Source organism: Jaculus jaculus, chromosome 13, assembly GCF_020740685.1.
Source record: "Jaculus jaculus isolate mJacJac1 chromosome 13, mJacJac1.mat.Y.cur, whole genome shotgun sequence".
Lineage (NCBI taxonomy): Eukaryota > Metazoa > Chordata > Mammalia > Rodentia > Dipodidae > Jaculus > Jaculus jaculus.
The window spans coordinates 17,867,464-17,988,464 of NC_059114.1; the positions used below are offsets into that span (position 1 = coordinate 17,867,464).

The window sequence follows — 121,001 nt, forward strand, 5'->3', positions numbered from 1 at the left end:
CCTCCCTTCCTTCCTTCCTTCTTTCCTTCTTCCCTTCCTTTCTTCCTTCCTTCCTTCCTTCCCTCGTTCCTCCCTCTCTTCTCCCTCCCTCCCTCAGTTCCTTCTTCCTTCCCTCCATCCCTCACTCCCTTCCTTCCTTCCTTTTTTTCCTCTGAGGCAGGGTCTTACTTCAGTCCATGCTGATCCTCTGATTCACTCTGTAGCTCCAGGCTGGCCTCACACTGATCCTCCTACCTCAGCCTCCCCTCCAAAGTGCTGGGACTAAAGACATGAGCCACGATGACCAACTTGGTTTTCTTCTTCAAAGAATAAACCCAGCTGAGTTGGTGCTTGCTCCTGGAGGTACCAGTGTGCAGGCCCCAGGCCCCTCCAGAGGAACACAGGCAGGGATTTTGACATGCACGTTTTTGTTCTGACACAGAGGTGTGTACAACAGAGTTGTTCCTGCTCAGGCTGGTCCCCACTGGCCTCCTTTGAAGCCATCAGGGGAATGCCTCTAGGCTGAAGGAAACACAAGTTGTTGCTAAGCCATCATTCAGAGTTACCTCTAGGGACCAGAGGAGACACAGGGAAGAAATAATCCACACAAAGATGGTTTGTCTTCAAAGACCCAGGCTGCAGAACCACCCAGTGCACAGTGTCCCAATCAATTCCTTCCTCCCAGAGGAACCAAACGGACACAAGGCTACAGGGGTGGCTCAGAGGCAGAGCCCTTCCCCAGCACGCACAAGGTTCTGGCTTCTATTGATGGGATAGTCCCCTCTCCCCCAAAGATAAAAAAAGATGTTGCAGGGCTGGGGAAATGGCTTAGTGGTTCAGACATTTGCCTGCAAAGCCTAAGGACCCTGGTTCGATTCCCCAGGACCCATGTAAGCCAGATGCACAAAGCGGCGCACGCGTCTGGAGTTCTTTGCAGTGGCTGGAGGCCCTGATGTGCCCATTCTCTTTTTCTCTCTATCTGCCTGCCTCTCTCTCTCTCAAATAAATAAATTAATTAAATATTTTAAAAGATGCTGCAGGCAGAGGTCTGGGCCAAATCCTGCCCCTCCCACTTCCTTTCCTCTGAGTCTCTAGGAACCAGTTGGAAAGTAAGAACCAAAGTGCCTACTGTTCAGGTGTGCAGAGGACCGAATAAATGGTTGCACACAGAGCACAGCCCAGCGGCGAAAGAGCAAAGCAAAATAAAACCAGCCACATGAGAAATGGCTTAGCGGTTAAGGCAGTCGCCTGCGAAGCCTAAGGACCCATGTTCGATTCCTCAGTGCCCACATGAGCTGGACATACAAGGTGGCAGATGTATCTGCAGTTCATTTGCAGTGGCCGAAATGCCTGGTGCCCCCATTCTCTTTCTCTCTCACTTTTTCTCTCTCTCTGTGTCAAGTAAATAAATTAAATTAAAAAAAAAAAAAACTTAAACTGGGCATGGTGGTGTATGCCTTTAATCCTGGCAATAGGAAGGCAGAAGTAGGAGGATCACTGTGAGTTCAAGGTCATCATGAGACTACAGAGTGAATTCCACGTCAGCCTGGGTTAGGGCGAGACCCTACCTTGAAAAACAAAACAAGAAAACATTTAAAACCAACCACAAGTAGCTGCCTGGAGTTGTGTGTGCTCCCTTGTTTATACATAGTTGTGGGATTTAGGAATCCTGACTGAGAGACATCTCAAGTGACAGATCCTACAGTGACTCTTAAATCTGCAAAGATCTGTGTTGATTCTTTTTGGATAAGTCAAGATACTTTATTTGTGTACAGTCCCAAAAGGGGGTCTCCTGTTTTTGTTGTTGTTTTTCGAGGTAGAGTCTTGCTCTCTAGCTAAGGCTGACCTGGAATTCACTATGTAGTATCAGGCTGGCCTCAAATTCACAGTGATCCTCCTACCTCTGCCTTCCGAATGCTGGGATCAAAGGTGTGTGTCACCACACTGGGCTTTTTCCTGTTTTGATGCCCATACCTTGCTAGGGACTCCATAGTGAGTCCCTAACTCCCTGGGCAATCTTCTGGCACTTTCTATTGCCCAGATTGGATATCAGGTCAAGGTCTTGCCTAGCCCCACCCTGGACCCAACCAGACGAGGTGACTGTTTCCTCCCTGTGACATCCAAAGCATCCACACCCACGTCCTTTTGACCTGTGGAGAAGAGACAGAATTGGAACTTAATTGGTGCACGCCTTTTAATCCCAGCACTGGGTAGGCACAGGTAGAAGGATCGCCATGAATTTGAGGCCACCCTGAGACCACATAGTGAATTCCAGGTTCGCCTGGACTAGAGTGAGACCCTACCTCGGAAAACAAACAAACAAAAACAAGAACTGGAACTTAGTTGTACGGTGCCTGGGTCAGATCACTGAAGTCTAGTCCTGGTTTTATCATCAACCAGCTGTGTAGCTGGGTAGTGTGACCTCTGGGGAATTGCAGATTACACCTTGTAAAATGAGTTTGAATGGTATCTTAGGTCCAAGGGTTGCAGGAAGTGCCCAGTGAGAGTAGAAGTCAAAGAATGAGTCAGCAATTGTGACCGAGGCTTGCTTGGGTCAGTTCCCCGGGTATTGTGTGACAGAGCATGCCAGACCTTCAGACGAAACCTGGCCTCTTGATGTTGTTATTGACGGATTGATGACTTCAGGGAAGACTGCTCTCAAGAAACCCTGGGTCACCATATCAAAACTCATTAATTTTGGGCTGGTGAAATGGTTTAGTGGTTAAGGCACTTGCCTGTGAAACTTGAGGACCCAGGTTTGGTTCTGCATGACCCACATAAGCCAGATGCACAAAACGACTCATGCATCCAGAGTTCACTTACAGTGACTGGAGGCCCTGGCTTACCCATACTCTCTCCCTCCCTCCTTCCCTCTCAAATAAAGTGAGTAAAAAACATTTAAATAAACCAGATGTGATGGTGCATGCTTTTAATCCCAGCACTTGGGAGGCAGTAGGAAGATCACCTTGAGTTTGAAGCCACCCTGAGACCATAAAGTAAATTCTAGGGCTGGAGAGATGGCTTAGCAGTTAAGAGGTTTGCTGCGAAGCCAAAGGACCCAAGTTTGATTCCCCAGGACCCACATAAGCCAGCTGCACAAAGGGCACATGCGTCTGGAGTTTGCAGTGGCTGGAGACCCTTGCATGCCCATTCTCTCTCTATCTGTCTCTGTCTCTGTCTCTGTCTCTCTGCTTGCAAATAAAACTAAAAAAAAAAAAAAAAAAAAAAAATTAAAGTGAATTCCAGGTCAGTCTGGGCTAGAACAAGACCCTCCCTCGAAAAAAACCAACAAAACAAAACATATTTAAATAAACAAAATAAATAAATACTTTTTTAAAAAAACTATGGCTGGAGAAATGCTTAGCGGTTAAGGCACTTGCCTGCAGTCAAAGGACCCAGGTTCTATTCCCCAGGACCCATATAAGCCAGATTCACAAGGTGGCACATGCATCTGGAGTTAGTTTGCAGCAGCTGAAGGTCCCGGTCCACCTATTCTCTCTCTCAAATCACTAAATAAATAAAAAGTGTGGGGAGGAGGCTAATTAATTTAACGAGGTCCTCTCCCTCCCACCTCTTGCATTTGGGAGACTGAAGCAGGAGGATTGCCACATATTTGAGGGCAGCCTGGCTACAGGTGAATTCCAGGACAGCTTGGGCTACTGTGAGATCTTGTCTCAACAAAATGACAGCAACAAAAACTCACTTGGCTGGAGAGATGGCTTAATGGTTAAGTCACTTGCCCAAGGACCCAGGTTCAATCCCCCAGTACCCACATAAGCCAGATGCGCAAGGTGGCACACGCATCTGTAGTTCGTTTGCAGCGGCTGGAGGCCCTTGTGTGTGCTTATTCTATCTTCCTCTTTCTCTCAAATAAATACAATATTTGAAAAAAAACCCTCGATACTAATGTATATCCATTTATTTAACTAATATATATAGGTGCTGGGGCACAGGGTAGCATACTGGAAGCTGGCCAGGTTAGGATAGATTAGGATAGAAATGTCTCTTCCATCACAAAGTAAAATACTAAACAGGTCAACCTTGAAGGAAGAGGTAACATGGCTGTGCAAATTTGAAGACACGGTAGTTGAGAAACACACTTTTTCTGATTTGTTTTGTTTTGGGTTCGAGGTCAGGATCACACTCCAGCCCACGCTGACCTAGAACGCATTCTAGCTGCAGGCTGGCCTTGAACTCACAGCAATCCTCCTACATCAGCCTCCCAAGTGCTGGGAATAAAGGCATGTGCCACTACACAGCACCACTTTTATTTTTTATTTGTATTATTTTGGTTTGCAAGGTAGGGTCTCACTCTAGCCCAGGCTGACCTGGAATTCACTATGGAGTCTCAGGGTGGCCTCAAACTCACTGCGATCCTCTCACCTCTGCCTCCCAAGTGCTGGGACTAAAGGCATGCGCCACCACACCCAGCCACAGCACCACTTTTTGTTTTAGGGGTGCCAAGCCTGATTTTCCATGGAAGAAGTATTCAGTACAAGGTTTTGGCACAACAGAACAAATGATTTTTACACCAATTTTTGTGTTTCCCTAATATTTCATTATTATTTATATTGTGGTGTTGTGGATGGAACCCAGGGGCCTTGTTCAGGTCTTCAGCCTTCCCGATGTTTGTTTGTCTGAGGGAGTGTCTTGCTCTAGCCCAGGCTGACTTGGAATTCACTCTGTAGTCCCAGGCTGGCCTCGAACTCACAGCGATTTTTCTCGCTCAGCCTCCCAAGTGCTGTGATTTAAAGGCGCGTACCACCAAGCCCTGCCGATATGTAGCTCAGGTTGGCCCTAGAACTCCCAATCCTCCTGCCTCCCACCTCTCCAAGCAACTTCCTACCCGTGTATGCCACCACAACCGGCCCGCCCAATGTATTATCTGAAACGTTTCCAAACAGACAAGAAAAATTCAAAGAATGAACTGCCCCATGCCTGCCTCCTGGAGCTTAAAATGAATGTCCTACTGCGCTGAATCCAAGTTTTGTTTTAAACAGGAAGTTTCTCCCAGGGTTGTTTGAAGCATAGCTCTTCCCAGGGACCCAGTAGCTAGCTGGTGATGGATGGGGGAACGACTTGCGGGAGGAGTTCAGCCCGGAAATGCAGAGCTCCAAGAATCTGCCTGGTCGGGAGTACAGGATAGTAAAATTAAAAATAAGAAAGTAAGCCGGGGGCTGGAGAGATGGCTTAGCGGTTAAGCGCTTGCCTGTGAAGCCTAAGGACCCTGGTTCGAGGCTCGGTTCCCCAGGTCCCACGTTAGCCAGATGCGCAAGGGGGCGCACACGTCTGGAGTTCGTTTGTAGAGGCTGGAAGCCCTGGCGCGCCCATTCTCTCTCTCTCCCTCTACCTGTCTTTCTCTCTGTGTCTGTCGCTCTCAAATTAAAAAAAAAAAAAAGAGAGAGAGAGAGAGCCACTTTTAAAGTGGATCCTCCAGGAAAAAAAAAAAAAAAAAAGTAAGCCGGGCCCACGTGGTGGTGCAAACCTTTAATCCCAGCACAGGCAGAGGTAGGAGGATCGCCATGAGTTCGAGGCCACCCTGAGACTACATAGTGAATTCCAGGTCAGTCAGGAAAAAAAAACAAAAGATATAAATAAATAAATAATAATATTTTTTTTCAAAAAGCAAATCCATATGTGGGTGGAGCACGTCTTTAATCCCAGCACTCGTGGAGGCAGAGGTAGGAAGGCAGGCAGTGAGTTCGAGGCCAGCCTGAGACTACCCAGTGAATTTCAGGTCAGCCTGAACTGACCCTATCCCCCCCCCTCCCCGCCCCCAAGTTAAATAATAATAACAACAACAATAAACCAAATGTCTTGCAAAAACAAGCCCAGGCGAGTGCAGGGGCCCTCACTCTTCCTGCGCGGTTCCCAGCCAGGTCATTCGAGAACCCGGGTCTCTTGGAACAGACAGTCCCGGGGGGTGGCGGGGGGAGTGGCGGGGATCCTCTTTCTCTGGCTCAGTCCCGCCAAGCGTGGCCGACCGGTGGCGATGGCGGCGCTGCGGCCGGCCCAGCGCACCGGAGGACGGACGCCCCGGGAGCGGCGGGGCCGGGCACGGCTCGGTGTCCTGCGGCTCCGCAGCCCGGGGCGGGGTTGGGGGGGCCGGGCAGCGGACAGTCCCGGCGGGGAAGGACGCCGGCGGCCGGCCGGGGAGGGAGTGTGCGTCCCGCGGCCGCGCGCAGGGCTGGGGGACAACCAGAGACGACCGGGACGGAGGGGGAAACCTCCCTAGCCCGGTGGGACCGGGGATCGGCGCGCCCTTGGCACAAAGTTCCCCCCACCCCACCCCCGGCCTCCTCCTCTTCCCGGCGGGCCGAGGTGGAGGAAGTTGGGCTCCCGCCTGGATGGGAGGCGGGAGGCGCCTGTTGTTTTCCGCCAGGGGCGGGGAGCGCCTCCCCGGGGCCGTGCGCTCCCAGCGCCGCCCGTCTGCGCGGCGGCTTCGCTCCAGCATCCTTCCCGGGGGTCCCTCCGCCTCTGCTCCTGCATCCTTCGCGAGATAGGTGTGTGTGTGTGTGTGTGTGTGTGTGTGTGTGTGTGTGTGTGTGTGTGTGTGTTTGTGTTTGGGGAGGTGTCCCTCCCGCTCCTCTTCTGCATCCTTTCGGCGGGGGGGTGTCCTCCGCCTGTACTCCGGTAATTTTTGCCGGGATTTGGCTGGGAGGGGGGTGCAAGTCCCTCTGGCTTCTCTCCTGCATCCTTTTTTTTTTTTTTTTTTGGAGGTGGGGGGGTCTCTGCGCTCCAGCATCTTTCCCAAGTGTCCCCGCCCGCTCTGTTTGCAGCATCCTTCCCCGAGGGTCCCTCCGGTTCCGCCTTGGCACCCTTCCCTATTCCCCTCACCCGCGTCACCCCGAGAGGACCGCAGCCCAGCCAAGCCCGAGCCTGCGCGTCCAGGACGCGGATCTGGGACGAGATGGCCGCAGGCGGCCGCCGCCGGGTGTCCGAGCCCCGCGTCCTCCTGTGCCTCGGGGCGCTGCTGGCCCGCTGGGTCTCCGCAGGTAAGGGGTGGGGGCTGGAGGGGGGGGGGGCTCGCGATCGCCCCGTCCCAAGTTGAGTCCGTCCTGGCAGCGGACGGCGACCGAGCGAATGCCCTCCGATCGCGTCCCGGTGTCCCCGAGAGAGAGTGCCTGAGATCTCCTGCTCGCTGCTCGGAGGAATTTTTCCCCCTGGCACTCGGCGGAGCGTGAGATACCCTCGGCCTCCAGGCTCCCGGGGCTGGGCAGCAGCCAGGCCTGCCGAGAGGTGAAAGGGAGAACCCAGAAGAGGCACGTGGAAGGGGGAAAAGTGACTCCCCCCCACACACCTGCACTTTCCCTTTCTAATTTTTTTGGTTTGTCTTCAATTTAAGCATCGAGTGTGAACGCGTTCTGGTTTTACCTGGTGCATGCATACCGACGACTCCCACTTTTATTTTTCTCCCCTCCCTCAGCTCAAGGTTGAACGGGCCTTACACCTGTAACTTGTGGATTTATTTCCCCACACACCCCAGCATGCTTACCTGTGTGGACTTGACTGCTCCGTGCATCCACAGCGTTCCTTTCACTTTCTTTTCTGCCGTCTCATTTTGAACTAATCACGGGCTTACCACGATTCCCCACACTGTAGACGTAACTGATGTGTCTTAAGTAATTCATTTACATTGATTTATTATGAAGAGGAGTAGAAGTCTGCTTATAAACAGTATGTAGAATAAATAAATAAATAAATAAATAAATAAATAAATAAATAAATAAATAAAAGATGGGGTTGGAGAGGTGGTTCAGCGGTTAAGGTGCTTGCCTGCAAAGCCTGATGATCTGGGTTCAGTTTCCCCAGTACCCACGTAAAGCCACTTACACAAAGTGGCATATGTATCTGGAGTGTGTATGGTGTGGCTACAGCCCCTGGAGCGTCCATTCTCTCTCTGCTTATGAATAAATAAGTAAAAATATAAAGCTGTACGTGGTGGCGCACGCCTTTAATCCCAACACTTGGGAAGCAAGAGGCCAGAGGGTTGTTCCAGGCCAGCCTGACTTCATAGAGAATTTCAGGGCAGTCTGGGCTAGAATGAGATCCTACCTTGAAAAATCAAATAAACAAATTATGTATATTACAAGAATGCTTGGGTTTAACTCACCAGTTAATGACCAGTCTATTGTGTGCAGTGAAATATTTCAAGCAGAGAGGAGACAGGGCTGGGGGAAAAGGACGGTGATGCCAGGAGGTGGGTAGTTTTCTAAGAAGTACACGGATGCTGTTTTCGGTGTGTTCCTGGTCCAGCTCCTCCAGCTGCTGTCCTCTTGCAGATGTCTGGAGGTAAGCCAAGTAGTACCTGCCTAGCAGCAAGTGGCAAAGGCTCCTAATTGTTAGGCTTTTTACAAATTTTTTATTTGTATTTTTGTTGTTGTTGTTTTTAACAGTCATAATAAAAACAGCAAAATTTAGCCGGGCATGGTGGTGCATGCCTTTAATCCCAGCACTTGGGAGGCAGAGGTAGGAGGATTGCCATGAGTTCAAAGCCACCCTGAGACGACAGAGTTAATTCCAGGTCAGCCTGGACCAGAGTGAGACCTGCCCTCGAAAAACAAAACAAAATTTGCGGGGTGTGGTGGTGGCACATGCCTTTGGTCCTAGCACTTGGGAGGCAGAGGTAGGAGGATGGCTGTGAGTTCAAGGCCAGCCTGGGACAACTGAGGTAGTTCCTGGACAGCCTGGGTAGGAGTGAGACCCTGTCTCAGAAAAAACAAGGGGACGGGGATGGCTTAGAGGTTAAGGCGCTTATCTGTAAAGCCTAAGGACCTAGTTTCAATTCCCCAGTACCTCTGTGAGCCAGATGCACAAGGTAGAGCATGTGTCTGGAGTTTGTTTGCTATAGCTAGAGGCCCTGGCCTGCCCATTCTCTCTCTCTCAATCTCTCTCTGCCTTTTTTGTTTGTTTGTTTGTTTTTGTTTTTCAAGGTAGGGTCTCACTCTAGCCCAGGCTGAACTGGAATTCACTATGTAATCTCAGGGTGGCCTCGAACTCATGGCGATCCTCCTACCTCTGCCTCCCAAGTACTGGCATTAAAGGTGTGCGCCACCATGCTTGGCTGAGAATATTTTTTAAATATTTTATTTTTTAATTAATTATTATTATCATTTTGTTTTGTTTTGTTTTGTTTTTCAAGGTAAGATCTCACCCTGGCCCAGGCTGACCTGGAATGCACTATGGAATCTCAGGTGGCCTCAAACTCACAGCAATCCTCCTACCTCTGCCTCCCAAATGCTGGGATTAAAGGTGTGCGCCACTATGCCTGGATAAATATTTTATTTTTATTTATTTATGAGTGAGAGAAAAAGAGAGAGTGGTCGCACCAGGGTCTCTAGCCACTGCAAACACACTCCAGATGCATGTTGTGACCTTGGGCATCTGGCTTACGTGAATTCCAGGGGTTTGAACCTAGGTCCTTAAACTTCTCAGGCAAGCGCCTTAGCCTCTAAGCCTTCTTTCCAGCCCTGAGAATGATTTTTCTGTTTGAGCCAGACCCTCTCTAAGTAGTGTCAATTGTCCTCACACTGCCATCCCTTTTGCCTTTCCATCCCCCACCCCCGCCCCCACGAGGGCTGTACTTACAGGCATGCGCAGTCATGTCTGGCTTCATGCCCTGTAATTTATGCCCAGGCCCCCAGGTTCGCTTTAGCTGTCTATGCGAGTGCCCAGGGGCGGGGCTTCTTCATGTGTTGTGTGTGCCTGAGTTCTTTTTTTGTTCTGGTTTTTTGAGGTAGGGTCTCACTCTAGCCCAGAAATTCACTGTGTAGTCTCAGGGTTGCCTTGAACCCATGGCAGTCACACCTTAGCTTCCTGAGTGTTGAGATTAAAGGTGTACATCAGCACACATGGCCTTTTCCTTCTCTCTCTCTCTCTGTCTGTCTCTCTCTCTCTCTCTCTGTGTCTCCGTCTTTCTCTCTCTTTCTTTCTTTGAGGTAGGGTCTCACTCTGGCCCAGGTTGACCTGGAATTGGCTATGTAGTCTCAGGGTGGCCTCAAATTCACGGCGATCCTCCTACCTCTGCCTCCCGAGTGCTGGGATTAAAGGCGTGCGCCACCACGCCCGGCCAGCCTGTGGGCTTTTGAACAAACTGTTCGCTCTGCCTGGGACCCTGGTTCTCTCCCTTGCCCATGTGACGCCACTTGTCTGTCAGATTCTGCTTTGTTTCCTGAAGGTAGTCTTCCCTGGCACATGCCCCAGGTGTACCTAGATACCCTTCCTGTGAGACCTTATCCGTCTATTTGTCATGCGGTATCCTAACTGCGGTTTCTTGTCCATTCTCTCTACTAGCTGGGGATCTAGAGGAATCTCTTGTCAGGATCAGGTCCTCAGAGCCCAGAGAAGAGCTCTTCTCAAGTGGCTTCAGGGTCATTACTCTCAGCGCATTCTTGCATGGAGCTGTCTCGCATGTGCTTTAAAATCATTAGAAAAAAATTTTTGCATGCTTTTGTCTGTGTGTTATGTATGCATGTTCATATGTATGTATGTGAGTGCACATATGTGTGTATGTGGGTGCACATGCATGTGGAGGTCAGAGGTCAATGTCAGGTGTCCTCTTGTCACGCTACACTTTTTTTTTAAAAAAAAATATTTTTATTGCCGGGCGTGGTGACGCACGCCTTTAATCCCAGCACTCAGGAGGCAGAGGTAGGAGGATCGCTATGAGTTCGAGGTTACCCTGAGACTCCATAGTGAATTCCAGGTCAGCCTGGGCTACAGTGAGACCCTACCTCGAAAAAACTTCTTTTTATTTACTTATGTGCAAGCAGAGAGAGGCGGAGAGGTGAGAGAGTGATGATGCTCCAGGGCCTTCAGCTGCTGCAACAAGACTCCAGCCACATTTGCCATTGTGCATCTGGCTTTACGTGGGTAATGGGGAATCAAACCAGGGTCATTGGGCATTGCAGGCAAGTGCCTTAACTGCTGAACCATCTCTCCAGCCCTCTGCTTTTTTTTTTTTTTTTTAAGAGCGAGACAGAGAGAATGACTTGGCATGCCAGGGCCTCTGGCCACTACAATAGAAATCCAGACGTGTGTGACAGCTTGTGCACATGTGCGACCTTGCACATGCATCATCTTGTGTGTCTGGCTAATGTAGGATCTGGGGAGTAGAACATGGGTCCATAGGCTTTGCAGGCAAGCGCCTTGACCACTAAGACATCTCTTCAGCCCAAACCTTTTTTTTTTTTTTTTTAGGTAGGGTCTCACTCTAGCCCAGTCTGGCCTGGAATTCCTTCTGTAATTTCAGGCTAGCCTTGAACTCATAGCAATCCTCCTACCTTTGTCTCCTGAGTGCGAGGATTAAAGATAAGCACCACCATGCCCAGCTCTGCCTTTAAGTTTTTGAGACAGGATCTCTCACTGAACCTGGAGCTCACCCACTCAGCTAGACTCGCTAGCCAGCAAGCTTTAGGCTCCTTCTGTCTGCGCTGTTGGTGCTGGGATTACAGTAACGAGCTTTTGCATGGGTTCTGGGGCTTGAACTCCATGGCAAACACTTAACCCAAGCCAACTCTCCAGCCCTTGAGCAGAGTTCAACAGCCGCGGGGTCATTTGGACCTGAGATGGCCAGGGAAGAGATCAGCAGCGTGGCAACCTTAAAGCCCAAGCCTGCTTTCCACTCCATCTGGATTTCGAGGCAAACGGAGCCATTTGGGCTCTGTGTTGGCTACTGAATGCTGCAGTCAGGCCACCACAAAAGACAGTGTCACGGTACAATGGCGTCGCTTATCTCCCGGTGGTTGGATAAGCGGCTCGGCTGGTCTTGCCTGGGCATCCGCATGACTAAGATGAGCTGGTCGAAGGCTGATCTGGAGCAGAACCTTGGCTCTCTGTCCCCCGTGGATTCATTCGGAAGTGGATTGTAGGTCCAATGATGTAAAGCACCTTTTCCCAACGTAGCGGTTAATCTTTTCATTGCTGGGGCAAGACATGAGCCCAGAAGCAGCTTTTGGAAGGAAAGGGTTTCTTTGAGGCTTACAGCTTTAGCATGGCTGGGGGAAGCATGGCAGAGCACACGAAGCAGGAAGGAAGTCCTCTTCTTCATCTCATCGCCCCCTTCACACATCAACAGCAGGGCAAGAGCCACCAGAGAGCGCTGGCTCATGCTGCACAAAGTGGCGCATGTATCTGCGGTTTGCCTGCAGTGGTTAGAGGTCCTGGTACACCTATTCTCTCTCTCTCTCTCTCTCTCTCCTTGCAAATAAATTAATAATTTTTTAAAAAAAGGGGGCTGGGGAGGTGGCTTAGTGGTTAAGGCATGTGCCTGCAAAGCCTAAGGATCTAGGCTCGACTCTCCAGGACCCACATAAGCCAGATGCACAAGGTAGTGCATGCGTCTGTTTGCAATGGCTAGAGGCCCTGGGGCACCCATTCTCTCTCTCTTTTGATAAATAAATAAATTAAATTAAAAACAAATGCCGGGCGTGGAGACGCACGCCTTTAATCCCAGCACTCAGGAGGCAGAGATAGGAGGGTCGCTGCGAGTTCGAGGCCACCCTGAGACTACAGAGTGAATTCCAGTTCAGCCTGGGCCTGAGTGAGACCCTACCTTGAAAAACCAAACATAAATAAATAAATAAATAGTGGGCAGGCTCTGAACATGCACTGGGCAGGACTGATACTCCTCAAGCACAGACACACCTCCTCCAGCAAGGCCTTACCAGCTGGGAACTAAGTAGGAAACTTAATCAAACCGCTTGAGGCTGTGGGGGGACGTTTTCCATTCAAGACCCCACACTCTATTTGAAAATGTTTGGTAAAGCACACATGTGTCCAGTATTCTATTGTTGCTGTGAACAACTACCTGACCAGAAGCAACTTAAGGGAGGGAAGGAGTTTGTTTCAAGTTACAGCTCCAGAGGGCGGAGCCCGTCCCGGCAGGAAAAGCATGGCAGAAGCGGTTGCTGAGCTGGTCACATTTTCAGGCAGGAAGCAGCAAGAGAACAAGAAGTGGGGCAGGACTATAAAAAAGCCACAAGTTCCCCCCCACACTTTGACCCACTTCCTCCAGCAAAGCTGTGCCTCCTAAAAGGTCCACAACCTTCCCAAAGAGCACCATCGCATAGGGGCAGATTGTTCAAACACATGTGAGCTCATGAAGGGGCACTGTGCATTCAAACCACCATCACATACAGCATGAAATTATTCCCTTGAAGCATTCATCTTTAAAAAATACTTTTTATTAAACCGGGCGTGCGCCTGTAATCCCAGCACTCAGGAGGCAGAGGTAGGAGGATCTGCATGAGTTCAAGGCCACCCTAAGAATACAGAATAAATTCCAGGTCAGTCTGAGCTAGAGTGAAACCCTACCTCTAAAAACTTAAAAAAAAAAAAAAGTACTTATTTGAGAAAGAGTGGCAGATAGAGAATGGCCACTGCAAACTCTGGATGTATGTGCCATCTTGTGCATCCAGCTTTACAAAGGTACTGGGGAATCGAACCTAGGTCCTTTGGCTTTTCAGGTAAGTGCCTTAACAGCTATGCCATCTCTCCAGTCCTATTTCTTTCTTCTTAAAAATATTTTAATTTATTTGCAAGCAGCGAGAGACAGAGATAGAGAGAAGAGAGACAGACACAGAGAAAATGGGCGCACAGGGGCCTCCAGCCACTGCAAATGAACTCCAGATGCATGCGCCCCCTTGTGCATGTGGCTTACGTGGGCTCTGGGGAATCGAACCTGGGTCCTTTGCTTCACAGGCAAGTACCTTAACTGCTAAGCCATCTCTCCAGCCCCCTTTCATTTAATTAATTTATTTTTTAACTTATATTGCAAGGGTAGAGAGAGAGAGAATGGGTCCAATAGGGCTTCTAGCCAATGCAAAATGAACTCCAGATGTATGCACCACTTTGTGCATCTGGCTTTACATGGCTACTGGGGAATGGAGCCCCAGCTGGCAGGCTTGGTAAGCAAGTTCCTTTAACTGTATGGTATGTTGTCTCTTGGCCAAGAAAGGTGTAACCAGCTTCGCCTTCCCTTGTACAGGTTTGGAGGCTGTGGTCATCGGTGAAGTTCACGAGAGCATTACTCTGTACTGTGGCAACGTCTCAGGCCCCAGGGGCCTGGTGACTTGGTACCGGACCGGCTCAGAGGAGCAGGTCTTCCTGCTGTCCTCCAACTCCAGCCTGCCACCAGCTGCATCGCGCTTCTCTCTCGTGGATGCCAGTGCCCTGCACGTGGATGCCCTGAGCCTGCAGGATGAGGGCAACTACACCTGTGAGGAGGTGCTGAACGGGACGCGCTACTTCCCCGTGTGGCTACGTGTGGCCAGTAAGTGGGGCTGGCGGGGACTGGGGTTGGTGAGGCAGCCGGAGCCTGGCACAGGAGGTCGTGGTTAGGAGCATGGGCTTTGGTGACAGAAGATGTTGGTTTCCATCTGGGCTTTGCCACTTGCAAATGACTTTCCTCTTCTGTATTTCCTCACTGTAAAAAAGCATTCCTGTCTGACAGGATCACGTGACAAACAGATTCTTGTTTATAAAGTGCTTTAAAGGGCTCATGGGGGTATCAGTTAGCTTTTATTTTATTTTAAACTATTGCTGGGGTTGGAGAGATTGTCCAGTGGTTAAGGCTCTTGCCTGCAAAACCGAATGATCCAGATTTGATTACCCAGTGCCCATGTGAAGCCAAATGAACAAAGTGGTGTTTGCATCTGGAGTTTGTTTGCAGTGGTTGGACACCCTGCCATGTCCATTCTCTCTGTTTACAAATAAATAAAAATAGTTTTTAAAACTATTGCTAACATAACAGACATTGTTCATAGCAGTTAGCAATATGATGTCATCAGGACTGAGGAGATGGCTCAGTGGTTGGAAAGCACGTGCTTGCAAAACCTGCTGGCCTGGGTTCAAGTCCCCAGCACCAACATAAAGCAAGATGCACAAAGTACAAATTATTTTTGTTTTTCAAGGTAGAGTCTGTAGCCAGGCCGACCTGGCATTCACTGTGTAGTCTCAGGGTGGCCTTGAACTCACAGCGATCCTCCTACCTCTACCTCCTGAGTTCTGGGATTAACGGTGTGTGCCACCACGCCTGGCCATGATAGACAAATTTGTCTGGAGTTTGTTTGTACTGGCAAGAGGTCCTGGCACTCTTCCCTAATATGAATAAATAAAATGTAGATTTTATTTATTTATTTATGAAAGAAAAAGGCAGATAAAGAGAATGGGCACACCAGGGCCTCTAGCCACTGCAAACAAACTCTAGATGCATGCTCCACCTTGCGTGTCTGGCTTTATGTGGGTACTTGGGACTTGAACCCGGGTCCTTAGGCTTTGTAGGAAAGTGCCTTAACTGCTGAGCCTTCTCTCCAGCCCCAAAATATTTTTAACAATATGATGTTAGGGGCTGGAGGGATGGCCTGCAAAGCCAAAGGACCCAGGTTTGATTCCCCAGGACCCACGTTAGCCAGATACACAAGGGGGAACATGTGTCTGGAGTTTGTCTGAATTGGTTGGAGGCCCTGGAGTGCCCATTCTCTCTCTCCCTCTTTCTCTCTGTCAAATCAATAAAATATATATATATATGATGTTGGGCTGGAGAGATGGCTTAGTAGTTAAAGCGCTTGCCTGCAAAGCCAAAGGACCCCGGTTTGATTCCCCAGGACCCACGTAAGCCAGATGGCACAAGGTGGCGCATGCATCTGGAGTTTATTTGAAGTGGCTGGAAGCCTTGGTGCGCCCATTCTCTCTCTCTTATCTCTCACTTTCCCTCTCTTAAATCAATAACTAAATAAAATAGGATGTAATCGGGCAGACTGCCTAACCTGGGATCTGGCCGCTGCTGCTCAGGTCGGCGTCACCTTGCGTAAGTAGCATATTGTCTGTGAGCTCTGCTTTTCCTCACTCGTTAATTGGGGATAGCACATTCGTGCTCGGTGAGGTGGAGCGAGGAGGGCTTATAGGCTACAGAACAAGATACTCAGCTTGATAGCGGCTGCTTTTTGTTTTTTTTTAATTTATTTATTTGAGAGCGACAGACACAGAGAGAAAGACAGATAGAGGGAGAGAGAGAGAATGGGCGCGCCAGGGCTTCCAGCCTCTGCAAACGAACTCCAGACGCGTGCGCCCCCTTGTGCATCTGGCTAACGTGGGACCTGGGGAACCGAGCCTCGAACCGGGGTCCTTAGGCTTCACAGGCAAGCGCTTAACCGCTAAGCTATCTCTCCAGCCCAATAGCGGCTGCTTTTGTGGCTCTTCCCTAAAAGCAGTCTGTCCTCCCTGAGAGGTACAGCTCTGAATTCAGAGTGGGAGTTTGTCAGGTGCAGCCTGCCGGCCACATCTGGCCAGTCGCCCGTGGTGCACAAGGGCTTGGAGGTGGCCCGCAAGATATGGGGCGTCTTGCATACTTTTATAGTGCTCGAGAACTTGTCTGGGGCCGTAGCTCAGTTTGTAGAGCCCTGGTCTAGCATGCATGAGGTCCTGGGTTCTATCCTCAGTGCTGTATAAATCAGATATGGTAACGCATGCCTGTTTGTGATCCCAGCACTCAGAAGGTACAACCGGGAGGACCAGGAGTTCAAAGATAACCTTGGCTATGTAGCGAGTTCAAGGCCAGCCTGGGCAATATGAGAACTTTATCCCAAACAAAAGCAGCTGCAACAACAAAAAGGGAAATCGGGGCTGGGGAGATGGTTTAGCAGTTAAAGGTTCTTGCTTGCAAAGCCTGCTGGCCCAGGTTCGATTCCCCAATGTCCATATAAAACCAGATTCACAAAGTGGCACATGTATATGGAGTTTGTTTGCAGTGGCAGAAACCTCTGGTGTGCCTACTCTTTCTCCTTATTTTTCCTGATCTCTTTTTCTTCCTTCTGCCCTCCCTTCCTTCCTTCCTCCCCCCTCCCTTCCTCCCTCCCTCCCTCCCTTCCTTCCTTCTTTCCTCCCTTCTTTCTTTCTTTCTTCTTTGAGGTAGGGTCTTTTTAGCACAAGCTGACTGGGAATTCACTCTGTAGTCTCAGGCTGGCCTCAAACTCACATTGCTACTAGCCCTCCCAATTGCCAGGATTAAAGGCATGTGCCACCACACCTGGCCTCATTCTCTCTCTCACTCTCTTTTAATATATTTTATTTATTTATTTGGTTTTGTGAGGTAGGGTCTCACTCTAGCTCAGGCTGACCTGAAATTCAATATGTAGTCTCTCAGGCTGGCCTCGAACTTATGGCAATCCCTCTACTCTGCCTCCTGAGTGCTGGGATTAAAGGCATGCACCACCACACCCAGTTTATTTATTTACTTATTTGTTTACTTATGAGAGGGAGAGAGAAAATGGGTGTACCAGGGCATCCAGCCATTGCAAATGAACTCTAGATGCGTGCACCACCTTGTGCATTTGGCTTTATGTGGATACTGGAGAATCGAACCTGATTGCTTAGGTTTTGCAGACAAGTGCCTTAATAACTGAGCCATCACTCCAGTGCCCCCTCTCTTTTGTTTGTTTGTTTTCGTAAATTAGGGTCTCGCTCTAGCCCAGACTGACCTGGAATTCACTATGTAGTCTCAGGGTGGCCTTGAACTCACAGTGATCCTCCTACCTCTGCCTCCTAAGTGCTGGGATTTTGTGTGCCACCATGCCTGGCTTTCTCTCTCTCTTTAAAAAATATATATATATATTTTTTTTATTTGAGAGAGGAGGAGAGAGAAAGAGGCACCCCCCCCCATTTTTTTAAAGCTAAGTCAAAATAACACAAAAGCTTACTTTTTGTTTGTTTGTTTTTTGTTTTTTCAAGTTAGGGTCTCACTCTAGCCCAGGCTCTCCTTGAACTCACAGCAATCCTCCTACCTCTGTCTCCCAAGTACTGGGATTAAAGGCATGCACCGCCATGCCTGACAAAACTTACATTTTATTTTTACTTTATTTATTTGAAGGAGAGAGAGGGGGTAGGCAGAGAGAGAGTGTGGTGTGCTAGGGCCTTCAGCACCTGCAAACAAACTTGAGACATATGTACCACCTTGTGCATCTGGCTTATATAGGTGCTGAAGAATCAAACGTAGGTCCTTTGGCTTTGCAGGCAAGCACTTTAACTGCTACGCCATCTCTCCAGCCCCAAAAGCTTACTTTTTTAACCACAGCAAGGTAACATTAGTAAGGTAAGGTGATATTAGGGTACACGGCAACTCAGTCTGACATTGACTTATGAATCATTGGCTAAGTTTATTGGAGGATGGACTTTAACTGTCCTATTAAGACATAAATGTGGTTGGGCAGCACTTGGGAGGCGGAGGTAGGAGGATCACCATGAGTTCAAGGCCACCCTGAGACCACAGAATGAATTCCAGGTCAGCCTGAGCTAGAGTGAGACCCTACCTTGAAAAGCAAACACGAAACAAGACAAGACATACATGCAAGGGCTTATGACTAAGAAGTGAAATTCACTGTTAAAAAGGTGACTGGGGCCAGAATGTGGTGGCACACACCTTTAATCCCAACACTCGGGAGGCAGAGGTAGGAGGATCACCGTGAGTTCGAGGCCACCCTGAGATTGCATAGTGAATTCCAGATCAGACTGGGCTAGTGTGAAACCCTACCTCAAAAAAAAAAAAAAAAAAAAAAAAAAAGGTGACTGGGGGGCTAGAGAGATGGCTTAGTGGTTAAAGGCACTTGCAAAGCCTACTAGGCTGGGTTCAATTCCCCAGTACCCAGATAGAGCCAGACAAAGTGGTGCATGCATCTAGAGTTTGTTTGCAGTGGCGAAGAGACCCTGGCACGCCATGCTTTCTTTTTCTCTCTCAACCAAATAAATAAATAAAAATATTAAAAGAAAAATGGGGAATTAAGTCACTTGCCTGTAAAATCTAACGACCCTGGTTCGATTACCCCAGTACCCATGTAAAGCCAGATGCACAAAGTGGCTCACATATTTAGAATTCATTTACAGGGGCTAGAGGCTCTGCCATATGCCCATTCTTGCCTCTCTCTGCTTGCAAATAAATTTTAAACAATGAGAATGTGACCGGATTCCAGCAGCTCTGTGCACCCCCATGTACATCTGCATTGCGCAATGTGGTGATTGAAACCGTGGGGCTCCTGTGGGACAGTGCTTGTCTGTGAAAACTGGACATGGATGTCCTTTGGATCCCCTGTGCCCGAGCCCCCTGGGATCTTGCTCCTCGTTCCCCTTCTAGGAGGAGGGGGTCCTAAGCAGCACACCAGACCCCACCAGGTGTCGGGAGCCCGTGCCTGCTCCTCAGGCGATGGCCAGTGTAGGACTTAGCCTCTCCAGTGAGAACTTGGCCCTCATTCTTGCATGGCCTTGGGAATGTGGGCTTGGGTTGATTACTCTCTGTTTCTGGGTATTGCTGAGGCTGATAACTTTTCCTCTGAGGTTCAGCTTCCTGGGTTCCAAACTAAGTCCACCATGTGACCTTGGCCATGTTCCTGGGATCCTAATTGGGTGACTAAATTCCTATGGGAAATTCACCTTGAGCTCCCATAATCAGTGGACATCTAGGCCTTGTATTTGATTTATTTTTTATTTATTTATTTTTTTTGTGGCAGGACCTCACTGTAACCTGGGCTGGCCTTGAACTCACAGCAGTTCTCCTATCTCTGCTGGGATTAAAGGTGTGTGCAACCTCACCCAGCTTGCATTTTATTTTATTTGAGACAGGGTCTCGCTACTGTAACCCAGGCTTGTCCCAAACTTGCAACAATTGATCTAGCATGTCACTCAGTGGTAGAAGGTCTTGGGTTACACCCCTCATCTTGAAAGAAAGAAATAAAGAGAGAGAGAGAGAGAGAGAGAGAGAGAGAGAGAAGGATGGAAGGAAGGAGAAGGGGAAGGGAGGGGAGGAGAGGGAAGGGAAAGAAAGAAAGAAAGAAAGAAAGAAAGAAAGGAAGGAAGGAAGGAAGGAAGGAAGGAAGGAAGGAAGGAAGGAAGGAAGGAAGGAAAGAAGAAAGGAAGAAAGAAAGAGGGAAAGGAGGGAGGGAGGGAGAAAAGGAAGGAAGGGAAGAGAGAAAGGCACATGCCTTTAATCTCAGCACTCAGGCAGAAATAGGAGGATCATTGTGAGTTCGAGGCCCATCTGAGACTATATAGTGACTTTCAGGTCAGCCTGAGCTACAGTAAAACCCTACTTCCAAAACCAAAAACAAAAACAAAAAACGAAAAGAAATTACCTCTTCACTTTGTTGATGTGTGGGGGTGCAGACCTATAATCCCAGCGCTCTGCAGGTGGAGGCAGGAGGTTCAGGAGTTCAAGGTCATCCATCATTGTTAGGTACATAGCAAGATCCAGAAACTAGTCTGAAAGCTACGTGAGTCCTTGGCTCAAGAGAGAGAGAGAGAAAAAAAAAAAAAAAAGAACGAACTCACAGACTCACAACAATCCTCCTGCCTCTGCCTCTTAAGATTGCTGGGATTACCGGCACCCATCACCACACCCAATTTACACGTGAGCCTTTGGGAGAGGACTTCAGTCTCTGCATCCCTATCTTTTCACTCACATGGTCACATCTTCCTCTTACTGAGGAGAAAAGTTTTGAAAACTCTCTCACGTGGCCTTGGAAGCTGGGGCAAGTTCCCAAGATGTGACAAGTTGTAACTGTAAGCGACCTTGGTTGAGTGGCTGCCCAGAGATGTCACGGGGGCACAAGCTGGTTCGCGTGACTGCTGGATGGTCTCTCCCTCCAGGTCTCCTGCACCCCAGTGGCGTTAGGTCGGCTAGGGAAGGCTTCTATAGGCAAAAGAATTGTAGTGTTTTATGATCTCCTAAGGGTGAGGGGAAGGGGTGTACCTAGCTCAGTTGGTAGCGTGCTTACCTAGTACGCAAGAAAAAGTCCTGGGTCCGACCCCAGCATGTCAGACCCAGGTATGGTGCTAAGCACATGTAATCCTAGCACTCCGAACTTGGAGGCAGGAGAATCAGGAGTTCCAAGTTCACCTACGTAGTTTGAGAGCAGTCTGAACTAGAGACCCGATCTCAGACAGTAGCGGGGAGGGGTGCTGGAGAGATGGCTTAGCGGATAAGGTGCTTGCATGCGAATCTTAAGGACCTAAGTTCGGTTCCCCAGGACCCACGTAAAGCCAGATGCACAAGGGGGCGCATGCATTTGGAGTTCATTTGCAGTGGCTAGAGGCCCTGGCGTGCCCATTCTCTCTTTCTATCTGACGCTTTCTCTATGCTTCTAATAAATAAACAAACAAATGAAAAAATTATAAACAATGGCCTGGAGAGATGAATTAGTGGGTGGCTAAGGTGCTTGCTGCAAAGCCTAAGGACTCATGTTCAACTCTCCATGTACCACATAAGCCAGACACAGAGTGACTTAAGTGCACAAGGTTACACATGCACACAACGGGTCGCATGCATCTGGAGTTCAGTTGCAGTGGCTGAAGGCTCTGGTGTGCCAATTCTTTCTCTCATTAAAAAAAAAAAAAAAAAGGCCAGGCATGGGGACACACGCCTTTAATCCCAGCAGTCAGGAGGCAGAGGTAGAAGGATCACTGAAAGTTCAAGGCCAGCCTGGGACTATCTAGTGAATTCCAGGTCAGCCTAGGCTAGAGTGAGACCCTACATTGGAAAAAAAAAACAAAAAGGAGAAAAAGAAATCAGATTGAACCCAAGAGGTTGGTGCCCGAGCTGTAACGTTGGGACACTGAACAATTTATGTGGTCCTTCAGAGTCTCTCATTTGATTTCTCTTTTCTCTTTCTTTTTTAAAAAATCCTTTATATATATAAATATATATGTAGTTCTTTTTTTTTTTTTTTTTTGAGGTAGGGTTTTTTGAGGTAGGGGCTCACTCTGGTCCAGGCTGAACTGGAATTAACTCTGTAGTCTCAGGGTGGCCTTGAACTCACGGTGATCCTCCTACCTCTGCCTCCCGAGTGCTGGGATTAAAAGCGTGCGCCACCACGCCCGGCCTATAGCTCATTTTTATTTATTGATTTGAGAGCAATAGAGGGAGAAAGAGGCAGAGAGAGAGAGAGAGAGAATGGGCGCACCAGGCCCTCTAGCTACTGCAAACGAACCTCAGACGTGTGCACCCCCTTGTGCATCTGGCCAACGTGGGTCCTGGGGAAATGAGCCTCGAACTGGGGTCCTTAGGCTTCATAGGCAAGCGCTTAACTGCTAAGCCATCACTCCAGCCCTCTTTTCTCTTTCTTTTGTGTGTGTCTTCATATTCGTATGAGGGTGGGTGCACATGTTTTTGCTGGCATGTAGAGGTCCACCTCTCTGATGCTGTCCACCTTTTTAAAATTTTTACTTATGTATTTATTTAAGGGAGGGAGGGGGCAGATAGAGAAAGAATGGGTGTGCCAGGACCTCTAGCTACTGCAAACAAACTCCAGACTCCTGTGCCACCATGTGTATCCGGCTTACGTGGGTTCTGGGAAATGGAACGTGGGTCCTTAGGCTATGCAGGCATGTGCCTTAACCACTAAGTCATCACTCCAGCCCTTTAAAACTTGTTTTTGTTTGTTTGGTTGGTTTTTCAAGGTAGGGTCTCCCTCTAGCCAGGCTGACCTGGGATTCACTTTTGTAATCTCAGGGTGACCTTGAATTTACAGAAATCCTACCTGTACCTCCCAAGTGCTGGAATTACAGGAACATGCCACCATGCTTAACAGTTTTATGTGGTACTGAACTCAGGTTCTCATGCTTGTGAAGCCCATGTTACCCACTGAGCCATCTCACAGCCTGATTTATGTTTATTTTTTAGTTTATGTATTTATTTGAGAGAAAGAGGCAGAGAGAGAGAGAGAGAGAGAGAGAGAGAGAGAGAGGGAAGAATGGGTCTGCAAGGGCTTCTAGCCACTGCAAATGAACTCTAGACACCTTGTGCATCTATCTTATGTGGGTCCTGGAGAATCGTCCTTTGGCTTTACAGGCAAGCGCCTTAACCACTGAGCCATCTTTCCAGCCCACAATTTATGTTTTCACTGTGGTCATTCTACCTGGTTCTTTCTCAGTGACTCTGTGCACCCAACGTCATCACTGGGGGAGAACTGGACTGGCCTAAAGCCTCTCCCAGCTGATTTCAGGAGGTCCACTTTGTCTAGCCCAGGCCACTAGGGCCTAAAAGACCAGGCATGCCTGCTCTGAGTCACATTGCCTTTGCCCATCCATGCGCTGGCCGCCTGCACCTTAGAGGTGTCTTGACGCTGAGCTGGTTACACGCCCACCCACTGCAGGCACGCCCCAGGACCCGCTGGGCCACATACCTAACCACCTAGCCAGCAGCGGTGAATAGGGTTTTCAAGCACCTCCCAAGCCACCGTCTAATTCTCCCCAGATTCTGTGGCGGGTGACGTGGTTCTGGTAGATGCCTGGATTGTCGGGCCGGCTCCTGCTTGACAAGTATATTGTCACCTAGCAAGGTGTGGTGGAACATGCCAGCTAGGATTGCCCAGCTCTTGGGAGGCTGAGGCAGAGTATGAGGCCAGCCTGGGCTACATAGGAAGACCCAGTCTCAAAAAATAAAAATCACAAACTATAGCGAGATGGCTTGGAGGTTAAGAATCTTGTCCGCAAAGTGCAAAGACCCAGGTTCGATTCCCCAGTACCCTCATAAGCCATATGCACAAGTTCATTTGCAGTGGCTAGAGGCCCTGGCACACCCATTCTCTCTCTCTCTCTCTCTCTCTCTGTGTGTGTGTGTGTGTGTGTGTGTGTGTGTGTTTGAGGTAGGGTCTTTCTCTAGCCCAGGCTGACCTGAATTCACCATGTACCATGTAGCCTCAGGGTGATCCTCCCACTTCTGCCTCCTGAGTGCTGGAATTAAAGGCGTGCGCCACCATGCCCAGTTTCTCGCTCTATATCTGCCTCTTTCTCTCAAATAAATAAAATAAAATAAGTCACAAACAACAAAGGCCACTAATAAAACAAGAATGTTATTCTTAGAAATCCACATTTCCTGTTGCCACAGGGAGGAGGATGTTAGTGAAGTGGGCCCTTATATTGAGGGGTTCTGTGTATAAAATTCTTTTTTTTTTTAATTTAATTTTTATTTTTATTAACATTTTCCATGATTATAAAATAAGTCCCATGGTAATTCCCTCCCTCCCCACCCCCACACTTTCCCATTTGAAATTCCATTCTCCATCATATTACTTCCCCATTACATTCATTGTAATTACATATATACAATATCAACCTATTAAGTATCCTCCTCCCTTCCTTTCTCTACCCTTTATGTAAAATTCTTTGTATCCAACATGTGGTCTTTTTTCTTTCTTTCTCTTCCCCCCCTCCCCCCCGCTACCCACCCTCAAGGTAGGGTTTCACTCTAGCCTAGGCTGACCTGAAATTCACTATGTCATCTCAGGGTGGCCTTGAACTCACGGTGATCCTCCTACTTCTGCCTCCCAAATGCTGGGATTAATTGCATGCACCACCACACCCAATCCTTCCTTTTCTTTTTCTTTCTTTTTTTTGGCGGGGGGGTTTCGAGGTAGGGTCTCACTCTAGCTCAGGCTGACCTGGAATTCACTCTGTAGTCTCAGGGTGGCCTTTAACTCACTGTGATCCTCCTAACTCTGCCTCTCGAGTGCTGGGATTAAAGGCATGCACCACTATGCCTGGCTAACATTTTTTTATTTTTATTTATTTATTGTTTTATAATTTTTTATAAGAGAGAATTGACATGCTTGGGCCTCCAGTCACTGCAGTCAAACTCCAGACACATGTGTCACGTTGTGTGCATGTGCGACTCTGTGCACTTTTATCACCTTGTGTGTCTGGCTTACATGGGACCTGGAAAGTTGTACATGGGTCCTTAGGCTTTGCAGGTAAATGCCTTAACCTCTAAGCCAACTCAGCCCTTTATTTTTATTTATTTTTAAATATTTTGGGGCTGGAGAGATGGCTTAGCAGTTAAGCGCTTGCCTGTGAAGCCTAAGGACCCCATTTCGAGGCTCGATTCCCCAGGACCCATGTTAGCCAGATGGACAAGGGGGCGCACACATCTGGAGTTCATTTGCAGTGGCTGGAGGCCCTGGCATGCCCATTCTCTCTATTTCTCTATCTGCTTCTTTCCCTCTGTCTGCAGCTCTCAAAAAATATATATATATATTTAGCCAGGCATGGTGGCTCATGCCTTTAATCCTAGCACTTGGGAGGATGATCACTGTGAGTTCCAGGTCACCCTGAGACTACAGAGTGAGTCCCAGGTCAGCCTGGGTTACAGTGAAACCCCACCTCATAAAACCAGGAAAAAAAATATTTTATTTATTTATTGGAAAGGGGGGTAGATAGAGAGAATAGGCATGCCAGGGCCTCCAGCCTCTGCAACTGAACTCCAGACGCAAGTGCCACCTTGTGCACCTGGCTTATATGGGTCCTGGGGAATTGAACGTGGGTCCTTGGTTTTTTGGGTTTTTTTGGTTTTTCGAGGTAGGGTCTCACTCTAGCCCAGGCTGACCTGGAATTTACTATGGAGTCTCAGGGTGTCCTTGAACTCACAGCACTCCTCCTACCTCTGCCTCCTGATTGCTGGGATTAAAGGCGTGTGCCACCATGCCCGGCTCAGTCCTTGGGTTTTGCAGGCAAGTGCCTTACCACTGAGTCATCTCTCTAGCCCTTGTTAACATTTTTTAACTGATCATTAACTACGGGGGAGATAAATTCTTTTGTGTGTAGTACTGGGCATTGAACCCAGAACCTTGTTCTTGCTAAGTATGCACTATAGCATTGAGTGGCATCCCCAGCTGGGAGATAGATTCTTGTTATCCAAGGCGATTAGGCATATTGGATGCTTAAGGACATTTTGAGAGATAAGAAAGTTCAACTTAATTCCAGCAGTCGGGAGGCAGAGGTAGGATCGCCATGAGTTTGCGGCCACCCTGAGACTCCATAGGGATTTCCAGTTCAGCCTGGGCTAGAGTGACATCTTGACACCTTACCTCGGAAAACCAAAACCAAAAACAAACAAAAAAAGACAAAGGGCTGGAGGGGGCGTGTGTCGAGGGAAGGTAGGGGACCAGAGGAGATAAACCACCCCTCACACTTCAGCCAAGCCCCGGCTGACTGACTCCGCAGAGGAATGGGGGAGACAAGCAAGAGCGCTGCTTCCTTAATGTTCCTGATAACCAGCGCCAGGGTGCAGGAGACACACCCCGAGGACCGTCAACACCTACCAAAGCCGAGCTCCAGAGGCTCCTAAGAGCTCATCACTGAAGTAGACTTAAAACTCACCCACCACGGCTCAGGGAATTTTGTGGAAGAGGGGGCGGAAAGATTGTAAGAGCTCCAAGTTGAGACATCATGCCCAGAGGCATCTCCTCCCCCCCAAAAAAATAACTGCTGCTCCCACAATGCATAAACCACAACCCCATAGGGAATACCTGCAACCCCAGTGAGGAGTGTCCCCAGTGGAATGGGGGCAGGGGCGAGGGTACCAACATATGATATATGATCTCATATACATATGAAATACGTTGTTACTACTACTAATAATAATCATAAACATTAAAAAAGTTCACCAGTTTTCCAAAATTCATAAGAATACAAAATGTTGTAAAACAAGGGAGGTATGTTTCAGTTAAAGGGGAAAAAACAATTCTTTTGTGGCTTGTACATGTAAAATATAAAAATGAAATTGGAATTCTAAAGCAATATCTTGAGGGAAGAAACGGGTCTAAAACTTCTGATGACAGCAGAAAATGGAATCCTTTTTTAAATTCCAAAAGGTGGTCCTTGTGTCCAGGAATCTCAGCCGAAAGAAAGGTCAGCGAGGCGTTTATAGAGTGGCTCACAGGTTTTAGTGACATCATGACAGGAGTACACATTTCAAGATAGTTTTAGGGCTGGAGAGATGGCTTAGCGGTTAAGGCCCTTGCCTACGAAGCCTAAGGACCCAGGTTCGAGTCTCCAGATCCCACGTAAGCCAGATGCACATGGTGGGGCATGCATCTGGAGTTCGTTTGCAGTGGCTAGAGGCACTGGCATACCCATTCTCAATCTCTCTAATAAAGATACTAATCTCAACAAAAAGGATATTTTTAGATATGGCATAGCATATGAAAAAGGCTGATTAATTACAGATTCTCTGGATAAATTTGACATGTTGTAAACAAATCTTATATAACAGAAAAAAAGGAAAGGAAAGAAAGTTTAAGGTTAGGGTGTCACTCAGTGGCTGAGTGCCGGTGTAGCATATACAGAGCTCTAAGTTCTATTTTATTTATTTATTAGAGAGAGAGAGAGGCAGATACAGAGAGAGAATGGGCACGCCAGGGCCTCTACCCACTGCAAATAAACTCCAGACGCATGTGCCTCCTTGTGCATCTGGTTTAATGTGGGTGCTGGGGAATTGAACCTGGGTGCTTTAGCTTCTCAGGCAAGTGCCTTAACTACTAAACCATCCCTTTAGCCCTGTTTGGCGTTTTGAAACAACGTCTCACTCTGTAGCCTAGGCTGGCCTGGAACTCTCGCCGTGTAGCCCAGGCTGACCTGAAGTAACAGTCCTGCTGTCTCCGCTTCCCCAATGCTGAGCTTACGGCGCCGCCCCGCTTCTGCAGCGTGGTGGGCTTGGCAGGGCGCACCTGGACTCCCAGCACTTGGGAGGCGGAGGCAGGAGGATTAGGAGTTCGAGGTCATTCATCGCGAGTCTGAGGACACCTTGGGCGACCCGAGACCCTGTCATTTGAATGTCTGTGAGGACTGGTAAGAAACTCAGTTGAGGGCTGGAGAGATGGCTTAGCGGTTAAGCGCTTGCCTGTGAAGCCTAAGGACCCCGGTTCGAGGCTCGGTTCCCCAGGTCCCACGTTAGCCAGATGCACAAGGGGGCGCACGCGTCTGGAGTTCGTTTGCAGTGGCTGGAAGCCCTGGCGCGCCCATTCTCTCTCTCTCTCTCTCTCTCTCTATCGGTCTTTCTCTCTGTGTCTGTCGCTCTCAAACAAATAAAAAAAAATAAATAAAAATTAAAAAAAAAGAAACTCAGATGAACATTTATGTGGCTGACACGGTCCCCGTCCCCTGCGGTTCCCAGGTGGCCCCTACTACGTTGCCGTGAACATCTCCTCCACCGGCTCCCTCGCCAACGGCACCCGGTACGCCGCCAAGGGGTCCCAGGTGGACTTCAGCTGCAGCAGCGCTGCCCGGCCCCCGCCCCTGCTGGAATGGCGCTTCCAGGCCCCTTCCAGCTCCGAGCCCTTTGGCAACAACCTGACGGTCAACTCCTTCTCGCTGCTGCTCATGTCGCACAACCTCCAGGGCAACTACACCTGTTCCGCCACGAACGTGCTCAGTGGGAGACAGCGAAAGGTGACCACCGAGCTCCTGGTCTACTGTGCGTAAGCAGCGTGGCCCTGCCCCACTTCTGCCCCCTAACCCTCCACGCACTGTGTGCTTGTGTATCTTTCTTGTATCTTTCTTTCCTCTTCTTTTATTTTATTTTATTTTTTTCCCCTAGAGGTAGGGTCTCGCTGTAGCCCAGGCTGACCTGGAATTCACTGTGTAGTCTCAGACTGGCCTCGAACTCACAGCGATCCTACCCTCTACCTCCCGAGTGCTGGGATCAAAGGTGTGCGCCACCACGCCCGGCCTCTTTCTTTCCTCTTTAGAGGCACACCTTTCACTTCACGTAATACGGTCATGGTTCCTCCACGCCCGGGATTGCACGATGTCTCGGTGTCATTCTCTTTGATGGCTGCATCATAGCATACAATTGCTTGTCCATGCGCAGGGCCTAACGTGCTTCAGTTATGCATGCACACATTGGGGCTCCTGCCCATCAGATTGGGAGGGTCAACCCCTTCTAGAAGCTTCCTACTGGGATGCCAAAGAGTCTTCTGGGCCATAGAGGGAAAGTAATGCCTTTATTTGTAAGGAGAGAGAGGACGGGCATGCCAGAGACCTCTTGCCAGTACAAACAAACTCTACATGCAGGTACCACTTTGTGCATCTGGCTTTACATGGGCACTGGGGAACCCATGCCATCAGGCTTTGCCAGCAAGCGCCTTAACTGCTGAGCCATTCATTTTTTTTTTTTTTTTTTTTTAAGATAGGGTCTCGCTCTAGCCCAGGCTGACCTGGAATTCACTCCATAGTCTTAGGGTGGCCTTGAACTCACAGAGATCCTCCTACCTCAGCCTCCCAAATGCTGGGATTAAAAGTGTGCACCATACCCAGCTTCCATTCCTTTTAAAAAAATATGTTGTGATGACAACTTCCATAAATCTAGACAATATACCATGATTATTATCCCATTTTACCACCCTCCTTTTTCCCCCTCCTGTGTTCCCCCTCCATGAATCTCATCTTCTTTCCAACTAACATTCCTTTTGTTTGTTTGTTTTGCTTTGTTTTTGAGGTAGGGTTTTATTCTAGTCCAGGCTGACCTGGAATTCATTATGTTGTCTCAGGGTGTCCTCAAAGTCCTGGTGATCCTTCTGCCTCTGCCTCCCGAATGCTGGAATTAAAGGCACCACACCCAGCTCCTTTTTTTTTTTTTTCTAATAAAGGTGAAAATATGTAACATTTTAAAATGTACAAGTCAAGCCAGGTATGTTGTCTCACACCTGTAATCCCAACATTTAAGAAGCTGAGGAAGAGAGATGAACAAGAGTTTGAGGTCAGCCGGGGCTACAGAGTGAGATTCTGTCTCAAAATAAAAACAAAATCAAAGCACAATTTGAGGATGTTTAGTACACTCACAGTGTTGTGCACCCATCGCCTCTATTTACTTCTGCCAGTCAGCTTTCAGTTACTGTAATAAATATCCCAACATCATCAACTTACTAAGAGAAAGGGCTCGTTTTGGCTAATGGCTGTAGAGGTTCCAGTCCATGGCTGATTGACCTTGGTGTTGTGGGCCTGTGGTCACACAGTACTTTTTTTTTTTTTCTTTTTTTTTTGGTTTTTCCAGGTAGGGTCTCACTCTAGCCCAGGCTGACCTGGAATTCACTCTGTATTCTCAGGATGGCCTCGAACTCATGGTGATCCTCCTACCTCTGCCTCCCGAGTGGTGGGATTAAAGGCGTGTGCCACCACGCCCGGCTCCTTTTTTTTTTTTTTTAAACAACTTCCACACAGTACATTTTTTTTTTTTGGCAAGAGCACATGGCAGAGGATGGGGTTCTTCATGACTGGGTGCAGAAGAGAGAAGCCTGAGGAGGAAGGGGCTGGGGTCCCACACTCCCCTTCACACATTCCTATAATGACCCCCAAAACTTCCCACTTAAGAGTTTCTACCACCGGCAGTAGTGCCATGGTGGGGACTAACCCTTTCACACACGGCCCTCTGGGGGGATATACTGGAAACTTGAACGAACTCCAAACCATTTTCCTCACTGCAAAGGAACTTGTCAAATCTGTTAATCAGTCATGCCCTTCCCCTCCTACGCAGCCACCACAAGCTGATCTGTCCTGATAACGGGTTCATGTCCCCGCCCTGGATGTTCCACGGGAATGGCTGTATCACATGTGTCTCGCTGTGCCCGTTTCTTTCACATTGTGGCCGCATCAGCATGCTTCCCTCCCGTCAGTGGCCGAACAGTAATGCATTGTGGGGCAATACCACCATTCCCAACTCATCTGTCTGTATCCAGGCTTTCTCTAAACTCAGGGGTGTTTCAGCCACTCCACTGCTGTTCCCAACCAGCACTCTTTTGGTGGGGGGTGGGGTGTATTTGTCTCTTGTGTGAAACCCTTAGCAAAACTGCTGGGCGTCCTTAAAAAAAATCTATGTGAATAGCCAGGTGTGGTGGTGCATGCCTTTAATCCCAGCACTCGGGAGGCAGAGGTAGGAGGATTGCCATGAGTTCAAGGCCACCCTGAGAGTACATAGTGAATTCCAGGTCAGCCTGGACCAGAGTGAGACCCTATCTCGAAAAACAAAAACAAACAAACAAACAAACAAAAATCTATGTGAATGAAGCAAGGACAGCCAAGTGAACAAGGGAGCGGACAGGAAAATGACATCCCTTAACTCATACGTTACTTTGTGTTTTATATTGCAAATGATATTTAAAAAAAATTATTTATATTTATTCATTTGAGAGAAAGAGATAGAGCAAAAGAAGCAGATAGAGAGAAGACCCGGGCATGGTGACACACGCCTTTAATCCCAGCACTCAGGAGGCAGAGATAGGAGGGTCGCCGTGGGTTCGAGGCCACCCTGAGACTCCATGGTGAATTCCAGAGACTCCATAGTGAATTCCAGGTCAGCCTGGGCTAGAGTGAGACCTTACCTCGAAAATTCAAAAGAAGAAGAAGAAAGAAAGAAGAGAATGGGCATGGCAGGGCCTCCAACCACTGCAAACAAACTGCAGACTCATGCGACACCTGTGCATTTGCCTTACATGGTTCCTGGAGACTCGAACCTGGGTCCTTAGACTTAGCAGGCAGGTGCCTTAACCACTAAGCTATCTTTCCAGCCCACAAGTGATATTTATAATGTGTGAAGTTATTGCGCTTATAAGAATTACAGGTGAAGTCAGGCATGGTGGCGCACACCTTTAATCCCGGCACTTGAGAGGCAGAGGTCAGATTAGGAGTTTGATGCCAGCCTGAGACTACATAGTGAATTCCAGATCAGCCTGGGCTAGAGGGAGACCCTACCTCAGAAAAAAAAAAAAAAAAAATCATAAGAAGAAGAACATCCTAAGGATTATTTTGACACATTTGCAGACATTTTTCTTGTAGGTGTTACATAGCCACTTTTTTCATATAAGATCCAAATTTATTTCTATTTATATGTATAACATAACATGTACAAAAATGTATAACATATATATATATATATATATATATATATATATATATGTATGTATATATAAAATACTGGATATTTTGGGGCTGGAGGTGAATGATCTCTACTGGCAACACCATGACCTTCATTTGCCCTTGGCCAGAGGTGACTTGTTAGAGGTAGGGTGTTGCTCCAGCCCGAGTTGACCTGGAACTTAGTCTGTAGTTCCAAGCTGACTTCCAACTCACAGAGATCCTCCTACCTCTGCCTCCCGAGTGCCAGGATTAAAGGTGCCTGCCTTTCCTCCTCTCTAACAAATAAATAAAATATTGTTTAAAGTGTTTAAACAAAGAACTTTGTATGGTGCCTGGACTGCTCTGTCCCATTGGTCTGATACTGTGACCATTCATGTCACGTGTCTGTTCTGAGCACTTGGAATTGTAGGAAAATTTTTAAATTATTTATTTATTTATTTATTTATTTATTTATTTGTAAGCAGAGAGACAGAGACAGACAGAATGGATGTGCCAGGGCCTCCAGCTCCTACAAACTAACTCCAGACACCTATAGCCCTATGTGCATCTGCCTACACATGGGTTATGGGGAATAGAACCTGGGTACTTAGCTTTTTTTGTTTTGTTTTGTTTTGTTTTAAGGTTTTGTAGGCAGGCGTCTTAACTGCCAAGCCATTCCTCCAGCCCAGGATGGAGAAATTAAATTGCTAATTCCATGCAAATTTATATTACCACACTTGGTTAGAAAGAAGTGCGAAATCAAGACCCCATCCTTAATCAGTACTGCAGAGCAGACTGGAGTCTTGTCAGCTGTCAGGTGTGCCAGGGGCTGCTACGAGGCGCACGAGCTGGCATTGGCGTTTCTCCAAGACCCTGCTTCCGTGACCCCTCGTGCCAGCCCCAGCACGGTGGCTGACCCAGAGTCCACGATGAAGCCCCCCATTCTCCTCTTTTGTTCTGCAGGGTCCCCTCCGGCAGCTCCTCGGTGCTCAGTGGAGGCATCATCGGGACCATCCACTCTGCAGGTCGCCTGTCGCTGGGATGGGGGATACCCAGACCCGGACTTCCTGTGGACGGAAGAGCCAGGAGGGTTGATCATGGGGAATTCAAAGCTGGGGGTGCAAACGCTAAACCAGTCACAGCTGATGGATGGCAAGACGTTCAAGTGCGTTGGGAGCCACATAGTGGGTCCCCAGTCAGGAGCCAGCTGCGTGGTTCAACTCAGTGAGTCTGGCCTGCTTTTTGTCCTGGGGTTGGGGGTTACCTGCCTTCCTTTCTTCTCAAAGAACTGTTTGATAGTAGTTCTGGGAAAGACAGGTCTGTGTGTTAGTGTGCCCGGAATTCCCTCCCTCCTCCCCCCTGCCCGCTTTCCTCTCTTCCTTACGTCTTCTCTTTCTTACTTCAAAGTTTAAAGATGCTTTAAAGTTTAAAGTGAATATTCTTAGTTCTAGGTAAAGCTATTTTTTAAAAATAAGATGGTATATATATATATATATACACATATATACATATATATATGTATATATATATATATTTGTAAGCAGAGATAAAGAGAATGGGCACATCAGGTCCACTAGCCACTGCAAAGAGACTCCAGATGCATGCACCCATTTATGCATCCAGCTATACGTGGGTACTGGGTAACAGAACCCGGGTTGTCAGGCTCTGCAGGCAAGCGCCTTAACTGCTGAGCCATCTCTCCAGCTCCCAAAGCTATTTGTGTTTTGGTTTTTTTTTTTCGAGGTAGGGTTTCACTCTAGCCCAGGCTGTCCTGAAATTCACTATGTAGTCTCAGGGTGACCTCAAACTCACGGCGATCCTCCTACCTCTCTGCCTCCCAAGTGCTGGGATTAAAGGTGTGCGCCACCACGACCGACCCAAAGCTACTTTTTTTAAATTTTATTTATTTGAGAGCGAGTGAGAGAGAGAGAGAGAATGGGCATGCCAGGGTCTCCAGCCACTGCCAGTGAACTCCAGATGCATGCACCATCTCGTGCATCTGGTTTACACGGGTACTGGTCAATTGAACCTGGGTCCTTAGGCGTTGCAGGCAAGTGCCTTAACTGCAAAGCCATAGCTCCACCCCTACAAAGCTGTTTTTCAATTAACAAATATATCACCATGTGCCAGCTGGCTGCTAAGTGCTCGGTGTGGAATCCTGAGCAAGATACACACTCAGTTCATCCACGCCTCCTCTCCTCTTATGTAACAAATAACCCACCACCACCAACCCCCAAGCAATAGGCACGTGCTATCTCTGGATTTCGGGCACAGTGGGCAGGGTTCTGTCTTTTCCAGGATGTGGTGGGAAAGGAGCTCAGCTGGCAGACTGGAAAAGTCGAGAGCTGAAACCACAAGATAGACCTCGAAGGTCTTTATCCATGGGCCTGGGCTGCCTCCCCTCTCTCTACCTGGGACCGACTGCCAGCTTCCCCCAGAGCTGGTGATGCCTGAGAGAACGAGCCGGGGCAGAGACCATCCTGGACTACATAGTGAGGTTAATGACCAAGGCACATGGCAACTCAGAGTTCAAGGCCAGCATTGGCTACGTATCAAGTTTGAGGCCAGCCGGGGCGATATGAGATTCTGTCTTTGAAAAGAAGCAAGGCTGGCTGGGCGGGGTGGCGCACGCCTTTAATTCCAGCACTCGGCAGGCAGTGGTAGGAAGCTTGCCGGGAGTTTGAGGCCATCCTGAGACTCCATAGTGAGTTTCAGGTCAGCCTGAGCTAGTTTTTGGAACCCTACCTTGAAAAAAGAAAAAAAAAAACAGGGCTGGAGAGATTGTTCAGTACTTAAAGGCACTTGCTTGCACAGCCTGCTGGCCTGGGTTTGATTCCCGAGTACCCATGTAAAGCCAAATTTTAAAGTGGCACATGCATCTGGAGTTCATTTGCAGTGACAGGAGGCCCTTGGCACATCCATACTCTCTCTCTCTCTGCCTCTTTCTTCCACTCAAATAAATAAGTAAATAAATAAATAAGTAAATCATTAAAAAAACAGCAAAACAGAGCAGAGCTGGGGTGGTAACACATGCCTTTAATCACAGCACTTGGGAGGCACGCAGTGAATTCCAGGTCAGTGTGGACTAGAGTGAGGCCCTACCCTGAAGAACCAAAACAAAACAAAAAAAAAACAGGGCTGGAGAGATGCTTAGCCATTAAGGCACTTGCCTACGAAGCCCAGGGACTCATGTTTGACTCTCCAGGTCCCACATAAGCCAGACACACAGTGACACAAGTGTGCAGTGTCGTACATGCGCACATGGGGGCGCAAGCATCTGGAGTTTGACTGCAGTGGCTAGAAGCCCTGGTGTGCCAGTTCTCTCTAACACACACTTTTGCTCTCTCACCCCTCTCGCTCACTCTCGCATTAAAGAAAGGCAGTCTGTTGGGCTTGCTTCAAAAACAAAACAACAACAGCAAAACAAACTGAAAAGACAAGGAAAGGGGATGGACAGATGGCTCAGTGGTTAAGGCACTTACTTGTCTATAGAGCCTGATGACCTGGGTTCAGTTCCCCTGTACCCACTTAAAGCCAGATGCACAAAGTGGTGCATGTATCTGGAATTCATTTGCAGTGGCTGGAGGCTCTGGTTCACCCATTCTCATTCTCTTTCTCTCTCTCTTCTGTGTGTGTCTCTGTGTTCGAAAATAAATAAATAAATAAATATTTTTTTAAAAGACAAGGAAGGGGGCTGGAGAGATGGCTTAATGGTTAAGCGCTTGCCTGTGAAGCCTAAGGACCCCGGTTCAAGGCTCGGTTCCCCAGGTCCCACATTAGCCAGATGCACAAGGGGGCGCACACGTCTGGAGTTCGTTTGCAGAGGCTGGAAGCCCTGGCGCACCCATTCTCTCTCTCTCCCTCTACCTGTCTTTCTCTCTGTGTCTGTCGCTCTCAAATAAATAAATAAAAAAAATAAAAAAAAAAAAAAGACAAGGAAGGGCTGAAGAAATGACTTAGTGGTTAAGACACTTGCCTGCAAAGCCAAAGGACCTTGGTTCGATTCCCCAGAACCTGCATAAGCCAGATGCACAATGTGGCGCACGCATCTGGAGTTCGTTTGCAGTGGCTGGAGGCCCTGGCACCCATTATCTCCCTCCCTGTGTCTTTCTCTTTCTCAAATAAATAAAATAAAAAACACAAGGAAAATACAGGTGTGGTGGTGCACCCCTTTAATCCCAGCACTCAGGTGGCAGAGGTAGGAGGATTTTGAGGCCACCCTAAGACTAAAGAGTGAATTTCAGGTCAACCGGGCTAGAGTGAAACCCTACCTCAAAAAAACAAACAGAAAAGGGGCATGGGCTAGAGAGATGGTTTAGTAACTAAGACACTCTCCAGCAAAGCCTAACAACCCGCATTTGATTCCCCAGAACCCACGTAAGACAGATCACGATATGGACAGAGAGCGGGGGGAGGGGGGAGAGAATGGACATGCCAGATCCTCTAGCCACTGTAAGTGAACTCCAGACAAATGTGCCACCTTTGTGCATCTGGTTTACATGGGTATTAAGGAATTAAAACTGGGTCCTTAGGCCTTGCAGGCAAGCACGTTTTTCTTTTTTCCTTTGGTTTTTCAAAGTAGGGTCTCATTCTGGCTCAGGCTGACCTGGAATTCACTATGTAGTCTCAGGGTGGACTCGAACTCATGGTGATCCTCCTACCTTTGCCTCCTGAGTGCTGGGATTAAAGGCGTGTGCCACCACTCCTGGCACTTTTGTATATTTTTATTTATTTATTTGCAAGGAGAGAGTGAGAGAGAGGAGAATGGGCATGCCAGGGCCTCCTCCCACTGCAAATGAATTCCAGATGTATGCGACATTTTATGCATCTGGCTTTACATGGGTACTGGGGAATCAAGCTCAGAATGTCAGTCTTTGCAAGCAAGTTCCTTTAATGCTGACCCATCTCTCCAGTCCTGGTTCTAGTTGTGTGACTTCCAGCAGGATGCTTTGTGTCTTGAGTTTCCTGCTGTGAAATAGGAGGATGATAAGAGTTATTGTGAGAATTAATTGGGATTTGTGTGTGTGTGTGTGTGTGTGTGTGTGTGTGTAGCAGTGCTTCATGCACAATACGTGTTCAATAAATGTTAGGTTTTAGGGGCTAAAGAGATGACCCAGCAGTTAAAGACTCTTGCTTGCAAAGCCTGACAGTCTAGGTTCGCTTCCCCAGTGCCCATGTAAATCCAGGTGCACAAAGTGGCACATACATCTGGAGTTCACTTACGGGAGCAGGAGACCTTGGTGTATCCATGCTTTCACACACACTCTGTCAGATAAATAAATATAAATATATTTTCAAATGTTAGGTTTTATTATTCCATGAGACCAGGTGTGGTACAGAAATTCCCGGAGCTAGTTGTTTTTTTTTTTTTTTTCCAGGAAGGAAATGATTTTCTGGAAGATCACAGGCACATGGCTTAAATCTCCTTAAACATTCACTGTTGTTTGTTTATCTTCTGGCCATCAGGGAGCCCCTCGCTTCTCACTGAGCCCATGAAAACTTGCTTTGTGGGGGGCAATGTGACACTCACCTGCCAAGTATCTGGAGCCTACCCCTCTGCCAAGATCGAGTGGCTGAGAGACTTCACCCATCCCAAGTCAGTCATCCAGTCCAGCAGCCACCATCTCATTGGCCAGAACGGTCCCAACTCCACCCTCACCATCCTCAACTGCTCCCAGGACCTGGATGAGGGCTACTATGTCTGCCGGGCTGAGAATGCCGTGGGCATGCGGGAAGTGGACATCTGGCTGAGTGTGAAAGGTATGTGAGGCGAGTGGCCCCAAAGGGTTAAGCACTTCAGAGCACTTGGCACCAGCCTCGTGCCTCCCTACACCAAGGCCACAGACCACTGAAGATGGCATACTTGATCGCCTGTGGCTTGACGGGGTGACTGGGAGCAATTACCGTCCAGTCCTAAAACACTGACATTTGTATAGGAAGCAGAAAAGTTAAGGGCTGGAGAGGTTGCTTAGTGGTTAGGGCACTTACCTGTGAAGTTTAAGGACCAAAGTTTGATTCCCCCAGCACCCACATAAGCCAGATGCACAAGGTGGCGCATGAGTCTGGAGTTCATCTGTAGTGGCTAAAGTCCCTGGCACACCTATTCTCTCTATCTCAAATAAATTAATTGAGGTAGGGTCTCACTCTAGCTCAGGCCGACCTGGAATTTACTGTGTAGTCTCTTGGTGGCCTCAAACTCACGGTGATCCTCCTACCTCTGCCTCCCAAATGCTAGGGTTAAACGCGTGCCCACAAAGCAAGTTTTCATGGGCTCAATGAGAAGTGGGGGGCTTCCTGATGGCCAGAAGATAAATAAAGAACAGTGAATATTTTAGGAGATTTAAGCCGTGTCCTATGATCTTCCAGAAAATTACTTCCTTCCTGACAAAACAACTAACTCTAGGAATTAATTTTAAAAAATTATGTAATACTTGATACACCAAAGAAAACACACACACACACACACACACATACACACACACAATGAAGTATAAAAATAATGTCCAAGAAACTCTTGTCCTACTTTAAGGTAAAGCAGTGTCAGGATGGGTGAGTTCCCAGCAGGAGTTGAGGCAAGATTAAAAAAAAAAAAAAAAACCACATGGGGGCTAGAGAGATGGTTCAGCAATTAAGCACTTGCATGCAAAGCCTAAGGACCCAAGTTTAAATCCTCAGTATCCACGTAACAACAGAGGTACAAGGTGGCACATGTGTCTGGAGTTTATTTGCAGTTGGCTAAAAGCTCTGGCGCACCCATTCTCTCTCTTTTTATCTGCCTCATTCTCTCAAATAAATAAATAACATATATATAAAAAAAGGAACAAAACATACTTAGAGTTGAATCTCAGAAAAGCAAAGAATATTGTGAAGCCAGATCCTGCATTATTTGTTATTTATCTGAAATCCAGATCCTACTGAGCATTTGATTTCCCACTTGGATGGATTGAGAAATTCCTAGGCAATTTGTACTGCATACCTCTGGCTGTGCCTGGAAGGGTGTTCCAGTGACAGTTCGTGTGTGGGGGCAGGGGGATTGTTAGAAATGAGAGGGCTGGAGAGATGGCTTAGCGGTTAAGGGCATTTGCCTGCAAAGTCTAAGGACCTATGTTCAATCTCCAGATCCCACAAAAGCCAAACACACAAAGGTGAGGCAAACGCAAAGTCATACATGCCCAATATGTGGCGCAAGTGCCTGGAGTTCACCCTGGTGCATCACTTCTGTCTCTCAAAAAAAATTAGAAATTAGAAATCTTACCCAAGGATTAATGGATATGAAATTTGACTATGTGCAAGTTGTGGAACTGTGGAAGATAGAGCCTGGAGGAAGTAAGTCCTAGAGAGCATAGCATGCCTTTGGGGCTGTTTCCTGCCCTAGCCTTGTTATTTCTGATCCACTGGGCTTCTTATTCATTTTTTTTTTGTGGGGGGTAGGGTCTCCTAGGTAGGCTGACCTGGAATTCACTATGTAGTCTCGAGGTGGCCTTGAACTCACAGCAATCCTTCTACCTCGGCCTCCCGCATGCTGGGATTAAAGGCACGCACCACTATGCCCAGCCTCCGCCAGGCTTCTTTACTGCCTTGATGTGCTCTGCTTCACTGAAGTCTCCCCCCCGGCCCTGCTTGTATGGATGGAAACCTGTGAAACTGTGAGCAAAAGAAGTCTCTCCTGCCTTGAGCTGTTTCTGCCAGGAATTTGGTTACTGCAACACAAGTGACATAGAGGAATCCTGTCATGTTTTTTTTTTTGGTTTTTCAAGGTAGGTTCTCACTCTGGTCCAGGCTGACCTGGAATTAACTCTGTAGTCTCAGGGTGGCCTCGAACTCATGGCGATCCTCCTACCTCTGCCTCCCGAGTGCTGGGATTAAAGGCGTGCGCCACCACGCCCAGCTCTGTCATGTTTTTTTTTCCCCCTTTTATTTATTTATTTGACAGAGAAAGAGGCAGATAGAGTGAGTATGGGCATGCCAGGGCCTCCTGCCTCAGCAAATGAACTCCAGACACATGTGCTACTTTGTGCACCTAGTTTTTTTTTTTAATTTTTATTAACATTTTCCATGATTATAAAATATATCCCATGGTAATTCCCTCCCTCCCCACCCCCACACTTTCCCATTTGAAATTCCATTCTCCATCATATTACCTCCCCATTACAATCATTGTAATTACATATATACAACATCAACCTATTAAGTATCCTCCTCCCTTCCTTTCTCCACCCTTTATGTCTCCTTTTCAACTTACTGGCCTCTGCTACTAAGTATTTTCATTCTCACGCAGAAGCCCAGTCATCTGTAGCTAGGATCCACATATGAGAGAGAACATGTGGCGCTTGGCTTTCTGGGCCTGGGTTACCTGACTTAGTATAATACTTTCCAGGTCCATCCATTTTTCTGCAAATTTCATAACTTCATTTTTCTTTACCGCTGAGTAGAACTCTAGTGAATAAATGTGCCACATCTTCATTATCCACTCATCTGTTGAGGGACATCTAGGCTGGTTCCATTTCCCAGCTATTATAAATTGAGCAGCAATAAACACGGTTGAGCATGTACTTCTAAGGAAATGAGATGATTCCTTCGGATATATGCCTAGAAGTGCTATAGCTGAGTCATATGGTAGATCAATCTCTAGCTGTTTTAGGAACCTCCACACTGTTTTCCACAATGGCTGGACCAGATTGCATTCCCACCAGCATTGTGCACCTAGTTTTGCAAGGGTACAGGGGAATCGAACTCAGGCCATCAGGCTTTACAGGCAAGTGCCTTTAACCACTGAGCCATCTTTCCAGCATCCTATTCTTTGTCACCCTACTTGGAGGTTTTTCCCAGTTTTATTCTAATATTTTTGTGGAAGGTAAGAATTTCTTGTTTTATTTAAAAAAAAAAAAAAAGACAAGACTGAGCCAGGCATGGTGGCACATGCCTTTAATCCCAGCACTTGGGAGGCAGAGATAGGAGGATCGCTATGAGTTCGAGGCCACCCTGAGACTACACAGTGAATTCCAGGTCAGCCTGGGCTAGAGTGAGACCCTACCTCAAAAAAAATTATTTGTGTGTGTATGGTGGGGGTGCATGTGGAGGTCAGAGGTCAACTTCACCACGAAGCCATCTCTCCAGCCCCTCAAACAGCAGTATTTTAAATCAAACATTCTAATATGCCATCCACAAATTCACCAGTTTCATATTTGCTGAAGATGGTAGGAAATGAAGTCTTTGCTTTCCATCATTGAACCATTATGTTTGTATAAGATCAGAAAATGTTGCAAGCACAGTTAAAAACACTGCAGTTTCTAGCATAGTCTTTTCTTAAAAAAATATTTTTTTAAACTTTATTTTTATATGTTTATTTGAGAGAGAAAGAGGCAGAGAGAGGGAGAGAGAGAATCGGCATGCCAGGGCCTCCAGCCAGTGCAAAGAAACTCCAGACGCATGCACTCCCTTGTGCATCTGGCTTATGTGGGTCCTGGAGGGTTGAATTGGGATCCTTTGGCTTTGCAGACAAGTGCCTTAACTGTTAAGCCATCTCTCCAGCCCCATGAGTAGACTTTAAAGTAGGGTTTCACTGTAGCCCATGCTGACCTGGAATTCACTAGGTAATCTCAGGGTGGCCTCGAACTCACAGTGATCCTCCTACCTCTGCCTCCCAAGTGCTGGGACTAAAGGCGTGCGCCACCAAACCCGGCTGACGGTCTTGAGCCGGAGTTGAGGTGTTTCAGGTGGCTCATGGTATTGTGTGGCATGCTGCCGCTGTGAACAGTAGAAAGTACCTATGGTGTATGTCCACAACCAAGGCTTCCGTGAAGTCGCCTGTTCCACCCCAGGCAAGAGTTTCCTGAAGCATTTTGGATTCCTTACATATTTGAGCTTGAATGGATTTTTTAAAATTATTTTTATTTATTTAACAGACAGAGAGAAAGAGGCAGAGAGAGAGAGACAGACAGAAAGAGAGAGAGAATGGGTGCACCAGGGCCTCCAGCCACGGCAATCCGAACACCATACGCGTGCACCCCCTTGTGCATCTGGCTAACATGGGTCCTGGGGAATTGAGCCTCGAACAGGGGTCCTTAAGCTTCACAGGCAAGTGCTTAACCATTAAGAAATCTTTCCAGCCCACCATTTTTTAAAATAGAAATAGATTTTATTTTTATTTATTTATTAGAAAGAGAGAATAGGCATAACAGATCCTCCAGCCACTGTAAATGAACTCCAGATGCATGTACCACCATGTGCACCTGGCTTACATGGGACCTGGAGAATTGAACCAATGTCCTTAGGCTTCACAGGCATGTGCCTGAACTGCTAAGCCATCTCTCCAGCCCTACTGTTGCCAAATTTTTCATGACCCCTACATTCAGTTATGTGATCCCATCTGTGGTCATGAGCTTGAGTTTAAGAAGCTGGGCTCTATATCATGGTCAAAAGAAAAAATTATTTTTATTTTTATTTTTTTTTTTTGGTTTTTTGAGGTAGGGTCTCACTCTGGTCTAGGCTGACCTGGAATTAACTATGCAGTCTCAGGGTGGCCTCGAACTCTCAGCAATTCTCCTACCTCTGCCTCCCGAGCGCTGGGATTAAAGGCATGTGCCACCACGCCCAGCATCTTCCAAAGTTTTTATTGTATTGTATTGTATTTATTTGTAAGCACAGGACGGGGAAGAGAGAGAGAGAAGAGAATGGGAACATGGGCACGCCAGGGCTCTTGCCACTGCATACTAACTTGAGGCATGGGCCACCCTGTGCATCTGGCTTTATGTGGAATTGAACCCGTGTTCAATCCTGATAGGTTGTTTTTTCAAGCAAGTGCCTTTAACCATTGAGCCATCTCTCCAGCCCTCTTCTAAAGTTTTAACATTTTTTCTTTTCACAGTGAAGCCTAAGGACCCAGGTTTGATTCTCCAGGTCCCACGTAAACCAGATGCACATGGTGGCGTGTGTGTCTGGGGTTCATTTGCAGTGGCTGGAGGCCCTGGTGTGCCCGTTCTCACTCTCTCCCTCTTAATAAATAAATAAAAAAAATACGTCTTAAAATTTTTTTTTAAAATAGTATCTTGATTACAGAGAGGATAGATGATTTTTTGTTTAAGGTCATGACATAAAGATGAGACTGGGTCAGAAAAGCGGCGGTGTACTCATGGTGTGATCTGTCTTCCCAGAGCCTCTAAACATTGGGAGCATTGTGGGGACCATCATTAGCCTCCTTCTACTAGGACTGGCGATTATCTCCGGACTCTTGTTGTATTACAGCCCTGTGTTCTGCTGGAAAGGTAAGAGCTCTGTTTCTTTATCAGACTTTAAATTTTTTTTTTTTTTTTTTTTTAATGAGAGAGAGAGAATTGGTACACCAGAGCCTCTAGCCACTGCAATCACATTCCAGATGTGTGTGCTCTCTTGTGCACATGTGACCTTGGGTGCTTGTGTCACTGTCCGTCTGGCTTACAGGGGACCTGGAGAATCGAACATGAGTCCTTAGGCTTAGCAGTCAAGTGCCTTAACTACTAAACCATCTCTCCATTTTTTTTTTTTTTTTGAGGTAGGGTCTCATTCTAGCCCAGGCTGACCTGGAATTCTCAGGCTGGCTTGAACTCACAGCGATCACTCTACCTCTGCCTCCCGGGTGCTGGTATTAAAGGCATATGTCACCATGCCTGGCCCCAGAATTCTTTAAAAAAATTTTTAATTTAAGAGAAAGAGAGCATGGGCATACCAGAGCCTACTGCCACTGCAAATGAACTCGTTACATGTGCCACTTTGTGCATCTGGTTTCATGTGGATACTGGGGAATCGAACCCAGGCTGTCAGGCTTTGCAAGTAAGCGCTTTTAGCTGCTGAGCTATCTCTCCAGCCCTGTCAGACTTCTTAAAAAGGGGAAGAGACTCACGGGCTTTGCTCCCACCTGATGTCCCGCCCTATAGAATTCTTCGTTGCGTTGCTGTGTACAGTCATGAGCTTATCCCAGAGCACCCCATCACCTCTTGTTTTGGGTCATTTCTTAGTTATTCTGTAAATGTTCGATTAAGAACTTTTATGGGACTGAAGTACAACTGCCTACTAATTTTTGTTTTCCTTTCTCTCTTCTGTAGGAAGCACTTTCAGGTGAGTGTTTTGAAGACTCAGCTAAAGATTCTGTTTCCCACAATTTATCTTCACTGCTGTTTTGATCCCTTTATCCCCTCCGGCCTTCTCATGGGCAGGAGTTCTTTACATTCTCTCATTTTCCCATCTCTTAATCTAGTCAAGTCCTCCTAAACTTAAAAAACAAACAAAACTCTACTAGCAGCTGTCACTGGGCAGGACTCGGCACTTTCTGAGGTGTTATTATAAACCTTTGCATCACTGTGACCTCTCAGGAGGTGGTTCTAATTTCCTGACTAGGGGACTAGACTCATTGAAGTCATTTCTGCAAATTTATTCGGGAAGTAAAGCAGGGTCTACCTTCTGACACAGGTCTGACTTGATTCCAAAGTCTGCGATCTCTAATGATGCCAGGCCTAAGGGTCGGGCATGCTGCGGGCCTGCCACTGAAACATGAAGACCCTGTGTGCACGCTGAGCCGTCACTCATGCATTGATTTCATTTCGGGCTCTAGAAAGAGTCAAAAGGGAGACCGTGTCCTCACGAGTCAGTGCATGCCCAGAAGTTCCCACCTTCACAGGGAAATCCAGGAGGGCAAAACAGATGAGTTTGTGGGTTTCCCAAGGTGATTCTGGGCAGGAACAAAGAATTCAACTCTTCTTTGTGATCTATGTAGACAAGCAGTTTCCCCTTTTGGCTCATTATGACAGGATATTATTGTTCTCTGACCTTTTTTTTTTTTTTTTTTTTGGCGGCAGGGAGTGGGGGGAAGCCACTCTCTTCGCCACTCTGTTTGAAGAACATGGCCCCAGTGCGTCTGTCACTCCCAGGCCTGTGTTTCACAGACATTGTGTGACATTATGGGAAAAAGCCTTGGAGTCAGTGGACTTGGGCTCACTTCGCAGCTACACCCTTCTCATGAAGTCTTGTGTTTATGGCATGTCACTGACCCTTCATTACTTCATTACTGAGCCTTCATTACTTCACAGAGGGGAGCTGGGAGGACAGAGTGAGAACTCTGAGGACTGTGGCTGGCCCATGAAACATTCTTTCCTTAAGAAGCTCGCAGTTGGGCTAGGTAGGCCAAGCCAGTGGTGAACTAAGGGCAATCAAATGTGAAGCCACTGGGCAGAGAGCCCAAATGCAATTGGAAAGGGAAGATAACTTTACAAATGATGAGGATCAGGAGAGATCTCAGTACATGAAACAGAAATGGGGACGTTTTAGGAAAAGTTGTATTATTTTTATACATGCTGTGTTGGTCATCTGTTCAAGGGCCAGAGACAGTATAAATCCAGTTTAGTCTAAGCTAGAGTGAGACCTTACCTTGAAAAACCAAAAAATAAACCAAGGAAACATAAAAAGCACAGCTGGTGCTGGGTGTGGTGGTGCATACCTTTAATCCCAGCACTCGTGAATTTGAGGCCACCCTGAGACTACATAGTGAATTCCTACCTCAAAAACAAACAAACAAACAGAAAACCAGCACAGCTGGCAAAAAAGATAAGGCCATCTTTAGCGGTCTCTGGCCATCTCTTTGTGTGAGGTCACAGTCTCACATTATCTAGTTCTGCCTAGGCGTGGTGGCGCACATCTTTAATCCCAGCACTTGAGAGGCAGAGGTAGGAGGATCACTGTGAGTTCAAGACCAGCCCCGATAGTGAATTCCAGGTCAGCCTGGGCTAGAACGAGACCCTACCTCACAAAAACAAAACATTTGATTTGGTCTAGAACCCAAGAATCCAAGACAGATTGAGCATCCCTAATCCAGCCGGGTTAGCGAGGGCTGAAGTTGGCAAAAGCGAGATGTCTTGATTACTTTTCCTTCTTTGGAAATTAGGAGACAAGACATGGGTGATGTCATGGTTTTGGTGGATGAGGAAGAGGAAGAGGCGGAGGAGGAAGATGCTGCTTCAGAAGAGGCAGAGGCGGAGCAGGAGACAGATGACAGAGAGGAGTTGCCGAGAGAGATTCACAAGCATGGCCACGTTCACAGAGTGACTGCACTGGTCAATGGGAATTTAGAGCAGATGAGCAATGGCCTCCAGGATCTACTAGGTGAGACCTCTCTCTTGCCAGACATCTAAATCTGTGCAGTGTGTTTCCTGGAGGACAGCTCCAAGGAGTAAACTTTTATTCTATTTACCTATTTGTAAGCAGAGAGAGATAGAAGAGAGATCGAGAGAATGGGCACACCAGGACCTCCAGCCACTGCAAATGAACTCCAGGTGCATGCACCACCTTGTGCATCTGGCTTACATGGGTACTGGGGAATCGGACCCTGTTGTTAGGCTTTGCAGGCGAGTGCCTTAACTGCTAAGCCATCTCTCCAGCCCTCGGTTTTTTTTTTTTTAAGGGTTTTACCCCAGCATTGAATGTCTGTAATCTCAGTTCTCAGTAGGTGGGGTCAGGAGGATCAGACCATCCTTGGCTACATGAGTCCTTGTATCAATAAAACGAGAGAGAGAGAGAGAGAGAGAGAGAGAGAGAGAGAGAGAGAGGAGAGAGAGAGGGAGAAAGAGGCAGACAGACACACGGAGGGAGGGAGGGAGGGAGACAAAGTGTTGAACCCTGCCCCACCTCCTCCATGAAATTCAATTCCATGGCCCACCAGGAAGTAGTTTTCTATCATTGAGGTGATGGCTGTTGAAACATACAAGTATCATCTATCAACTTAGCATGTGTGTTATATGCACATATGTGTGGAGGCCCAACGAGGGTATCAGGTGGCCTGTCACTCTTTCTTTATTTCTGAGACATTCTCTCTCTGATCCTGGAACTCACTGTATTTTGGTGAGGCTGGCTGACCAGTGGACCCCAGCTATTCCATTTGTACCTCTCCCCTCAGGGCTGGCTTACGGGCATGCACAGCAGCCGTGTTCTACTTTCTATGTGGGTGTCAGGGGTTGAACTCAGGTCCTCATGTTTACACAGAAAGCATTCTTACCCACTGAGCTATCCACTTGGCCCTGAAACATACTTTTTGTTGTTGTTTGGTTTTCAAGATAGGTTCTTTCTCTAGCCCAGGCTGACCAGGAACTCATGATGTGAATTCATGGTGGCTTTGAACTCATGGTGACCCTTCTATTTTGGCTTCCCAAGTGCTGGGAATAAAGATGTGCACCACCATGGCCAGCTTTGAAACATACTATTGAGATCATAAATTGAGTCTGTTTCCTCCTGAACAGATGACAACAGTGAACATCACAGTGACATTGTTGACTTGGAAGACAAGCCAATTTGATGAAGAGGATGGTGCACTGTTATCTTGCCTTATAAGCTTGGCTGAAGACAAGTTTGTCTTTCGGTTTTGATGTGACCCACCACCATCCGAGAGCTTGCGTTAGCAACTGCTGGGTTTTCCTGCAAAGAGGCACACACGCCTTCCTTCCGTCTTCTCTCGCTGCTTTTCTTTACTGTAAGTCTTCAACAGTGTTCACACGCTTCGGGAAGGAGCAGCGAGTGTGTGGGAGAAGTTGCGATGGGCACTTGAGGTGCCACTTTGCTAGGACTCTTGGCTTGTTCCAGGTTGACTTACTGTGACAGATAGTGATTTTGGAGGAGCACAAGGCAGAGGGAGGGCACTCGGTAGGGGGTGCCCTGTGCCACTATTCGAGGTTTCCAGCGAGCTTGCTCCAACAGGAAAGGGAATCTTGCGGGCAAATGGGGAGACTTCCTTTATTGCTGCTCGGGTGAACTTTCCCAGCTACCAGTGGAAGGCAGTTTGGGAGTCTGAACACTAGGCTTGAATCTGAGCCCCTGTCCTTCCTGAGCCTGTTTTCCTATCAGTAAAGTAGGTGAAATTGCCCCTACCATCTATGCTCCTGAGAATTAAATACATGAGGTAGTTTGGGGTGTCTAGGGAGGTGCCCAGCAGGTTTCCCTGACCTTCACCTTCTCTGGTGGAATTTTTAAAAAAAGTTTCATCATAAAAGAAGCTGCTGTTCTTTAACAGGGCCTTACTCTTTGTCGATTAGCTTTCTGTGAGGACTGTGTCAGTCCCCCTCACCGCCCCTCTCCCCCCCTCCCACAATTCTTTTCCCCTGGAGATAGAATTCTTTTTCATAAGCAATAAGAACTGATACGAGGAAGTGCCTTTCATTAACCTCACATTCTGCAGAGCTACAATATTTATATAAAAACCCAAGTGGTGGGTCTAGTTTCAGCTTTTCTCATTCCTCGGTTCTGTCGCTTTGCAAGGAGGCCAGGGGAAACATTATATGATGCAGAGCCTGGTGAGAAGAGCTCTGAGGATGGAACAGCCCACTTGGCTGTTTCTCTGTCTGGGAACGGGAGAATGTTCTTTCTCCTTACTTCTACTAACAAGTTCTCAATAACACTGTTCAAATGAAAATCACGTGATGAGTTTGGTTGCTAACACTTGAGATTTTTTTTTCCTGGTTTCATTCAGTAGATTTCTTAAAGTCAGGGATTTTTTTTTAAGGGTGCAATAGAGATGTGTGCTAAACATGAAAATCTGACTTGAAAAATTGCACTCTTTGGCCGGGCGTGGTGGCGCACGCCTTTAATCCCAGCACTCGGGAGGCAGAGGTAGGAGGATCACCATCAGTTCGAGGCCACCCTGAGACTACATAGTAAATTCCAGGTCAGCCCAAGCTAGAGACCCTACCTCAAAAAAAAAAAAAAAAAAAAAAAAGAAAAAAGAAAAATTGCACTTTTTGGCATATCCTGCTCCAACTGGGCACAACCTGGAGCTTAAAGGAACACCTCCTTTCTCCAGTTGCAGGGACTAAGTCTTGAGTTAGGAGCTGCTTATCTGAAGTCACCTGCAAGGTATGGTTGAGAATATTTTTCTTGAATGGAATAAACTGAAGAAACCACTGCATGTGTCCCCCTCTCCCTGCCACCATTCCTTGCTCAGGTCACTGGGGTGTCATCATTTTGACTCCTCAGGAGTAGCTGTGAATCATGGCTCTTCTAGACTGGGTTTCTCGCTGCCTAGTACCTCACAGTCTGGATCACCTCCAGTCTCTTGGTATTGTTTCAAAGTGAGATACTCGGGTTGCTTCCAGAACCACCACCAGGAACTGAGCTGGTCTGTTTTTTGTCTCCATGACTATGTTCCTACATTTGCCTACTCAGAGGCAACTTTTAAAGGAAAAGAAAGAAACCACTAGTTGGGAAGGCAGGGAATGTTTTGCAAGATCACTGGATGTTTCCCACAACTTCCTCTTCTGCACATACCTGACGGTAGGAAGTATTTGAGTGTTTTTCCACTGGCAAATGGGAGCTCCAAGGGCTTGGTGCCAAATGCTTTTCCAAAGTCCTGATCATCTGACCTAATTGCTATCACTTTTTCTTTTGTTGTTCGTTTGTTTTTTAAGATAGGGTCTCACTCTATCCCAGGATGACATGAGTGGGACTCACTCTGAGTTTCAGGCTGGCCTCAAACTCACAGTGATCCTTCCTCTGCTTTCTGAGCGCTGGGCTCAGGGTGCTCCACCATGCCCAGCTTGCTGTCACTTTTGTCAGCTGTATTTATATAGCAGGTCAGGGCCCAGGTACTAATGAGCTTCACATTTTAAGGATTTATAAAGAAATGGGAGTTTTGGCTTCACTTTTCTTTCCCTTAACATGATCCATACCCAAATCCAAAAGCATGTAGGCAGAGGGTTAGACAGCCTTTGTATTACAAAGTCCAAGCTGTGTATTGTAAGTAAAACAAACAAAGCTGTGTGCATGGATGTTACCTCAGAAACTCTGAGGTCCACTTCTCAGAACCAAGAAGATAAACACTTCAGGGCTACTTCAGTGACATTGCTCCCCTCAAAACCCAGGAACACTGGGAGGGGGCCCTGTGAAGTCTTGTGGCTTTGATTATGAGCCCCATTTCTCACAAGCACATGCAGGTCAGGTGACTGCTACAGGAAAACACAATGGCAATGTTCTGTCGCCTGTGACCTGAAACCGGGAGCACCATCCTTCCTGGGGTGAGCTTATGATGCCGCAGTGAAGTGCCAACCAGCAAACACTCTCCCCGTGGGCCTGGCTACCACCTGCTGCAGAGGGAAATAAGCAGATCACCCTGCATTATTTACACTGCAATACTTGGAGAGGGGAAGCTGGGAGAAATTACTTCTGAGGTTATGGATTTTTTAAAGGTCACAGAATAAAATTATTTTTAAGTATATGTTTTGGTGAATCTTGAATTAGTAAATGGAAAAATTTGGGGTGGAGGGTGATGGTGGCACATGCCTGTAAGTCCAGTTAGGACCTGAAGACACCAGGGAACAGGGAATTTGGGAGATAGCAGGCAAGGGGAAAAAAGGGCAGAGGTGGGGGAAGCAAGACTTGGAAAGGGTGATGGAAAAAAAGAGGCTGGAGAATGGGGATATGGCTCAGCAGTTAAAGTCATTTGCTTGGAAAGCCTGACTATGAGTTTCCCAAGCTGCCCACTTAAAATGTAAAATCGGATGCAAAAAGTGGTGCATTTGGCCTTCATTGGCAGGAGCATGAGACATGGGCACACCCATCTGTACACACACACACAGAGACATATGTTCAAATAAAAATGTGAAAAGGGCTGGTGTAGTGGTGCACACCTTTAGTCCCAGCACTCGGGAGGCTGAAATGGGAGATCACTGTTAATTTGTGGACACCCTGAGAATACCCAGTAAATTCCAGGTCAGCCCGGGCTACAGCGAGACCCTGCCTCGGGGAAAAATAAAGTGAAAAGGGTGCAAGGATCTAAGGAAGTCAAGACATCAGGATAAAAGAGAACCCTAGGGCTGAGGATAAAAGTGAGTGTGTGTGTAGGGGGTGTAATCCAGGTTTTAAAAAATGGAGGTGGAAAACAGGGCCCGGCAAGTTAAAATGGAGGGCAAGGACAGGCGAGGCTGGAGAGATGGCTTAGAGGTTAAGACACTTGCCGGCAAAGCCAAAGGACCTAGGTTCAGTTCTTCAGGACCCAAGTAAAGCCAGATGCACAAGGCAGCACGTGGTGTCCGTTTGCAGTAGCTAGAGGCACTGGCGCACCCATTCTCTTCCACCCTCTTTCCCTCTGTCTGCCTCTCTCTCAAATAATATATATATATATATAAATATATATATGTATATATATATATATATATATATATACATACACACACACACACACACACACACATATATATATATATATATATTTTTTTTTTTTTACAAAAAAGGGGGGGGTACAGGCAGTCAGAGAACAAGAGGGATGGGCAATGTAGGGCCCCCAAATGGACTACTGGTAAATAGACCTGTGAAGAAATGAGACACTGAAAGGTGTTCCCAGACCAGAGGGCAAGTGGAAGAGAAAGCACACAGAAGAGAACACAGGGCAAAGTGGTGTGCTCACAAACGGGGGGTTGGTGAAAACATTCCAGTGAGGGGACTAGGGGCTAAAAAGAACATGGAACTTCTCTGGGCTTGGTGGCTGGCACAAGCCTTTCATCCCAGCAGAGGTAAGGAGGATAGCTGTGAGTTCGAGGCCAGCCTGAGAATACAGCGTGAGTTCCAGGTCAGCCTGGGCTACTGCAAGACCCCACCTTCAAAGAAAAAAAAAAAACATGGGAAACAGGCTACCCTGTAATCTCAGGAGGTTCTCCAGCTTTGGTTACACAGAGACCCCACCCCCTGCTAAAAAAAAAAAAAAAAAAAAAAAGACCGGGCATAGTGGCGCACGCCTTTAATCCCAGCACTCGGGAGGCAGAGAGGTAGGAGGATCGCTGTGAGTTCGAGGCCACCCTGAGACTAATAGTGAAGTCCAGGTCAGACTGGGCTAGAGCGAAACCCTACCTCGAAAATCCAAAAAAGAAAAAAAGTAAAATAGACTTCAGAGAAATAAGGAAATTGAACAGAAAAAAGACCGGGCAGAGAGTGGGAAAAGGAAATGGCCTTGAGGAACCTAGAGCTGGGGGACAGGAGGTTTTACTCGGGGCTGCAAGAAGCTGAACCCATCCAAGACCACCAACTACAGGAACCTGGGCAGCTACTAAAACCACTTTTGCTCCCACCCGGGCTCCATGTTGGACAGCCATCTATCTACCCTCACGGCTGGGCGATACGCTCCAGTTTCTCAGGGGCTTAAAAAGGGACGTTTTGGTAGGCTGGACGGAGAGGGTGTTTCCCCACCAACCCCATTTTCCCATCAGCCCCTGCTCCCTTTGATCCGGCCAGCATCCGGGACCCCGACCCCAGCCCGCTTCCGCTGAGCCCCGCGCACTCAGCTCCCAGAGGTCCTTGCTCCCCTCCTTGTCCTGAGCACACTTCCCAGTCGGATTTTTACCCGGCTTCCCCCTTAGCCACTAGACGATTCCTGGCTCCACTCTGCCCGACCGGAGTTTAATCCCTTCCGCCTCGTGTACCCTCGGCCTTTTGGTTCCCCTCAGCCGGCTCGGTCCGGCCTGAGTTGGTCCGGTCCGCACAGGGGTGCCCCTCAGCTTCTTGGTTCCCCTTCACCAGGGCCGGCTCACGCGTCCGCTTCACCCTTCCCCTCAGCAACTCGGTTCCCTATCAGTCTGGTCCGGGTTAGTCCCTTCCGCACCGGGGTTCTCCTCCACCAGGCCCAGGTTTAAAACTGTCCGCACCGCCCTTTTCCTCAGTAACTCGGCTCCCCTCCAGCAGGTCCGGGTTTAAACCCGTCCGCCTCTCACTTCCCCTCAGACCACCCCGGTTCCCCATCAGTCCGGTCCGTGTGGGTTCCCTCGCGCAGGAGTTGCCCTCAGCTTCTTGGTTCCCCCGCACTAGGCCCGGGTTTAAACCCGTCCGCCTCTCACTTCCCCTCAGACCACCCCGGTTCCCCATCAGTCCGGTCCGTGTGGGTTCCCTCGCGCAGGAGTTGCCCTCAGCTTCTTGGTTCCCCCGCACTAGGCCCGGGTTTAAACCCGTCCGCCTCTCACTTCCCCTCAGACCACCCCGGTTCCCCATCAGTCCGGTCCGTGTGGGTTCCCTCGCGCAGGAGTTGCCCTCAGCTTCTTGGTTCCCCCGCACTAGGCCCGGGTTTAAACCCGTCCGCCTCTCACTTCCCCTCAGACCACCCCGGTTCCCCATTAGTCCGGTCCGTGTGGGTTCCCTCGCCCCGGAGTTGCCCTCAGCTTCTTGGTTCCCCTGCCTGGACCAGCCCCGGGTTTAAACCCGTCCGCCTCTCGCTTCCCCTCAGCTAACACCCCCCCCCCACGCCGGGCTTTATCCCGCAACTCCCATCCGCCCCCCGGGTTCCCCTGGACCGACCACCCGCCCGAGGCTGACCCCGTCTAGCCCGCGTTTCCTCCCGCCCCGGGGTCGCTCGTCTCCCCCGCCTCCCCGCCCACCCCCAGCCTCACATCCCCGCCCCGCCCCGCGCGTCCCCGCCCGCGCCGGCCGCCATGTGACGGGAAGCAGCTGATGGCCTCTCCCCGCGGCGGCGGCGGCGGCGGCGGCGGCGGGACCCGGGCGGGCGCGGCATGAAGGCCCGCGGCCCTGGGGGCTGAGGCGCCCGCCGCCTGCCGCGGGCCGCGCGTTCTCCTCCATGGAGGCTGGAGGTGAGTCCGGCCGGGGCGGGCGGGCGGCGGAGGGGTGCGCGCGGGCGCCTCAGCTTTGTTTCACTTTCGCTGTCAGCGGCGCCGCCCCGAGCGGGGGGTGGATGTGCGGGGGGGGGGGGAAGGGTGGAGGACGGGCTGCTGCGGCCGCGGAGAATCCCAACACCCGAGCCCTAAAAAAGAGCAAAAGCAATGGATCCCGGTCGGGGTGGGTGCCCGCAGGAGCCGGGGACGCTCCCGCAGGTCCGTCCCATCAGGCTGGGAGGTCGGGCTTGGCATCCACCCCGCCCACGTCCCCGCGAGATGCACCCATCATAGTGCCCACCCCATGGGGTCCGCCGCTGGGAGGGAAGGGGGTCCCCGCGAGATGGGCATGACCTGTGGCTCGAACCCAGTTCGGGGCTGGGGAGGGACCTGCCCGGGGGAGGGGGGAGCGCTGGGGAGCCGTAGGACCCGGAGAGTTGAGGGTCTGATACCCCTGATGGCGAGGGGCGTCCAGGACTTGCCCTGCCCTTGTTAACAGATGTCACCATCAGAAAACTGGAAGTGAGAACAGATTGGATGTACTTCCTGCCCGCCCAAGTGAAGAACCCGATCTCGGTGGGAAAGGTGTAGGTTATTTGACAGCAAAACCTGATACACCCTGCAGGGCCTGTGCCCCCCCCCCCCCCCCGCCTCATGGAGGAAATTGGCATGGATTTGGGGGTTTTATTCTAAGAGTACTCATTCTCCAAAGACCCCAAGCTCCAAGGCAGTTTTACCAGGGGGGAACTTATGAGAAAAGGGGTCAAGGCCTAGGGCATAGACTTGTTCCATTCTCCCCCCTCCCCCAACAAATTGAAGTTCAAGCTTCATTTTGGCCTGGAAGAGACTGCTGCTGTTGGCTTGTTGTTGTGGGTGGGTTGAAATCTGGGTATTCCCTGGGGCTGTGTTGCTTTTTAGTTTAGGAAGTGACATGTCTTTGTTTGTTGGAGCCAGGCTTTCAGTAAAGGGTGTAGAGGCAGCTCTTTTCCCCTGTTCCCATCTAGATAAAAGCTTTCTTTTCAGCGTGTTGCCCATAGAATTCTTTTTCAAATGGTCCCTACTGTTTTCTTGGGTCTTAGGTGAATCTTTGTAGCTTCCGATCCCGTCCAGTCTCCATTGATTCTTTAGAAATCTGACAGTCATCTGTAGCCAGTTTCCCCTTTTAACTGGAATGTGAGTCTAGTTCCGAGTTCTCCCCTAGTGATTGACAGCTGTGTTTTTGGGATATGGGCAGAGCTGTTGAGAGCTGCTGGGCTACAGTTAAAAGGCCAGACAGTAGGCTAGAGAGTTTTTACCCTCTGTTCAAGCTGAATGAAGCCTATTGTTGGGGGATTACAATAGACAACAGTAGGGATCTTCAGAGCAGTGGTTTCCATTCATTTGTTCATTCAGCAAATATTTATTGAGTGTCTACTATATGCCAGGCGCCTTCCAGGCCAGTGCTGACCAATAAAAACGTAATGAGTCATATATGTAATTTTAAATGTTTGTAGTAACATGTAAAAAAACCTGGTTGAAATTACTTTAAAAGCTGTATCTCTTTGAGTCAAACACACTGAAAATATAATTTCAGTCTGACTCTCTTATGTAATCAAATACAAATTATAGGGATATTTTGAGTCCTTTTTCTTTCTAAGTCTCCATAGTCTGGTGCATATTTTATATTACCAGTCCACCTCAGTTTAGACCTGCCACACTTCAAGTGCTCAGTAATCACTTCTAACTAGTGACAGCTGTATTGTATGTAGAAGCCATAGGCAAGATGAACTTGGGGAGAGAGAGAGTCACTGTATATAAACAGGAGCAGTCATGGGAATGGCAAGATGCTTACTAGAAAGGGAAAAAAAAGGCTAAAGGTCTCCAATAAGGTGATGTGCATGCAGCCCTGCATTATCTGGTATGATGGGAGGAGCTAGGCACACTTGGCAAGTTGATAGAATAGCTGAGCAGGCAAGGTTTCCAAGTCAGGGGAAACAATCACCAGGCTTTCAGACAGCTGGGGTCAGTCATATGTTGCATCTTTTTAAAGATTTTAAACTTTTAGCTCTACTTATTGATTTGAGGAGGGGGGCAAGGAGAGAGAGAATGGGCATGTTAGGATGTTAAGGCCTCTAGCCACTGCAAACTCAAGACACATGTGCCACCTGTGCATCTGGTTTACATGGGTCCTGGGGAATTGAACCCAGGTCCTTTGGCTTTGCAGGCATACACCTTAAGTGCTAAACCATCTCTACAGCCCCATAGGTTCCATATTTGTTGAGGCTAACCTTGAATAGTATTGGCCTAAAATAAATGCTTTCCCATTCATTGTGATTGTCCAAACAGCCCACTGTTTTAATTGGAAAACCTGGGTGGGGTTGGAATTAGGGAAATGTTGGTGAAAGGCTTCAAATCTTCAGATACGAATTAGTTCTGGTATTTTGTACATTATGGACACTATAGTTAATAAATATGTGCTTGAAAATTGCTCAGAGACTTTGCAAGTGTCCTAACCACAAAAATATGCTAAATATGGGAAGAAGGCATGCATATGTCAATTAACTCAGTTGAGCCATTCCACAGTGTACAGGCGTCAAAACAACACATGGTGTACTATAAATATGTACTACATATCAGCTAAAAACAAATAAAAAAACAAAAAACCACCGTGATGTTTAGTCATTTAAAGACAAGGGAAGGCCACTGCAGGTACAATCCCAGATGAAGCTGGATCTTCCCAGCTCTGTTTTGTTTTGAGGTTCTGCACTAATTACGGTTTTCTTTGCCAGTAGCCAAGTTTAGTTTGGGCCCAGACTTCAAGAGATAGAGTCACTGGGTTCTTCTTTTAGTTCCTAGACTACTGAACCAGAAACAGCAAGAGAGATTAAATTGCTAAATCCCAGAAATAGAGTGTGAATTCTGGGCAGGGCTGGTGTTTAAGAAGGATTTCATGTGAAATATGTGGTAGAAGTTTCAAGAAGGGGCTTTCATTTCCTTTATGTGTAAAGAGGTGCAAAATGCATATTTACTCAAAGATTACTGACTGGCAGCCCTCAGTGAATCAGGAGCTCTGCTAGCATTGGGATCAGCATACAGAGCTCCTGTTGTGGAGTAGACTTCCTAGTGATGGGGGAGGATGATCAGTCAAGGTAAATTCTACAAAGGAAATGGGGGTTGTGAAGCCTCTGGACTAGGACCCCCTAAGATGTTGCCATTTGAGCCAGACCCAGTTGAAGATAAGCCACCAGCCATGGACAGGAGTCCTGTGAAGGTCATTGCTGGTACAAAGGCCCTGAGGTGGGAACTAGATGAAGGCTAGGGCCCTGGAGTAGGGGAGAGAGAAAAGGTTCAAGCCCAGATGTGAAACAAGGCAAGAGGTAGTTGAGGCAGGACTTTGAGGGCAGGTTGAGGGGTTTGGATTTACTTGTTAGAGTGACTGAAACAGCATTCCACCTTAAATGTGAAGGAATGGGTAGTGGGAGTGCAGAAGCCAGAGGAGCAGTTGGACTTCTTCCTCATGGACCAGGTGAGAGATGATGCTATGTAGATTACAACTGGCTATGTAGTCATTGAGAGGGTATTTTTTTTTTCCTCAGAGTAGGGTCTTGCTCTAGCCTAGGCTGACCTGGAATTTGCTATAGTCTCAGGGTAGCCTTGAACTCACAGTGATCCTCCTACCTCTGCCTCCCAAGTGCTAGGATTAAAGGCATGCACCACCATGCCCAGCTAAACATTTTATTTTTATTTTTATTTTATAATTTTTTGGTTTTTCGAGGCAGGGTCTCGCTCTAGCCCAGGCTGACCTGGAATTCGCTATGTAGTCTCAGGGTGGCCTCGAACTCACAGCAATCCTCCTACCTCTGCCTCCTGAGTGCTGGGATTAAAGGCATGCACCACCACGCCTGGCTGTATTTTAATGTTTATTTATTTTATTTTTGTTTTTTTGAGGTAGGGTTTCACTCTAGCCCAGGCTGACCTGGAATTCACTACATAGTCTCAGGGCGGCCTTGAACTCACAGTGATCCTCCTACCTCTGCCTCCCGAGTGCTGGGATTAAAGGCGTGTGCCACCACCCCGGCTTGTATTTTATTTTTTAAACTGTTGCAGTCCGGTTTGCATTGCTGGTAGAAATCACCCAACCAAGAGCAGATTCTGGAAAAAAAAGGTTTATTTTGACTTACACACTCAAGGGGAAGCTCCACGATGGCAGGGGGAAACGATGGCATGAGCAGAGGGTGGACATCACCCTCTGGCCAACATAAGGTGGACCATAGCAACAGGAGGGTGTGCCAAACACTGGCATAAAGAAACTGGCTATAAAGCCCATAAGCCCGCCCCCAACAATACACTCCCTCCAGGAGGCATTAATTCCCAAATATCCATCAGCTGGGGAGCTAGCATTCCTAACACCTAAGTTTATGGGGGACACCTGAATCAAACCACCACATAAACTTTGTTTTATTTGTGTGTGTGTGAGAGAGACCAGTTGGAGGGGAGGGGATGAATGGGCATGATAGGGCCTTCAACCACTGCAAATGAACTCCAGACACATGTGTCACATTGTACATCTGGCTTACTTGGGTCCTGGGGAATACAACCTGGGTCCTTTGGCTTTGTAGGTAAGTACCTTAACCACAAGCTAAATCATCTCTCCAGCCCAAATTAAATTACTTGTTTTCCTATAACCCATGTTCGTGAAAATATTTGTATTTACATAGGTATCATCATTAGTTTCAGTTACTCCAAGGTATCATAGATTGTGTGCAAATCACCCAGAAAAGCTGCTTATTTAGGAAAAGTCATCTATTCTGATTTTGGGGGGTCAACATGTATGAAGACGTACACAGGTGACTCTTAAAGTACACAATGTCCAGCTTGTTGAAGTCCGTTTTTGTCTAGTAACAGCTGTGAACATGCTCAGGCCTGGAAATACTCATGTGGGACACATACCCGAGGAAGTGATCTCATTCAGGACGGAGGCCAGTTTTTATATTAGTATGTTTTGCAGTCACAGTGGTTAAGAAACAAAGTCTGTTCTGCAGGCCTCTGACTTACCTGCCAGCCATGAGCATCTTCCAATGGCATAGTGGATCCAAATAGGAACTGTGGCCCAGTGGCAGAAGCACTGCCTGTTCTCGCCACAGTTGTACTGGTCCCTGGAAGAAAAGATGAAATCTCTCTGGTGTTGAAAGTGCTCAAGAGCTGGTTCATAGTAGGAGAGAATAAAACAAACAGGTGGAGACCTTTATTGGTTAGTAGGAAGTTAGGGACTGCTTCTGTCAGTTGCAGATCTACATGGGATTCCTATGTGTGGTAATGAGCCAGGCATGAAGATGAAAGGCATTCCCTTCATGCCCCTGGTCTGCAGGACGGGGCCCACATAGAGACTGCTCTGGCAAAGGGCTCCTGCACTTTTATTATGTAGGCAGCCTTGGAGAATATTTGAGAGAATCCCTTGGGTGTGGTGTGTGTTTGCATCTTTGGTAGGGTTCCCAGGGGCAGGAGAATGAATGCAGACTATCTGGGCCAACAGAATGAGATGCACATTTTACCTGTGCTGAAAAGCCAGGTGTGGAGGTGCACACCTTTAATACCAACACCAGGGAGGCTGAGGTAAGAGGATCACTGTGAGTTCCAGGCCAGCCTGGGCTAGAGTGAGGCTCTACTTAAAACAAAACCAAATCCTGCTCTTAGTGGACATAGGAAGTGTTCAGACCAATAGTTCTGACCTGAAGGGGAAGGTTGGGCCAACTCTTTAGCCTTCTTGATGAGGGGGTTCTGTCAGTGAACAGAGCCCTTGAGGGGCAGGTGCCTGGTTTCCAAGTGTAGGTTCTTTGGAGGGAACAGCCTGAGCATCTGCAAGCTTTGCTGTTGAGGATCTTGGAGGCTGTGTTCCTTTCAGCTAGTTCTCTCATTTCCTAGGAAACCGAGGTCTCATTCACAGGGACTACCCTCCAAAAGGCAAAGGTTACTGAGTCATAGTTATCTGGCAGGAGCAGGGCTGGGACTGAGTAACTGCAGTGGAATGTACCCTGTGGCTACTGTTACTGCCCCAAGTCATTTAAATGACAACTCCCTCTGGAATTCTTAGTGTCCCATAGTCATGTGCAGACAGCAGCTTCCTGAGCCTGGTGGTCAGGCAGTGGTGGTGTGTTTTTGAAGCATGCTGTCTCCTGCCCCAGAGGAACCGCTGCTGCTGGCTGAACTCAAGCCCGGGCGCCCCCACCAATTTGACTGGAAGTCCAGCTGTGAAACCTGGAGTGTCGCCTTCTCCCCAGATGGCTCCTGGTTCGCCTGGTCTCAAGGACACTGCATCGTCAAGCTTATCCCCTGGCCACTGGAGGAACAGTTGTAAGTCCTCTTTGTACCCAAAGGGTATGAGGGAGTTTTTGAGATGGGGCATGGGAGTGCTTTCCCAAATGGCTTCTCATTCTTTGCAGGTTTCCCTGACCAGGCGCAGAAGAGCCAGAAAGAGCTCTCTCCATTCTTTGAACAGAAGGGTTCTCAAAGCCCCACATTCCAGCCATGGGAAAGCCAGTTCTGTAGAGATTATACTAACCCACTGACTTTTAAAAACAGCTTTCTTGAGATATAGTTGACACCTAATAAAAATCACCCATTTAACTGGATGTGGTGGTACACACCTTTAATCCCAGGGTGCAGAGGTAGGAGGATCCCAAGGAGGCCACCCTGAGATGTGTAACGCTAGCTGTGTGTGGTGGTGCACTCCTGTAATTCCAGCGCTGGGGTAAATAGAGGCAGGAAGGTCACCAACTCAGGATCAGCCTGGGCTGTGTAGCCTGGCCTCCCCCTCCTCCCAGCAAAAAAAAGAATACAAGTGTACAATACAGTTTTATTTCTGGTGTGTGTGGTTTGTGGTGTTTCTTTGCAGTGTCTGCACATGTGTATTTTCACAGTTGTGCATCTACCACCAAAATCCATTTCATGACCTCTGACACTGTGCTAGAGGTGGAGTCCTGACATGCATGAAAATCAGCCCCTGTCTTAAGGCTTTCACTTGTTTTGCTTTAGGCATTTTTCATAAGTCACACGTTAGGTCAGGCTTTGTATATATTCAATGGGAATCTTGTTTCTTGCTAACAAGAGTTTGCAGAACTATTCAAGCTGCACATTGCTGGAATGGGCGGGTGATGTATGATTGTGAGGTACTAGTTGGTCTGCAGTCCCCACTTTCAAGAATACATCTCCCAAGAACCTTTGAAGTGCTCAAAGTGATGTCTGCCAGGTACTGAGGTTAACTGTTGGCTGGCTACTCCTGGGGGGCTTCGGGATGGGGACTAGTCTCCTGAGAAAAAGCTAGGTGGGCTTAGAGTGAAATTCCAATTCCTTCTATGGCCAATGTAGTGGAAATGTCAAGGTCATACACTGTTGGTCCTCCTTCCCCAAATAATAAGGGATTCTGAATCTAGGCTGGTGTGTCAGTTTATTTTCTGGGGGAAAAAAAATCCCCCCTAAAAGAATAAAGTGGGTTGCCGGGCGTGGTGGTGCACGCCTTTAATCCCAGCACTCGTGAGGCAGAGGTAGGAGGATTGCTGTGAGTTCGAGGCCACCCTGAGACCACATAGTGAATTCCAGGTCAGCCTGAACCAGATTGAGACCCTACCTCGAAAAACCAAAAAAAAAAAGAATAAAGTGGAAATCCTGCTATTTTCCTTCAAGTCACTCTTATTCTTATATGCTATAGCTAAGCATATTCTTCCAACTATTAACTAAGGAAACTGGCAAAAGACATTTGAATGTTAACCCTTTTTCTGTATCATTTATTAAAATGAGAAGAATATTATGTGTTAAATGAAAAGTCTTGGGGAAAATCACAGATTTTAAAGGATAACCTGATAAAATGTAAACAAGACTTATTTTCAGTAGTAGGCTTTAGGGCTGGGAGATGGCTCAGTAGTTAAAGATGCTTTCTTTTTCTTGCAAAGCCTCCCAGCCTGGTTTCAATTCCCCAGTACCCACGTAATGCACATGTAGTACATGCACCTGGAGTTTGTTTGCAGGGGTAGAGGCTCTGGCATACCCATTCTTTCTCTCTCTCTAATAAGGTTTTTTTTTTTTTTTTTTAAAGAAATACAGGGCTGGAGAGTTAGTTTAGAGGTTAAGGCGCTTGCCTGCAAAGCCAAAGGACCCAGGTTCAATGCCCCAGGACCCACAGAAGCACAAGGCGGCACAAGCATTTAGAGTTTGTTTGCAATGGCTCGAGTCCCTGGTGTGCCCATCCCCCCCGCCGCTGCCTCTTTTTCTCTCTCCCTCGTTCTCTCAAATAAATAAAATATTTTAAGAAAAAGAAATACAGATCTGTGGAAATTGAATTCAAATGAAGCAGGTTCTGCCAGTGACTCTCCCTTCCCTTCAGCACGCCCTGCTAAATTTCCACCTGTTCCGTCCCAGGCCCATCTCACCCCTTGCTTAAGCAGCACCCCCGGAAATCCAGAGTACTTGTCAAGCACTAGGCTTGGGCACCCACAACTTGAGTTCTAATTCCAGTTCTATCCCTGATTGTGTGACCCAGGGAGGTTAAACTCTATCCTTAAAGCAGAGATTTTAGCACAGTTTTGTGCCACTTAATGATGTTTTGGTTAGTGAAGGAACTGTGACAGCAGTCCCAAACATTGTGTTGCCTAGTGACATTGTAACTGTCCTAGTTGGTATAGGCACATTTTATGATCCCACATGGACAGAATCATTCAAGTTATACACACACACACACACACACACACACACACACACACACACACAGAGTTCTCAGAACATATCACCAAAGTGTGTAAGACTGTATCTCTTTCTGGGAAAACTAAACATGTGTTAGCTAGAATTAAGTACTATATAAAAATCCCTTAGTCCTTCTAGAGTAAAATAGCAATAGATGTGCCCTTAACTCAACACAGAAATTAGAGTTTTTGATTTTGTTTTATTTTTGGTGTGTGTGGTTTGTGGTGTTTCTTTGCAGTGTCTGCACATGTGTACAGTTGTGCAGACCTTGGTGCTTTCTAGCATTCTCTCACCTTAGTTCTCTGAGATGGAGTCTCACTGACCCTGGAGTAAGGTCCCTGGTCTCTGGTTAGGCTGGCTGATCAAGGAGCCCCAGTGACCCGTCTTTGCCCTCTCAATGCTGGGGTTTCGGGCAGGCATGACTGTGCCTAGCTTTTCATGTAGGTGTTGGGAACTAAATTCAGGTCCTCATGCTTGTGCAGCAAGAACTCTTACCTGACGAACCATCCCCCTACCCTGTGAAATTTTGTTTGTTTTTCACTTATTTATTTATGAGAGAGGAATGGCATGCCAGGGCCTCTAGCTACTGCAGGCAAACTCCAGACACACGTGCCATGTGCATCTGGCTTATGAGGGTTCTGGGGAATCAAATCTGGTGTCCTAGGCTTCATAGGCAAGCACCTTAACCACTAAATCATCTCTTCAGCCCTTATTATTTTTTAAAAGTAACTTTGAATGTTCTAAGTTATTCTATGATTCTTCCCGTGACCTACTTGTTTCTTTTTTTGACCCAGGCTTTCCCTTTGTAGCTCAGGCTGGCTTTGAGCTCTCAGTCCTCCTGCCTCAGCCTTCTGACTGCTGGGATTACAGGTATGTGCCACTATACCAGCTCTGTGACCTACTTTTAAATTCTTTTCCAAGATGGCAAATTCAGGTACCTGTGGCAGGGCCAGGCAGGGATGAGCAGTGTGGATTGTGTGTGAATAGGCCTGGACCCATCCAAAAGACATTGACGATCAGATGACATGTGGCCATTGGGCCAGCAGTGCTTCTGAAGAGGCACTGGCAGTAAGTAGTTCAGGCTCTGTGGCCCAGAAAGTCTGTAATGGCTGTTGGTTTTGCTTGACGAGCACTATATACACAAGTGATGGCAGGGTTCCGATCAAACTTGAAGTACAGAAATTGCTGTCATTTCCCACAGTGTTGATGAACCTGGAGGACATTATAGGAAGTGAAGGAAGGCAGGCATAGAAAGACAGACAGCACATGAGCTTACCTATGGACTGTAAAGAAGTCAAGTTTATAGAGGCAGAGAGTAGAAGGGAGGCTGCCACGGTTCATGCTGCAGAGCTCAGCTAGGCAGAGTGATTTCTGTGGATCTGTGGTGCGCTGTGGTGGAGACAGTGATGTTTACTGGATGACTGCCATGAGAGTCCTTCTTAGACACTCTCACCACCAAAGTGACTATATCAGGTGGCACCAGCCACTTCGCGCATGTATGTTAGCGTAAGCCCACATAGTAAATATATAGTTTTTATTTGCCACCTTTACTTTAACTTAAAAATTGACAACTAAAGGGATATTGAAAGGGCAAAAGCAGACGGTTGACCTCGACTTGGTTTGCTGACCAGACTGGCAGAGCCTCCATTTGCCTCAGCATCATCCATCTGTTTATACAGATGAGCCTGGTTAAATTAATTCTTCTACATATTTTACCACAATTGACAGAAACATGATTTTCTTGGAACTTTTAGGATGCATGAGTAAAGTGATCTCACTACCCAGATGTGTACAGTATTTCTCAGGAAGCAAATCTGAGCTTGCATTGGGGTCTGGTGTTTTCATACCTCCCCTCCCCTCTGCTTAGATATAAAAGAGTGGTCAACACCACCTAGAAAAGTGGGGTTTACTATCTGTGCTGATAAGTGTACTGTGTGGGAACAGTAAACTTTGTGTTTTCAGGCCAAACCCCAGAGCTGTCTGCTTAACCTATGCCTTAACTACAACTATCTCTTGGGCGCAGTGGTGGACAGGGCCTGTGACTCAGCCTCACTTATCTGGACTTGTTTCCCATGGAATGTAAGAGGAGAGGGCTGGGTCAAGAGATCCTGCAGGGCAGTGCCCTCTGACCAGTGTCGTTTCTTTCTCTCTGTTGACTGTCCCGTGACACCTCTTGTCAGGGAAGCAAATGAAAAATCCTCACTACAGGCTGGAGCGTAGTAAGCAAGGGGCATTAATTTTTCAAACTATTGTCAAGAAGGGACTTTATTTCCCATCTCTTTGGGGACTTTTTGAGCTGGAGATGGGATGCTTATTGGGCAAGAGAGAGCAGATGGCTGGACATTCAGGCTCTAATTCTGTCTGTCCTTGTTCTAAACCTACACTGAATATGCTTTCTCACGGGAAAATCGGCATGTTTCTTTCCACATACCAAAACCCAAGAGATCTTTCTGAGCAATCATGTGGCTCCCTGGAGCCTCTGTGATCTAGTTATCCCACAAGGCAGGTCACCCCATTTCAGGGCTATTTGCAAGTAGGATGGGCCAAGCCAGTATAGCCTCGTTCTGTGATTACAAATGAAAAGCCACATCAGAATTCACCAAATGCCAAAAGTTACTTCTAAGACTTGAGAGTCTTATTGCCCCAGGATGGCAAGGTGGTTGACTTGGTTACAATTTTAGACTCATTCAGAAATTTGTGCTGTCCAGCATCCCTAAAGGGTTTGAATCCAAAAGCCGAAGCAGCAAAAATGATCCAAAAGGAAGAGGCAGCCCAAAAGAGAAGACGCTGGACTGTGGTCAGATCGTGTGGGGTTTGGCCTTCAGCCCGTGGCCCTGTCCACCCACCAGGAAGCTCTGGGCGCGCCTCCACCCTCAAGTGCCAGACGTCTCCTGCCTCATCCTGGCTACAGGACTCAATGATGGGCAGATCAAGATCTGGGAGGTGCAGACAGGTGGGTATTTCTGGCAGGCGCAAGGCTGGGTGGCGTGCTGGTGACATGGTCTGCTGAGTAGAGCAGTGACCAACAGACAACTGACTGCTTCTGCTCCCACCCTCCCAGGACTTCTGCTTTTGAATCTTTCTGGCCACCAAGATGTCGTGAGAGATCTGAGCTTCACACCCAGTGGCAGCTTGATTTTGGTCTCTGCATCACGGGACAAGACTCTTCGAATCTGGGACCTAAATAAACATGGTAGGGGGTGCTTGAACACATTGGCAAAACCCCAAATACCATCTTGCCTTCTTTATCTTACCAGTGCCATTTTTAAAATATTTAATTTTTATTTATTTGAGAGAATTGGCATGCTAGGGCCTCTAGCCACTGTACATGAACTCCAGATACATGTTTCACCTTTTGCATCTGCCTTATGTGGGTCCTTTGGCTTTGCAGGCAAGTGCCATAACCACTAAAATATCTCTCCAGCCCACCAGTACTATTTTTATCTAGAATACTATCTAGATAAAACCTTTCCATTTTCTGTGACTGCCATATTGCCATCAAAGCCTTTTTAGACAGTTCTTTCTAGTCTAGTCACTACCCCAAATGAGTGCTGAACTAAAGAGATTTTAATACCAAGGGTATACTGTGCAGTCATCCTTTGAGGGGAGGGGTTCCTAGACCCCCAAACACCCCCGAAATCTGAGGATATTCATGTCCCTTGTGTAAGATGGCGTAGTATCTGCGTGTGGTCTAGACACCTCCTCCTATACTGTTAACCACCTCTTGATGGCTTTTACCTAGTACAATGTAAACGCTATGGGAATTGCTGCTACAGGGCATTGTTCAGGAAATAATAACAAGAAGTCTGTACATATTGGGTACAGACACAATTTTAGAAGATAATATTTTTGACCCATGGCCAGTTAAATCTATAGATGTGGAATTCATGGGTACAGAGAGCTGGCTGTATATTTATGCACTGAAAGCATGTCTATGCTAATGGGGGCCCCTCTGAGGTAAGATGTACATGGTCTAGATCGGTGTTCTGGTCTTTGATGCACGGTAACACACTGTTAGGGGCTGGCCTGGGCATTCCAGGATAGTGGGTGGTCTGCCACCCCCAGTCTTTTCTGTCCAGATGCCATTTGTACTGTCTCCATTTGAGACCAGCTGAAATGTCTCTAGACATTGCTAGTGATCCCTGGACGGTAAAGTCTCCTCTAGGTGAGAACCACTGGTCACAAAGCCCAGGTCTGGAGAGATTAAGTGAGTCACCTGACTTGTTCTGAATAAGCTGTGCAGTTTATGTCCAAACCCAGGTTGTCTCTAGAATGAATGTTTCTAATGACTTCACACTGCTGTGCATTCTTGAGGGTGCATATGACCAGGGGCAACCTTGTAGAGGTCACTGAGGGACAACTTAAGAGAAATACTTTCAAGGTTGGACAGTACTTAAGGAGGTTGGATTACTGAAAAGAATGTTCTGTGATATCAACTGGTACCATGCTTTGCCTTTGTCCTGCTTATTTTGTAGGTTTAGATGGAGCTGGGGGTAAATGATTCCCTTTGACTTTTGAGTGCTGTATTAATAGATAACAAGTATTTGTTTTTCATCTTCTTTCTTTTTGTTTGTAAGTGTTTAAATGACAGAAGTCCTCTTGCTCTGCACTGAAATGTGGATCTTTGGGCCCAGCTGTGAGCTAGCTAGATGTAAGCTGGGTGTTGGGCCATTCCCATTGGGTGTGTTTTTGTTGTTTTGGGGGTTGACTCACCATGTGCTCTCTCCTTTGCTAGGCAAACAGATTCAGGTGTTATCGGGCCACCTGCAATGGGTTTACTGCTGCTCCATCTCCCCTGACTGCAGCATGCTGTGCTCTGCAGCCGGAGAGAAGTCGGTAAGCCTCACACACTGGCTACTGTAGTCCATGTGAAGCTCTGAGGTGGGGAGGGTGTGTGCAAGCCACAGTCTTTCTGCCATTGGCCCCAGCAGAGGTTTCAGCCCTGAGTTGCCACTGTACCCTGAACCTGGAGAGGCTTTGAAGTAGGTCACTTCCATCATGGGCAGGTGTTTCCCTTGGCAAAATGCTGTACTCTTAAATTTCTGTTTCTTTTGGGTCCAAGGTTTTAAAAGTTGCAACCCACATCAGATCCAAATTTCCTTTGAATTTGAATGTCTCATTTGAATTATTTGATGAAGCTTTCCAATTCAAATCATGCTTAGTACAGTTACTTGCTGAACTTTGTCCTGAGGTTGGGCCAGGTTTTTCTTTTTTAAAGGTGTTGGAAAACAAGAGCAAACAGTTTTGAGGACTTGGCTTCTGTTGAATTCTGACGTGTTCACTGACCTTTGCTATAACGGCTGAAATTAGAAGGGCTCACTGTTGGGGACGGCTCAGGTGGTTGGTCATTGGAGATTCGGAAGTGTGTGAAAAGGCGGCAGCATTTTCATGATTCTCAGGAAGGTTTAAAGGGATGCAATAGGTCAGACACATAAGCACTAAGGTTCTGAGGAAAGCTCAGGGTGCTAAAGGTCTAGATGGGGTGCCACTGCTTTGTCTGATGGGTCCAGGAAGGACCAGATGTCAGACCTTAGTTTAAAATTTTAATTTTAATTAATTAATTAATTTGGAAGAGAGAGAGAATGGGCACGCCAGAGCCTCCAGCCACTGCAAGATGCATGCGCCACCTTGTGCATCTGGTTTATGTGGGTCCTGGGTAATTGAACTGGGGTCCTTTGGCTTTGCAGGCAAAGACCTTAACCGATAAGCCATCTCTCCAGCCCTTTTTTTTTTTTAGGTAGGGTCCCACTCTAGCCCAGGCTGACCTGGAATTCACTATGTAGTCTCAGGCTGGCCTTGACCTTTCAGCGATCCTCCTACCTCTGCCTCCTGAGTGCTGGGATTAAAGGATTAAAGGCATGTGCCACCATGCCCGGCTCTCTCCAGCCCTTTTTAAATTTTTAATTAAAAAAAAATTGTGTATGTGGGGGGAGGAACACATACACCACTTTGCATCAAGCTTTACATGGATGCTGGGGAGTCAAACCTAGGTCAGCAGGCTTTGCTTATGCAAGTGCCTTTAATCACTAAGCCATCTCCCCAGACCATATTTTTGGTTTTAAGTTGTTCAAACAGGGCTCACAAGCCTCTGCCAGTTGTTGGAGCTCGGCTCCTGTTCTAAGGTGGTGTTGAGCATGTCTCCTAAGTTCTGTATCTAACACCCGTGGAGGGCTGTTGAAAAGCAGAGTTTGGGGGCTGGCCATGGGGCTCAGTTGTTGAAGACCCTTTTTAAATTAAATTTATTTATTTATTTGGTTTTTCAAGGTAGAGTTGCACTGTAGCCCAGGCTGACCTGGAATTTACTATGTAATCTCAAGGTGGCCTTGATCTTATGGCAGTCTTCTTACCTCTGCCTCCCAAGTGCTGGGATTAAAGGTGAGTGCCACCATGCCCAGCTTAAAGACCTTTCTAAAAAAAATCATTCTTATTTATATATTTGAGAGAGAAGGAAGGGGAGAGAGACAGACAGAGACAGAGTCAGACACAGAGACAATGGGTGCACCAGGACCTCCAGCCACTGCAAATGAACTCCAGACACATGCACCACCTTGTGAATCTGGCTTATATGGGTTCTGGGGAATTGAACCTGGGTCCTTTAGCTTTGTAGACAATGTCTTAACCGCTAAGCCATCTCTCCAGCCTCCCCCCCCCCTTTTAGATAGGAAGACACTTTACTTTTATTCTGTATAAACTATACCAGATTATTCTCTTTCATCCTCTTGCCCCAGCTCCCATTATCCTGGAGCCCTCCTCAGTGGAGTTTTGGTATTCATTGTAGGGTCATGAAGGTCTCAGTTAGTCCCTGTGGAGTAGCTTGGGAGCATGTTAAAAGCTCTTTCGTACAAAACCTGCTGGCATGGTTCAGTTTCCCAGTACCCATGCAAAGCCAGATACACAAAGTAGCACATGAGTCTGGATTTCAGTATGCAGTGGCAAGAGAGGCCCTGATGTGCCCATTTCTCCCTCCCGCCCTCTCTCTCAAGTAGGTAATAAATAAACATATGCATGTATATGTATGTGTATATATATATGTGTGTATATGTGTGTGTATATATATTTTTTTAAGACAGAGCTTACCTGTCCCTGGCTGAGGGGGCGGGATAAGAGATTCTGGCGCCTTTCAGTGGAGTCCTGACCACTTTCTTTTCTGCCCTTCACAAGACCCGTTATTGTCCCCTCTCAGGTCTTTCTATGGAGCATGCGGTCCTACACTCTGATCCGGAAGCTAGAGGGCCACCAAAGCAGTGTTGTGTCTTGTGACTTCTCTCCTGACTCCGCCTTGCTTGTCACAGCTTCTTATGACACCAGCGTGATTATGTGGGACCCCTACACTGGCGAGAGGCTGAGGTCACTCCAGTAAGGACCGAATCCCTGCTACGAATTCCTTGTGGGGTGACTGATGAGAAACCTGCCCGGGATTACACCTGTCCCTTGTGGAGTCTGGGCCGGGGAGGGGACAGCCTCTCAGTGCCTTGTTGTGTTAAACCCTCTAAGTGAGACCTGTGTCTTCGAGTCTGTGCTTTAGGAGGCTGGCTGCACATCTTTGGATCTAGAGTATGAAGCCTCAAGGTGACTACTGCCATTTACTAATAACTGGAATATCAGGTTCAGAGCGATCCTCTGACCAAAACTCACTTCCAGTAAAAGTTTTCCTGATCTTACAAACTTGGCCTAATTTTTCCCTTAGTCTCTTGTTTTATGAAGCAAGTACTAGGTAGTCCTGTAATAATGTATCTCAGCCTTAAAAAGTCTTTCAGTTTGTACTTTGGTGTTTTAAGTGAGGGCTGACCTACTTTGCCCAAGGAAACTAGCACAAGGACTAGCTGGTAGCCCCTCCCCCCCTCAAGCCCACTTGGAGCTTCTAGGGGCCCTGCTTTCCAGTCTGCATGTGCCAAGGGCTTCTGTAAGGGGTTTGGTCTGATCTGGGGGTGAGGATGCTGGGGAGGGCGCTAGAATCCCAGGCTTACCTTTCTGTTTCTTTGCTCTGAAGCCACACCCAGCTTGACCCTGCCATGGATGACAGTGATGTCCACATGAGCTCCCTGAGGTCCGTATGCTTCTCTCCTGAAGGCTTGTACCTGGCCACGGTGGCGGATGATAGGTGAGTTGGCCTCAGCCGGGGCGTGCAGGGCAGGCGTTCACCTGCAGGCCTCCAGGTCAGCTCATGTGTGCATGTCCTCTCTCCTGTCCAGGCTCCTCAGGATCTGGGCTCTGGAACTGAAGGCTCCAATTGCATTTGCTCCTATGACCAATGGTCTTTGTTGCACATTTTTTCCACATGGTGGAGTTATTGCCACAGGGTATGTATCTGTGAGCCGGAACAGATGGGTGGCAGTTTCTGTTGCACATAACATGCAGTTTTTTTTTTTAATTTTAATTGACATCTTCTTTACTTACAGATAATAAACCATATTTCCCTCCCCCCCCCCCACTTCCCCTCACAACTCCGCTCTCCATCATATCCTTTCCTTCTTCCCGTTATTATGAGGGTCTTGTGTAGGTATTGCTAGGCACTGAGAAGTTGTGGATATCAAGGCCAATTTCTGTCTGAACATTGGCATTGTAAGGAGTGGCACCCTTCCTTTGGCTGTTACATTCTTTCTGCCACCTCTTCTGCAATGGACCCTGAGCCTTGGAGGGTGTGATAGAGATACCATGCAGTTTTTTTTTCTTTTTTTTTTTTTTTTGAGGTGGGGTTTCACTGTAGCCCAGGCTGACCTGGGATTCATTATGTAGTCTCAAGGTAGCCTTGAACTAACAATGATCCTTCTACCTCTGCCTCCCAAGTGCTGGGATTAAAGGAGTGTGCCACCACACCTGGCAACATGAAGTTTTTTAAGAGAAGAAAACATCTAGACTTTTCTTGCCTAAGGAAGTTAAAAATTACATAAAATTCAAGCATTCGATCATGCCAGAGTGTCACTTACTGTTACTAGTTGACCTAAATGTAATTAGAGACCTATAGTTCATGCAACCTAATAGCCCAAGTCAGCAAGGAAGCATTAGTGAAGGTGATGGAGAATTTATATGGAAAACTGTTCATGCTCATACCACCTTACAGATAACATCTGTAATTAGTAGGTGGAACTCTCTTTTAATTTGTGATACTGGGGAACTGAGCCCAGGACATCACAATGGTAAGTCATCTACCATACTACCAACCCCTGCCTCTATTACTTCTGTTGTTTTGTTTTGTTTGTTTTTCAAGGTAGGGTCTTACTGTAGCCCAGGCTAACCTGGAATTCACTATGTAGTCTCAGGGTGGCCTCGAACTCAGGCAATCCTCCTACCTCTACCTCCCGAATGCTGGGATGAAAGGCGTGCACCACCATGCCCAGCCTGCCTCTATTACTTTTGAGCTGATAGGTAGGACTCTGCTGACAGACAGCACTTGATGTCAGAGGTAGTTTTTAAGACCAGGTCTCACTGTGGTGCCTTGGCCCAAGCCATCTACTTGCCTCAGCCTTCTAAGTAGCTGGGACACATGTATGTGCCACATCTAGTCATAGGAATCCTATCAGATAACTGTTATTATTCAGCACATAGTCTGTATGGCCCTTCCCAACCAGAGTCACATTTCAGTCTTAAGAGTCTATTTCTGGTGAAATCAGAAACACTATCCATTATAATGGAAGCACAAATGTCCAGGGCCCACTGAAAGGCACTGATTTCTGTTGTTTCAGGACAAGAGATGGCCACGTCCAGTTCTGGACTGCTCCAAGAGTCCTCTCCTCACTGAAGCACTTATGCCGGAAAGCTCTTCGAAGTTTCCTGACAACCTACCAAGTCCTAGCACTGCCAATCCCCAAGAAAATGAAAGAGTTCCTCACATACAGGACTTTTTAAGCAGCGCTGTCCATCCTGTTTTCTTTGTAGCAGAATCATCTTCCCCACAGAGGAGCAGCAGGAGCAGCGGACCAAACATCTGGTCTTGGTGCAATAGAACTGTGGGGTTGCGACTAGAATGTAGCGAGCCAGAGCCCCCTGGACCAGCACAGATCTTTATCCTGTGGCATGTGCAAGTCGGTCCTACTTGGGTGGGGGAAGAGTCTGCTCTGCGGCCACAGAGCCTTACCTTAAGTCTTTGTCTCTTGTGAACAGCCATCGTGGAATCTAGTTGTTTTAATACAAAGTGCAGTTTCTTGTAGTTTTGGTAATAAAAGCAAGGCCTCCAGAGCCTGTAGTGGTGGCAGCGTTCACACTTCTCAGCTGGGCAGTGACAGCTGCATAGCATAGTACCTGTCCCCTTGGTTGTGGACATTGGTAGCATAGCTAAGTTCCCCTGCTGGGGTCAGTTGTTTGCACATTGGCAAGTGCTTCTGACCAGCTGAGGGTCTGAACTGCAGGTGAATCAGGCTGTCCTGACCAAGACACTATTCTTGGCCTTTTTCTTTCTAAACAGTGGTGTGCATGTGCAGGAAATGACAAATGTGTCAGATTACAAGGATATTTTCCTAAACTGCATGACTGTCCAACGGCTCTGAGCTGTCAATTGTAGGCCATTTATTAGCATCGTATTTATTTGTATGTTCTCAACAGATGTGAAGGTACAGCTGTGTTTTTTGCAAAGGTATCTGAACACCAGAGTACTTAACGGAGCAGTTGTGAAGATGTGTCTTAGTTGCGTGAAGAGTTGGTGGTGTCATCCCTTTGGCTCATACTCTTATGTCTGACATCTGTCTTGCTGCTTGACCTCATTGGATTCATCCGCCGAGTTCAACTCCCCCTAAGCAAACAGCTCCTCACGTACTGTTACTCGGTAGCATGCGGTGACCTGACTGACACCTCTTTCAGACTCTGCCTTAGGAAAGTTAATATATTTTAAATTATTTTAAAGGACATGTAACATCTTTGGCTTAACGGATGCTCATGGAGGCAGTGTTCACATTGTACAGCGTGCTGACAATAGAGGGGCCTCCTCTGTTGCTTGAAGAAAGCATTTCAAAATGAGCCTTTCATTGAAGGAAAAACACTTTGTCTCCCGTTTCATTTTTCCACTAGGGGGAAGAAAGATCACCATTGAAAGCTAGCACAACGGGAGAGCTGGGAGTGGGTGGCCGACCCTTTAGTTACGGTTATCTTGAAATATTACCCACAGCACTGGCCACGGCTGTGTCCGGGTCCGAGGTGCATGTAACACCTCACCTATAGCTGACAGGCTGTCTTGTTCCCTTCACGATGACGTAGCTGTCCGGAGTTGTGGCTTGCCGCCTCCGCCCAGGCGCCCCTAAAGCATCGGCCCTACCTCTAGCTTAGGAGGTCAAAACTGAGCCACAGTTTTAACTGGATGTGAACTGTTTTTGTGTCAGGGTAAGGACCTGTGTGTGAAGACCTGACAGCTTTCTAAGGAGCAGCCTCCAAGGAAAGTTGATTCTGTGATACATGACAAGACCACCGCACAGAATTGATCGGAACCAAGCAAAGTGCTTTATTATTGCAAGGAAATTGACATGCAGCGAAATTGCCCTCAAAGAAACTAGAACATAAGCAGACTTCCCAGCAGATCAAAACAGGCCCCATCTGCACGCTCCCGCACTGAACACGTGGTGTACATAGCCACTAGGCCACAAAATACATACTGTTTTTGAGGTAGGATCTATCTCTCTAGTCCAAGTTGACCTAGAACTCACTCTGTAGCCCTAGGCTGGCCTTGAACTCACAGTGGTCCTACCTTTGCCTCCCAAGCACTGAGATTAAAAGCATGGACCACTATGCCTAGCTCTCAAAGGCACAATTTGAAGACTATTTTCTTTCCTTTCCACAATGAAACTTGGAACTTGCCGGCAAGCCTAAAAGGAGAAAAGACTATAGAGGTGGATTTTTTTTTTTTTTTTTTTTTGTCTTTTGAGGTAGGGTCTCACTCTGGCCCATGCTGACCTGGAATTAACTATGTAGTCTTAGGCTGGCCTCAAACTCATGGTGATCCTCCTAACTCTGCCTTCCAGGTCCTGGGATTAAAGGCATTACCCAGCAATAGAAGTTTTTTGATTGTTGAGACAGGGTCTCACTGTTGCTCAACCTGGCTAGGAATTTATCTTCCTGCCTTAGTCTCCTGAGCACTGAAATTGTAAGTGTGGACATGGTACAAGGCAAAAAGACCAATTTTGAATTTTTATTTTATTATTGACTTGCAAGTGTGTGGGGGGGAACATTTGGGCCCCTTGTCACTGCAAACGAACTCCAGGTGCATGCATTATTACTTTGCATTTGGCTTTACATGAGTACTTGGGAATCAAACCCAGGCTTTGACTGCAATAGCCTTAACTGCTAAGCTATCTCTCCATCCCCAAAATCTTTGGGCCAGAAGTCCATGCATACTGATTTAAAGTAGATACAATGAATGCCATAGAATAGCATAAATATAAATTTGGAGATGCTGACCTTGATTGAGATAGAAGACACTTGAAGCACATTAGATTTGACAGCTTTATGCTTCAGACCAAATGAGTACACCAACTTTCTGCCACTCCATCAACTGAAGTGTAAAAAGTCTTTAAAGCCAAAACAGAAAACATTAAAAAAAAACAAAAACCTTTTTCTGTTAAGACAGTCAGACAGCGTGTTGGTGGTTACATACATTAAAATCCCGTGGTACATTCCCGCTGCAAACAACCACAGAGCACTGTATCTGCCCACCCACACCTGAGCAGACACTTCAGGAAACATGACTGGCTTTACCCGGGTCCGGATGGATCCTCGGTTCTCCAGCCTCAGAGTATCTAGGCCTCTGTGACAATTAGGTCTCTGGTGACTTGGAATGCAGCAATGAGGGAGCTCAACTGAATCTTCTCGTTGGTGCCAACAGAAAGTCTGTACCTGAAAACAACCAAACCAAGGTTAAGAACAAAGGCGAGCCCAACCCTGGCTGGGGTGAAGAGCAGGGCAGCACAGCAGCTACTGGGTGCTCGAGGGCACGGCTGTGGGGAACGGCCTCGATCGTGTGAGTATCCCCGGCAGCTTCTTCCTTAACACTGGTTCAGGAATGTGATTCAAACTGCTAAGGAGAAGTTAAAACTTAAAAACTTACCAATAGTAGGCTCTGAATTTGTCTTTATTCTAGCTTTACACCTATGCAGAGTTCATGTGACAAGGGCTATTTTTCTGCATTAGGAAGAATCAGGACGGTTGAGATATCTGTGGCGTGGACAGTACAGCAGGACACTGGAGGTTAACCTTGCCACCTTTTCAGTGCCCAGCCACAGGAGCATTCCTACCGCAGCGATGACAAGTGACCTAATTTGGACACTGCAAGCCAATGACTGTACATTGGAGCTGGCCTTTGCCAGCTTGAGCCCGATGCTCTCAACGATGGCTGCCAGCTTCACTGGGGGCTAATAACTGTTTACTGAGCTAGGCAAAGTGGAAAATTGAGTTTGTGTTTGCTTCCCCGCCCCCAGTATGCCAAAATGCCTTAATAACAGCTGGATGGCTGGTCGTCCTCAAGTGACCTAGATGTCTGATCTGAAGCTGGAATCCACTATAAGGGGAATATCCACGGAAGCAGCAGGGTTGAGCTGCTGAGACCCCTGGCTCAGACGTAAAGCTGGGTTTTCTCCTTTGAGCCTCCTCCACCCTCACATCACAGCCCACTTGGTACTGGGCTACCCCACAGAGAAGCGACGCGATGCAGACACAAAAGCTAGTCAGGCAAGTAGAAATCAAAACTGCCCAAAGGGCGGGCCAGTCAAAGAATCAAAGTTGGGGAAAATACTCACTCAATGTCTGCCATTTTGGTTAACAAATGTATTCGAACTGAAGATGGAAAGTCAACTGAGGGAAAAACAAAAATAAGTGAGGACTGTTATTCCTTACTTAAAAAAAAAAAAAGCCACAGAGGAAAAGTGTGAGTTTAAACATGATATACAGATAATGGAACTTCCTTTGTTTTCTGAAGTAGGGTTTTACTCTAGCCCAGGCTCACCTGGAACTGACTATGTAGTTTCAGGTTGGCCTTGAACTCAGTGATCTTCCTACTTCTGCCTCCCCAGTGCTTGGGTTAAAGGTGCATGCCACCACGCCTGGCTAGAAAATGGAACTTCTAATAAGTCTAGACAGCTAACAGGTGACAGTGAACTTGTGAGTTTCAGGCTAACCACAAGCTAACCAAGGCAAGAAGCTGAAAATGGTGTAAGTTTCATTGGGTCTCCCCACCCCTACTATTTGGTGATTTTTCATAGTGTATTTAGTTGTTCTTTAAAAAAGGACACATAGGGGCTGGAGAGAGAGGGCTTAGTGGCTAAGGGCTTGCCTGTGAAACCTAAGGATCCCGGTTCTAGGCTCAATTGGAGTTCGTTTGTAGTGGCTGGAGGCCTTGGTACACCCATTCTCTCTATCTGCCTTTTTCTCATATAAATAAAAAAATTTTTAAATTAAAAATAAAAAGACACACACACATGTATGACCGCCACAATCCTAACATGGATGTACCAACATGAGCTCACTTTACTGCCCCAGTTTTTTTTTTTTTTTTTGATTTTTTGAGGTAGGGTCTCACTCTGGCTCAGGCTGACCTGGAATTCACTATGTAGTCTCAGGGTGGCCTCGAACTCCCGGTGATCCTCCTACCTCTGCCTCCCCAGTGCTGGGATTAAAGGCGTGCACCACCATGCCCGGCTGTTTTTTTTTTTAAGGCAGGGTCTCACTCTAGCCCAGGCTGGGTTCAAACTCAATGTGACCCTCCTTCCTCAGCCTTCCATGTGCTGGGATTAAAGGCGTGTGCCACCATGTCCAGCTTACTGTCTCATTTTGGAAGCAAACCCTTCAGGTTCCACAGAGGCAAGGCCAGCACACATGACCTGTTTGGGCCCTTCCATTTATAGAAGGCGGCCAAGGAAGAGCTTCTTCTGGCGACTATGCAGGGGAGTGCTGAAGAGCCCCATCCTCTCAAATCAGGTGGGATGTCTGGATCTCCCTCAGGACTCATTTAATCAGCTAGGGGGTCACAGATGCTGCCCAGGTTAAGTCCCCAAGAAGAACTGGAGTAAAGGGAACTTAAGGCTCCCCTAATACTGATCGCTTTGATTTATGTGAAGCTAGATCGCCTTCTTGAGGACAGACTTCTTTCAGGAGCGTAAATTACGGAGCTGGGCCACCCTGAGACAACTACACAGTGAATTCCAGTCAAGATAGCCTAGCCTAGAGTGAGACCCTGCTTCAGGAAAAGAAAAAAAAACAAGAAAGTAAATTATGGGGTGAAGACATCGCTCAGTAGCCCAGTGCAGGTTCAGAATACGTTAACCCTGGGCTCAGATCCCGGCACAAAAGGGGAAAAGAGGGGGTGGGGATATAGCTCAATAGCTCAGTGCTTGCCTAGCACATGAGGGCCCTGAGTACAGTCACTTGGCAAAAAAGAAAAAAAAAAAAAAAAAGAAAGATTAAAATATATTTTATTGGGGCTGGAGAGATGGCTTAGTGGTCGAGGCACTTGTCTGCAAGGCCTAAGTAAGGACCCAGGTTCGATTCCCAGTACCCAAGTAAGGCAAATGCATAATTGGTGATCTGGAGTTCATTTGCAGTGGCTGGAGGCCCTAGCCCATCCATTCTCTCTGCCTCTTTCTGTCAAAATTAAAAAAAAAAAATTATTAACTTACTTTCCATTAGAGAGAGAATGAGAATAGGAATGCCAGGGCCTCTTGCCACGACAAACTCACTCCAGATGCATGTGCCACTTTGTGCACCTGGCTTTATGTGAGTAGTAGAGAATTAAACCCAGGCTGGCATTTCAAGCAAGCACCTTTAACTCCTAAGCCATCTCCTCAGTCTTAAAGATTTAAAATATACTACTTATTGCTACAATATTCAGACCACTCAAGGAAACAGCCTGCAAGAGTTTCCTTCTATTCACCCCACCAACTTTAGAAATTCAAAGGTTTTTGGAAGTTTTAAACAGCAACTCAGAGTCACCAAAAAGATAAGGGGTCAGACACTTCAGCCCTGCATCTTTGCTCAAGAACAAAGCTTTGCACTTGATTCTAACATCCTGAAGTGTGCAAGCTCCCACCCCCTCCCCACACACCCCTAGGTGTGCGGGCTCCTCTCCCACAGCTCAGTGCAGTTACCTCTGTGCACAAACAGGTGAATCTCGGTCAGGATGTCATGTAACGCCAGCCCCTTCAGAGTCTTCAGCTCGGTGATATCTGGGGAGGAATAGCTAAGGTGACAAAGGTGAATCCCAACCCTGAGTGGCTTCAAAGCAGGCTGTTTCTCTTTCCAGGCCGCTGTGCATGTCAGGTGCAATGCTCACTTTTCCAGTTGTCTTTAATTGAGGCATTCTAAGAAGTACACTTAAAACCAGGTGTGGTGGCGCACGCCTTTAATCCCAGCACTCGGAAAGCAGAGGTAGGACGATCACCATGAGTTCCAAGCCATCCTGAGACTACAGAGTTAATTCCAGTTCTGCCTGAGCTAGAGTGAGACCCTACCTCAAAAAACCAAAAATAATAAATAAATAAAAAGTACACTTACACCTCCTGGCAGACAACAGGGCAAAATACATCCTTCAAAGGGTTTCACACCATTATTCTTGGCCATGATTCCATTTCACAGCAAATAACAACATCCTTAAAAATGACTGTGGGCTGGAGAGGTGGCTCATTTGGTACAGTGCTTGTCTAACATGCACAAAGCCCTGGGCTTGAGCTCTAACACCGTATAATAAAAAATAATAACAATGGGCTGGGGCTGGAGGGATGGCTTAGCTGCTAAGGTGCTTGCCTGCAAAGCCAAAGGACCTTGATTCGATTCCCCAGGACCCACATAAGCCAGGTGCACAAGGTGGCACATACATCTGGAGTTCGTTTGTAGTAGCTGGAAGCTCTGGTGCACCCACTCTCTCTCTCTCTCTCTCTCTCTCTCTGTCTGTCTCTTTCCCTCTCTTGCTCTCTCAAATAATTGAATTTTTTTTTAAAAGGGCTGCTCTCTCATAAATAAAAAACAAAGGCCAGTCTGTTGGGCTTACCTCAAAATAAAGGGGGCTGGGGACATGGCTTAGCAGTTAAGGTGTATGCCTGCAAAGCCTAAGGACCAGGTTCAACTCCCCAAAACCCTAAGCCAGATGCACAAGGTGGCATATGCGCACTAGGTGGCACTTAGGTCTGGAGTTCATTTGCAGTGGCTAAGGCTCTGGCATGCCAATTCTCTCCCTCACAAATTAAACAAACAAACAAAAATATGTATGGGCTGGAGAAATGGCTCAGCAGTTAAGGCATCTGCCTGCAAAGCCAGGTGACCCAGGTCCACTTCCCTATGACCCGCGTAAAGCCAGATGCACTAAGTGGCACATGCGGCTCAGTCGCTTTGCAGTGGTTGGAGGCTCTGGTGTGCCCTTTCTCTCTCTTTCTCATTCTCTTCGCAAATAACTACAGATTGTATCTTCCACCTCAAGGCCGAACTTTTCCCTCCCATGTGCAAGCAAAACTGCTTCCAGCCCCACAAAGGCCGCAGCCGCTGTGAAAGAGCTGTGGGGCGAGAGACAAAGACATCCATCTGTGGTCACCTGCTCCCCCAAGCTGACCAGGGAGATGTAGGTGTTGGCTTCAGCTGAGGTTCCAGGCCTGCGCCTGGCAGTGGTCACTGGAAAGGATACTTCGGTAGGCCGTGGTGAAGTCTTGATTCAGCATCCAGTCCAGAATGTTCGCGATGTCCGACTTGAGCGGGTGCCCAGTGCAGGTGTAGACAGTCTCCTCTGTCACCTTCCCAAAGGCCATGTTGGTACTCTGTGCAGACAGAGGGGACCCCAGTGGATGTCAGCTGCCCTACTGGCGGTGACCGGGGCGAGCTCACTGCAGCAGTGCCGTGATACGGCCCAGGTCAGCACAAGCCCGTGTCCACACTGACATGCTTGTCCTCTCCCATGAAGGCTGCTGGGCTGGCTGGGAGGCCTGCAGGACACTCCTGCCACAGCCTTGGTTGCAGCAAATGATTCAGTGAATAAAACACAAAGGCCGGGGGAGGAGTTCGGGTACATGATGAAGTTCTAGATTTCTGAATGTACAGACTGGCTGTTTGTCCATCCGTCTTTCTCTTTCTTTTTTTTCTCTCCCTTTTTCTTAATGGGTGTGCCAGGGCCTCCAGCCACTGCAGATGAACTCCAGCTACATGTGCCACCTTGTGCATCTAGCTTATGTGGGTACTGGGGAATTGAATTTGGGTCCTTAGGCCTCTCAGGCAAATACCTTAACTGGTAAGCCATCTCTCTGGCCCCTCATCTTTCTTAAGAAACTATTTCAAGGGGCCGGAGAGATGGCTTAGCAGCTAAGGTGTTTGCCTGAGAAGCCTAAGGACCCAGGTTTGATTACTCAGGACCCATGTAAGCCAGATATGGTGGTGCACGTGTTTGGAGTTCGTTTGCAGTGGCTTGAGACCCCAGTGTGCCCATCCTCTCTCATCAAATAAAAAGTAAAATATTTTTTAAAAATAAATTTCTTGTTAAAAAAAAAAAAAAACTATTTCAAAACAATGACTGGAGATGTTTCAAAGCAATGACCCGAGAAGTGCTTGGACTGGGGCCATACCTGCAAGATGTTCAGAGCCCTTCGCATGTCTCCACTGGACAGAGTGACAAGGGCCTTCATTCCATCTTCAGTTATATCAACTCTGCAAGGAAACATGCAAAGGGGTTCATGAGACCCCACTGAGAGTACAAACATTTCCCACATGGAAGGAGAGGGCTGTGAATGATTAGAGCTTTAAAGAATGAAAGGGGTGTGGGAGAGATGGCTCAGCAGTTAATACACTTGCCTGTGAAGCCCAAGGACCCAAGGTTCGACTCCCCAGTACCCATGTAAGCCAGATGCACAAGGGGGTGCACACATCTGGAGTTTGTTTGCAGTGGATGGAGGCCCTGGAATGCTCATGCACTTTTTCTCTCAATACGTAATCTTATTTTTATTTACTTATTTATTTTGGTTTGAAGTAGGGTTTCACTCTAGCCCAGGCTGACCTGGAATTCATTATGCAGTCTCAGGGTGGCCTTGAACTCACAGTGACCCTCCTACCTCTGCCTCCCAAGTGCTGGGATTAAAGGCATGTGCACCACACCTGGCTTAAATATTTCTTTAAACAAGAATGAAAGGGGCTAGGGAAATGTCTCAGAGGGTAAGCAAGTGTGACAACCTCAGTTCAGATTCCCAGAACCCAGGTAAAGACGAACGCAGTAGCAAGTGTCGGTAATCCTGGTGTGCCACAGGCAGAGAAACAGGAGAATCCCTGGCAGTTAGCGGGCCAACACGGCAGGGAAGAACAGGACCGCTTCTCAAACGAGGCGGAAGGCAAAGACCAAGGCCAAGGATGTCTTCTGACTCCACACTCCAGCATGTGCACACCTGTGCTCACACTCAAATGTGAACACACCCACCATACCATGTGCACACCTGTGCTCACACTCAAATGTGAACACACCCACCATACCATGTGCACACCTGTGCTCACACTCCAACATGAATATACATACTGTACCGTGTGCATACTTGTACTCACAAACATGAACACACCCAGATTTAAAAAAGAAAAAAAAAAAAAAAAAGAATAGGGCTGGAGAGATGTTTTTGTGTTTAAAGGCACTTGCTTACAAAACCTGATGGCCTGGGTTCAATTCTCCTGTACCCACATAAAGCCAGATACACAAAGTATCTGGAGTGTGTTTGCAGTGTCAGAATGCCAATTGCCCCCTCCTTGCAAATAATCAATTAAAATATTTTTTGGGGGGGGACTGTAGAGATGGCTTAGCAGTTAGGCGTTTGCCTGCAAAGCCATGGTACCTTGTTCAATTCTCCAGGACCCACGTAAGCCAGATAAGCCAGATGCACAAGGGGACGCATGCATCTGGAGTTCGTTTGCAGTGGCTAGAGGCCCTGGCATGCCCATTATCTCCCACTGACTCTTTCTTTCTGTCTCAATAAAAAAAAATAATAAAAAGTTAAAATATATATATATATATATATTTTAAAAAGCCAGATGTGGAGGCGCACATCTTTAATCCTAGCCATCAAGAGGCAGAAGTAGGAAAATCATTGTGAGTTCAAGGCCACTCTGAGACTACATAGTGAATTCCAGGTCAGCCTGGGCTAGAGCATGACCCTACCTCGACACCCTCAACCCCCCAAAATTAAAAAACAAACAAACAACAAAAACAAACCAGGGCTATTTTATACAACATCTAGAAATCACTTTGGTTAGGGACGTGGGCTCACACGAGCAGCCTCTGCACTAACTGGCTGTGGTTGATGCTTTCTGCGAGGAAGAGCCCCAGCATGACCCATGACCCAGGGCCGGGCATCTCCTCGAAACACACGGCTGCTCAGTAAGCTACTGGTCTGGCATCCTATCGCCCAGAAGTTGTGTCTTGGAACCTCCCTGCTCATCATTAAAGCTGGCAGAGGCGAGGGACTGGGGCCATGGGCAGTAAAGAGGACAAGATCAAGGAAAAGCAAACAGCTTAGGAGAAAGAGTCTAGGACCTTGGGGAAAATGGCAGCAGTCGGCGGTCCCCAAGAGTTCCCGGGTGCCCCGCATGCTGCCCACTCACCCCAGGGACCTCCACTCCGGTCAGCCCCCAAGACCCTCGTCCACTCCTGACTCACAGTACTCACTTCTCTTCCTCTATGACGTGCTCCAGGCGGGGAACCATGAGTTCTGGCGTCAGGGGACCAAACCGGAACCTCGTGCATCGCGACTGCAGGGCGGGGATAATCTTGGACAGATAGTTACAGATGAGGCAAAACCTGGTATTTTCTGTGAACTTCTCAATCACTGGAGAGGAAAGACAAACCACCTCACATCAAAGTCCATCTGATCCTTCAAAGGACCCAAAGCCCCTGTCAAGTGGAGGGGACAGGAAAAGTCTGAAACATGACGGGAGCAGAGAAGACACCTACAAAGAGGACAGGGCCGTGGTGGGTTCAGGAATAGATCCAACTCAGCCTCCATCCTTTTCAAGTTTGCTTTTTAAGAAAATATTTTAAAATATTTTATTAGAGAGAGAGAGAGAGAGAGAGAGAGAGAGCTGAGCATGGTGGCACATGCCTTTAATCCCAGCACTTGGGAGGCAGAGGTAGGAGGATCACCATGAGTTCGAGGCCACCCTGAGACTACACAGTGAATTCTAGGTCAGCCTGAGCTACAGCAAGACCCTACCTCAAAAAATCCAAAAAAGGAAAAAAAAAAAGAGAGAGAATGGGCACCCCAGGGCCTCTAGCCACTATAAATGAACTCCAGACACATGTGCCACCTTGTGCATCTACCTTACATGGGTACTGGGAAATCTAACCTGGGTCCTTTGCAGGCAAGCGCCTTAACCACTAAGCAATCTCTCCAGCCCCCTGCTTTTATTTTTTTTTTTTTAGCTTTTTGGAGGTAGGGTCTCTATCTATCCCAGGCTGACCTACATTTACTATGTAGCTTCTGGGTGGCCTCGAACTCATGGTGATCCTCCTACCTCTGCCTCCCGAGTGCTGGGATTAAAGGCGTGTGCTACCATGCCTGACTTGCTTTTGATTTTTTGAGACAAGACCTCACTCAGTAGCCCAGGCTGACCTCCAAGTCTCAGTGAGCCCACACACTGGGATTACGGACATCAGCTACCATGTCTAGCCTACCATTGTTGTTTCAAAGTTAACAGGATTTCACAAAATGCTTTTTTTAAAAAAAAAAATAATAATAATCTGCCACAATGCTGGCACTCTTGCCACTTGATCCCTCCAAGTTTGAGATCTGGTATGTGAGACCATCCTTTTGTATAAGCCGTTTATGACAGCCTGACAACGGCCCACCTTCCCTGGGCAGGAGGAGGAGGCACCTTCTAGTGGCCCTTGTCTGAAAGCCCAAGAATGCTTAGAAGGAGCAGTAACCAGAGCTGAAAGATGCATAGGACATTGGTGTCACGCTGCAGGGACCCAGTGTCCCTGCACAGGGATCTGCCTGCCCACAGACAGTCACTCTGCACAGCAAGATGCTGAAGGAAGACTGCCAATGCTCTCAGGACCAGAAGACATTCTAATCATCATCCTCCCCCTCCTCCCCCTCCCCAACCGGCGCTGTGATCCACGCCTTACCTCCCTCCCAACTGCTCAAGGCTGCTCCTCTCTGAAAGCATTTCCCTTGGAGCCTCAGTGGAAGATGCTCCTACCAGAGTCCTTTCACTAGTCCCACCAACAGAGGCAAATCTCAGGGTTTGCTCCTCTCCCCAGAGTCACTCCCTCAGCAAGCGGGGAAGGACTGTCGGCTTTCTGACACCCACCACGTTCCAGAGAGTCTTCCCTGGCTTGACCGAGGGCAGGTCAGCCGAGTCCTTTAGGAACGAAAGACTTTGTGTACCCCCCACTGAATGACACAAATTCCCAATCTGGAGCTGAACGCAGGCATGGAGGATAAGATTTGAGGCTGGGCATACTCAAGTCCTTGCAGAGCCATGTCCTTAGGCTGCTGAAGGGGACCTAACCATGGGACTGTCTTGTCTGGGATGACAGAGGAGGCCCTGGACTAGAGGATGAACTCACACCTAGAATAACTAGTTTATTTATTTGTTTTCTTGAGGGTCTCACTCTTGCCCAGGCTAACCTGGAATTCACTTTGTAGTCTCAGGCTGGCCTCGAACTCACAGTGATCCTCCTACCTTGGCCTGGTGCTGGGATTCTGGGATTAAAGGTATGCGCCACCATGCCTGGACAGAATGACAAATTTAACTTTCAGGGTGCTCCGTGGCCAACATGGCGGCCTGAGCAGCCGTTCTTACCTCGTCTCAGGGCGTTCTGTGCGTCTTGAGTCATAGCGTCAGCTTCGTCCAGAATCACGAGCTTAAACCCTTTCCTAGGAAAACGAGCCCATGTCTGAGATCCAGCAGTCTCTCTGTGACACCAAGGCCATCAAACCTTCTGATCAAGTTTACCCCTCCCGGACCTGGCTAGGCTGATGCCTGGGCTCACACAGACAGGAAAAACGAATGCCCTGTAATGCCTTTGGCCTTCAGGGTTAAGTGAGGTCTAACCTGACTTGGGCAGCACTCTGTCTATGTCTTCCTTCCTCATGGAATCCTATTTTTATTTGACAGAGAAACATGGAGAGAGAGAGAATGGGCATGCCAGGGCCTCCAGCCACTGCAAATGAACTCCAGATGCATGTGCCCCCTTGTGCATCTGGCTTACATGAGCCCTGGGGAACTGAACCTGGGTCCTTTGGCTTTGTAGGCCAACGCCTTAACCACTAAGCCACCCTCCAGCCTGGTATGCTTTTTTTTTTTGAGAGCATGACAAATACAAACTCCATCTGAGCCACGCCATCTGCTTTTCCTACCTCCCCCATGGATTCATCTTTTCACCTTTTCCTGTTTTAATTGCTACCCCAGCCATCCTTTCTATCTTTGTTCCTGTTTAAATTCAAACCAGCACACCCAGCCTTGAAAGTAATCCAGGGCTGGAGAGATGGCTCACCAGTTAAGGCGCTTGCCTGCAAAGCCTAAGAACCCATGATTGATTCCCCAGGCACATGTGTCTGGAGTGCATTTGCAGTGGTTAGAGAGGCCCTGGTGCGCCCATCCTCTCTTACTGTCTATTTGCCTCTTTCTCTCAAATAATAAAATATTTTGAAGGTAATCCCTCCTTAGCTAACACCAACTTGTTAATGTTCACAAAAGGGCTACTGATGTGGTTTAGGTAGTAATTCATCTTACCATTTGCACTAAACATTTCTTTCAAACATTTCAGACATCTCTCTAGGCCTCTTCTTTCATAGAGAGGGGGGGGATGGAGGAAGAGAGGGAGAGAGGGGGGACAGGGGAAGAGAGAAACACAGAGGGAGAAAGAGGCAGATAGAGAGAGCCTTTAGCATCTGGCTTACATGGATCCTGGGGACTTGAACCTGGGTCCTTTGGCTTTGTAGGCAGTGCCTTTATTACTAAGTCATCTCTCCTGCCCTTACACTAAACATTTCTTACCAAATTTGCTGAACTTTGTTTTTTTTTCATAAGTTTCTGACAAGTCACACCTTTTAAAAACAAACTGTACTATTCACTGATCTGAATCTCTGTGGGAAGAAATTACTGAAACTCATTCTTACTTAAAAATGGTCCTTGTACTGGCAAAGCTCAAGATTGGTCCCCGAACAATGTCTATTCCTCGGTCATCTGAAGCGTTGAGCTACATGTGGAAAAGAGAGGATAGGGTGAGGAACAGCATGCATTCTATATGAGAGGCCACGGTGAGGAACGCTACACATCCTCCGTGTGGAGGAGAGAGGCCACGGTGAGGAACGCTACGCATCCTCCGTGGGAGGAGAGGTGACAGTGAAGAACACTATCCATTCTTGGCTTCATGGTATCTTTCCATCAACCCAGCCTTCATTACCTAGTTTCCAGGTCTAACGAAAGCTAAGAGACCAGGACAACAACAACAAAATAATAAAATAAATAAAATTGGAGAGGGAGAAAAGGGAGTGTTAGGAAGGGATTAAGATCATGGCATTTTGTCTTTATTTATGGAAGCTGTCAATAAAAGTAAAAAAAAAAAAAAGTTGTGCTGGGCATGGTGACTCATGGCCTGCAATGCCAGTACTCAGGAGACAGAGGTAGGAGGATTGCTGTGAGGCCACCCTGAGACTACATAGCGAATTTCAGGTCAGCCTGGGCTAGAGTTAGACTCTACCTCAATAAACCAAAAAGAAAAAAGAAAAAGTTGAACTAAACCATCACTTAACATTCTGAAAAGCAAATGACTTTTCTCCTGACCTTAAAGGTCAATCTCTCCACCACTCATACATTTGGGAAATAACCACTGGCCTGGTTGTCCTGATAAAACCCCTGCCATGAGCGAGATGATGTTAAGTTACCGTGACCTGAGGTTACCGTGTTTGGAACACTGGAAAGTAAGACACTGGTGTCAGCAAAGAGCCGAGACCCATGTCTGAGAGTCAGCCACATGCCTTCCCTCCCCTCCTCTCCTTCCTGACCGTGCAATGTATGTCTACATGGGCACATGTATCCCCACATGTGGAGAGGTCAGGATAACCTTGGGGTGTTGGTTGTTGCCTTCTAACTTATGTGAGACATGATCTCTCTGCTATTTGCTGCTGTGATGCCAGACTAGCTGGCTTTGGGGTTCTCCCACCTCCACCTCCTGTTTCTATAGGCATACTGGGATTATAGACATATACGTCTCTCTGTGGGTTATGGGGGAGTCAGATGAACTCGGTCATAGGCATGCACAGCAAGTACTTTTAACCACTGAATCATCTCTTCAGTCCCTCTTTGTTTTGTTTTATTTTTATTATTTTTTTGGTTTTTCAAGGTGGGGTCTTGCTCTAGCCCAGGCTGACCTGGAATTCACTATGAAGTGCTAGGCTGACCTTGAACTCACAGTGATCCTCTGATCCTCCTACTTTTGCCTCCAGAGTTCTGGGATTAAAAGTGTGCACCACCATGCCTAGCTCTTTTCTTTATTTTAAACTTTATTTTTATTTATTTACTTATTTGAGCGAGAAGGAGAGAAGAGAATGGGCATACCAGGGCCTCCAGCCACTGCAAATGCACTCCAAATGCGTACGCCCCCTTGTGCATCTGGATTATGGTGGGTCCTGGGGAATCAAACCGAGGTCTTTTGGCTTTGCAGGCAAGTGCCTTAACCGCTAAGCCATCTCTCCAGACCCTAGCTAGCTCTTTTCCTTTGAGATAAGGTAGCATACAGCCCAAGCTGGCCTTGAGCTTGAAATGAGGATGACACTGAACACTGATCCCCTTGTCCTCACCACAATTGGCTTGTCTGCCTGGGTTCTAGGCCAGGGCTTTGGGCACTCTGCGAGCTGAGTTCACCCTCAGTCCCTCTCACATACTTTTCCGGCAAAAGACATCTTTTAGAGGTTTGCAATCTTAAGTGTAGCCGGCAAGGCCTCAGTAACACACAGATGTAACTTCTGAATGTACTAAGTTGAGGAAACTAAACAAAGACATTTTAAAAGGTATCGGAAGCCGGGTGTGGTGGGGCACGCCTGTCATCCCAGCACTCGGGAGGCAGGGTAGAAGGACTGCTGTGCGTGTGAGGACAGTCTGGGACTACATAGTGAATTCCAGGTCATCCTCGGCCAGAGTGAGACTTTGCCTTGAAACAAACAAACAAAATTAATAAAAGGTGTTGGGAAAACACAGGTTTAAGCCAGGTATGGAGGCTTATGCCTTTAATGCCAGCAATTGGGAGGCAGAGGTACGAAGATTGCTATAAGTTTGAGGCCACCCTGAGACTAATTCCAGGTCAGTCTGGGCTGGAGTGAAACCCTACCTTGGGGAAAAAAAAAAAAAAAAAACCCACACAAAAAAAAAAACCACAACAAAACAACAACAACAACAAAAAAACAGGTCTGGTCCATACCTATTTTCATCCCCATACCTGAAGGGGCTCAATCACTCCCTTCCTCACTTTGACCTCCCCTAGAGCTCTCATCAGCCAAACCAAACCAGCAGCCAGAGGGCAAGAGAGCCAATGGTCAGTGCAGCTCAGCTCGCTGGGCAGCACACTGACAGTGACTCTGAGTCAGCAGAAGCAAAGGTAAGAGGCAGCAGGCCCCAGCGCCTCGCAGAATGGGCATAACCCTAGTCACCTCCAAGACCATGGAGCCAAATTCTTTATCTTTGTATAGTTGCTTAGCGCAGGCGAGGATGGTGGACGTCTTTCCTGTCCCTGGAGGGCCGTAGAGAAGCAGGTGTGGTAGGCGGTCTTCGCTGATAAATTTCTGAACTGAGGGGCAGGAGGAAGGAGAGACATCATTGGTCTTTGGGGAGCCGTAGAGGCACTGAAGGACAGTGAGTGGGGATGACTGAACTTCAACCTGTTACAATATTCCAGTCAGGGCTGGAGACATGGCTCAACGGTTAAGGTGTTCACCTGCAAAGCCTAAGGACCCAGGTTTGATTCCTCCAGACCCACATAAGCCAGATGCACAAGGTAAGGCATGCTTCTTGAGTTTGTTTGCAGTGGCTACAGGCCCTGGCACACCTCTTCTCTCTTTCTCCCTCTCCCTCTATTGAATAAAATATTTTTTTAAAAATATTCCAGCCGGGCGTGGTGGTGCACGCCTTTAATCCCAGCACTCGGGAGGCAGAGGTAGGAGGATCGCCGTGAGTTCAAGGCCACCCTGAGACTACAGAGTTAATTCCAGGTCAGCCTGGACCAGAGTGAGACCCTACCCCAAAAAACAAAAACAAAAACAAAACAAAAAAAAAAATTCCAAAGCCAGGTGTGGTGGCACATGCCTTTAATCGCAGCACTTGGGAAGCAGAGGTAGGAGGATGGCCGTGAGTTTGAGGCCCCCCTGAGACTACATAGTTAATTCCAGGTTAGCCTGGACCAGAGTGAGACCTGACCTTGAAAAACAAAAACAAAACAATTCTAATCAGAGGCAAATGCAGGGAGGAAGACTCTCACAGCCACAACATGGTTTAAATATGCCGCCCACAGGCCCATATGTTGAACACTTGGTCCCCGGCTAGTGGCGCTATCTTGGGAGGTCTTGGAAAGCTTATCTTGGAAAGTTCAGAAGCTGGATTTTGCCGGAGCAAGTAGGTCATTGGGGGCATGTCTTTGACAGTTATACTTGGTCCCCAGTTCCTTCCTAGCTCACTACTTGCTGTCCCCCACAGTGTGAACAGCCTCCTCCGACACAAGCCCCAGCCACCACGAAGTTCAATCTCCCCTAAAGCCCAGAGTCAGTGGCGTCAAGGACCATGGTCTGAAACCTCTGAAAGAAGAGTAAAAATAAATTTCCCTTTAAATGGTCCTCCTGGGTATTTTTGGACACAGTTACGGAAAGGTCACCAGCATATGGTATTCTATACATCTTAATCAGATTCCTTTTTAAAAAAAATATATTTTATTAATTTGTTTATTTGAGGGGGGGGAAGAGGCAGATAGAGAAAAGGGCCACATCAGGGCCTCCAGCCATTGCAACTGAACTCCAGACACACATATCACTTTGTGCATCTGGCTTATGTGGGTCCTAGGGAATCGAACCTGGGTCCTTAGGCTTTGTAGGCAAGTGCTAAGCCATCTCTTCATACCTCAATTAGATTCTTTTGTCACTGCTCAGCAGAGACACACCACCAAGGAATTCCCACAAGTCCTTCAGCATCACAAGGGTAAAGGCCAAGAACGTGCGATACTCACTGGTACTCAGAATGTCCTGATGAGAAATGAGATCGTTCAGGGTCTGCGGCCGGTATTTCTCAACCCTGAAATGCAATTTGGCATGTGTCAGAATATATGCAAAGGCAGGTATATTTTCTTCTTTTTTTTAATTTTTAAATTTACTTGAGAGAAAGGAGAGAGAGACAGAATGGGTGCACTAGAGGCTTCAGCTATTGTATAAACTCCAGACGCATACATCACATGTGCATCTGGCTTATGTGGATCCTGAAGAATCAAACCTGGGTCCTTTGGTTTTGCAGACAAGCGCCTTAACAGCTGAGCCATCTCTCCAGCCTGGCAAGCATATTTTCTCATGTACAAAAGAATCCTTTCACATCCTAATTAAAAGAGGAAGATAAATAAATCTTGTTTTTTTTTTTTTTTTTTAAGGTGGGGGCTTGTTCTAGCCCAGGCTGACCTGAAATTCACTACATAATTAGTCTCAGGCTGGCTTCGAACTCACAGTAATCCTCCTGCCCCTGCCTCCTCAGTGCTGGGATTAAAGGTGTGTGCCACCATACCTGGCAGAAAGAGAGAATGGGGATGCCAGGGTCGTTAGACGTATGTGCCACTCTGTGCAACTGGCTTTATGTGGGTACTGGGGAATGGAACTCGGGCTGTTAGGCTTTGCAGGCAAGCACCTTAACCGCAGGGCCATCTCTCCAGCCCCGAGAAACAAACCTTTTCTTTGACTATACAGCAGTGGTCCTCGACCAGGGCAGTTTTGTCCTCTGCGGAACATCTGATAAAGCCCAGAGACATTGCTGGTTATTATAGGCAGGTAGACGTTGCTAGGAGCATTACAGTGCACAGAGCAGCACCCCACTGCGGCTCTCACTGTCAGCAGTGCCGAGGACGAAAACCTCAGCTGTAATGTCACCTTTCCAGCTATCTGTGGCTCACCTGGACTTGAATGAACACTAGCTACCTCAAGGTAGATTTGAAATTGAACTCATATTCAAATATCCATCAACAAGTGAGTGGATAGGTAACACACGCTTTCTGCATGAATGCAATACGACCCTCAGCTATCAAAAAGGAAGTGTTGAGTCATGCTACAACATGGATGAACCCCCCCCCAAAAAAGCCAGACACAAAACATACATTGTATGATTCCGCTTATGTGTATGCTTTGATTACAACTCAAAGTTCTGTGGGGTTTTTTTGTTGTTGTTGTTTGGTTGGTTTTATTTTAGTTATTTATTTTGATTTTTTTCGAGGTAGGGTCTCACTCTAGCCCAGGCCGACCTAGAATTCACTGTGTAGTCTTAGGGTAGCCTCGCACTCACGGCGATCCTCCTACCTCTGCCTCCCAAGTGCTGGGATTAAAAGCGTGCGTCACCACACCTGGTTTCCAACTCCAAGTTCTGTTTGCAACCATGATATAAACAAACATCAGAGGCTGGGGAGGTTGCTCAGAGGTTAAAGGAGCTTGCTTGCAAAACCTGGTAGTCCAGGGTTCAATTCCTCAGTACCTCATAAAGCCAGATGCACAAAGTGGTGCATGCATCTGTAAATTGTTAGCAGTGGCAGGAGGCCCTGGTGCACCCATTTTCTGTCTGTTTGCAAATAAATAATATTAAAAAGAGCACCTTAGACAAGAACAACTTAAGTTTTCCTAAACTGAGCCAAACCTTAGTCTTTAAGGCATCTCCAGCATATAGTTGTTGCAGCTAGAGGTTAAGAACGTTAGCTCAGGGCTGGAGAGATGGCTTAGTGGTTAAAGTACTTGCCCACAAAGCCTAAGGACCCAGGTTCAACTTCCCAGAACCCACATAAAGTTTGGTTGCAGTGGCAAGCGGCACCAGTGCCCTTTCATACTCTCTAATTTCCGTTTTCCTTTTTCTTTTTTTGGCTTTTTGAGATAGGGTCTTGCTCTAGCCCAGACTGACCTGGAATTCATTACGGAGACTTAAACTGGCCTCGAACTCATGACCCTCCTACCTCTGCCTCCCAAGTACTAGGATTACAGTTGTGTGCCACAACACCCGGCTCAATCAACATTTTTTTTTTTTTTAAAGAATGCAAGCTTGGGCTGGACAGATGGCTTAGCGGTTAAGCGCTTGCCTGTGAAGCCTAAGGACCCCGGTTCGAGGCTCGGTTCCCCAGGTCCCACGTTAGCCAGATGCACAAGGGGGCGCACGCGTCTGGAGTTCGTTTGCAGAGGCTGGAAGCCCTGGTGCGCCCATTCTCTCTCTCTCCCTCTATCTGTCTTTCTGTCTGTGTCTGTCGCTCTCAAATAAATAAATTAAAAAAAAAATAGAGAGGGCGTTTAAAAAAAAAATCTAAAAAAAAAAAACCGGATGGTAATGTTGTTATTGTTTTAATTTAAAATCGACCAATAGGGCTGGAGAGACGGCTTAGCAGTTAAGCGCTTGCCTGTGAAGCCTAAGGACCCCGGTTCGAGGCTCGGTTCCCCAGGTCCCACGTTAGCCAGATGCACAAGGGGGCGCACGCGTCTGGAGTTCGTTTGCAGAGGCTGGAAGCCCTGGTGCGCCCATTCTCTCTCTCTCCCTCTGTCTTTCTGTCTGTGTCTGTCGCTCTCAAATAAATAAATTAAAAAAAAAATAGAGAGGGCGTTTAAAAAAAAAATCTAAAAAAAAAAACCGGATGGTAATGTTGTTATTGTTTTAATTTAAAATCGACCAATAGGGCTGGAGAGACGGCTTAGCAGTTAAGCGCTTGCCTGTGAAGCCTAAGGACCCGGGTTCGAGGCTCGATACCTCAGGACCCACATTAGGCAGATGCACAAGGGGCGCACGCGTCTGGAGTTCGTTTGCAGTGGCTGGAGGTCCTGGTGCGCCTATTCTCCCTCTCTCTCTATCTGCCTCTTTCTCTCTGTGTCTGTTGCTTTCAAGTAAGTAAATAATTTTTTAAAAATCTGACCAGTAGGACTGGAGAAATGATCAGCGGTTATGGGAGTTTGCTTGCAAAGTTTGACAGCCCTGGTTCGATTCCCCAGTACCCATGTAAAGCCAGATGCACAAAGTGACATATGCATGTGAGTTTGTTTGCAGTGACAAGATGCCCTGGTGCGCCCATTCTCTCTGCTTTTTTTTTAAAAAAAAAATTATCGTATTACTTATTTACTTGATACAGAGGGACAGAGGGAGAGAGAGAATGGGCGCACCAGGGCATCCAGCCACTGCAAATGAACTCCAGATGCATGCGCCACGATGTGCATCTCGCTAACGTGGGACCTGGAGAATCGAACCTGGGCCCTTAGGCTTCGCAGGCATAGCGCCTTAACCGCTATGCCATCTCTCCAGGCCTTTTTTTTTTTTTTTAAATCAGCGTGGTAGGTTGTGGCAGGAGGGAAGGCTGTGGGGTGAGGAAGGGCAATGCCAGGTGCAGGAAGACAAGGCTGCAACCCCTTGGGCTGTCGCTCGGCTTTCACGAAAGCCACGTGCCACGCTGGCAAGTGGGCTGGGTCTTGGCAAAGGCTTAACCAGCGGGGAGGGCACCGGGAAGGGGGTGTCAAGGCAAACCGGGGTGTCTCGCCCCTGCGCAGGTCCCCTCCCGGCCTCCTACCAGGGCAGGTTCCTGATCTTGGCCGCCGCGGGCTGCTGCTGCTGCTTGGGCGCTGACGTCTCCATGACGACAAGGCGAAGGTGGCCGGGGCCGCCGTGTCCCCTCAAAACCCCAGCAACTAAGGCCAGCCACACGGCCTGACCCCCAGGACCTCAGCTCTCAGAGTTCGCGCGCAAACCCAACTCTCGCGAGACCTCGCTTCAAGCTTCCGACTTCCTCGCTGGGTCCCGCCTCCTCCCTCCCCGTTGCTAAGGCACCGGTTGCCAAGTTACCGGGGCCTCCATCCTCCGCCGGGCTCCGCCCCTGCCTGCAGCCTGCGCAGAGCGTTCTCTGATGCCCAGGGGCTTCCAGGTAAGCCCGGCCCCTGCAGCCCAAGTGCAAAGGAAGGCATGGAGGTCAAGGCCCAGATTCCTGCGGGTCACCAAGGTTCAAGCACTGAGGGGCCAAAGAACAGAAAATTGTTAGAGCCAGAAACAGTTCGGGGACTGGGGAAGTGGCTCAGTGGGCCCTGGGTTCCATTCCCAGCATGCCTGCCCCCTCTCTCCCTCCTCCCCCGTGCAAGTCTACACACATACACACACACACACACACACACACACGCATACACACACGCATACACAAAACACACACTGGGGCTGGGGGTGTGGCTCTGGGGTCCCTGGGTTCCATTCCCAGCACCCCTGCCCTCTCTCTCCCCCTCCCCCGTGTGCAAGTCTACATGGACACACACACACACACACACACACACACACACACATTGCCTATAAAGAAAAAAGGCCTTTCAGTACCAAACAAGGAGAACTTTCGGACATGAGACTCCAAATGTAGCTGTCAGTTACTACTTCCTGAGTTCATGTCCCTCACTCAATCCTGTTTTGAAGAGCAACCTCCCCAAACGATTCAAAATGAAAACAAACAGATTAACTTTCCACTGGGCTAGTATGTGTATGTGGGGAAGGGGTAACAAGACCTCTGCAGTAGTTTGTATGTCCCATTCTCTCTCTGTCTCTCCTTACAAATAAATAAATAAAACATTTAAAAAAAAACCGGGCTGGAGGGATTGCTTAGTGGTTAAGGCATTTGCCTGCAAAGCCTAAGGACCCAGGTTCGATTCCCCAGGACCCACATTAGCCAGATGCACAAGGGGGTGCATGCCTCTGGAGTTCGTTTACAGTGGCTGGAGATCCTGGAGCATCCGTTCTCTCTCTCTTTCTCTCTTCCTCTGTCAAATAAATAAAAATAAATATTAAAAAAAACCCTCAAGGATTTGGTGAGGCTGTGACATGGTCTGGTTGTCATTCAGCCACCATGGTAAAAGAGAGAGAGAGAAGAGAGACAGAGAGAATGGACATGCCAGGGCCCCCAGCAAACGAGCTCCAGACCCATGTGCCACTTTGTGATTCTGGCTTTATGTGGGTGCTGAGGAATTGAACCCAGGCTGCTTTGCTAGCAAGCACCTTTAAGCACGGAGCCATCTCTCCAGTCCATGAAGCCCAAACTTCTGTCAGTGGCTGCGTGTTATAGGTGTGTTAACTCATTTGTTCAGTTGGCACAAGGAACAGAAGGAACTCTACCAGGGGCCTGATTCCAGAGCCCTCTCCTAGCCACAGTGCTGCGAACCTCAGGCCAATTGCAGCAACCTTCTCCCCCGGGAACTTGTTAGAAATGGTAATGAATCCTCTCCTCACTCCGAACCCATCAAATCTGAAACTGCTCAGGTGGGGCCCCACCTGCGTTGTAATAAAACCCTCAGGGAGTTCTGACTCACTCAAGTGTGAGGGCTGTTCACAACCGTGTTTGCTTCTCAGGCTTCAAACTTCCCTGACTTCACTTTCTTTTTAAACAATTATTTCTATAATAGTTATTCAATATCATTTATGAAAAATATGTTGAGACCTTTATTATATGAACATACTGCGAATTGGTTGAATTCCCACCAAGTTATCCTCTTAGGCCCCTATCCTTTGCCTCCATTCCCCTGTGGCTCTCCTTATTGGCGTAGCTGTAATCACTGTGGGGTCATGTTCGCCCCAGTCAGTTCCTGTAAGGAGAGCAGTGCCTCACAGTGCACCTTCCCACCCTGTGGCTCTTACATTCATTCTGCCTGCCTCTTTCTCAATGTTTCGTGAGCCATGGAGAGCATGTTAGGAGGCTCCTTTGGTGTTGAGCATTCTTCATCCTCTCATTTTCTGTTTTGAGGAGTTTTGAGTCTCCTCCGTGTCTACTGCCACCTCCCTGGTGGAGGCTTTCAGGCTAGCAGTGAAAGCAGCTCTCAGGTTGTTTTAAAAATTATTTTATTTGAGGGCTGGAGAGGTGGCTTAGCGGTTAAGCGCTTGCCTGTGAAGCCTAAGGACCCCCGTTCGAGGCTCGGTTCCCCAGGTCCCACGTTAGCCAGATGCACAAGGGGGCGCACGCGTCTGGAGTTCGTTTGCAGAGGCTGGAAGCCCTGGCGCGCCCATTCTCTCTCTCTCCCTCTATCTGTCTTTCTCTCTGTGTCTGTCGTTCTCAAATAAATAAATAAAATTAAAAAAAAATTATTTTATTTGATGGGCTGGAGAGATGGCTTAGCGGTTAAGCGCTTGCCTGTGAAGCCTAAGGACCCCAGTTCAAGGCTCAATTCCCCAGGACCCACGTTAGCCAGATGCACAAGGGGGCGCACGCGTCTGGAGTTCATTTGCAGAGGCTGGAAGCCCTGGCGCGCCCATTCGCTCTCTCTTCCTCTATCTGTCTTTCTCTCTGTGTCTGTCACTCTCAAATAAACAAATAAATAAATAAATAAATAAAAATTAAAAAAAAATTATTTTATTTGAGAGAGAGAGAAAGTCAGATGTAGAGAGAGAATTGGTGCGCCTGGGCCTCCTACTGCTACAGACAAACTCCAGACGCGTGCACCACCTTGTGCATCTGGCTTACGTGGGTCCTGGGGGAATGAACCAGGGTCCTCTGGCTTTGCAGGCAAGCACCTTAAGCGCTAAGCCATCCCTCCAGCCCAGCTCTCAGAGTTGATTGGCCTCTTCCTCTGTAATGTTTCCTGGGCCCTGGTGGGTGTGATAGAGATGACTTGCCTCTTGCTAGGTAGTTGGCTTTCTCTTCATGCCATTCTGATGGGTCTGGGGACTCCTGGGTATTTGCTGCCATCTGTGGACAGCAGGTTCTTGAATCGAGAGTGAGAGCAGCATGAATCAAAGGGGATAAACAAATGCTATTGGAAGACTTCTTGATGGTCATAACCTGTCCATTTAGCCAAAGAACAGTGGAAGCTCCTTTCTAGGGTCTATGACCTTCCAAGCCATAGGCTTTTTCCTTGGTACCAGTACCAGGCATGAACTTTCTGTCACTGAGGGAGCCTCATGCCCAATCCTAGAGCAGTTCAATACCTCTGATAACTTTGTGTTGCATTGCTGGGTACATCCTGCCTGGCTGGCTGAGTTTGTAGCTTGCAGGATTGACTCTTGTCCTCCCTGTTGGTGACTTTTATCTCTCCAGCAAGTTATGTAGTGCTTTCTAGCACTATGACAGCTGGTAGGGAGCTGGCTTCCATTTCAGTCCCAGCTTGATTTCTTTTTTATTTTAATTTTTAATTTATTTATTTATTGGAGAGAGAGAGAGAGAGAGAGAGAGAGAGAGAATGGGCGCACCAGGGCCTCTAGCCACTGCAAATGACCTTCAGATGCATTCACCACCCTGTGCATCTGGCTTATGTGGGTCCTGGGGAATCAAACCTGGGTCCTTAGGCTTCTCAAGCAAGTGCCTTAACCACCAAGCCATCGCTCCAGCCCCCCAGCTTGATTTCTAAATGTCCTGCAACCACAACCTGTGGTGTCTTCAGATACAGAATCTGTCGAGTTCTAGTGAGTAACCAAGAGCTTTGGCAATGCTCTGTGTTGTTTTGGAGACTTTATGGGCCTTCCTGAATGACTCACTATGGGGTGTGGGTAATCCAAGTCCGACTGGCACTGTAACAGCCTATGGTTTAAGATAAAAGCTTATTCACTCCTTCAGGGCTTCCACCCAAACCTCTCTCTCTCTCTCTCTCTCTCTTTTGAGGGGGTGGTTTGAGGTATATTCTCACTCTAGCCCAGGCTGACTTGGAATTCACTGGACTCAAACTCACAGCGATCCTTCTGCCTTAGCCTCCCGAGTGCTGGGATTAAAGGCGTGTGCCACCACACCCAGCTGTTCTCTCTCTCTTTATTTTTAATTTTTTAAAGCTTTATTTACTTGTTTGCATGCACAGACAGAGAGAAGAGAGACAGACACAGAGAGAGAATGGATGCGCCAGGGCCTCCAGTTGCTCCAAATGAACTCCAGATGCCTGCTTCACTTCGTGTATCTAGCTGGACATGGGCACTGAGGAATCAAACCTAGGTCCTTTGGCTTTGCAGATAAGCACCTTAACTGCTAAGCCATCTCTCCAGCCCATATTTATTTATTTGAGAGAGAGAGAGAATGGGTGCACCAGGGCCTCTAGCCACTGCAACTGAACTCCAGATGCATGCACCACCTTGTGCATCTGGCTTTACATGGGTACTGGGGAATCCAACTCAAGTCCTTAAGCTTTGCAGGCAAGCGCCTTAACCATGGAGCCATCTTTCCAGCCCAAGAGTTATATCTTTTAATTAGCTTTATAGAAATAGGTTTCTATAGGTTTCTAATTAAGTTTTTAGTCCTTTTTTTTTTGGAGGTAGGGTCTCACTCTAGCCCTCTAGCCCAGACTGACCTGGAATTCCTTATATAGTCTCAGGCTGGCCTGGAACTCATGGTGATCCTCCTACCTGTGCCTTCCCTGAGTGCTGGCATCCAAGGCATGTGCCACCACACCTGGCTCATTTTTAGTTTTTAGTTTTGTGAATTCTCCCTTCCTTCCTTCCCTCCTTCCTCCCTCCCTCCCTCATTGCTGTTCCCCCCCAGACCCTTCCCCCACCCTCAGTAGTTTTTCCCTCCACTTGTGTGTTTAGGATCCCTTTATCTCATCCCTCCTGGCCCCTCCTTTCTCCAAGCCTCAAGCCTCATTCTACCTTCTTAACCAGCCATACTGATGCTCACTACACCTTATAAACCAACCAAACCACTCCACATTAGCCTGACTTCCCTTTCCTTCCTTCCTCCCTTCCTCCGTCTTTCTTTCTTTTGGATTTCTGAGGTAGGGTCTTACTGTAGCCCAAGCTTACCTAGGATTCACTGTGCAGTCTCAGGGTGGCCTCGGACTCACAGCGATCCTCCTACCTCTGCCTCCCGAGTGCTGGGATTAAAAGGTGTGCACCACCACGCCCAGCTTGACTTCACTTTCTAGAGATACAATAGGAGTTGTCAAAACCCACAACTTCCATAGACTGGGTGAGTCAATCAGGAATCAATCTATGAATTAGAAGAAGCTTTCAGGACCCCAGCAGCAGAGACAGGCTTCATAATCAGGAAAGGCAAAACGAAGCAGAAGAAAGAAACAGAAAGTGGACTGGACATCCAAAGTGGCCTTCCTTTCCTGCATTAGATATTTCTCTTGCTGTGACACAATACCTGATAAAGCCTGGTGTGGTGGCTTATGCCTTTAATCCCAGCTCTTGGGAGACAGTGGTAGGATGGCAGTGAGTTCAAGGCCACCCTGAGATTACATAGTGAATTCCAGGTCAGCTTGAGCTAGAGTATGACTCTACCTCGAAAGACAAAAATACCCAACAAAAAAATCCAAAACCAGGGCTGGAGAGATGGCTTAGCGGTTAAGGTGCTTGCCTGTGAAGCCTAAGACCACTTGCTGGAATCTCCAGGTCCCACGTAGCCAGATGCGTTAGTAATGCAAACGTGCAATGTCACATATGCACACCAGGGGGCGCACGTGTCTGGAGTTCGTTCACAGTGGCAGAAAGGCGCCAGCATGTCCATTCTCTTTCTCTCCCTCTTTCCCTGTCTCTCTCTCAGTCAAAAATAAAATTAAAAAACTCCAAAAGCAACTTAAGGAAGGAAAGGCTTACTGTGGCTCACAATTGAGGGGATACAGTCTATTATGGTGGCAAAGGCATGGCAGTGGTAGAGTGAGGCAGCTGGTCATGTTGCGTCCAGTCAGGAAGGAGAGAGAGAGATGAATGCTGATGCTTAGCTCACTTTCTGCTTTTCATGGAGTCCAAGACCTCAGGCCAGGGGACGGCACCATTCACAGTTAGGGTGGGTTTTCCCACCTCAATTAACATAATCTAGAACTCCCTCACCAACTTGCCCAGAGATTTGTCCTAGGTGATTCTAGATCTTATAAGTTGGCAAAATTAACCATCAGGGCTGGGGAGATGAGATGGCTCATCTGTTAAAGCCACTTGCTTGCAAAACCTGTTGGCCCAAGGGCTTCAATTCCCAAATCACCCACATAAACTGGACACAAAGTGGTGCAAGAGTTTGGTGTTCATTTGCAATGCTGGCACCCCTCCCCCACCACCCATATAAATAAAAACAATTTAAGGCTCTGGGTGTTGGCTTATGCTTTTTTTTTTTTTTTTAAGTTTTTTATTTGAGAGAGAGAATGGGTGTGCCTGGGCCTCTGGCCACTGTAAATGAACTCCACACTCATTGGCCACCTTGTGCATCTGGATTATGTGTTTACTGGGGAATTGAACCCTGGTCCTTGGGCTTCATAGGCAAATACCCACGTGTTTATTATTATTTTCATCAAGGTAGGTTCTCACTGTAAGCCAGGATGATCTGGAATTTACTACATAGTTTCAGGGTGGCCTCAAACTCATGGCAGTTCCTTTTACCTCTACCTCCCATGCTCTGCTTTTTTATTTTTCAATTTTTTATTAACAACTTCCATGATTATAAAAAATATCCCATGGTAATACCCTTCCTCCCCCCACCTTCCCCTTTGAAACTCCATTCTCCATCATATCCCCCCCCCAATCAGTCTCTCTTTTATTTTGATGTTATGATCTTTTCCTCCTTGTATGATGGTCTTATATAGATAGTGTCAGGCACTGTGAGGTCATGGATATCCAGGCCATTTTGTGTCTGGAGGGAGCACATTGTAAGGAGTCCTACCCTTCCTTTGGCTCTTACATTCTTTCTACCATCTCTTCCGCAATGGACCCTGAGCCTTGGAAGGTGTTGGCTCACACTTTTAATCCCAGCACTCAGAGGGAGGCAGAGGTAGGAGGATTGCTGTGAGTTCCAGCACACCCTGAGACTCCATAGTGAATTCCAGGTCACCCTGGGCTAGAGTGAGACCCTACCTTGAAAAACCAAAACAAACCAAAACAAACCAAAAAAAAATAAAAAATAAAAACAGGGCTCAGGCTTGGTGATTAAGGAGGGTGCCTGTGAAGCCTAAGGACCCAGGTTTGACTCCTCAGAAACTACATAAGCCAAATGCACAAGGTGACACACACACCCAGAGTTCAATTACAGTGGCTGGAGGCCTTGGTGCACAAGTTCTCCTCTCATTCTCTCTCTCATAAAAAAAAACAACAACAACAAAAAAAAAAACAGGGCTGGGACTGGAGGGGTGGCTTAGTGGTTAAGGTATTTGCCTGCAAAGCCAAAGGACCCAGGTTCAGTTCCCCAGGACCCACTTTAGCCAGATGTACAAGGGGACGCATGAGTCTAGAGTTCTTTTGCAGTGGCTGGAGGCCTTGGCGTGCCCATTCTTTCTCTCTCTCTCTCCCTCTCTATCAAACCAAATAAAATAAAATCAAATAAAAAATATTAAAAATAAAAAGTTAAAATAAACAGGGCTGAAGAGATGGCTCAGCAGTTAAAGGAACTTGCTGGCAAAGGTTAATGGTCTGGGTTCGAATCCTCAGTACTCACATAAAGCCACATGCACATCTGGAGTTCATCTGCAGCAGCAGGAGGCCCTGGTCCATCCATTCTCTTTCTCTCTCTCCTCTGTTTCTCACATAAATAAATATTTAAAAAAAAAACTAACCATCATTCTTCCTTAGAGTGCCTCCCAGTGCTCACATGTCAGAAGTTTGTTCCTCAACCTGGATGGGTGGGAGCTTTTTGAATCTCTGACTGGTTCAAGGTCATTAGGTCATCTACCTAGGAAAGGTTGACACTGGTCTAGCTCAGTGAGTTAACTGCCCTCTCAACATAGAGTTGCTTTGAAAGAGGAAGTCTGGGCTGAGGTACAGTGAGTAAGGGTGCTTGACGTGCAAGCAAGAGGACCTGAGTTCAATACCAGAACCCACATTAAAAAAAAGAAGAAGAAGAAAAACAAAAATTGAGCGTGATGGCTCACGCTTTTAATCCCAGCACTTAGGAGGCAGAGGTAGGAGGACCACTGTGAGTTTGAGGCCAGCCTGAGACTACATAGTGAATTCCAGGTCAGCCTGGACTAGAGTGAAAGCCTACCTCGAAAAACCTATATACATATATGGCTGGAGGGATGGCTTAGCAGTTAAGGCATTTGTCTGCAAAGCCAACAAACCCAGGTTCAATTCCCCAGGACCCACACAAGCCAGATGCACAAGGTGGCGCATGCATCTGGAGTTCATTTGCAGTGGCTGGATGCCCTGGTATGCCCATTCTCTCCCTCCCTTCCCCTCTCTCTTGCTCTCAAATAAATAAATAAAAATAAAATATTTTAAAACAAATAAGCCTAGGCTGGAAAGATGGTTCAGTGGTTAAGGCACTTGCCTGAAAGCCCAAGTGCCTGAGTTCGATTAGCCAGGACTCATGTAAAGGCAGACGCACAAGGCGGTACAAGTGTTGGGAGTTCCTTTGCAGTGGCTAGAGGCCCTTGTGTGCCCATTCTCCTCTCTCTATCTGCCTCTTTCTCTCTCATTGTCTCTCAAATGAATAAATCAATAAGCAAATAAAATGCCCCCCCAAATCAAACAACAAAAATCTTAATTTTAGCAAAAGATGCATAGTAAATAGGAACCTACAAATTACTATCATTATTTATGCTGCACAATACTGTTATGCAACACTTTATCATACAGTAGATACTACACAAGTGCTATTTCTAAACATTTCATCTCGCTCCTCCAATTGCCCCTAAATTCACTCTTTCAAAGTATTTGGCCCAAGTCCAGCAGAATATGATTAAAAACAATTATTTTGGTTTTAAGTATGCATAGTGCTGAAAAGAAAAGCTGAGAGTATGACCTAAAAACTGAGGAAAGAAAGTTGCCCCAAGTCAGCATAAGGAAATTTTGAATTTGAAGATATTTTGTGTTTCAAATGGAAACAGTCAAGATATATTTCCTTTCTCCCCCTCTCTCTCCCTCCCTCCCTCCCTCCCTCCCTCCCTCCCTCCCTCCCTCCCTCCCTCCCTCCCTCTCTCTCTCTCTCTCTCTCTCTCTCTCTCTCTCTCTCTCTCTCGTAATAAGGTCTTGCTCTAGCCCAGGCTGACTTAGAATTCACTATGTGGTCTCAAGGTGGCCTTGAACTCACAGTGGTCCTCCTACCTCTGCTTCCCAAGTGCTGGGATTAAAGGTGTATGCCACCACACCCAGTTCAGGATATATTTCTAAAAATTGTTTCAACTTAAAATTTTTTTTTATTAAAAAGACTTTTAAAAGGAAAGCACCCTAGAATTAAATCTTGCTTCAAACTTAAGAGGCATGACAGATCTGTGGAAAATTAAAATATCTCATATATTCCTTACTGTGAAGATTGAACAATTGTGTCTTGAAACAGCTCTGGAATCTAAAGATCATTGAAAGGTTATAGCTTAGAGCTGGAGAGATGGCTCAGTGGTTAAAGGTGCTGGCTTGCAAAGCCTGACAATCCAGGTTTGATTCCCCAGTACCCACACAAAGCTAGATGCATAAAGTGGCGCGTGGATCTGAAGTTTGTTTGGAATGGTATGAGGCTCTGGTGCATCCCTACTGACTTTCTCTGTCTTTTTAAAACACAGACATTTACAGAAAAAAAAAGCTCTTAGTTTAACCAAATTTAACAAAAAAGCACATTTCTTTCCTAAAGGGGTAATGAATTAAAGTTTTCCCAGTCACCTGGTAGTCCACCATTTTATATACTCTGCTTTAACCTTTTTCTTAATTTGAAGAGGTTTTAGACAAAAACAACAAATTCAATATGTCATAGTTTGGCAAACATCAACTAGAACCTGCTTGCTGAATTTGGGTTATCTTCAGTGTATGTCCATTAATTAATTAAAAAATGTTTCTTAATGCTAAATTTGAATTAAGTTCCTGGTTTTGATACCACATTTTAAATTTTCTTCTGTGGCTCAGGTGATTTGAAATTCTAATTGAGGATAAATTTTGCAAAATTAACACATAAAAGGGCATCACTGAAAACATATCACATTGCATAACTCCAAATGCTGTGGAAGTGGTGGGTATATTTGGATAGTCATGGAACTTAATTCCATACATACGTATTTCAAAATTACCCATCTGTTTTAACACCAGGAAGGGGTTCAATGGCAAAATCTCGCTGTACCCAAATGTGGAGAACTTGGTGTGATAAAATTTGCAAAATCAAAGTCGTGATATTTCTTGAAAAACAATTCATGGGATCAGTAAGTTATTTCAAATCTGAAAAATGGCATTATTAGAAGCAAGGAAATGAAAATCACTTGTTCATGTCTCCCTATACTCCTAACTGATGCTCAGGGAGAATATACACAGAGCTCTTGAAGGAAAGTTAAACCACCAGGTCTTAATTTAGCTTAAGCTTTCATGTTGGAATCATATCACTTCTCTTGAAATTGTAGGTGCTGAGAAATAAAAGTGATATTTAATCACTGCCTTTGATATACTTGTATCGGGGCTGGAGAGATTGCTCAGTGGCCAAAGGTACTTGCTTACAAACCTGATGGCCCAGGTTCGATTCCCCAGGACCCACGTGAAGCCAGATGCACAAAGTGGTGCATGCATCTGGAGGTCATTTGCAGTGGCAAGAGACCCTGGTGTGCCCATAGTCACTCTCTGTCTGCCTCTTTCTGTGTTTCTCTGTCTCAAATAAATCAATAAATGAAAAATCTCTCTCTCTCTCTATCACCTATTTATATAATGTATGCATTTATGGGGAAAGTGTTTTGACATCTTTTTTTGGAGGGGGGGGGACTAGGATTTCACTCTAGCTTAGGCTGACCTGGAATTAGTCTCAGGGTGGTCTCGAACTCATGGTGATCCTACTCCCTCTGCCTCCTGAGTGCTTTGATTCCATACCAAGGGGTCCAGCTTCCACCACTGCCCATCCTAACTCAGGGCTCACATGAAACTTCTCATGTACAAGCTACCAAGTGGAATCAAGTAAAGTGAAGGCTTTGCTGCCATTATTATCAAGGCTATACATTAGTCAAAGTATAAATAAATCACCCTTGGTGATAGACACACTTGTAACTGAAATTATGTGTAATCAGAGCCACAAAGTTTTTTTAAAGGTGGGAGTTTTTGTTTTTTGTTTGGAGGGTGTTGTTTTTTGGGGGGGGCAGGGTTTTCAGGAGGATCTCGCTCTAGCCCAGGCTGACCTGGAACTCACTCTGTAGTCCCAAGGTGGCCTCGAACTCATGACAGTTCTGCGTCTGTGTCTAGAGTGCTGGGATTAAGTGTGCTCCACCACACCTTACTTAAAAAGGTGTTTTGATGTATGTCAGTGTGTGTGGGGGGGGTTACACATGTCATGGCACATATGTGGACACCAGAGGACAACCTCAGGATATCAGTCCTCAGCTTCTGTCATGTTTGAGACAGGGTCTGTCTTGTGTTTTGCTGATGCAAGCCAGGCTAGCTTGCCCACAAGCTTTAATCATCTCCTGACTCCACCTCACATGGCTTTAGGCATGTTGGGATTACAGACATGTGCACCCCTGTGAGGACCTGAACTCCAGTCATTAGACTTGCTGAATGGGCACTTTTAACCACTGTGTCATCTTCCCAACCCTATAAGGGACTTTTTAAGATATTCCCTGGGGTCTGGAGAGATGGCTTAGTAGTTAAGGTACTTGCATGCAAAGCCAAAGGACCCAGGTTCAATTCCCCAGGACCTACATTATCCAGATGTACAAAGTGGCACATGCATCTGGAGTTTGTTTGCACCAGCTGGGGGCCCTGACATGCCTATTCTCTACCCTATCCTCCTCCCCCTCTCTCTCAAATCAATCAATTAATTAATTTAAAAAAAAAAGATATTCCTGGGGCTTGGGCAATGGCTCAGTTGGAAAAGCACTTGCTATACAAGAATGAGTTCCTGAATTCAGGCCTCCCAGTGGCCACATAAATGCTATGTCATCCCATCCCATGGAAAGTGGAGACAAGTGATTCCCGGGGTCAGCTGACTGGCTGAATAGGGTCTTGCTGTAGCCCAGACTGAGCTGGAATTCACTATGTAGTTGCAGGCTGGCCTTGAACTCACATCGATCCTCCTACCATGCCCCTCTCCCAGTAACAGGATTAAAGGCATATGTCACCACACCCAGCTAAAATAAAATTATAAGACACAATGTCATATGTATTATAACTTTCAATACTTGGACTGAATTTTCAAGAACTTTACTGCCTGGTTGCCAAGTGTTCAGCTTTTTGACCATGGTGGGTCTAGAAACATTTCTAGCAGTCTTGTTGATTTCAGGGTTTTTTTCCCATATATGCTTTATTTAAATCATTATTTCAATATTCCAATGCAATACTATTAAATGTCATGTTATAGCTCTATTCTTTAAGAAATTGTGTACCATGGCTCTTCCAGATTAAATGATAGCACTTACAAAGAATTGTAGTATAACTTTATAACATTTTAGACCTTTACCATTGTTTTTGAATTTTCTTAAAGGTATATACTTGAGTATAGTTTCCCTCTTCTGTTTCCCATAATTCTGTTTCTCACCCATTGTCTTTCCTCTTCTAATTCCTCTAGCTCTCCTAAAAAGGCTCACTTCTACTTTGTATAATTACATGCATATATAATTTAATATGATTATATAAAATATAGGAACCACAAATGAGAGAAATCATTTTCTGCAGCTGGGTTAATTTGTTTAATATTATTGTCCCCAGTGCATTCTTGCTTTTTTTTTTAAATTTAATTTATTAGTTTTCTTTTCAGCAAATACAGGCCATTTGGTACCATTGTTTAGGTTCATCCATGATCCACCCCCTCCCAATGGACCCTCCTTGTTGATGTAAATGGGTCGTGCATTGTGGAGTTAGTCCACAGTTATTGGTACGATAAATGTCTCTGCATATCATGACCCAACATGTGACTCTGACATTCTTTCCACCCCCTCTTCCGCAAAATTTCCCTGAGCCATGTTGGGTTCATTTTTGGTCTGCTTCAGTGCTGAGGTGTTGGGGGCCTCTGAGGCTCTAGCTCTCTGATTTGGTAAGAGTTGATTTTTCTCTGTGTTGGTCTCCTTCCCCTTTGTGCTGGTATCCGGTTCATCAGGAAAACAGCACCCTTGCTTGTTTCGCCAATTTTCTTTAGTTTCAGTCGGGCCTCTTTTGAGGTATGTTGGGGCAGCTCTCTCCTTAGGATCTGCATCTATCTTTCCTTCCCCGGTATCTGCAGCGCAGCTAGGTGGTCGTCTTGGCCAGAAGTCGATTTCAGTTTTTTTTTTTTAATCTGGAAAATTGTTTAAAATTTAAATTTTTGGGCTGGAGAGATGGCTTAGCAGTTACAACACTTACCTGCAAAGCCTAAAGACTCATGTTCAACTCTCCATGTCCCACATAAGCCAGACTCACAGGCAAGTGCAAAAGGTCACACATGTGCACAAAGGGTAAACACATCTGGAGTTTGATTGCAGTAGCTGGAGACCCTGGCATACCAATTCTCACTTTCTCACTCTTGCATTAAAAAAGGCAGTCTGTTGGGCTTGCCTTAAAAAAAAAAAATAAAATTACAAGTATATTTTGCAAACAAAGAGAAATAGAGAGAAGAGAGAGACAGAGAAAGAATGGCATACAAGGGCCTCCAGCCATTGCAAATGAACTCCAAATATATTCACCAGTTTGTGCATCTGGCTTACATGGGTACTGGGGAATAGAACCTTGGATCCTACAACTTCGCAGGCAAGTGCCTTAACTGCTTAGCCATCTCTCAAGCACCAGAGAAGATTCGTTTTTCAGATGGTTGGTGATTACTGGGGAGACTCAAAGCTGATCAAAGCACCGGGAATAAGTAGTGACTGTTGAGTGCTCAGCACTAAGTGAAACTTCTATGTCACACCCTCCAAGGCCCAGTGGACATTGTGGAAGAGAGGCCGGGAAGCATGTATAAGCCAGAGAACGGGGAGGAGTGTTTTAGAATGCTCTCTTCTGGACACAGAGTGGCCATTGCATACATGACCTCACACTGACTGTCATTACCTGCACAAATCCTACATAAGACTGGGCCCATTCATACTCCATCAGGGATGATAAAGGAGAGCAAGGAAAATAAAAAGACATTATGGGGGCTGGAGAGATAGCTCAGAGCTCAGAGGTTAAAAGACTAAGGACCCAGGTTCAGTTCCCCAGTGCCCACGTAAGCCAGATGCACAGTTGGTGGCACATGTGTCTGAAGTTCATTTGCAATGGCTAGAGGCCCTGGCACGTCCACTCTCTTTCTCTCTATATCTCTCTCAAATAAGATAAATAAATATTTTTGAAAAAACTAGAGGAGGGACAAGCTGCAAAGAAGAAGGGGTTCAGTGGAAGGAAGACAAGGGAGGGAAGACAAAAAGAAGGTAATGAGGGGCTAGAGTGAAGGCTTAGTGGTTAAGGCACTTGCCTGCAAAGTCTAAGGACCCAGGTTTGAATCCCCAGGACCCATGTGAGCCAGATGCACAAGGTGGAACAAGTGTCTGGAGTTTGTTTGCAGTGGCTGGAGGCCCTGGTGCTTGCTTGTTCTCCCTTCTCTCAAATAAGTAAACAAATAAAATATTAAAAATAAAGCTAGACTTTTACAAAAGAAGGTAATGGAAGGGATTATGATCAAAATACATTATGTTCGTGTATGAAAATTATCAATAGAAAGTTAAAAAAAATAACAGCAACCAGAGACAATAATAAAAGAAAACAATAGTTTATATGAGGTTTATTAGCAGAAAGCATTTACCTCTACAGTTTATTAGTTATTGATATAAGATAATAGGAGAAAAGTGGTAAGCATACAAAAACATAAGAAAAGTGACTTTTTGGTTGGTTGTTTTTTGAAGTAAGGTCTCACTCTAGCTCAGGCTGACCTGGAATTCACTATGTAGTCTCAGGCTGGCCTCGAACCTACAGCACAGCGATCCTCCCTAGTTCTGGGATTAAAGGCATGTGCCACCATGCCTGGAGACATTTGTTTTGTTTTGTTTTGAGGCAGGCTCTCATGTAGTCCCAACTCACCTTGGACTCAGTATTTATCCAACTATGACCCTGGACTCTTGAGCTTTCTGCCTCCCTATCCCAAGGGTTGGGATTACAAGTATGTGCTCCCATGCCCAGCTAAAATGAGGCTTTTTATAAAAGTAGATTGATATACATAGATGGAAGACAGACCTAAAACTAACATACCATGTTTATCTAGTTTTTATTTATTTAATTTTTTTTGAGGTAGGATCTTGTGATAAAAACCTAGGCTGGCCTTGAACTCCTAATCCTTCTGCCTCAGCTGCCCATGTGCTGGGATGACAGGCATAACAAACCAGCTTGGGTTCCCATTTTTGGCAATAGCTTAGATTTGACAATCTAAAACTTTCCTACTAATAGTTATTTGAAAGAAATATACTTTAAATGCTAGAAAATAAGGGTGACCTCAGGCTTTAGATGAAGAGAATGTGGGTGGAGGAGAGGACGGGGTGGGAGAAGGGTTAATCAAAATTAAGGATGGTATGAATAAATCATATGGAAACCTACTTTATCACTAGCTAAACAATATATATTTTAAATAAAAGTGAGTTTTAGGGCTGAAAAGATTGATTAGCAGTTAAGGTACTTGCCTGCAAAGCCTAAGGACCCAGGTTCAATTCCCCAGTACACATGTAAAGGCAGATGCATAAGATGGCACATGCATCTGGAGTTCGTTTGCAATGGCTGGAGGCCCTGGTACACTTGTTCTCTCTTTCTCTCTGCCTCTACCAATCTCTCTCTCTCTCTCTCCCTCTCTTTCTCTCTTAAATAATTAAATAAAACTACTTTTTTTTTTTTTAAGTGAGTTTGGGCAGAAGCACCCTGTGGGGGTGGATAATTCTGGGCCCAGAAGCCATAGATTGTTACAGGGAAATTTTAGTGCCAAGGATGGAGTATTTTCTAGTATGTTATCGGTCAGGAAGGCCCCTGATGCCCCCAAAATATTACAGTATTTTGGTTGTTCAGCAGAACTACATGGTAAGACCCTATTGCTTAAGACTTCATATGCCTGGGCTTCAGATCACTGAGAAATCAAGCTGGAACTGAGCTGGAATTCTCCCTCTTGTTGAGCAGCTGTCATGTTGCTAGAAAGACTTTAAGCAGCCTCTTGGGGGAGAAAAGTCATCAACAGCCTTAACCAGCAGCGGCTCCTGCCAGCTTTATGCCTAGCTAGCCAGGCTGAATGTGACAACTGGTGCAATGGTGGCATGTGTGTTATGAGGGAAACCAACTACTTCCTGATTAGACTTGTGGCTCATTCTATAAGAGGGAGTTCATCCCTGGTACTGAAAACCTAGTCAATAGCCCATGGCTGGATGCTATAAACCTTGGGGTGGGGGAGTGGAAGCTACTACTGTTTTCTGGCTAAATGCATATATTATGCCCACCAACCTGCCCTCCAAATATTTTTGTTCATGCCCATTTACTTTTTATAATTTATTTATTTGGGAGAGAAAGTGGGGGTGGGGATGGATGTGCCAGGGCCTCCAGCCACTGCAAATGCACTCCAGACGCGTGGGTCTGCTAGGGCTGGAATAGTTCAAATTTTAATGGTTCCAAGCACAGGCGACAAGGCTTCAGTGAAACTGGAGCTACAAACTCCAGACGAATAGGATTCCTTTGTGTGCATGTGTGTGCATGTGACTTTTTGTATGTGTACAGGCACATATGTATGTGTGAGTGTGGAGGCCAGAGGATCACTGTGAGCATTATCAGTGTTTTTGTTGAGGTAGGGTCTCACTGTATCTCAGGTGACCTGGAACTGGTCTGAAACTCACAGTGATCCTCCTGCCTGTCTCCCCAGTATTAAGACTAAAGTTGTGTGCCACCATACCTGAAAACATCCACCTCCCCCCCCCCCCCCGCTTTGTTTTTTGTGGCTTTTGAGGCAGGGTCTTGCTCTAGCTCAGGCTGCCTGGAATTCAGTATGTAGGCTGGCCTTTAACTCACAGCAATCCTCTTCCTTTGCCTCCTGAGTTTTGGGATTAAAGGTGTACACCGTCATGCATGGAGGAGAGGGAGAAAGAGGAAGAGAGGCAGAGAGGAAGAGAGAGAGAGAATGGGTGCATCAGGGCCTCCAGCTATTGCAAACAAACTTTAAATGCATGCTCTACTTTGCACACCTGGCTTTATGTGGACACTGGGGAATTGAACTCCAGTCATTAGGCTTTATGGGCCAGTACCTTAAATGCTGAGCCATATCTCCAACCCATCCTGCCTTTTTTTGAAACAGGATCTCTTATTGGCCTGGAGCTCACCAATTAGGCTAGACTGGGTGGCTAAGGAGCCCCAGGGATCCTCTTGCTTCTGAAGCACTGGAATTGACAGCATGTGTCATCACATCCAGTGTCTGCACATGGGCACTGTGGGTCATACTCCAGTCCACACTATATTCTGAGCTACAGGACAAACATGTCTGGGATTAGATGCACAGCCTGGTTGGTGATTGATGCGTTAATTTCATTGTGATTGACAGTATGTACCCTATGTGTACATTGAGCTATCACTGTGGTACACCTTGAATTATACAATCTGTATTTGTCAACTCAGTGTTTTAAAATAAAAATATAAGTCTAAGATAGGCATATGCCTTTAAATCCCAGCACTCAGGAAGCTGAGGTAGGAGGATTGTTATGAGTTCAAGGCCCGCCTGATACTACAGAGTGAATTCCAGGTCAGCTTGGGCTAGGGCAAGACCCTACCTGAAAAGCAACAACAACAACAAATTCTAAATAAATTTGAGATTCAAATTACACTTGGGAGCCCTCCCAAAACAAACAATTATGTAAGCACAAACTCCCAATGCACAAGCTGTTAGCTTAGATGGTTCCTGTAGACAAAAAGAAAAAAAAAAAAAAAGGCATGTTCAAACATTACAAAACATAGTCTGGAGAGATGAATTCGTCGTTAAGGTGCTTGCTTGTGAAGCCTAAAGACCCATGTTCAACTCCCCAGATTCCACATATGCCAGATGCACAAGGTGATGCATGTGCAAGATTTCACGTGTGCACATGGTGTTGCACATGTCTGGAGTTCGATCGCAGTGGCTGGAGATCCTGGAGTGCTAATTCTCTCTCTCTCACACACACACACAAAATCACAAAGCACACAAGGAAGCAATCCCCCACGAACAAGATCAGTTTCCCAAGGCTTTAGATAATAGATTTTTCATGACGCAGTTAAAATAGCTTGGCATCCAATAATAAAGCCATTAGTAAGTTCATAAGTGATCACGAAGATAAAAAAGCTACTACTTAGCCGGGCATGACTAACTGGGCATCATTTTCCTGCTTCCAGAGGACACCCCAGGATGACGGTGCACTCTTATGTCGATTATTTAGTTTCACTGACAGTGACAAGAAAGAGAGAGATCGTGGGCTGGGGAGGTGGTTAATTGGCACACGCCTTTAATCCCAGCACTCGGGAGGCAGAGGTAGGAGGATCGCCATGCGTTCAAGGCCACCCTGAGACTCCATAGTGAATTCCAGGTCAGCCTGGGCTAGAGTGAGACCCTACCTTGAAAAACAAAAACAAAACAAAACAAAACAAAAAAGCTACTATTTAAAACAAGATAATAGGGGCTGGAGAAATGGCTCACCAGTTAAGGTGCTTGCCTACAAAGCCTAATGCCCTGGGTTCAATTCCCCAATATCCATGTAAAGCCAGATGCACAAAGTGGCACATATGTTTAGAGTTTGTTTGCCCATTCTCTCTCTCTCCTTGCAATATATATATATTTAAAAAACCAAAAAATTGAGCTGGAGAGATGGCTTAGCAGTTAAGTGCTTCCCTGTGAAGCCTAAGGACTCCAGTTTGAGGCTCGATTCCCCAAGACCCACTTTAGCCAGATGTACAAGGGGACACACGCATCTGGAGTTCTTAGTGGCTGGAGGCCTTGGCACACCCATTCTCTCTCTCTCTCTCTCTGCCTCTTTCTCTCTCTGTTGCTCTCAAATTAATTAATTAATTAATTAATTAAAAAAAACAAGAAAATATACAAAACTAATATGCTTGAAGAAGAAACTAAGACATTATTATTTTGGTTTTCTCTTTTTTTTTTTTTTACATTTTTTTTGCTTATTTTTATTTATTTATTTGAGACTGACAGAGAAAGAGGCAGAGAGAGAGAGAGAGGGGGAGAGAGAGAGAGAATGGGCACACCAGGGCCTCCAGCCACTGCAAACGAACTCCAGACACGTGCGTCCCCTTGTGCATCTGGCTAACATGGGTCCTGGGGAATTGAGCCTTGAACGGGGGTCCTTAGGCTTCACAGGCAAGCGCTTAACCACTAAGCCATCTCTCCAGCCCTGGTTTTCTCTTTCTTTGTGCGTGCGTGTGTGTGTGTGTGTGTACATGTGTGCCACAATGGGCCTGTAGAGGTCAAAGGTGTTGGTCCTTATCTTCCACCTTGTTTGAGGTGGGTCTCCTTAAGTCACCACTGCCTTTGTCAGGCTATCTGGCCTTCAGGCTTCTGGGTGATGCTCTTGTCTCCTCTCTTTGGCTGTCAGCGCCCTAAGACTACAGATGCCCACCTCAGTGTCTGGATTTATGTGGGTTCTGGGAATCCACACTCAGGTACTCAGGTATGCCTGGCAAGCCCTTTACCCAATGAGCCATCTCCCCAGCCCACGATCTCTCTCTTTCTTGTCACTGTCAGTGAAACTAAATAATCGACATGAGAGTGCACCGTCATCCTGGGGTGTCCTCTGGAAGCAGGAAAATGACGCCCAGTTAGTCACTCAGCATCACTTCCCCAACAACAAATTACTGATACCTGCACTGTTCCACAGCTGCCTGGGAAGAGAACAGTGAGTCATTTACATGTGGGATACATGGGCCCAGGGTGAAGGAACGGTTGGGAAGCCCCCCTCCCCGAGAGGGGCTGTTCAGTGGAGATGTAGAGAGAAGCAGAAATCACCCTGGTGATGAAGGAATACAGAGTCCTATGAGAGTTGGAAAGGGAGTTGTATTGCAGGGTCTCTGTCCAAGACAGGCTGGCACATTTGAACATAGGAAAAATGATGGAAGCTGGGCATGGTGACACATGCCTTTAGTCCCAGCACTTGGGAGGCGGAGGTAGGAGGATCACCATGAGTTCAAGGCCACCCTGAGACTACACAGTGAATTCCAGGTCAGCCTGGGATAGTGCAAGACCCTACCTCAACAAACTAAAAAAAAAAAAAAAAAAAAAAAAAAAAAAAAAAAAAAAGAAGGAAGATATTAATTACGGGGGGGGGGGGATGTGCAGTGTGTGTCTGTTGTCATAATGCAAGGCCAGATTCTGCAGGGGCCAGATATTGAAATTTGTTCTATGTGAAACTATCAGTTACTTGCTCATTTCTGGGACAAAATTCCAGACCAGAAGCAGCCTAGGGAGTTATTGAGGCTTACAGTTACAGAGGGTAAAGTCCATTATGGGCGCAGGGGTGGTTTGAGGGAAATGTTCCCCGCAGGCTCACATGGTCTGAATACTTGGTCCCTAGCTGTTGGCAATTTGGGAAAGTTCAGGGGCCTTTGGGTGATGGAAACTTGCTGGAGGAGGTGTGTCCCTGGTGGCAGATTTCAGGGCAATAAAGCCCAGCTCCAAGCCCAGTACTCAGATGACTGTTTTCAATGTACTATCAGGTATGATGCTGCGCCCCTCCCTTTGGCTGTCTGCTCTTGCCATTCTTTCCCCATCATGATGAAACCTGCCCTCAAAACTAAGCTGAGATGAACCCAATCCTTCCATAAGCTGCTTCTGGCTAGGGGCTTTGTCCCAGCAGCGAGAAGGGAACTACTATACAGGGAAAGCATGTAGGAGCAGGAAGCTCGCTGGTGTCACACCATCATCACATTAGCAGGGAAGAAGCCATGAATGTGGTGGCTTTCTGTATTGTTCAGAATTCCAGTCCACAGAATGGTGTCACCCACATTTAAGATGGGGACTTCCCACCTCAGTTGATCTAATCAAGATAATTCCTCACAGACATGCACAGAGACTAACCTAATCTACATAACCCCTCAAGGATGATTCTAGGTCCTGTCAAGCTGATAATGATGATCTCCACAGAAAGCAAGCAGTTTTGACTTGGAGCTACCTTGCAGGCAATGGGGAACTTGGCATGAGGTCATTATGCTTTACAACGTTGACTCAGATGGTTTAATAAGAGGCAGGCCTGTCACTCCTTGAGGCTGTTGTGACCAGGGCTTGATCTTTAAAGGAAATCTTCTTGTGGGGTGTGGTGGTTCCTGTCTTTAATCCCAGCACTCGGGAGGAAGATGTAGGAGCGTCACGGTGAGTTTGAGGCCACTCAGACTACATGCTGAATTCCAAGTCAGCCTGGGCTAGAGTGAGACCCTACCTTTGAAAAACAAAACAATAACAACATAACAAAACAAAACAAAAAAGAAACCCTTTTTCTGTACATTTTGTTGTGATATTTTTTTTAAATTTTTATTTATTTATTTATTTGAGAGCGACAGACACAGAGAGAAAGACAGGTAGAGGGAAAGAGAGAGAATGGGCACACCAGGGCTTCCAAACAAACTCCAGACGCGTGTGCCCCCTTGTGCATCTGGCTAACGTGGGACCTGGGGAACCGAGCCTCGAACCGGGGTCCTTAGGCTTCACAGGCAAGCACTTAACTGCTAAGCCATCTCTCCAGCCCTTGTGATGTCTTTAATTTTTTTAATTTTTATTATTAGATATGGACATATTTTGTATGTAAACATCACATGTTGGTATCATCCTTTCCCTTCTCTCTGCCCACCCCCTTTTTTTTTTTTGGTTTTTCGAGGTAGGGTTTCACTCTAGCCCAGGCTGACCTGGAATTCACTATGGAGTCTCAGGGTGGCCTTGAACTCACGGCAATCCTCCTACCTCTGCCTCCTGAGTGCTGGGATTAAAGGTGTGCACCACCATGCCCGGCTCCCTGCCCCTTTTCTGAAGAGGACTTCCTCACTGGGGATGCAGGTCAACCCCATGGGGATTGTGGATCATGCATTGTGGGGAGTGTGGAAGAGGCAATGTCTCTCTGCAAAATGTGTCAACTTGTGGCTCTAACGATCTTTCCACTTCCTCTTCTGCAAAATTCCCTGAGCCATGTTGGGAGCATTTTCAGTCTGCAGCTAGATCTCTGGTTTGGTCGGTGTTGAGTGCCCTCAGTATCTTTCTCCATCACCTTTATGTTGATATCAACTTAACTAAGAAAGCAGCACTCTTGCTCATTTCCCCAATTCCTCTGTGATTTCAGTTGGGGCCAGTGTGGAGTGCACTGGGTCGTTTATCTCCTGAGGTCCACCTCCTGTATGAAAAAGAGAAGCAGATTCTCCAACAGAGAGTGATTTAGAGAGAATTAAAAAGGTGTAGACGCTCTTAAAGCCCAAGATTAGTGGGAGCTTGACAATGGAAAGCAGGAATCATTATCTAGATATGATTCTGACTTGTTTCCCAGTTCCAGATATGGTTTCCTTTCTACTGAGCAGATCTGTTAGCTAATCCAAGAGCAGGTGGTTACCTACTATGGCTGTGTGCCACTATTACACTTGTGTGAGCATGTGATATCTTTTTTAAAAAGTGTTTTTATATTTGTAAAGAGAGGAGGGGGAGAGAAGGAAGAGAAACAGAATATGAGTGTGCCAGGACCTCCCGCCACTGCAAATGGACTCCAGATGCATGTGCCACTTTTTTTTTTTTTTTTTTTTTTGCACTTGGCTTACATGGTAGCTTAGGAATCAAACCCAGGCCAACAGGCTTTGTGAACAAGTGCCTTTAACCATTGCGCCTTCTTACCAACCCCTTCATAAAAAAGAAACCCTTGGAGATTGGCACAATACACAACCTTTCCTATTCTGGGGATGCCGTGTCTGAAAATTCCCAGGGCACCATTAAGTGCTTTATTGGTAAAGCTACTGGTCTAAATTGTCCAACACCATGGGCGCTAAGTATCTCGCCTTCCAGTGAAAGGATTAGCTTTGCTCTCATTGGAAATAAGACAAAGAGGCAAGAGGCCAAGGGAAGAGAAAAATGCTAGAAAAATCAGTCTCTGATGTCAGATAAACCTCACAAGATTAAAGAGAGGCACATTCTGTTTGCTCTTATCAGAGACACTTTTGCAGTCACTTCCATGGAATGAGCGAGTGAGAACTGGGCAGCCAGAAGGCTGCAGCTCAGGGGCCAGCTTCAGAGCCTTTGTTCCTCAGGAAAAATTGGTGGAAAAAATGTTCTCTGTCTCTCTTCTATCTCTTTCTGCTCACAAATAAATAAGTAAAAATTAAAATATAATAAAAATAAAAAAATGAGGTGAAGAAAGGAATGGCCTGAAAGACTGGGAGGGACCAAGAAGCGGCCAGTGGTGGCTCCATGTGGCTGCAGGCCGATGGTCTCTTTGCCCTTTTCCAATTCACATACTTCTTTGCAATCTGCAAGCATCCTGGGGCCAGCTGATCTTGAAGGAGCAGGGTATGGAATGATGCTTTTCTGGTTGCCTCAGAACTTGAGCTAAACCTCAAGGTCCAAGGGCAGAGGGTAAAAGTTTTCTTTCTGTTAAGAGGTGGTCAGACTGGTCCCTTTGCACATCTACAACCAGCCACCTCCAGCCTATATATGATAATGTCAAGATATTATCCAGAGGAGCTTTCTTTGACAGGCCTGTCTTGTTCCCCATGGGTCAGAAGACTGCCTCAGAGCATGCCTGGGCTTCAGCCATACTTGTCCTGAAAAGACTCAGCCACAAGGTCAGCCTCCCAGCCAGGGGTACCAGGAGCTGTGGGATGCTTCCTGGGGTATGAGTGGAAGTGGCTATGCAAGGTCATCACCAGTCTTTGTAGTCCTAGTAAGGTCCCCATGAGGGTCTCTAGAAACTTCCTACACAGCCATGGGCCAGCAGGTGGATGGCAGGCACAGCAGGGCATCCGACACTCTGTGCCCATCTGTTCTCAGTGGAGGAGGTCCGTTTTCCACTCGGTGTCATGAGGCTTCAGAATTTCAACAAGGCGAGCCAGACAGCAGGAGGGGAAAGACCAACAGACACACCCATCCTCATCTGGAGTCCATCGAAAGTTCCCGAGTCATACAAGGCTCGTTGTGGGAGGAAAGGGTGGGGAAGAGGTATTAAACTGTATATGAGAATGAAGTTTATTGATTTTTTTTGTTTTTTTTTTTGACATAGGATCTCGCTCTAGTGGCCTCAAACTCACAGCGATCCTCCTGCCTCTGCCTACTGAGTGCTGGGATTAAAGGTGCATACCATCATGCCCAGCAAGTTTGTTGTGTTTTTAAATTTTGTATGTGGGTATGATGTATGTGCATGGTGCGTGGTGTATGTGTGTGTGTTCATGTGTGCGGAGGCCTCAGCTGTCAGCCTTGCCTTCTGCCCTCCGCGAGCCTCCTGGGGCTGTCCCGTCTCCACCGCCCCCACGAGAGCCGGGAGACTCTGCCGCCCTCACGCTTGCACGGTGCTGCTCTTCCCTCCCCGCAGCCCCGAGGAGCGAGCTTGCTTTGGACATGAAACCAACCGCCAAGCCAGGGACGCCGGGAGATGCTGCCTAGAGACAGACGGACGGACGGGGCTGCACTGCCATGAGCCAGACAGGCTGTGGCCCGAGGACAGAGCGAAGCCGGAGCATTCCTGCTCCCTCTCCCGGCATCAGTCCAGCTCCTTCCATAGCCTGCTAGCAATGGTTTATTCTCACTGTCAGTAAAACCACCCCAAGGCACATGCCATTCCACGGTGGGACATCGATAACTGCAAAATCCTACCACTTACCTCCGTTCTCCAAACTGGAGACTGGGGAGGTTCTTATCGGTGTGATGTGACATGCAAAACCCACCAGAGATGCGAATTCCTGTTCTTGTAGGGGTTGTGGGGGGGGGTGCCAGTGATGGATGAAGAGGATGGGGTGGGCTGAAGTGCTCTGGAGACCTCACCTGAAACGGACCCCTGCTGGCGCTCTAGCTCAGCGCAGCCAGATCGTCCCACGATGGTCAGAAAGGCCAGCCGCCTGCAGCACTTGTCAAGTTTGAATATTACCTTTTTCTTAACTCTTTATTGACAGCCTACAATACACAAGGATCACATCTCCTCTTACCACTCCTGTTTTCCTACTTCCAAAGGTCCCCTCCAGTGACTCCCTTCCTTCTTTCCGTCCTTTCTCCCTTCCTCCCTTCACTCTAGCCCAGGCTGACTAGAATTCACAGAGATCCTCCTACCTCTGCTTCTGGAGTGCTGGCATTAAAGGTGAGGGCTACCACACCGAGGAAGTTTATTTTTTAAATAATTTTATTTATTTATTTGACAGAGAAAGAGGGAGGGGGGAGGGAATGAATGGGCGCACCAGGGCCTCCAACCACTGCAAACAAACTCCAGACGCATGCGTCCCCTTGTGCACCTGGCTAATGTGGGTCCTGGGGAATCGAACCTGGATCCTTTGGCTTTGCAGGCAAACGCCTTAACCTCTAAGCCGTCCCTCCAGCCCAAGTTTATTGTTTTTTAAATTGTGTATATGTGTATGAATTATCTTTTTATTGCAAATGACACAATCTCCTCCAGGTAATTTAAGTGCAAGCCCTTTGATTGAGTGGCGAATTGTGTTCCACCTCTACCCTTCTGTTCACAGGAGTCATACATAGCCTCTAGCCAATGTGGCTGTACCTGGAGCTTGGGTCTTAGGAGACAATGGAGCTTAGATGCAGAATTGAGGCTGTGGCCCTAATCCAATAGGTCCGTGGCCTGATAAAAAGATGAGAGAGAGGGAAAGGGAGAGGGACAGGTAGAGGAGGGGGGGTTGTTGAGAAAGAGATGGATAGTCAGACAGATCAACCATGTGAAGACAAGGGGAGAATGCAGCCCTCTGAAAGTCAGGAAGAGAACCCTCACCTTGATCTTGGACTTCCAGCCACCCGAACTATAGAAATAGTCGTTTTTTTCTATTTAATCCTCCAACTTATTTTCTTAGGTAGCCTGAAAAGACTGTGACATGTGGTTAGAAAACCTGTAGGTTCTCCAGGTCAAGAGAGCCAGCTTGGGCTATATGTCCAGAACTGGTGCCCTGGCCAACCAACCATAAGGGAACCCCATGTAAAGTAAAGTGCCAGCTCCTCCCAGTAAACACCTTATCACCTAAGCCATCTTTTCAGTCCTGGCTTCTCTTATGGAGAGGAGGGACCCATAACGTGGGCTGTTTACAAACACAGGAAGGGCATACATTTGTGTATTATTTTTATTTTTTTATTTTTAGAGAGAGAGAGACAGAGAGAGATAGAGAGAGAGAGAGAGAGAGAGAGAGAGAGAGAGAGAGAGAAATGAATTGGTGTACCAGGGCCTCAGCCACTGCAATTGAACGCCAAACACTAGCACCACCTAGCGGGCATGTGTGACCTTGTGCTTGCCTCACCTTCGTGCACCTTGATTATGTGTGATCTGGAGAGATGAACATGGGCCCTTAGGCTTTGCAGGCAAGTGCCTTAACTGCTAAGCCATCTCTCCAGCCCTTGTGTAGTTTTCAAACACATTAAAAATATTTTTTATTTATTTATGAGAGAGCAAGAGTGTGAGAGGCAGAAAGAGAGAGAGGGAGGGAGAGAATGGGCACACCAGGGCCTCTAGCCACTGCAAACAAAGTCCAGACACATGCACCACTATGTGCATCTGGCTTTCATGGGTTCTAGGGAGTCAAACTTTGGTCCTTATGCTTCACAGGCAAGCACCTTAATCACTAAACCACCTCTTCAGCCCTTGTGAATTTTAAAAAATTATTTTATCTATTTATTTGAGGGAGAGAGTGGGAAAGAGACAGATAGAGAAGAGAGAGAATGGGCACACCAGGGCCTCTAGTCACTGCAAACAAACTCCAGATGCAATGTGTCCCCTTGTGCATCTGGCTTATGTGGGTTCTGGGAAATCAAACCAGGGTCCTTAGGCTTCACAGGCAAATGCCTTAACTGCCAAGCCACCTCTCCAGCCCCCCCCCCTTGTGTATTTTTTATAGCCCGGTCACTTGATAAATTGTGATCTTTAAAGAAATATTTACTTATTTATTTATTTGCAAGGAAGAGAGTGAGATAGAGATGACAGATGACAGATAGATGGCTAGAGAGAGGGACTCCAGGGCCTCCAGCCT

At 47.1% G+C, this 121,001-nt stretch overlaps 3 protein-coding genes across 6 annotated transcripts; 2 read left to right on the forward strand and 1 right to left on the reverse strand.

The window, feature by feature from the left end:
• Positions 1–6,348: 6,348 nt before the first annotated feature.
• Vsig10 (V-set and immunoglobulin domain containing 10) lies at positions 6,349–48,302 on the forward strand. 2 transcript variants are annotated; one of them, XM_045131970.1, is made up of 10 exons: positions 6,349–6,482; positions 6,759–6,974; positions 13,967–14,251; positions 27,911–28,210; positions 32,590–32,850; positions 37,093–37,386; positions 42,780–42,890; positions 43,707–43,719; positions 45,539–45,756; positions 46,887–48,302. In XM_045131970.1, the coding sequence occupies exons 2-10, from the start codon at positions 6,890–6,892 to the stop codon at positions 46,940–46,942; spliced, it is 1,623 nt and encodes a 540-aa protein (XP_044987905.1). In that variant the 5' UTR covers positions 6,349–6,482; positions 6,759–6,889; the 3' UTR covers positions 46,943–48,302. The 2 variants fall into 2 exon arrangements, with proteins under 2 accessions (XP_044987905.1, XP_044987904.1); XM_045131969.1 differs by lacking the exon at positions 27,911–28,210 and having other exon boundaries at positions 6,373–6,482.
• A 4,796-nt stretch (positions 48,303–53,098) lies between these two features.
• Positions 53,099–72,906, forward strand: Wsb2 (WD repeat and SOCS box containing 2). 2 transcript variants are annotated; one of them, XM_045132310.1, is made up of 9 exons: positions 53,099–53,201; positions 59,384–59,552; positions 64,643–64,887; positions 64,996–65,127; positions 66,670–66,770; positions 69,118–69,290; positions 69,925–70,035; positions 70,127–70,234; positions 71,618–72,906. In XM_045132310.1, the coding sequence occupies exons 1-9, from the start codon at positions 53,189–53,191 to the stop codon at positions 71,778–71,780; spliced, it is 1,215 nt and encodes a 404-aa protein (XP_044988245.1). In that variant the 5' UTR covers positions 53,099–53,188; the 3' UTR covers positions 71,781–72,906. The 2 variants fall into 2 exon arrangements, with proteins under 2 accessions (XP_044988245.1, XP_004664203.1); XM_004664146.2 differs by lacking the exon at positions 53,099–53,201 and having other exon boundaries at positions 59,365–59,552.
• A 432-nt stretch (positions 72,907–73,338) lies between these two features.
• Rfc5 (replication factor C subunit 5) lies at positions 73,339–93,801 on the reverse strand. 2 transcript variants are annotated; one of them, XM_045132311.1, is made up of 11 exons: positions 93,625–93,801; positions 90,073–90,137; positions 88,511–88,647; positions 85,982–86,061; positions 84,663–84,736; positions 82,522–82,681; positions 80,447–80,528; positions 79,519–79,648; positions 77,993–78,070; positions 75,650–75,704; positions 73,339–74,750 (listed from the first exon to the last, which is right to left on the reverse strand). In XM_045132311.1, the coding sequence occupies exons 1-11, from the start codon at positions 93,687–93,689 to the stop codon at positions 74,654–74,656; spliced, it is 1,023 nt and encodes a 340-aa protein (XP_044988246.1). In that variant the 5' UTR covers positions 93,690–93,801; the 3' UTR covers positions 73,339–74,653. The 2 variants fall into 2 exon arrangements, 1 of the variants encoding a protein (XP_044988246.1); XR_006633173.1 differs by lacking the exon at positions 73,339–74,750 and having other exon boundaries at positions 75,648–75,704; positions 79,429–79,648.
• Between the last annotated feature and the right edge of the window lie 27,200 nt (positions 93,802–121,001).

Bases quoted from the DNA above. Each gene is read 5' to 3' on its own strand.
- Vsig10 (XM_045131970.1), top strand. From the start codon at position 6,890: ATGGCCGCAGGCGGCCGCCGCCGGGTGTCCGAGCCCCGCGTCCTCCTG. The intron at 28,211-32,589 runs GTGCGTAAGCAG...TTTGTTCTGCAG, and splicing joins CACCGAGCTCCTGGTCTACT to GGTCCCCTCCGGCAGCTCCT. The intron at 37,387-42,779 runs GTATGTGAGGCG...CTGTCTTCCCAG, and splicing joins CATCTGGCTGAGTGTGAAAG to AGCCTCTAAACATTGGGAGC.
- Rfc5 (XM_045132311.1), bottom strand. From the start codon at position 93,689: ATGGAGACGTCAGCGCCCAAGCAGCAGCAGCAGCCCGCGGCGGCCAAG. The intron at 86,062-88,510 runs GTGACTAGGGTT...TTCCACATGTAG, and splicing joins TTGGCTCCATGGTCTTGGAG to CTCAACGCTTCAGATGACCG. The intron at 80,529-82,521 runs GTGAGTACTGTG...GTTTCCTTGCAG, and splicing joins CACGTCATAGAGGAAGAGAA to AGTTGATATAACTGAAGATG.
- Wsb2 (XM_004664146.2), top strand. From the start codon at position 59,365: ATGCTGTCTCCTGCCCCAGAGGAACCGCTGCTGCTGGCTGAACTCAAG. The intron at 65,128-66,669 runs GTAGGGGGTGCT...CTCCTTTGCTAG, and splicing joins CTGGGACCTAAATAAACATG to GCAAACAGATTCAGGTGTTA. The intron at 66,771-69,117 runs GTAAGCCTCACA...GTCCCCTCTCAG, and splicing joins CTGCAGCCGGAGAGAAGTCG to GTCTTTCTATGGAGCATGCG.